We start from the raw sequence: 144179 nt of genomic DNA, 5'->3' as shown, positions 1-144179 counted from the left end.
TGTTTTTCTTGAAGGATGCAGACTTCTTCCTGTACCACTGCTTGAAGAAGGTGTCTTCCAGAAACTGGCAGTAGGACTGGGAGTTGAGCTTGACTCCATCCTCAACCCGAAAAGGCCCCACAAGCTCATCTTTGATGATACCAGCCCAAACCAGTACTCCACCTCCACCTTGCTGGCGTCTGAGTCGGACTGGAGCTCTCTGCCCTTTACCAATCCAGCCACGGCCCATCCATCTGGCCCATCAAGACTCACTCTCATTTCATCAGTCCATAAAACCTTAGAAAAATCAGTCTTGAGATATTTCTTGGCCCAGTCTTGACGTTTCAGCTTGTGTGTCTTGTTCAGTGGTGGTCGTCTTTCAGCCTTTCTTACCTTGGCCATGTCTCTGAGTAATTGCACACCTTGTTGCTTTTGGGCACTCCAGTGATGTTGCAGCTCTGAAATATGGCCAAACTGGTGGCAAGTGGCATCTTGGCAGCTGCACGCTTGACTTTTCTCAGTTCATGGGCAGTTATTTTGCGCCTTGGTTTTTCCACACGCTTCTTGCGACCCTGTTGACTATTTTGAATGAAACGCTTGATTATTCGATGATCACGCTTCAGAAGCTTTGCAATTTTAAGAGTGCTGCATCCCTCTGCAAGATATCTCACTATTTTTGACTTTTCTGAGCTTGTCAAGTCCTTCTTTTGACCCATTTTGCCAAAGGAAAGGAAGTTGCCTAATAATTTATGCAAACCTGATATAGGGTGTTGATGTCATTAGACCCACACCCCTTCTCATTACAGAGATGCACATCCCCTAATATGCTTAATTGGTAGTAGGCTTTCGAGCCTATACAGCTTGGAGTAAGACAACATGCATAAAGAGGATGATGTGGTCAAAATACTAATTTGCCTAATAATTCTGCACTCCCTGTAATTCCTATTAAACATGTCAAAATCTTTCCATTAAGCCTGCATCCAGGTTTTGAAATTCAATATTATTTACTAAATATTTTGGAAAATAAAAATTGTTACCAATTCTATCACTCTGTTCCTTGAGATAAATTGAAAGGGAGATACTTGCATGATCTGATATATAGAAATCATTAATATCAGTAGCCTATTCTTTATGTAATAGCCTATCATTAATTAAAAACATGTCTATTCTTGAAAATGTTTTATGTGATTTGGCTCTAATTCCGGATTACCGAGTTGCCAAATATCTTACTTTGTAACGTTTATCATGTATGGATTACTGAGTTGCAATACATGATAAATGTTACAAAGTTTACCTGGGATGTTGAAGTGCTGGAAACAGCTAGTTCCCAGGCAAACTACTGAACTGAATGCTGTGACATCACAAGTCCTTTAGCAAAATGGGAACTCAAATTTATGTTTGACAGTGTTTTGACACATGCTAGAAGTGTAATTCTAAAAAAAAGAATTGTATTTGTATTCCTATCTCAGAATGTATATACAATGCTAAAGAAACACACGCCTGCCCTTGTATTCCTATGTCAGAATGTATATACAATGCTAAAGAAACACACACGCCTGCCCTTGTATTCCTATGTCAGAATGTATATACAATGCTAAAGAAACACACGCCTGCCCTTGTATTCCTATGTCACAATGTATATACAATGCTAAAGAAACACACGCCTGCCCTTGTATTCCTATGTCACAATGTATATACAATGCTAAAGAATCACACACGCCTGCCCTTGTATTCCTATGTCACAATGTATATACAATGCTAAAGAATCACACACGCCTGCCCTTGTATTCCTATGTCACAATGTATATACAATGCTAAAGAATCACACACGCCTGCCCTTGTATTCCTATGTCACAATGTATATACAATGCTAAAGAATCACACACGCCTGCCCTTGTATTCCTATGTCAGAATGTATATACAATGCTAAAGAAACACACGCCTGCCCTTGTATTCCTATGTCACAATGTATATACAATGCTAAAGAATCACACACGCCTGCCCTTGTATTCCTATGTCACAATGTATATACAATGCTAATGAATCATACACACCTGCCCTTGTATTACTATGTCACAAATGTTATATACAATGCTAAAGAATCACACACACCTGCTCTTGTATTCCTATGTCACAATGTATATACAATGCTAAAGAATCACACACGCCTGCCCTTTTGTCAGCAATCTTATTCCATAAAAAGTAAATTAACAGAACTGAGTTAGTTGTGCCAAACTAAACTGTCCTTTTAAACTGGAGGAAAATGTAGCAAAATAAATATAGCATATTGCAAAGGTTTTATTACGATTGATCACATTGTAAACTCATAGGGTTTTTGCATTTAATGGGACAGTCAAGTCAAAACTAAACGTCAAAGGGACACAAATAAAAAATAAACTTTCATGATTCATACAGAGCAGCTGTGTGTTTTTTTTTTTTTATTCTTTTATTAAGCCAGTTCACAGAACATAAGAGAGAAAATGACATACACTTCATGCCCATAAAACAGCTGACAAATTTTGACATGTTTGTCATGAGATGCAGGACATATGGAGAACAAGGCAATGATGGTACAACTCTATTTTATTACAGAGCATAGAAACATTCATCTAGTCAGGTTGATTTCACTAACTAACTGCGACACAGACAACCGGACCTAAGCCCCGCCCACAAACAGTGACGTCACTTCCTGCTCTCATCACATCTTCCCCCTTTTCAAAGGGCGAAGCATATATTTGAATATAACAAATGACATGGCATACAAACAGAGTATACAACAACATTTTTGAACAGTATATAACAAAATAGGTTACAGGAAAAATGAACAACATAAATTACATCCTGACTTGAACATCGGGGTAGACTACCCTAGTCCACAGTGACCATGGGATTATTTTGCCCATACTTCCGGTCACTGTTCTAGCTAAAGTTAGTCCCGATATTGGGCCGGAAGTTTCACCACTCTCCTGCTTGATGTAACTTTGCATGAACTATCCTCTGATACAGAAGAAGGTGAATGAGAGTCCGCTGGAGGCAAAGACATATCCCCACTGTGATCTTGCTTAGGGGAAGGCACCCATTTTAGAACAGGGGATCCCACCGGCGGTGGTACTGAGGCATCCAGTTCCAAACTCTCAGGTACCGGCTGAAGATGTTTCCGGTTACGGCGTGTAACCGTCCCTCTGTCAGTAAGGACTACATAAGACCTTGGTTCTGGAGAGCGTCCAATTACCGTAGCAGGCGTCTTCCATTTCTTCTCATCATCCAGTTTAATTCTGACACTTTGCCCCGCATTTAGTTCCTGTAAGGGCCTGACAGAATGTCTCTTGTCATAGAAGAAACGATAGCCCTTTTTGGCCTCTTCATCCCTCCTAAGGACTTCGTCCCGAGGAATAGAGCGAGTCGGCTTGAAGACACCCACTGAGGGTAAGGTGGTGCGAATCTGGCATCCTAGCATCAGCTGTGCCGGGCTAAGCCCGGTGGCTTGGATAGGCGTCGCCCTATAGGACAAGAGGGCTAGGTACGGCTCAGATTGCTTTAAAATGAACTTTGTTGTTTGAACTGCCCTTTCAGCCATTCCGTTGGCCTGCGGGTAATGTGGACTTGACGTGGAATGTACAAAGTCATATTCCCTGCTGAAAGCACTGAACTCTGTAGAAGCGAACTGCATGCCATTATCACTCACCAGCTCCATTGGAATGCCCCACTGGGCAAACAAGCTCTTCAGACGAATGATAACGGCTTGACTTGTGATATCATTCAAGGGTGCACTTTCCAAATACCTGGAATAGTAGTCGATCACAACAAGGAACTTTTTCCTGTGCATTTCATAAAAATCAGCAGCTATTTTCTGCCACGGCCCCGCAGGCAGCGGAGTAGAAATCAAGGACTCCCTTCTCTGAGTAGGCCGGCGTTCCCGGCAAAAGACACATTTTAGACACGTGATTTGCAATGTCGGAGCTGATCCCAGGCCACCACACAGCTGTAGCTGCCCTTTCTCTGCACTTTGTAATACCTAAGTGGCCCTCATGAATCCTGTTTAACATCTCCTTCCTCATGCTGACAGGAATAACGATGCAGTCTTGGAACAGCACCAACCCCTCCAGTTTCGTGAGCTGCGACCTCTCCGACTGGTAAGAACTTAAAGACATCCAGGCTGCCCGGCTCTCGGGCCAGCCTTCTTTTATGTACTTTATAACCTCTTGCAGATCTGTGTCCAAATAAGTCTCTTTCTTTATTTCTTCCAGTTTCCTTGAAGAAATGGACTTTGAGGCCAGAACCGAATCAACATACACTTTCACGTCCGATTCGGTTGAAGACTCTTCAGCAGCAGCCAGTGGGAGTCTGGATAGTGTATCTGCCACAACCAGTTGTTTCCCGGCACATGCACTGCCTGAACATTGAACCTGAGTATTTTCATTAAAAGTCTCTGGCATCTTAAGGGTTGTTTTGTCGATATAGTAGGAGTTGATTAGAGGGACAAGCGGTTTATGATCAGTCTCCAGACTAAATTTCTCCAAACCTACAAGGTAACGCTGAAAGCGCTCACAGACCCAAACCGCAGCCAGGCACTCTCTCAATTTGAGCGTATTTTGACTCCAGCAGCCGTCAGTGTGCCGGGAACAGTAGGGCGATGGGCTGTAAGTTTATTTTAATTTAACTGCAGGAGAGCAGTCCCCAACCCATAACTGTTTGCATCAGCACTAACCACAGCCTTTTTGGAAGGGTCATAGAACCCCAGCACTGTGGGGCAGACCCCAGCAGGGACTTGGCCTGCATAAAAGATTTTTCTTGTGAAGGTCCCCAGACCCAGGCAACATCTTTCTTTAGCAACTCTGTGATAGGGTGTACAACTGTGGATAAATCTGGAAGAAACTTGCCCACATAATTTACAAGGCCCAATATTTGTCTTAGCTCATGTACATCAGAAGGACTTTTCATCTGTTCAATAGCACAAATTTTCTCGGGGTCTGGCTTGATGCCATTCCCATTGATAATATGCCCAAAGTAACATAATTCAGTTTTCCTAAAATGGCATTTTTCTTATTTAACTTCAGCCCAGACTCTTTGGATAGCCTGCAGCACACAACTTAAACGCTGATCATGCTCCTCTACTGTAGACCCATACACTAGAATGTCATCCATGACGACTGCCGTGCCCACGTGGTCTCTTAGGAGAGAACTCATTTCCTTTGAAAGATTTCAGGAGCAGAGGATATCCCAAGGGGAGTCTGCAGAAGACAAAACCGACCTACCCGCTGTAATAAAGGTAGTCAGTTTGCGGCACTTTGGATCTAGGGGGATCTGCCAAAGCCGCTAGAAGCGTCCAATGTAGAAAAGAACTTCGCCCCTGCCAACTTTGGAGCTATTTCTTCTAATGTCGGCAGCACAAATCTCTCTCTCTTCACTGCCTCATTCAACCTTTTCAGGTCCACACAGATGCGCACCTTTCCGTTTTTCTTTGCAACCGGAACAATGGGGGCACACCAATCAGTTGCTTCAACAACCTCTTCAATAACCCCCATAGACTTCATGCGCATAAGCTCTTTCTCCACTTGAGGCATGAGAGGGAACGGAATTCTACGGGGAGTAGAAATACTGTATGGGACTGCGTCACTTTTAAGTGCTATACGGACTGGCTTGCAATTCAGTAGGCCCAATTCGCCAAACATCTCTTCTGAGATCTCATTCACAGGCTGCTTTTCTGCTCAATAAATTACTAACACACTGACCTCGAATCACATGCACCCACATAGTGAATTTCCTTTGCTTGTACTCACAGCTGGCAAGAAATTTCCCTGCACAATCAATGCGGCCACCAGGACTATGGACATTTGTACTAACCTTCGCCAGCTGGGGCTGTCGAGGCAGTTTCATAAATGCAGCAAGAGACATTACAGTGATATCTGCTCCTGTGTCGATCTTAAAATCGACTTTGGCTCCCATTACAGTAAAAGTAACCTTCCAATCTTCCTCTGAGCTTTGCCGTTCCACAACAGACCCCACAAAAGACACTTCCTGACCCTCTTGGTCACTATTCACCTGCATCTCCTTAATGTATTCCGTTTTACACACCACTTCAAAATGGCCTATTCTGTTGCATTTTCTGCATCTTTTATCTCTGGCCGAGCATATAACACTCTGATCATGAGCCCGGTAGCACCGTGTGCATCGGGCATGTTGCGCCCATCCACTTCTAGGCCTTTCCAGTACTTTAGATCTACCGCTCACACTGTGCCTTTCACTAGTAGTTTTCCTGAACTGTTGCACTTCATCCACAATACTCTCAGACCTCAGATCAGCACTTTGCTTTTTCACCAGTTCACTCTGGCGGGCCATCCTAATAGCCCCGTCTAACGTTAAATCAGGCTCTAACTGCAGCTTCAGGGAGACTTCAGCATCTGCAATTCCAATAACTATTCTGTCTCTGATTTGCTCTTCTTTAGCAACACCAAACTCACAGAATTCAGCTAGTTCATACAGGCTGCGCACAAATGACTCCACAGATTCTCCCACACGCTGATTACGTTTGTGAAAACAAGCTCTCTCATGAATCACATTTCTTTTGGGCACAAAGTGGGCACTGAGTTTATCCATAACTATATCAAAGTTAAATTCTTCCCCTTCTTGGAAAATAAAAGCATTGAACACTGGCTCCACATCTTTCCCCATGGAGTATAAAAGAGAATTAACTTGTACTTCACCACTCTCCTTGTTCAGTTTGGAAGCGATCCTGAAGCGCTGAAACCGCTGACGCCATGTGGGCCAAGCTGCAGGCTGAGAAAAGTCAAAAGGCTCAGGTGGGGTAAACTTTGACATTGCAATCGATCAGGAACAGAAGCGCAGGCCAGAAATTCTGACACCATGTCATGAGATGCAGGACATATGCAGGACACAGCAATGATGGTACAACTCTATTTTATTACAGAGCATGGAAACATACATCTAGTCAGGTTGATTTCACTAACTAACTGCGACACAGACAACCTGACCTAAGCCCCGCCCACAAACAGTGATGTCACTTCCTGCTCTCATCACAATGTTTATACAAGAACAATAGGTAAATACATAAACCACATAAAAATAAGTGTAGACCACATGTCTTTCAAGAGTTTGACCATAATTCACAGAGATTACCCTAATTTTAGCATTTCCCAAACCAATACAGGGTAATTCCTGTTTATCATATCCCTATATCTATTGATACTTATATATATATATATATATATATATATATATATATATATATATATATATATATATATATATATATAAAAAACTATCATGCCTATGAACAGTACAAATTTTTCTTTTATCCCCCCAAAAACATAAAATAGACACACCACAAACAAACAAAAAAAAAAAAAAAAAAAAAAAAAATATATAAATATATATATATATATATATATATATATATATATATATATATATATATATATATATATCATTATAACCCTAAATAATAAATAAATCACTCCATCCCTCTATAACATTACTTGCTTTAATACAGTCTTCAAATTACTGTACTACAGATGAAGCTGGTATCCAGGAAAGAGGAAACAGCCCCGTTTTAGCTGCTGATATAAATGGTTTGGTGTTGAATAATGGAGATAATAGCTGTTTTTGAATCATTAATGTTTGTGCTTTGACCAATGGTAGCCATTTGTCCATGAATTCCTGGGTCTTATTATCATTTAATAAATTAATATTCTGTATCTCGAACGTAATATGTTGTAGCAGGGTGCTTATAAAACTAGAAAACCTAGGTGGAGATGTATCCTTCCACTTCTTCAATATCATGTATCGCATTATCATTGTACATTAGCTATGGTAGTAATTTGGTCTAATGATCAGAAAAAAAGTTTGTTGTACCAAAAATGTAATTTGGACCATAATTGTGATATTTTTGGACATTTACAGAATATATGTAGAATATCTGCTTTATCTAGATGGCATTTAGAACAGTAAAAATCATTCGGCTAGATTACGAGTTTTGCGGTAAGAGGGGTGCGTTGCTAGCTTGCACTTTATTCTCACCGCTCACTTTCCTACAGCGCTGGTATTACAGGTTTTTATAAACCCGGCGTTAAAAGTTAAGAAGTGAGTGTAGAGCAAAATTGAGCTCCATACCGCACTCCAATACCAGCGCTGCTCAAGTCAGCGGTGAGCTGGTTGTACGTGCTAGTGCACGATTTCCCCATAGACATCAATGGGGAGAGCCGGCTGAAAAAAAGTCTAACACCTGCAAAAAAGCATTGTTTAGCTCAGTAACGCAGCCCCATTGATTCTTATGGGGAAACATATTTTATGTTTACACACTAACATGAACCCCGAGTCTAAACACCCCTAATCTTACACTTATTAACTCCTAATCTGCCGCTCCCGACATTGCCAACACATACATTATACTTATTAACCCCTAATCTGAAGCTCCGGACATCGCCACCACTATAATAAACATATTAACCCCTAAACCGCCGCACTCCCGCCTTGCAAACACTAGTTAAATATTATTAACCCATAATCTGCCGCCCCTAGCATCGCCGCCACCTACCTACATTTTTTAACTCCTAACTGCCGCCCCCAACGTCGCTGCCACTATACTAAATTTATTAACCCATAAATCTAAATCTAACACCCCCTAACTTAAATATAATTAAAATAAATCTAAATAAAACCTACTATTAAATAAACGTGGTAATCGTGTTCCCGCAACACGTTAAGAGGTTGTTTCGAGACTCGTAATACCTGCGTTATAAAAAATGCGCAATGGGAATAACGTACAAGTTATTACCGCACCCTCATAACGCAAAACTCGTAATCTAGCCGCTTGTCTTAAGTTTTTGTAAATATGCAAATTAGAGTTTAAATGCCAAATAGGGTTTAACAGCAATTTATTGTTGTATATTGTAATTCTTGCAATTTTGTGTAAACTATTTCTGATTTTTTTAACTGGTTTATTTTAGACTTTGATTTTAACTTTGATTTTAACTCAGTCAAAAATAAATATTACCGTTTATATTAGACAATAGGAAACTGCACTTATTTAGCTCTGCATAGAGCGCCATAGCTTTAAAGTCAGTTTGTACTATTATACGCTCAATTTTAATAACAATCAAGTGTTTCTGAGGTAACCAACAGACGGTGGGGATCGCCTAGGCACCTGCAGACCGCCAATGACCACGGTACAGTTGTTTTACTCCACAAATGCAAATGGACAGATTATGTAGCGCAGAGAGGACTAATTATGTCAAAAATATTCATTAAATTATAAAAAAAAACTGTCACAGCCTATCAAGGAGGGTAAGTGACATCTCTGAGTAATCAAACTAAAGCCCCCAAAACCCCACACAAATCTAACAGAATATAAATGTCATTATTCATTTAAATAATTATCAACTACATTTTTTTAAATAATATATAAGATGAAAGGAATAATAAAACTTATTTTTATTAAAAAGATACAATTCTGGCACCCACCGAGAGGCAATCACAGTGCTATGAAGAGAAGAGCTAAACAATGAATGTAACACGGAACAATAGTGTCAGCTAAATAACTGGGGATAACTTGTACGATACACTTATGGTGTCTACAAAACTTATTTACGCGTCAATGCTGATTGGACAAAACATAAAAAAACAAATTACTATCAAGCGGTGGGCGGAGCCTGCAGACATTTTAGATTGCTGCATTAGAAAAAAAGTTAACGATTTAAGCAACTTAGAGCAGCTGCAGAAGAATGGACCAAGTGCAGGAGAAATGATTTAAGAGTTAGCTCAGGTATGTACACATTATTGTGGGGTGCAGACTGTCTCTTTAAGAGTTAGCTCAGGTATGTACACATTATTGTGGGGTGCAGACTGTCTCTTTATTGCTGCTCTATCTGAATCATTAAAGAAAGAATTTAGGTTTAGTATCCCTTTAAGGAGTTAACACCCTGTGCATCTCACTCTGTTAATGAAGGGGTTAATACAAGCTACACAGCTCTCTGTGCTAGTGAAGGGGTTAATACTAACTGCACAGATCTCTGTGCTGGTGAAGGGGTTAATACACAATGTGCAGCTCTTTGTCTTAGTGAAGGGGTTAATACACTGTGTATATCTCTGTTGAGGGGTTAATACACTGTGTATATCTCTGTTGAGGGGTTAATACAAGCTGCACAGCTCTCTGCTACAGTGCTAGTGAAGGGGTTAATACACTGTGTATATCTCTGTTGAGGGGTTAATACAAGCTGCACAGCTCTCTGCTACAGTGCTAGTGAAGGGGTTAATACACTGTGTATATGTCTGAGGGGTTAATACAAGCTGCACAGCTCTCTGCTACAGTGCTAGTGAAGGGGTTAATACAAAGTGCAGCTCTTCTCAGTGCTAGTGAAGGGATTAATACAAGCTTCTGTGCTACAATGCTAGTGAAGGGGTTAATACAAGCTTCTGTGCTACAATGCTAGTGAAGGGGTTAATACAAGCTTCTGTGCTACAGTGCTAGTGAAGGGGTTAATACAAGCTTCTGTACTACAGTGCTAGTGAAGGGTTAAAACAAAGTGCAGCTCTTCTCAGTGCTAGTGAAAGTGCTAATATATATTGTGTAGCTTTATGTATATAGTGTAGCTGTAATGCACTAGTAGAGGATATGACAGTGACAATGTGCTCAGTGCTAGTGAAAGTGCTAATATATATAGTGTAGCTTTATGTATATAGTGTAGCTGTAATGTACTAGTAGAGGATATGACAGTGACAATGTGCTCAGTGCTAGTGAAAGTGCTAATATATATTGTGTAGCTTTATGTATATAGTGTAGCTGTAATGCACTAGTAGAGGATATGACAGTGACAATGGGCTCAGTGCTAGTGAAAGTGCTGATATATATTGTGTAGCTTTATGTATATAGTGTAGCTGTAATGCACTAGTAGAGGATATGACAGTGACAATGTGCTCAGTGCTAGTGAAAGTGCTAATATATATTGTGTAGCTTTATGTATATAGTGCAGCTGTAATGCACTAGTAGAGGATATGACAGTGACAATGTGCTCAGTGCTAGTGAAAGTGCTAATATATATTGTGTAGCTTTATGTATATAGTGTAGCTGTAATGCACTAGTAGAGGATATGACAGTGACAATGTGCTCAGTGCTAGTGAAAGTGCTAATATATATTGTGTAGCTTTATGTATATAGTGTAGCTGTAATGCACTAGTAGAGGATATGACAGTGACAATGTGCTCAGTGCTAGTGAAAGTGCTAATATATATTGTGTAGCTTTATGTATATAGTGCAGCTGTAATGCACTAGTAGAGGATATGACAGTGACAATGTGCTCAGTGCTAGTGAAAGTGCTAATATATATTGTGTAGCTTTATGTATATAGTGTAGCTGTAATGCACTAGTAGAGGATATGACAGTGACAATGTGCTCAGTGCTAGTGATAGTGCTAATATATATTGTGTAGCTTTATGTATATAGTGTAGCTGTAATGCACTAGTAGGGGATATGACAGTGACAATGTGCTCAGTGCTAGTGATAGTGCTAATATATATTGTGTAGCTTTATGTATATAGTGTAGCTTTATGTATATAGTGTAGCTGTAATGCACTAGTAGAGGATATGACAGTGACAATGTGCTCAGTGCTAGTGAAGGTGCTAATATATATTGTGTAGCTTTATGTATATAGCGTAGCTGTAATGCACTAGTAGAGGATATGACAGTGACAATGTGCTCAGTGCTAGTGAAAGTGCTAATATATATAGTGTAGCTTTATGTATATAGTGTAGCTGTAATGCACTAGTAGAGGATATGACAGTGACAATGTGCTCAGTGCTAGTGAAAGTGCTAATATATATAGTGTAGCTTTATGTATATAGTGCAGCTGTAATGCACTAGTAGAGGATATGACAGTGACAATGTGCTCAGTGCTAGTGAAAGTGCTAATATATATTGTGTAGCTTTATGTATATAGTGCAGCTGTAATGCACTAGTAGAGGATATGACAGTGACAATGTGCTCAGTGCTAGTGAAAGTGCTAATATATATTGTGTAGCTTTATGTATATAGTGTAGCTGTAATGCACTATTAGAGGATATGACAGTGACAATGGGCTCAGTGCTAGTGAAAGTGCTAATATATATTGTGTAGCTTTATGTATATAGTGTAGCTGTAATGCACTAGTAGAGGATATGACAGTGACAATGTGCTCAGTGCTAGTGAAAGTGCTAATATAAATTGTGTAGCTTTATGTATATAGTGTAGCTGTAATGCACTAGTAGAGGATATGACAGTGACAATGTGCTCAGTGCTAGTGAAAGTGCTAATATATATTGTGTAGCTTTATGTATATAGTGTAGCTGTAATGCACTAGTAGAGGATATGACAGTGACAATGGGCTCAGTGCTAGTGAAAGTGCTAATATATATAGTGTAGCTTTATGTATATAGTGTAGCTGTAATGCACTAGTAGAGGATATGACAGTGACAATGTGCTCAGTGCTAATGAAAGTGCTAATATATATTGTGTAGCTTTATGTATATAGTGTAGCTGTAATGCACTAGTAGAGGATATGACAGTGACAATGTGCTCAGTGCTAATGAAAGTGCTAATATATATTGTGTAGCTTTATGTATATAGTGTATCTGTAATGCACTAGTAGAGGATATGACAGTGACAATGGGCTCAGTGCTAGTGAAAGTGCTAATATATATTGTGTAGCTTTATGTATATAGTGTAGCTGTAATGCACTAGTAGAGGATATGACAGTGACAATGTGCTCAGTGCTAGTGAAAGTGCTGATATATATTGTGTAGCTTTATGTATATAGTGTAGCTGTAATGCACTAGTAGAGGATATGACAGTGACAATGTGCTCAGTGCTAGTGAAAGTGCTAATATATATTGTGTAGCTTTATGTATATAGTGTAGCTGTAATGCACTAGTAGAGGATATGACAGTGACAATGTGCTCAGTGCTAGTGAAAGTGCTAATATATATTGTGTAGCTTTATGTATATAGTGCAGCTGTAATGCACTAGTAGAGGATATGACAGTGACAATGTGCTCAGTGCTAGTGAAAGTGCTAATATATATTGTGTAGCTTTATGTATATAGTGTAGCTGTAATGCACTAGTAGAGGATATGACAGTGACAATGTGCTCAGTGCTAGTGATAGTGCTAATATATATTGTGTAGCTGTAATGCACTAGTAGGGGATATGACAGTGACAATGTGCTCAGTGCTAGTGATAGTGCTAATATATATTGTGTAGCTTTATGTATATAGTGTAGCTTTATGTATATAGTGTAGCTGTAATGCACTAGTAGAGGATATGACAGTGACAATGTGCTCAGTGCTAGTGAAAGTGCTAATATATATTGTGTAGCTTTATGTATATAGCGTAGCTGTAATGCACTAGTAGAGGATATGACAGTGACAATGTGCTCAGTGCTAGCGAAAGTGCTAATATATAGTGTGTAGCTTTATGTATATAGTGCAGCTGTAATGCACTAGTAGAGGATATGACAGTGACAATGTGCTCAGTGCTAGTGAAAGTGCTAATATATATTGTGTAGCTTTATGTATATAGTGTAGCTGTAATGTACTAGTAGAGGATATGACAGTGACAATGGGCTCAGTGCTAGTGAAAGTGCTAATATATATAGTGTAGCTTTATGTATATAGTGTAGCTTTATGTATATAGTGTAGCTGTAATGCACTAGTAGAGGATATGACAGTGACAATGTGCTCAGTGCTAGTGAAAGTGCTAATATATATTGTGTAGCTTTATGTATATAGTGTAGCTGTAATGCACTAGTAGAGGATATGACAGTGATAATGGGCTCAGTGCTAGTGAAAGTGCTAATATATATAGTGTAGCTTTATGTATATAGTGTAGCTGTAATGCACTAGTAGAGGATATGACAGTGACAATGTGCTCAGTGCTAGTGAAAGTGCTAATATATATAGTGTAGCTTTATGTATATAGTGTAGCTGTAATGCACTAGTAGAGGATATGACAGTGACAATGTGCTCAGTGCTAGTGAAAGTGCTAATATATATTGTGTAGCTTTATGTATATAGTGCAGCTGTAATGCACTAGTAGAGGATATGACAGTGACAATGTGCTCAGTGCTAGTGAAAGTGCTAATATATATTGTGTAGCTTTATGTATATAGTGTAGCTGTAATGCACTATTAGAGGATATGACAGTGACAATGGGCTCAGTGCTAGTGAAAGTGCTAATATATATTGTGTAGCTTTATGTATATAGTGTAGCTGTAATGCACTAGTAGAGGATATGACAGTGACAATGTGCTCAGTGCTAGTGAAAGTGCTAATATATATTGTGTAGCTTTATGTATATAGTGTAGCTGTAATGCACTAGTAGAGGATATGACAGTGACAATGTGCTCAGTGCTAGTGAAAGTGCTAATATATATTGTGTAGCTTTATGTATATAGTGTATCTGTAATGCACTAGTAGAGGATATGACAGTGACAATGGGCTCAGTGCTAGTGAAAGTGCTAATATATATTGTGTAGCTTTATGTATATAGTGTAGCTGTAATGCACTAGTAGAGGATATGACAGTGACAATGGGCTCAGTGCTAGTGAAAGTGCTAATATATATAGTGTAGCTTTATGTATATAGTGTAGCTGTAATGCACTAGTAGAGGATATGACAGTGACAATGTGCTCAGTGCTAATGAAAGTGCTAATATATATTGTGTAGCTTTATGTATATAGTGTAGCTGTAATACACCAGTAGAGGATATGACAGTGACAATGGGCTCAGTGCTAATGAAAGTGCTAATATATATTGTGTAGCTTTATGTATATAGTGTATCTGTAATGCACTAGTAGAGGATATGACAGTGACAATGGGCTCAGTGCTAGTGAAAGTGCTAATATATATTGTGTAGCTTTATGTATATAGTGTAGCTGTAATGCACTAGTAGAGGATATGACAGTGACAATGGGCTCAGTGCTAGTGAAAGTGCTAATATATATTGTGTAGCTTTATGTATATAGTGTATCTGTAATACACTAGTAGAGGATATGACAGTGACAATGGGCTCAGTGCTAGTGAAAGTGCTAATATATATTGTGTAACTTTATGTATATAGTGTAGCTGTAATGCACTAGCAGAGGATATGACAGTGACAATGGGCTCAGTGCTAGTGAAAGTGCTAATATATAGTGTGTAGCTTTATGTATATAGTGTAGCTGTAATGCACTAGCAGAGGATATGACAGTGACAATGTGCTCAGTGCTAGTGAAAGTGCTAATATATATTGTGTAGCTTTATGTATATAGTGTAGCTGTAATGTTTTAGTAGAGGATATGACAGTGACAATGGGCTCAGTGCTAGTGAAAGTGCTAATATATATAGTGTAGCTTTATGTATATAGTGTAGCTGTAATGCACTAGTAGAGGATATGACAGTGACAATGTGCTCAGTGCTAGTGAAAGTGCTAATATATATTGTGTAGCTTTATGTATATAGTGCAGCTGTAATGCACTAGTAGATGATATGACAGTGACAATGTGCTCAGTGCTAGTGAAAGTGCTAATATATATTGTGTAGCTGTATGTATATAGTGTAGCTATAATGCACTAGTAGAGGATATGACAGTGACAATGTGCTCAGTGCTAGTGATAGTGCTAATATATATTGTGTAGCTTTATGTATATAGTGTAGCTGTAATGCACTAGTAGAGGATATGACAGTGACAATGGGCTCAGTGCTAGTGAAAGTGCTAATATATATTGTGTAGCTTTATGTATATAGTGTAGCTGTAATGTACTAGTAGAGGATATGACAGTGACAATGGGCTCAGTGCTAGTGAAAGTGCTAATATATATTGTGTAGCTTTATGTATATAGTGTAGCTGTAATGTACTAGTAGAGGATATGACAGTGACAATGGGCTCAGTGCTAGTGAAAGTGCTAATATATATTGTGTAGCTTTATGTATATAGTGTAGCTGTAATGCACTAGTAGAGGATATGACAGTGACAATTTGCTCAGTGCTAGTGAAAGTGCTAATATATATTGTGTAGCTTTATGTGTATAGTGTAGCTGTAATACACTAGTAGAGGATATGACAGTGACAATGGGCTCAGTGCTAGTGAAAGTGCTAATATATATTGTGTAGCTTTATGTATACAGTGTAGCTGTAATGCACTAGTAGAGGATATGACAGTGACAATGGGCTCAGTGCTAGTGAAAGTGCTAATATATATTGTGTAGCTTTATGTATATAGTGTAGCTGTAATGCACTAGTAGAGGATATGACAGTGACAATGTGCTCAGTGCTAGTGAAAGTGCTAATATATATTGTGTAGCTTTATGTATATAGTGTAGCTGTAATGCACTAGTAGAGGATATGACAGTGACAATGGGCTCAGTGCTAGTGAAAGTGCTAATATATATTGTGTAGCTTTATGTATATAGTGTAGTGTCTGTAATGCACTAGTAGAGGATATGACAGTGACAATGGGCTCAGTGCTAGTGAAAGTGCTAATATATATTGTGTAGCTTTATGTATATAGTGTAGCTGTAATGCACTAGTAGAGGATATGACAGTGACAATGTGCTCAGTGCTAGTGAAAGTGCTAATATATATTGTGTAGCTTTATGTATATAGTGTAGCTGTAATGCACTAGTAGAGGATATGACAGTGACAATGTGCTCAGTGCTAGTGAAAGTGCTAATATATATTGTGTAGCTTTATGTATATAGTGTAGCTGTAATGCACTAGTAGAGGATATGACAGTGACAATTGGCTCAGTGCTAGTGAAAGTGCTAATATACATTGTGTAGCTTTATGTATATAGTGTAGCTGTAATGCACTAGTAGAGGATATGACAGTGACAATGTGCTCAGTGCTAGTGAAAGTGCTAATATATATTGTGTAGCTTTATGTATATAGTGTAGCTGTAATGCACTAGTAGAGGATATGACAGTGACAATGTGCTCAGTGCTAGTGAAAGTGCTAATATATATTGTGTAGCTTTATGTATATAGTGTAGCTGTAATGCACTAGTAGAGGATATGACAGTGACAATGTGCTCAGTGCTAGTGAAAGTGCTAATATATATTGTGTAGCTTTATGTATATAGTGTAGCTGTAATGCACTAGTAGAGGATATGACAGTGACAATGGGCTCAGTGCTAGTGAAAGTGCTAATATATATTGTGTAGCTTTATGTATATAGTGTAGCTGTAATGCACTAGTAGAGGATATGACAGTGACAATGTGCTCAGTGCTAGTGAGAGTGCTAATATATATTGTGTAGCTTTATGTATATAGTGTAGCTGTAATGCACTAGTAGAGGATATGACAGTGACAATGGGCTCAGTTACTAATTCTATGAATTTGCAGCATTTAAACAATGTTAAAAAGCATCCGATTTGTCTTTGAAATGTTTGCATTTTTTCTTTTGTCTGATTGGCTGTTGGTTAACATGTGACTTCTCTGCGTGTATTCTGGGAGATGAAGTTCAGTATTGAACTGCTCTTTGTTCCCCTCCCAATTACTTCCTGTGCAGCCGTAGCTGGGTGAGTCAGGCTGTGTGTATTGTGTGATAAAACGTTTTAGTCACTTTCTACTCTTCTTAAATAGTTTATAATTGTTATAAATGTTATCCTTTTACTGCATGTTATTCATCTGCTTGTGCCAGGCAATGAGGAAGTAAGTGCTGTTTAACTTACAGTTTGTAGCTCTCTGTGCTAGTGAAGGTTTAATACCCACTACAGATTTCTGTGCTAGTGAAGGGTTAATGCACACTGTAGATCTTTGTCTTAGTGAAGGGGTTAATACACATTGTGCTGCTCTCTGTGCTAGTGAAGGGTTAATACACACTGTGCTGCTCTCTGTGCTAGTGAAGGGTTAATACACACTGTGCAGCTCTCTGTTCTAGTGAAGGGGTTAATACACACTGTACTGCTCTCTGTTCTAGTGAAGGGGTTAATACACACTGTACTGCTCTCTGTTCTAGTGAAGGGGTTAATACACACTGTACTGCTCTCTGTTCCAGTGAATGGGGTTAATACACACTGTGCTGATCTCTGTGCTAGTTAAGGGGTTAATACACACTGGGCTGCTCTCTGTTCTAGTGAAGGGTTAATACACACTGCTGCTCTTTGCTAGTAAATGGGATTAATACACATTGTAGTTCTTTCTGTGCTAGTGAATGGGTTAATAATACACACTGTTACTCTCTGTGCTAGTGAAGGGTTAATACACACTGTCCTGCTATTTGTGCTAGTGAAGGGTTAATACACACTGTGCTGCTCTCTGTTTCAGTGAAGGGTTAATACACACTGTTCTGCTCTCTGTGCTGGTGAAGGGTTAATACACACTGTGCTGCTCTCTGTTTCAGTGAAGGGTTAATGCACACTGTGCTGCTCTCTGTGCTAGTGAAGGGTTAATACACACTGTGCTGCTCTCTGTGCTAGTGAAGGGTTAATACACACTGTGCTGCTCTCTGTGTCAGTGAAGGGTTAATACACACTGTGCTGCTCTCTGTTTCAGTGAAGGGTTAATACACACTGTGCTGCTCTCTGTGCTAGTGAAGGGTTAATACACACTGTGCTGCTCTCTGTTTCAGTGAAGGGTTAATACATACTGTGCAGCTCTCTGTGCCAGTGAAGGGTTAATACACACTGTGCTGCTCTTAGTGCTAGTGAAGGTTTAATACACACTATACTGATCTTTGTGATAGTGAATGGTTAATACACAGTTTGCTGTTCTCTGTGCCAGTGAATAGTTAATACACACTGTGCAGCTCTCTGTGCTAGTAAAGGGTTAATACACACTGTGCAGCTCTCTGTGCTAGTGAAGGGTTAATACACACTGTGCAGCTCTCTGTGCTAGTGAAGGGGTAATACAAACTTTGCTGCTCTCTGTGCTAGTGAAGGGTTAATACACACTGTGCAGCTCTCTGTACTAGTGAAGGGTTAATACTCACTGTGCAGCTCTATGTGCTAGTGAAGGGTTAATACACACTATACTGCTCTCTGTTCTAGTGAAGGGGTTAATAGACACTGTGCTGCTCTTTGCTAGTAAATGGGATTAATGCACATTGTAGTTCTTTCTGTGCTAGTGAATGGGTTAATACACACTTTTACTCTCTGTGCTAGTGAAGGGTTAATACACACTGTCCTGCTATTTGTGCTACTGAAGGGTTAATACACACTGTGCTGCTCTCTGTTTCAGTAAAGGGTTAATACATACTGTGCTGCTCTCTGTGCTGGTGAAGGGTTAATACACACTGTGCAGCTCTTAATGCCAGTGAAGGGTTAAAACACACTATACTGATCTCTGTGCTAGTGAATGGTTAATACACACTGTACAGCTCTCAATGCCAGTGAAGGGTTAATACACAGTTTGCTGTTCTCTGTGCCAGTGAAGGGTTAACACACACTATACTGATCTCTGTGCTAGTGAATTGATAATACACACTGTACAGCTCTCAATGCCAGTGAAGGGGTTAATACACATTGTGCATCTCTCTGTGCTAGTGAAGGGTTAATACACACTGCATCTCTTTGTGCTAGTGAAGGGTTAATACACACTGTGCACCTCTCTGTGCTAGTAAAGGGTTAATACACACTGTGCAGCTCTCAATGCCAGTGAAGGGGTTAATACACACTGTGCTGTTCTCTGTGCCAGTGAAGGGTTAACACACACTATACTGATCTCTGTGCTAGTGAATGGATAATACACACTGTACAGCTCTCAATGCCAGTGAAGGGGTTAATACACATTGTGCATCTCTCTGTGCTAGTGAAGGGTTAATACACACTGCATCTCTTTGTGCTAGTGACGGGTTAATACATACTGTGCTGCTCTCTGTGCTAGTGAAGGGTTAATACACACTGAGCTGCTCTATGTGCTAGTGAAGTGTTAATACACACTGTGCATCTATCTGTGCTAGTGAAGGGTTAATACACACTATACTGATCTTTGTGCTAGTGAAGAGTTAATACACACTGCATCTCTCTGTGCTAGTGAAGGGTTAATACACAATGTGCTGCTTTCTGTGCTAGTGAAGGATTAATACACACTCTGTAGCTCCCTGTGCCAGTGAAGGGTTAATACACACTGTGCAGCTCTCAATGCCAGTGAAGGGTTAATACACACTTTGCTGCTCTCTGTGCTAGTGAAAAGTTAATACACACTGTGCTGCTCTCTGTACTAGTTAAGGGTTAATACACACTATACTGATCTTTGTGCTAGTGAATGTTTAATACACAGTTTTACTATTAATAACTAAATTATTCCTATTTAAACCTAAATACTTGCCTGTAAAATAAACCCTAAGCTAAATACAATATAACTAATAGTTACATTGTAGCTAGCTTAGGGTTTATTTTTTATTTTACAGGCAAGTTTGTATTTATTTTAACTAGGTGAATAGTTACTAAATAGTTATTAACTATTTAATAACTACCTAGCTAAAATAAATACAAATGTACCTGTAAAATAAAACCTAACCTAAGTTACACTAACACCTAACACTACACTACAATTATATAAATTACCTAAATTAAATACAATTAAATAAATTTAAAAAAAAAACCCCCACTAAATTACACAAAATAAAAAACAAATTACAAGATATTTAAACTAATTACACCTAATCTAATAGCCCTATCAAAATAAAAAGCACCCCAAAATAAAAAAAACCTAGCCTAAACTAAACTACCAATAGCCCTTAAAAGGGCCTTTTGCGGGGCATTGCCCCAATCAACTCCTTTACCTGGAAAAAAAATACAAACAACCCCAACAGTAAAACCCACCACCCACACAACCAACCCCCCAAATAAAATACTAACTAAAAAAACCTAAGCTCCCCATTGCCCTGAAAAGGGCATTTGGATGGGCATTGCCCTTAAAAGGACATTTAGCTCTATTGCGGCCCAAAGTCCTAACCTAAAAATAAAACCCACCCAATAAACCCTTAAAAAAACCTAACACTAACCCCTAAAGATCCACTTACAGTTTTGAAGATCCGACATCCATCCTCAACGAAGCCGGGAGAAGTCCACATCGAAGCCGGAAGAAGTCTTCATCCAAGCCGGGAGAAGTGGTCCTCCAGACGGGCAGAAGTCTTCATCCAGACGGCATCTTCTATCTTCATCCATCTGGGGCGGAGCAGGTCCATCTTCAAGACATCCGGCACGGAGTATCCTCTTCCAATGAAGTCTTCTTCCAGAATGAATGTCTCTTTAAGTGACATCATCCAAGATGGCGTCCCTTAGATTCCGATTGGCTGATAGAATTCTATCAGCCAATCAATCGGAATTAAGGTTGAAAAAATCCTATTGGCTGATGCAATCAGCCAATAGGATTGAACTTCAATCCTATTGGCTGATTGATCTATTCTCACAAAATCCGCCAGCAACACAGTCAAAGAAGCCATGCTTGTAGTGTGCTTATATACCCTATGTAAATGTTTAATGATGAACCAGTTTGCAAAGTAAAGGAGGTTCAGGTGTGCTTTGTTAGTTATTAGTATGTGTGCAATGTGTATGAGTATTTTGAATTTGCGCATGCTCATATTGAGTTAGTATTTGTGGAATGTGTATAATGCGATGATGTCATAGTGATCGTTTTGCATAACATTGTCCAAAAATATTTTCTGTAAATGGTGGGATTTGTGATGGTGTAGTATTTGTGAAGTGGTGTAAATGTTTGTTTGTACTGATGTTCCGTAATCTTGTATGCAAATGTTTTGTTTGTGTATGAGTGTGCAATTCTTTTTTCATGTTGTTTTGTTCCGTGTTGCAAGATCGTAACGTATTTATGTATTCCTCGTTTAGTGTAAATGTTGTGCATTCTTTTCATTTTCCGATTGTGATTGTGAATGTGCTATGTTGTGTGAGCGATTGTTGTTTGTAGATTTGATGTGTGTTTTTGTTGTGCATTATGTGGTATACGTAATATGACAGCAGTGTGTATTTCTCGCGAGATCGAGTGTTAGCTGAAAAATCCATGCTTCTTTCATTTAGCATTGATCTCTATGGGAGAATCTTTAACGCACCCGTGATTATGCTTATTAAATAAACGTGGTAATCGTGTTACTGCGACGCGTTAAGAGGTTGTTTCGAGACTCGTAATACTCGCGTTATAAAAAATGCGCAATGGAAATAACATACAAGTTATTACCGCACCCTCATAACTCAAAACTCGTAATCTAGCCGCTTGTCTTTAGGTTTTGTAAATATGCAAATTAGAGTGTAAATGCCAAATAGGGTTTAACAGCAATTTATTGTTGCATGTTGTATATTGTAATTCTTGCAATTTTGTGTAAACTATTTCTGATTTTTTTAACTGGTTTATTATAGACTTTGATTTTAACTCAGTCAAAAATAAATATTACCGTTTATATTAGACAATAGGAAACTGCACTTATTTAGCTCTGCATAGAGCACCATAGCTTTAAAGTCAGTTTGTACTATTACACACTCAATTTTAATAACAATAAATCAAGTGTTTCTGAGGTAACCAACAGACGGTGGGGATCACCTAGGCACCTGCAGACCACCAATGACCCCGGTACAGTTGTTTTACTCCACAAATGCAAATGGGCAGATTGTGTAGCGCAGAGAGGACTAATTACACCAAAAATATTCATTAAATTATAAAAAACTGTCACAGCCTATCAAGGAGGGTAAGTGACATCTCTGAGTAACCAAACTAAAGCCCCCAAAACCCCACACAAATCTAACAGAATATAAATGTCATTATTCATTTAAATAATTATCAACTACATTTTTTTAAATAATATATAAGATGAAAAAAATTATAAAACATATTTTTTATTAAAAAGATACAATTCTGGCACCCACCGAGAGGCAATCACAGTGCTATGAAGAGAAGAGCTAAACAATGAATGTAACACGGAACAATAGTGTCAGCTAAATAACTGGAGGATAACTTGTACGATACACTTATGGTGTCTACAAAACTTATTTACGCGTCCATGCTGATTGGACAAAACATAAAATAACCAAATTACTAGCAAGCGGTGGGCGGAGCCTGCAGACACTTTAGATTGCTGCATTAGAAAAAAAGTTAACGATTTAAGCAACTTAGAGCAGCTGCAGAAGAATGGACCAAGTGCAGGAGAAATGATTTAAGAGTTAGCTCAGGTATGTACACATTATTGTGGGGTGCAGACTGTCTCTTTAAGAGTTAGCTCAGGTATGTACACATTATTGTGGGGTGTAGACTGTCTCTTTATTGCTGCTCTATCTGAATCATTAAAGAAATAATTTAGCCAGACAGGCCTTGCACTGTATAACCCTGTTGGAACTTTACATCAAAGTTTGTCTTCAGTGGCACCTTACCCCCCTCAGACTCTGCAAAATCTCCCCGGTTAATTCCCCCCTTTGCTGGAGGGAATGTGGTTCTGTTGGTACGCCCTCCCACATCTGGTGGGAGTGCCCTGCATTAAAACCCTTCTGGCATGAGATTGTTTTCAGACTAAAGCTCCTAGACCCTTCTTTGGAGGCCACCCCACAGACCTTAGTATTTCATCTCCATATTAAAAGGATAACAAAGGCTGGGGACCTCCTCGGCATCTATATGCTTACGGCAGCAAAGTTGTCAATAGCTAGATTATGGAAGCAGAAACTCCCTCCAGTGTGGAGCGAAGTCACTAAGATAATGTCATATCTTGAGATTATGGAGCTCCCGATATTTACTCAGAACAACAAAGCCCCACTACACTCAAAAATTTGGGACCAATGGAAGTCTCTCAGATAATAACCTGCTGGGTACATCCCCTCGACTCCCTTCCCCTTTACCAACTCCATACAATGTAATGAAATATACCACTCCAGCCTCTTCCTAGCCTTTTCCGTTCCCTCCCCCCCCCCCCCCCCCTTCCTTTTTTCCTTGTTTTTTTTCTTTTCTTACCCCTCCCCTCCTTGCTTTATGGTATCTGACCAGTATGTCTAGCTTTCCAAATTTATCTACTCCTCCATTTCCAGTTGGATGTGTTTTTGCCCATGCTTCTCGCCATCGATAATTTCCTTTTTACAATGTATAAGAATAACACCCATATTCTCTTCACAGCTTACAAAAATTGACTGAATACTTAATAATTGTTTTCTGAACCTTAATTCCAATACCCTTTGTTTTCAATTGTGTTGTAAGGTTCATCCTGTAAGGCAAAAATGCCATTTTTCTTTTCATTTTGTATTATGTACGCTTGTTTGTACCCTTATGTCCATCTTTCAATAAAAATTATAATAAAAAAAAAAGAAGAAAAAAAATAGGTTTAGTATCCCTTTAGGGAGTTTACACCCTCTGCATCTCACTCTGTTAATGAAGGGGTTAATACAAGCTACACAGCTCTCTGTGCTAGTGAAGGGGTTAATACTAACTGCAAAGATCTCTGTGCTGATGAAGTGGTTAATACACACTGTGCAGCTCTTTGTCTTAGTGAAGGGGTTAATACACACTGTGCTGCTCTCTGTGCTAGTGAAGGGGTTAATACACACTGTGCTGCCCTCTGTGCTAGTGAAGGGTTAATACACACTGTGCTGCTCTCTGTGCTAGTGAAGGGTTAATACACACTGTGCTGCTCTCTGTGCTAGTGAATGGTTAATACACACTGTGCTGCTCTCTGTGCTAGTGAAGGGTTAATACACACTGTGTAGGTCTCTGTGCTAGTGAAGGGTTAATACACACTGTGCTGCTCTCTGTGCTAGTGAAGGGTTAATACACACTGTGCAGCTCACTGTGCTAGTGAAGGGGTTAATACACACTGTGCAGCTCACTGTGCTAGTGAAGGGGTTAATACACACTGTGCAGCTCACTGTGCTAGTGAAGGGGTTAATACACACTGTGCTGCTCTCTGTGCTAGTGAAGGGGTTAATACACACTGTGCAGCTCTTCTCAGTGCTAGTGAAGGGGTTAATACACAGTGTAGATCACTGTGCTGGTGAAGGGTTAATACAAAGTGCAGCTCTCTTCTCAGTGCTAGTGAAAGTGCTAATATATATAGTGTAGCTTTATGTATATAGTGTAGCTGTAATGCACTAGTAGAGAATATGACAGTGACAATGAGCTCAGTGCTAGTGAAAGTGCTAATATATATTGTGTAGCTTTATGTATATAGTGTAGCTGTAATGCACTAGTAGAGGATATGACAGTGACAATGTGCTCAGTGCTAGTGAAAGTGCTAATATTTATTGTGTAGCTTTATGTATATAGTGTAGCTGTAATGCACTAGTAGAGGATATGACAGTGACAATGGGCTCAGTGCTAGTGAAAGTGCTAATATATATTGTGTAGCTTTATGTATATAGTGTAGCTGTAATGCACTAGTAGAGGATATGACAGTGACAATGTGCTCAGTGCTAGTGAAAGTGCTAATATATATTGTGTAGCTTTATGTATATAGTGTAGCTGTAATGCACTAGTAGAGGATATGACAGTGACAATGTGCTCAGTGCTAGTGAAAGTGCTAATATATATTGTGTAGCTTTATGTATATAGTGTAGCTGTAATGCACTAGTAGAGGATATGACAGTGACAATGTGCTCAGTGCTAGTGAAAGTGCTAATATATATTGTGTAGCTTTATGTATATAGTGTAGCTGTAATGCACTAGTAGAGGATATGACAGTGACAATGTGCTCAGTGCTAATGAAAGTGCTAATATATATTGTGTAGCTTTATGTATATAGTGTAGCTTTATGTATATAGTGTAGCTGTAATGTACTAGTAGAGGATATGACAGTGACAATGTGCTCAGTGCTAGTGAAAGTGCTAATATATATTGTGTAGCTTTATGTATATAGTGTAGCTGTAATGCACTAGTAGAGGATATGACAGTGACAATGTGCTCAGTGCTAATGAAAGTGCTAATATATAGTGTGTAGCTTTATGTATATAGTGTAGCTGTAATGCACTAGTAGAGGATATGACAGTGACAATGGGCTCAGTGCTAGTGAAAGTGCTAATATATATTGTGTAGCTGTAATGCACTAGTAGAGGATATGACAGTGACAATGTGCTCAGTGCTAGTGAAAGTGCTAATATATATTGTGTAGCTTTATGTATATAGTGCAGCTGTAATGCACTAGTAGAGGATATGATAGTGACAATGGGCTCAGTGCTAGTGAAAGTGCTAATATATATAGTGTAGCTTTATGTATATAGTGTAGCTGTAATGCACTAGTAGAGGATATGATAGTGACAATGGGCTCAGTGCTAGTGAAAGTGCTAATTTATATTGTGTAGCTTTATGTATATAGTGTAGCTGTAATGCACTAGTAGAGGATATGACAGTGACAATGTGCTCAGTGCTAGTGAAACTGCTAATATATATTGTGTAGCTTTATGTATATAGTGTAGCTGTAATGCACTAGTAGAGGATATGACAGTGACAATGTGCTCAGTGCTAGTGAAAGTGCTAATATATATAGTGTAGCTTTATGTATATAGTGTAGCTGTAATGCACTAGTAGAGGATATGACAGTGACAATGGGCTCAGTGCTAGTGAAAGTGCTAATATATATTGTGTAGCTTTATGTATATAGTGTAGCTGTAATGCACTAGTAGAGGATATGACAGTGACAATGGGCTCAGTGCTAGTGAAAGTGCTAATATATATTGTGTAGCTTTATGTATATAGTGTAGCTGTAATGCACTAGTAGAGGATATGACAGTGACAATGTGCTCAGTGCTAGTGAAAGTGCTAATATATATTGTGTAGCTTTATGTATATAGTGTAAGTGTAATGCACTAGTAGAGGATATGACAGTGACAATGTGCTCAGTGCTAGTGAAAGTGCTAATATATATTGTGTAGCTTTATGTATATAGTGTAGCTGTAATGCACTAGTAGAGGATATGACAGTGACAATGTGCTCAGTGCTAGTGAAAGTGCTAATATATATTGTGTAGCTTTATGTATATAGTGTAGCTGTAATGCACTAGTAGAGGATATGACAGTGACAATGTGCTCAGTGCTAGTGAAAGTGCTAATATATATTGTGTAGCTTTATGTATATAGTGTAGCTGTAATGCACTAGTAGAGGATATGACAGTGACAATGTGCTCAGTGCTAGTGAAAGTGCTAATATATATTGTGTAGCTTTATGTATATAGTGTAAGTGTAATGCACTAGTAGAGGATATGACAGTGACAATGTGCTCAGTGCTAGTGAAAGTGCTAATATATATTGTGTAGCTTTATGTATATAGTGTAGCTGTAATGCACTAGTAGAGGATATGACAGTGACAATGGGCTCAGTGCTAGTGAAAGTGCTAATATATAGTGTGTAGCTTTATGTATATAGTGTAGCTGTAATGCACCAGTAGAGGATATGACAGTGACAATGGGCTCAGTGCTAGTGAAAGTGCTAATATATATTGTGTAGCTTTATGTATATAGTGTAGCTGTAATGCACTAGTAGAGGATATGACAGTGACAATGTGCTCAGTGCTAGTGAAAGTGCTAATATATATTGTGTAGCTTTATGTATATAGTGTAGCTGTAATGCACTAGTAGAGGATATGACAGTGACAATGTGCTCAGTGCTAGTGAAAGTGCTAATATATATTGTGTAGCTTTATGTATATAGTGTAGCTGTAATGCACTAGTAGAGGATATGACAGTGACAATGGGCTCAGTGCTAGTGAAAGTGCTAATATAGATTGTGTAGCTTTATGTATATAGTGTAGCTGTAATGTACTAGTAGAGGATATGACAGTGACAATGTGCTCAGTGCTAGTGAAAGTGCTAATATATATTGTGTAGCTTTATGTATATAGTGTAGCTGTAATGTACTAGTAGAGGATATGACAGTGACAATTTGCTCAGTTACTAATTTTATGAATTTGCAGCATTTAAACAATGTTAAAAAGCATCCGATTTGTCTTTGAAATGTTTGCATTTTTTCTTTTGTCTGATTGGCTGTTGGTTAACATGTGACTTCTCTGCGTGTATTCTGGGAGATGTAGTTCAGTATTGAACTGCTCTTTGTTCCCCTCCCAATTACTTCCTGTGCAGCCGTAGCTGGGTGAGTGAGTCAGGCTGTGTATTGTGTGATAAAACATTTTAGTTACTTTCTTGTCTTCTTAATAAGTTTATAATTGTTATAAATGTTGTTGTTATGTTAATGCTTGTTATTCATCTGCTTGTGCCAGGCAATGGGGAAGTAAGTGCTGTTCAACTTACAGTTTGTAGCTCTCTAGGTTTATTACCCACTACAGATTCCTATGCTAGTGAAGGGTTAATACACACTGTAGATCTTTGTCTTAGTGAAGGGTTAATACACACTATACTGTTCTCTGTGCTAGTAAAGGGTTAATACACACTGTGCTGCTCTGTGTGCTAGTGAAGGGTTAATACACACTGTGCTGCTCTCTGTGCTAGTGAAGGGTTAATACACACTGTGCTGCTCTCTGTGCTAGTGAAGGGTTAATACACACTGTGCTGCTCTCTGTGCTAGTGAAGGGTTAATACACACTGTGCTGCTCTCTGTGCCAGTGAAGGGTTAATACACACTGTGCTGCTCTCTTTGCTAGTGAAGGGTTAATACACACTGTCCTGCTATTTGTGCTAGTGAAGGGTTAATACACACTGTGCTGCTCTATGTTTCAGTGAAGGGTTAATACATACTGTGCTGCTCTCTGTGCTAGTGAAGGGTTAATACACACTGTGTAGCTCTCTGTGCCAGTGAAGGGTTAATGCACACTGCTGCTCTCTGTGCTAGTGATGGGTTAATACACACTGTGTTGCTCTCTGTGCTAGTGAATGGTTAATACACACTGTGCAGCTCTCTGTGCTAGTGAAGGGTTAATACACACTGTGCATCTCTCTGTGCTAGTGAAGGGTTAATACACACTGTGCAGCTCTCTGTGCTAATGAAGGGTTAATACACACTGTGCAGCTCTCTGTGCTAATGAAGGGTTAATACGCACTATACTGCTCTCTGTGCTAGTGAAGGTTTAATACCCACTAAAGATTTCTGTGCTAGTAAAGGAGTTAATACATACTGTGCTAGTGAAGGGTTAATACACACTGTAGATCTTTGTCTTAGTGAGGGGTTAATACACACTTTACTGCTCTCTGTGCTAGTGAAGGGTTAATACTGTGCTGCTCTCTGTGCTAGTGAAGGGTTAATACACACTGTGCTGCTCTCTGTGCTAGTGAAGGGTTAATACACACTGTGCTGCTCTCTGTGCTAGTGAAGGGTTAATACACACTGTGCTGCTCTCTGTGTTAGTGAAGGGGTTAATACACACTGTGCTGCTCTCTGTGCTAGTGAAGGGTTAATACACACTGTGCTGCTCTCTGTGCTAGTGAAGGGTTAATACACACTGTGCTGCTCTCTGTGCCAGTGAAGGGTTAATACACACAGAAGCACAAGTGTAGCACAAGTTATGTTTATGAGTCATTTACAGCAGCTACACACAGGGCAGGGGAATAAGATAAAACGTTATATAAATCAGTATTAGACACTGAGTATCATGTAATGTGTATAATGTGCAGCTCACGCGTCATCACACAGGTGTAGTTTATTCATTTGTAAAGCAGACAACAGCTAAAGTGTTATATTATAAATAAATATATGGGTAGATATGAATGTATGGGAATGATTAGCTGCATTATGATCAGATTTGCCAGGAATAGCACAGGGCAGTGACGGCGCTGGAACCAATCGTGATCGCTCTCGGGGTATTGCAGTAATGCCTTGATATTGAGGCATCACTGCAATACCCTTTTTTTTACCCATCAATGAAGAGCATGAATTAATGAAGCTCTGCATTAGCCAGCGTTGGTGCCGATCGTTTGGTGGGTGGGAGCCATAGCAAGTAGGCAGGTCGGCGGCCCATCACTAGTCCGTTCCAGATCCTGTGTCCCTCAAGTGCGTGCAATTGTGCGGGAGCGCGCACCATCTACATTCAGTAAAATGTATGAGAAGGATGGAGAGGGAGGGGGGAATAAATGTTGGGAAAGGGATCTGGGAGGGTGTAGGGAATTGGGGGGGGGGCAGCTACACTACAGAAAGTTTTTATTATATAAAAAAAAAACCAAATAAACAGCAAACTGGGTACTGGCAGACAGCGGTCAGTACCAAAGTTGGCGGCATATAGGTAGAGGGGGAGGGTTAGAGAACTGATGGGGGGCTCAGGGAGGTTATGGGCTAAGGGGGATCCAACACTGCAGATAAATACATTTAAAAAAAAAAATGCCTTTTATCTGTTTTGCGGGGGCTCCTTATAAAGGAAAAGGCAGTGAAGAATAAGAGAGTATCTGCATTGGTTAACACATTACAGGAGGAGGTTGAACAATTAGAAAGGGAGCACCAGAAGTCATTGTCTGAGAGAACGTACAAAACATTAGTTACTAAAAGAGGGGAATTAGCTAAGCTACTGAATGATGCCTCTATGAGGGCAGCATTACGACTCAAGGCCCATTACTTTGTGTATGCAAACAAGCCAGATAGATATTTGGCACACAAGCTGAGGGAAAAAAATAAGTTCTTCTCAATACCTAGGTTGGTTACGAAGGAGGGAGATATTACCTCCAATCCACAGGAAATTGCAGATTGTTTTGCCCAATATTATGAGCATCTATATGATGGCAATAAGGTAGCAAAAGGGATTACTGACACCCAGATAGCTAAATTCTTAGACAGAGCGGATCTGAAAACCATAGAGGAGGGTGACCATGAGAACCTCAATTCGAAAATAACAGCCTTGGAGGTGTTAGGAGTAATTAAGGATTTAAAGGTAGGGAAGGCAGCGGGGCCCGACGGCTTGACGGGAGAGTACTACAAACTTTTTAAAACAGAATTGCTCCCCCATTTGGTCAATCTGTGTAATGGGATAATGGAGGGGTGGGACTTGCCTAGCGAGATGCTCCAGGCAAAGATAATAGTAATACCAAAAGGAGGGAAAAATACTAAATTATGTCAAAATTACCGACCAATCTCCCTGATCAATCATGATATAAAGATTTTTGCCAAAGTTATGGCAAATAGACTCAAAAAGATTCTACCCTCACTGATCCACCAAGATCAGGTGGGATTTATACAAGATAGGGAAGCCCCCGATAATGTCAGACGAACTCTTACGCTATTAGATTATCTGAATGCGAAGGGGATACCAGCTCTATTCCTGTCGCTTGACGCAGAAAAAGCGTTTGACAGGGTAGACTGGAAATACATGTTTAAAGTATTAACAACCATGGGATTTAGGGGAGCCTTCATTCGGGCGCTCGGTAGCATTTATTCAGGGCCGACGGCGGTGGTGGGGGCAGCGGGTTACTTATCAAGGTGAATTAACATTCTGAATGGGACACGGCAGGGCTGCCCGCTGTCGCCGCTGCTGTTTGCGATCGGCATAGAACCACTAGCTTCATGTATAAGGAATTCAAGAGAGATCTCGGGTGTGCAGGTGGCAGCTTCTGAATATAAATTGATGCTGTTTGCCGATGATGTGTTATTAACACTCACTAAGCCGCTGAGGTCTTTGCCACATCTTTATAGCATTTTGGAAGACTACGCGGAAATTTCGGGGTATAAGATAAACTCTGATAAGTGTGAGGCGCTTGCGATTAATTTACCTAAACATACTAAGAAAACAATTGAGCTGAATTTTGCATTTTCGTGGGCTAAAAACCATATTACATATTTAGGAATTAAGGTGGGCGACAAATTGACTGACTTGTATAGATTAAACTATGTTCCCATATATAGTGCTATTAGAAGTGACTTGAGGAGGTGGAAGAAACAAAATTTCTCATGGTACGGCAGGCTAATGTCTATCAAGATGAACGTCCTCCCAAGACTAATGTATTTATTTAGGGCTATACCAACTGATATTCCGCTTCCAGAGCTAGAAGCTTTACAGGCTGATCTTCTAAAATTTCTGAGAGGAGACGGCAGAACTAGAATAGCCTCACAGCTACTGAAAATGCACAGGCAGGTAGGGGGAGTGGGAGTTCCAAACCTTGCTAAATATTTTCAGGCCTCCAGACTGGCACAGACGGTTATATTGAGTAAACAAAATATTGGGTTGGTGTGGCCACAGGTAGAAGCGGAGATAGCGGGTTGTGCTAGAGTGGCAGACATCATATGGGATCCGGAGGCTCTTGCAAAGTCAGGGACATATAGATCACCAATAACGCTAGAAGCAATTAGATTATGGGACAAAATTGCGAGGGGCCTACGGTTATGTAGTCCAGAATCTTTATTAAGGCCTATCAGGTTCCTATTGCCCAGAGACCTGAGGAAGTTAGTGGACAAATGGGCGAATAAAGGTCTATATAGGGTGGCTGATTTCTTGCCGGGTTTCAAACTCCTTATGTTTGACCAGATTAGGGACCAAATTGATCCAGAAAAATTACAATGGTTTATGTACTTCCAGATTAGATCGGTAATAGCAGTATACACGAACCATCAACAGGCAAGAACACTCACTGAACTTGAAAGAATAGTTAGCTCAACTACTAGGGGGAAAAAACTGATCTCAAAGATTTACGTTTTAATTCAAAAAGCTAAATATGACTCTAAGTTAGCTGTGACAGAGAGATGGGAGAGAGACACAACAGAGGTGTGGGACACGAACGAATGGAATGAATTGATGCTGAACTCTTGTGGAGGTTTGATTAGTGCAGACATGAGAGAAAACTGTATCAAAGTAATGTTTAGATGGTATCTGACACCTGAGCGGACAGCCTACTTTGTCTCATCACACAATGGATACTGTTATCGGGGTTGTCAGGAAAAAGGCACATATAAACACATGTGGTGGGAGTGTCAAGGGGTTCAATCATTGTGGGAGAAATTGTCAGAACTGATAGGTAATTTGTTGGGAGACAGGGTTCAGCTCACTATGTCACAGGCCTTGCTACATGAAAGGGTAAAACCATTTAACATGTTAATTAACAAGTTTATCAGAATACTTTGTACATGCTTGAGAATCTGCATAGCCCGCCACTGGAAAGTCAGGGTGCCCTCATGGCAGGAAGTGATAGGTAAGATTACAGATACATACACCTTGTCGGAATTGGCGGCCTGGTCGCAGGGTCAACCAGAGCAGTTTCAGAGGATTTGGTTTTATTGGATCTTAGGTCAGAACACGATCTTGGAAAGATAGAGGAGGATTAGGGAATATAAACGGCCCACCAGATTACTCATGTCTTGGAACTCTGAGCGAGGGAATACCCATGGATAAGATATAAGGGGTATTTTTAGATACGTCTATACTTTAAGGTTCATTAGAATAAATTAGGAATAGTATGGCACCACCTGGAGGGGGGGGTTAAGTGGGGGAAGGGGGGGGATAGGGTCAGTTAGGTATTTGTATTAGTAAGATTATGTGATGGACTGAATATTATAAAAGAGGAAAGATGTAATATAACAATATCGTCATAATGTCTTTAAAAGCGGTCACTAGATGTTTGCTTACGTTACTTATCTATCTTGCAATGTAACCTGTACAGAGGAGCCCATTTGACTGATTCTGTTTTTGTTCTTTTTTTTGTTTGAATTATAATATATTTAATATTTAATAAAAATTATTTCAACTAAAAAAAATGCCTTTTATTTTAGTACTGGTAGACTTTCTGCCAGTACTTAAGATGGCGGTGACAATTGTAAGGTGGGGAGGGAAGAGAGCTGTTTGAGAGGGGTCAGGGAGGGATCAGGGGGTGGGATGTGTCAGGTGGAAGGCTGATCTCTACACTAAAGCTAAAATTAACCCTACAAGCCCCCTATAAGCTACCTAATTAAACCCTTCACTGCTGGGCATAATAAAATTGTGGTGCACAGCGACATTTAGCCGCCTTCTAATTGCCAAAAAGTAATGCCAAAGCCATAAATGTCAGCTATTTCTGAACAAAGGGGATCCCAGAGAAGCATTTACAACCATTTGTGCCATAATTGCAAAAGCTGTTTGTAAATAAATTCAGTGAGAAACCTAAAGTTTGTGAAAAAGTTAGTAAAAAAGTTAATGATTTTTTTTTATTTGATCGCATTTGGCGGTGAAATGGTGTTATGAAATATACCAAAATGGGCCTAGATCAATACTTTGAGTTGTCTACTAAAAAAAAATACATGTGAAGGGTTATTCAGGGATTCCTGACAGATATCAGTGTTACAATGTAACTATCACTAATTTTGGAAAATAAATGGTTTGGAAATAGTAAAGTGCTACTTGTACTTATTGCCCTATAACTTGCAAAGAACATGTAAACATTGGGTATTTCTAAACTCAGGACAAAACTTAGAAACTATTTAGTATGGGTGTTTTTTGGTGGTTTAACAGATTTTGGGGGGTCAAAGTTAGAAAATGTGTGGGATTTTTTTCATCATTTTTATATATTTTTTTTATAGTAAATTATAAGATATGATGAAAATGATATCTTTAGAAAGTCCATTTATTGGCGAGAAAAACGGTATATAATATGTGTGGGTACAGTAAATGACTGAGAGGAAAGTTACAGCTAAACACAAACACTGCAGAAATGTAAAAATAGCTCTGGTCCCTAACGGTAAGAAAATTGAAAAATGGTCTGGTCACTAAGGGGTTAAAGTAAAATTAAAATTAAACATTTATGATTCAGATAGGACATGCAATTTTTAGCACTTTCAAATTTACTTTTATCATCAAATCTGCTTGTTCTTTTTGTATTCTTTGTTGAAAACTAAACAGATAGGCTCATATACTAATTTCTTGCCTCTTTATATTTGATCTATTAGTGCATTTGTATAGCTTTTTACAGCAAGACACTGCTAGTTCATGTGTGCTATTTAGATAACGTGTTCAATCCTGTGGAGTTTTTTGAGTCAGCACTGATTGTGTAAAACACAAGTCTGTCAAAAGATCTGAGATAGGGGGCAGTCTGCAGAGGCTTAGATACAAGGTAATCACTGTACTACAAAGTATATTAATATAACTGTGTTGGTTATGCAAACCTGGTGAATGGGTAATAAAGGGATTATCTATCTTTTTTAATTTTTTTAATATACAATTTCTGGAGTAGACTGTCCCTTTAAAGGGACAGTCTACCATAGAAATTGTTTTAAAAGATAGATAATCCCTTTATTACCCATTCCCCAGTTTTGCATAACCAACACAGCTATATTAATGTACTTTTTACCTCTGTGATTACCTTGTATCTAAGAACCTTCTTCCAGCCCCCTGATCACATGACTGTGACTGTTTATTATCTATTGTCTTACATTTAGCATTGTGTTGTGCTAGATCTTAAATAACCCCCTGTGCCTGAACACAGTGTTATCTATATAGCCCACGTGTACTTTCAGTCTCTTTGTGTTGAAAAGAGATTTAAAAAGCATGTGATAAGAGGCAGCCCTCAAAGGCTTAGAAATTAGCATATGAGCCTACCTAGGTTTAGTTTATTAAAATTGATTAAAGTTGATTAAAATTAAAAGTTGTATCTGAATAATGAAAGTTTAATTTATACTAGACTGTCCCTTTAAGCACAGATTTAAGTGCTTTTTCTATATGGTTACAACAGCTCATACTTTGGCCGTGTTTTTATTGCGGTGGTAAAGTTTGGAAACTGGTGATGTGATAAAATGTTTCCATAGACTTTAATGGCGATAAATGTTTTTATCACTTAGTTTTCACAATTTACCTCCTCAATGGAATTTAGGTCTTTGTATTTTACAGCTGACAAAGCCCTTTATGACAATAACATTAGTTTGTATAAATGTATATACAGGGGCAGACTATGACCAACCAGGGCCTCTGGCAAAAAGTGTGACAGGGCCCCCCACCCCCTTTTTGCTCCACCTACCTACCTCCTCTGTCCCTCCCACCTCATATGCCTCTCCCCCACCATGTTTTTAATTGTCATATAAAGAGAGACAAGCTGCTTTTTAACAAGATACAAGAGAATGAAGAAAAATACAAGTAAATTTAGAAAGTTCTTTAAAATGTCATGCTCTATCTATATCTTGAAAGACAAAAGTAGGGTTTCCTATCCCTTTAAAGTTTTTTTTCTAGAAGGCAGAACCATCAGAACTAACAAGATTGCTTTAAGTGTTATGGATGCAGGAAACAAATTACATAAAATGAATCCATCATTTCCCAGGGTTCAGATAAATACAGAGAGCCCAAATAAGCATTTTACTCTGACACAGAAAATATAAATTCAATTCCAGTAACCACAAAGATTAGAGCTGTCATTCCCTGCAGATTTACATTCTGAGCTCCCCTAGCAGCACAGAAACCCTATAGATGAGCATTCAAATAAATGTGTTATTCACCCTAATTTCACATAGATGATCCCAAACAAGAGAAATACATAGAAAATCCACCTGTGAGAGCCCATGTCCCTGGTCTAGGGAATAATTAGATCCATACAAGTGAGAAATCACTGGTCTGTACTTTTTAGTTTCCGTCATTGCTATAATAAATATATAATATATTTTATATGTAATCTGCTTTAGTTAACCCAGGTGTAGCGCCTACTGAGTAGTGTTAAGTGTACCTAGTGATGCACTGAAGTATAAGCGGCTGGTGTCGTATCATTAAAGGGACCTGAAACACAAACATTTTTTCATTCATGATTTAGGTAGAAGATACTAACTACACACTACTGGTTTCTAACTGAACACATGCGGTGAGCTAATGACAATCTGTGTGTGTGTGTGTATATACAGGTAGCCTTCAGTTTATGCCGGGGTTAGGTTCCAGAAGGAATGGTTGTAAATCGAAACCGTTGTAAATTGAAACCCAGTTTATAATGTAAGTCAATGGGAAGTGAGGGAGATAGGTTCCAGGCCCCTCTCAAAATTCTCATAAGTAACACCTAATACATTATTTTTAAAGCTTTGAAATGAAGACTTTAAATGCTAAACAGCATTATAAATCTAATAAAATAATCACACAACACAGAATATATAATTTAACTAAGTTAAATGAACAAAAACATTTGCTAAACAGCATTATAAACCTAATAAAATAATCACACAACACAGACTTCACTTGCATTTATCTGCAAAGAGTTCTTTCTATGCATTCCAATCTGGACTGATTTATAGACAGGAAGATCTTGTTCCTTTGAAATCTGCTTGATAGCTCAGGTCTGGTTAAACTGATTAATTTCAGCTTGCTTGGCTTTGCTACAACACAAGCGGACAGCGCCACCTACTGGCTATTTTAATAAATGCACTGCTTCTCAATGCTTTTCAATAGCAGTCACATGACTGGAAAAAAAGGTTGTTATTCTGAAACGGTGTAAATTGAACCGTTGTAAAACGAGGGCCACCTGTATATATAAAGGAGCAGCTCCCGCCCCTACTGCTATATGCCTGTATTGGATTCCTGGATAGGAGCAGGGCTCATTTTCAGTCAAGATACAATGTTTTAAAAAAGAAGAAAAAATAAATATATTATATACATACACACACAAACATGTATGTGTTTGTGTATATATATATATATATATATATGTGTGAGTGTGTATATATATATATATATATATATATATATATACTGTGTGTGTGTATATATATATATATATATATATATATATATATATATATATATATATATATATATATATAAACATAGGTTAGTGAGAGTTTAAGGATACTCAGCGGTAAGGTCTGTATTGGAGCATACAGGGAATACTGCGTCGGCGCCTCTCCCGGCACAAACCCAGACCTGCAGACCAGGCTGCCCGTTCCAGGTATACAATAAACAAAGAAGAATTTCCACTTTAAAAAGCTCCCAGACCAAAAATGTCCACTATTTAGAGCACAACACTGGCACATGAGTCGAAGTAAAGTGAATCAATCATACCTTTATTATGGCATGTCGGACAAACACTCGGCAAACAATAGCGGTGTGACTACCAGGAGACACAGGTGTGTGGAGTGTGACGTCATCTGACGCGTTTCACGCCCTTCTGGCGCTTTGTCAAAGATGTGGAGGTGTGTGTGATTAGCATACTTTTAAATGGTTATCTAAAAAACTCCTCCCTTGGTGTGATGTCACAGTAACAGACTGTGTTTTCAAAATTATCGATACATATGTGTGATAAAGTGTATTGAGAAAATCTTAATGAATATATATTTTTAATCGTGCAAATTACGTGTATTAATTTAAAGTGAATTATTAAAATTTAAAATCAATAACCTATGACACTATGCGGCTCTTAAATGTTTAAAGCCTATGGCAAGGAACTGAAAAACTCTTATAGCTACATTGTAATGCATTACTTCTGCTGGAATTCCACTGCATTGATATTTTTTAGTTACTATTTCTCCAACATAGGTGTGTCCGGTCCACGGCGTCATCCTTACTTGTGGGATATTCTCTTCCCCAACAGGAAATGGCAAAGAGCCCAGCAAAGCTGGTCACATGATCCCTCCTAGGCTCCGCCTACCCCAGTCATTCTCTTTGCCGTTGTACAGGCAACATCTCCACGGAGATGGCTTAGAGTTTTTTAGTGTTTAACTGTAGTTTTTATTATTCAATCAAGAGTTTGTTATTTTGAAATAGTGCTGGTATGTACTATTTACTCAGAAACAGAAAAGAGATGAAGATTTCTGTTTGTATGAGGAAAATGATTTTAGCAACCGTCACTAAAATCCATGGCTGTTCCACACAGGACTGTTGAGAGCAATTAACTTCAGTTGGGGGAACAGTGAGCAGTCTCTTGCTGCTTGAGGTATGACACATTCTAACAAGACGATGTAATGCTGGAAGCTGTCATTTTCCCTATGGGATCCGGTAAGCCATGTTTATTACGATCGTAAATAAGGGCTTCAAAAAGGGCTTGTTAAGACTGTAGACTTTTTCTGGGCTAAATCGATTGATTATTAACACATATTTAGCCTTGAGGAATCATTTTATCTGGGTATTTTGATATAATAATATCGGCAGGCACCGTTTTAGACACCTTATTCTTTAGGGGCTTTCCCAAAGCATAGGCAGAGCCTCATTTTCGCGCCGGTGTTGCGCACTTGTTTTTGAGAGGCATGGCATGCAGTCGCATGTGAGAGGAGCTCTGATACTTAGAAAAGACTTTCTGAAGGCGTCATTTGGTATCGTATTCCCCTTGGGGCTTGGTTGGGTCTCAGCAAAGCAGATACCAGGGACTGTAAAGGGGTTAAAGTTCAAAACGGCTCCGGTTCCGTTATTTTAAGGGTTAAAGCTTCCAAATTTGGTGTGCAATACTTTTAAGGCTTTAAGACACTGTGGTGAAAATTTGGTGAATTTTGAACAATTCCTTCATGTTTTTTCGCAATTGCAGGAATAAAGTGTGTTCAGTTTAAAATTTAAAGTGACAGTAACGGTTTTATTTTAAAACGTTTTTTGTACTTTGTTATCAAGTTTATGCCTGTTTAACATGTCTGAACTACCAGATAGACTGTGTTCTGAATGTGGGGAAGCCAGAATTCCTATTCATTTAAATAAATGTGATTTATGTGACAATGACAATGATGCCCAAGATGATTCCTCAAGTGAGGGGAGTAAGCATGGTACTGCATCATTCCCTCCTTCGTCTACACGAGTCTTGCCCACTCAGGAGGCCCCTAGTACATCTAGCGCGCCAATACTCCTTACTATGCAACAATTAACGGCTGTAATGGATAATTCTGTCAAAAACATTTTAGCCTAAATGAACACTTATCAGCGTAAGCGCGACTGCTCTGTTTTAGATACTGAAGAGCATGACGACGCTGATAATAATATTTCTGAAGGGCCCCTAACCCAGTCTGATGGGGCCAGGGAGGTTTTGTCTGAGGGAGAAATTACTGATTCAGGGAACATTTCTCAACAAGCTGAACCTGATGTGATTGCATTTAAATTTAAGTTGGAACATCTCCGCATTCTGCTTAAGGAGGTATTATCCACTCTGGATGATTGTGACAAGTTGGTCATCCCAGAGAAACTATGTAAAATGGACAAGTTCCTAGAGGTGCCGGGGCTCCCAGAAGCTTTTCCTATACCCAAGCGGGTGGCGGACATTGTTAATAAAGAATGGGAAAGGCCCGGTATTCCTTTCGTCCCTCCCCCCATATTTAAAAAATTGTTTCCTATGGTCGACCCCAGAAAGGACTTATGGCAGACAGTCCCCAAGGTCGAGGGAGCGGTTTCCACTTTAAACAAACGCACCACTATACCCATAGAGGATAGTTGTGCTTTCAAAGATCCTATGGATAAAAAATTAGAAGGTTTGCTTAAAAAGATGTTTGTTCAGCAGGGTTACCTTCTACAACCAATTTCATGCATTGTCCCTGTCGCTACAGCCGCATGTTTCTGGTTCGATGAGCTGATAAAGGCGGTCGATAGTGATTCTCCTCCTTTTGAGGAGATTATGGACAGAATCAATGCTCTCAAATTGGCTAATTCTTTCACCCTAGACGCCACTTTGCAATTGGCTAGGTTAGCGGCTAAGAATTCTGGGTTTGCTATTGTGGCGCGCAGAGCGCTTTGGTTGAAATCTTGGTCGGCTGATGCGTCTTCCAAGAACAAGCTACTTAACATTCCTTTCAAGGGGAAAACGCTGTTTGGCCCTGACTTGAAAGAGATTATCTCTGATATCACTGGGGGTAAGGGCCACGCCCTTCCTCAGGATCGGCCTTTCAAGGCAAAAAATAAACCTAATTTTCGTCCCTTTCGTAGAAACGGACCAGCCCAAAGTGCTACGTCCTCTAAGCAAGAGGGTAATTCTTCTCAAGCCAAGCCAGCTTGGAGACCAATGCAAGGCTGGAACAAGGGAAAGCAGGCCAAGAAACCTGCCACTGCTACCAAGACAGCATGAAATGTTGGCCCCCGATCCGGGACCGGATCTGGTGGGGGGCAGACTCTCTCTCTTCGCTCAGGCTTGGGCAAGAGATGTTCTGGATCCTTGGGCGCTAGAAATAGTCTCCCAAGGTTATCTTCTGGAATTCAAGGGACTTCCCCCAAGGGGGAGGTTCCACAGGTCTCAGTTGTCTTCAGACCACATAAAAAGACAGGCATTCTTACATTGTGTAGAAGACCTGTTAAAAATGGGAGTGATTCATCCTGTTCCATTAAGAGAACAAGGGATGGGGTTCTACTCCAATCTGTTTATAGTTCCCAAGAAAGAGGGAACGTTCAGACCAATCTTAGATCTCAAGATCTTAAACAAGTTTCTCAAGGTTCCATCGTTCAAGATGGAAACCATTCGAACAATTCTTCCTTCCATCCAGGAAGGTCAATTCATGACCACGGTGGATTTAAAGGATGCGTATCTACATATTCCTATCCACAAGGAACATCATCGGTTCCTGAGGTTCGCATTCCTGGACAAACATTACCAGTTCGTGGCGCTTCCTTTCGGATTAGCCACTGCTCCAAGGATTTTCACAAAGGTACTAGGGTCCCTTCTAGCTGTGCTAAGACCAAGGGGCATTGCTGTAGTACCTTACTTGGACGACATTCTGATTCAAGCGTCGTCCCTTCCTCAAGCAAAGGCTCACACGGACATTGTCCTGGCCTTTCTCAGATCTCACGGATGGAAAGTGAACGTGGAAAAGAGTTCTCTATCTCCGTCAACAAGGGTTCCCTTCTTGGGAACCATAATAGACTCCTTAGAAATGAGGATTTTTCTGACAGAGGCCAGAAAAACAAAACTTCTAGACTCTTGTCGGATACTTCATTCCGTTCCTCTTCCTTCCATAGCTCAGTGCATGGAAGTGATCGGGTTGATGGTAGCGGCAATGGACATAGTTCCTTTTGCACGCATTCATCTAAGACCATTACAACTGTGCATGCTCAGTCAGTGGAATGGGGACTATACAGACTTGTCTCCGAAGATACAAGTAAATCAGAGGACCAGAGACTCACTCCGTTGGTGGCTGTCCCTGGACAACCTGTCACGAGGGATGACATTCCGCAGACCAGAGTGGGTCATTGTCACGACCGACGCCAGTCTGATGGGCTGGGGCGCGGTCTGGGGATCCCTGAAAGCTCAGGGTCTTTGGTCTCGGGAAGAATCTCTTCTACCAATAAATATTCTGGAACTGAGAGCGATATTCAATGCTCTCAAGGCTTGGCCTCAGCTAGCGAGGGCCAAGTTCATACGGTTTCAATCAGACAACATGACAACTGTTGCGTACATCAACCATCAGGGGGGAACAAGGAGTTCCCTGGCGATGGAAGAAGTGACCAAAATCATTCTATGGACGGAGTTTCACTCCTGCCACCTGTCTGCTATCCACATCCCAGGAGTGGAAAATTGGGAAGCGGATTTTCTGAGTCGTCAGACATTGCATCCGGGGGAGTGGGAACTCCATCCGGAAATCTTTGCCCAAGTCACTCAGCTGTGGGGCATTCCAGACATGGATCTGATGGCCTCTCGTCAGAACTTCAAAGTTCCTTGCTACGGGTCCAGATCCAGGGATCCCAAGGCGGCTCTAGTGGATGCACTAGTAGCACCTTGGACCTTCAAACTAGCTTATGTGTTCCCGCCGTTTCCTCTCATCCCCAGGCTGGTAGCCAGGATCAATCAGGAGAGGGCGTCGGTGATCTTGATAGCTCCTGCGTGGCCACGCAGGACTTGGTATGCAGATCTGGTGAATATGTCATCGGCTCCACCTTGGAAGCTACCTTTGAGACGAGACCTTCTTGTTCAGGGTCCGTTCGAACATCCGAATCTGGTTTCACTCCAGCTGACTGCTTGGAGATTGAACGCTTGATCTTATCGAAGCGAGGGTTCTCAGATCCTGTTATCGATACTCTTGTTCAGGCCAGAAAGCCTGTAACTAGAAAGATTTACCACAAAATTTGGAAAAAATATATCTGTTGGTGTGAATCTAAAGGATTCCCTTGGGACAAGGTTAAGATTCCTAGGATTCTATCCTTCCTTCAAGAAGGACTGGAAAAAGGTTTATCTGCAAGTTCCCTGAAGGGACAGATTTCTGCCTTGTCTGTGTTACTTCACAAAAAGCTGGCCGCTGTGCCAGATGTTCAAGCTTTTGTTCAGGCTCTGGTTAGAATTAAGCCTGTTTACAAACCTTTGACTCCTCCTTGGAGTCTCAATTTAGTTCTTTCAGTTCTTCAGGGGGTTCCGTTTGAACCCTTGCATTCCGTTGATATTAAGTTATTATCTTGGAAAGTTTTGTTTTTAGTTGCAATTTCTTCTGCTAGAAGAGTTTCAGAATTATCTGCTCTGCAGTGTTCTCCTCCTTATCTGGTGTTCCATGCAGATAAGGTGGTTTTACGTACTAAACCTGGTTTTCTTCCAAAAGTTGTTTCTAACAAAAACATTAACCAGGAGATTATCGTACCTTCTCTGTGTCCGAAACCAGTTTCGAAGAAGGAACGTTTGTTGCACAATTTGGATGTTGTTCGCGCTCTAAAATTCTATTTAGATGCTACAAAGGATTTTAGACAAACATCTTCCTTGTTTGTTGTTTATTCCGGTAAAAGGAGAGGTCAAAAAGCAACTTCTACCTCTCTCTCTTTTTGGATTAAAAGCATCATCAGATTGGCTTACGAGACTGCCGGACGGCAGCCTCCCGAAAGAATCACAGCTCATTCCACTAGGGCTGTGGCTTCCACATGGGCCTTCAAGAACGAGGCTTCTGTTGATCAGATATGTAGGGCAGCGACTTGGTCTTCACTGCACACTTTTACCAAATTTTACAAGTTTGATACTTTTGCTTCTTCTGAGGCTATTTTTGGGAGAAAGGTTTTGCAAGCCGTGGTGCCTTCCATTTAGGTGACCTGATTTGCTCCCTCCCTTCATCCGTGTCCTAAAGCTTTGGTATTGGTTCCCACAAGTAAGGATGACGCCGTGGACCGGACACACCTATGTTGGAGAAAACAGAATTTATGTTTACCTGATAAATTACTTTCTCCAACGGTGTGTCCGGTCCACGGCCCGCCCTGGTTTTTTAATCAGGTCTGATAATTTATTTTCTTTAACTACAGTCACCACGGTACCATATGGTTTCTCCTATGCAAATATTCCTCCTTAACGTCGGTCGAATGACTGGGGTAGGCGGAGCCTAGGAGGGATCATGTGACCAGCTTTGCTGGGCTCTTTGCCATTTCCTGTTGGGGAAGAGAATATCCCACAAGTAAGGATGACGCCGTGGACCGGACACACCGTTGGAGAAAGTAATTTATCAGGTAAACATAAATTCTGTTTTTTATTTGTAATACATTAGTATGTATGGTTGTTCTTTCTCATTAGAATTGGTAATGGTATTTTAGTTTGAGGCTTTCAAAGGCATGGATATAGAAAAAGTGAAGTAAATAGAGCGGATATACAGGGAATAAATAAATGTGTTCAAATAATTTGATATTACTACAGTTGTCTGTTCTTTCATTTTTTTTATTTTATTTTATACTGATGTTTTAATTCCCTTGATTTAGATCCCATCTAGAGTTTATTCCTTTTGGCTCTTTAGTTGCTAATTTAAATATCCACTTTGCCTCTCTATCCAATAGTTTCCTAAATCTGTCCCCTCCTCTCTTATTGGCTGGAATAAAGTCAATAGCTTGGAATTTGAAGGCTTTTTTGCTTTCTTCAGTAGTTACTCGATGATTAGCATAATGTTTAGCTACTGGTGTTTTAGGTGGGTCCTTTTCTAGTGATGTCAAGTGCTCACGTATTCTGTCCTTCAAAAAACGACTAGTACAACCTGTATATTGTTGTCTACAAATTTGACAAGTTATTAAGTACACCACATATTTTGAACAGCACTCTAGTCTATATTTGATATTATAGGTGCTATTATAGGTGTCACCTTGTAAAAGTATTTGCAAGGTGACAATGTTGATATACATTACAAGGGTGCTTACCACACTTGAAAAAACCTTTTTAGGAAGCCATGTTTCTTTAGACTTTATAGTGCAATTGTTATAAACATATTGACAAATGCCTAAAAAATGGGGTTAAATTTGTATCCAGGAAAGCGCCAACAATTGGAAGTAAAGTTATCCAATATTTTTTTAACAATTGCACTATAAAGTCTAAAGAAACATGGCTTCCTAAAAAGTTTTTTTCAAGTGTGGCAAGCTCCCTTGTAATGTATGTCAACATTGTCACCTTGCAAATACTTTTACATCCTCAGCAAACAATAGCACCTATAATATCAAATATAGACTAGATTGCTGTTCAAAATATGTGGTGTACTTAATAACTTGTCAAATTTGTAGACAACAATATACAGGTTGTACTAGTCGTTTTCTGAAGGACAGAATACGTGAGCACTTGACATCACTAGAAAAGGATCCACCCAAAACACCAGTAGATAAAACTATGCTAATCATCGAGTAACTACTGAAGAAAGCAAAAAAGCCTTCAAATTCCAAGCTATTGACTTCATTCCAGCCAATAAGAGAGGAGGGGACAGATTTAGGAAACTATTGGATAGAGAGGCAAAGTGGATATTTAAATTAGCAACTAAAGAGCCAAAAGGAATAAACTCTAGATGGGATCTAAATCAAGGGAATTAAAACATCAGTATAAAATAAAAAAAACGAAAGAACAGACAACTGTAGTAATATCAAATTATTTGAACACATTTATTTATTTATTCCCTGTATATCCGCTCTATTTACTTCACTTTTTCTATATCCATGCCTTTGAAAGCCTCAAACTAAAATACCATTACCAATTCTAATGAATATTAATCAGGTTTATAAGTTCATCATTTTATCTTTTTATATCTTACGTAGTGGAATAAATATTAAAATGAATTAACACTAAAGAATGATATAAAATGTAATAAATTAAACCGACAATTTATTAATCAGGTGTAAAACTGCTTTTTCACACTAAATATACAACTTTTAATACTGTAATATTTTAGTGTTGATATGAACTAACGGCTCTAATATACTTAGTTAACCCAGCCACGTAATAAGACAAACTATTGAAAAGTAGAAAAATATATATATAACACAACAATTCTAAACAGTGACAAAGGGGTTAATGATAAGACTGATAAGATTTCAGACAAATGAAGAATCCAAATGGTCTGAAAGCCTATATAGCAAAAGTAACAGAATCTCCAAAAATGAAAGAACAACCATACATACTAATGTATTACAAATAAAAATAGTAACTAAAAAGTATCAATGCAGTGGAATTCCAGCAGAAGTAATGCATTACAATGTAGCTATAAGAGTTTTTCAGTTCCTTGCCATAGGCTTTAAACATTTAAGAGCCGCATAGTGTCATAGGTTATTGATTTTACATTTTAATAATAATTCACTTTAAATTAATACACGTAATTTGCACAATTAAAAATATATAGTCATTAACATTTTCTCAATACACTTTATCACACATATGTATCGATAATTTTGAAAACACAGTCTGTTACTGTGACATCACACCAAGGGAGGAGTTTTTTAGATAACCATTTAAAAGTATGCTAATCACACACACCTCCACATCTTTGACAAAGCGCCAGAAGGGCGTGAAACGCGTCAGATGACGTCACACTCCACACACCTGTGTCTCCTGGTAGTCACACCGCTATTGTTTGCCGAGTGTTTGTCCGACATGCCATAATAAAGGTATGATTGATTCACTTTACTTCGACTCATGTGCCAGTGTTGTGCTCTAAATAGTGGACATTTTTTGTCTGGGAGCTTTTTTATAGGGGGAATTCTTCTTTGTTTATTATATATATATGTATGTGTGTGTGTATATATATATATATATATGTATATATATCTATATATATATATATATATATAATTTACTGTGTGTCGCGATTTTCATTTTTGCCCATATCGTCCAGATATATATATATATATATATATATATATATATATATATATATATATATATATATATATATATATATATATATATATATATATATATATATATATATATATACACACACACACACACACACACACACACACACACACACACACACACACACCAGTCGGCAACTAGAACCTAGGATAACAAGAGAAGGAAGCAAATTAAATAATACAAGTAAATTGCAAAGGTGTTTAAAATGATATGCTCTGTCTAAATCATGAAGGTCTAATTATGACTTTATTGTCCCTTTTAATTACCATACAATTCTGTCATCAACTAGGGATGCACCAAAATTTCGGCCGCAGAAACATTTCGGCAGAAAATGGCTTTTCGGTTATATTGGTTTTCATTTTTTTGCCTCTTATTTTCGGTAAAATTATTGTGTAGCATGTTTCAAATGTGATGCTAGCCTAGAGCTGCAGTTTGAGTTCATTACTTGACACTGCTTTCCATACAATAATCGTTTTCTAGGACTACTGTATACTTTATTTGGATAATTGGTATAGAAAACTGTTAAATCTGATTCTATTACACAGAATTAAATACAGAATAATACGGTATATTAATATTTAATATTATAAGTAGGGATGCAGAAACATTTTGACCGAAAATTTATGGGGGGGGGGTTCGTTTTTTTTTTTTGTTTTGTTTTGTTTTTTTTTCTTGGTAAAATTATTTTGTAGCATATTATTTTAAGATCTTTTTCATATAGGGAGAGTCCAAAGCTGCATTCCTTGTGGGAAATACTGAACTTGGCCACCAGGAGGAGGCAAAGACACCCCAGCCAAAGGTTTAAATACCTCCCCCACTTCCCTCATCCCCCCAGTCATTCTTTGCCTTTCGTCACAGGAGGTTGGCAGAGAAGTGTCAGAAGATTTCAGAGTAATTCCTAGGAAGGGTATCTACCCTTCAATATGGGACTGGAGTTTTAAGTAGTCATGTCAGCCTCTCAGTGAGAGCATTGACGAAGGTTAGGGTTTGGAGATGCAGGTAGAGACTATTCTGCGAAACAATCCAAACTCAGATTAACAGCTCCTTAGCAATCAGTGTTGATGAGTTTCACTGCCTGCTTTTTCTCACTCAAGTCAATTTCAGGAGCCACGCTACAAGACTGTCACACTTGAAAGGCTGTATTTCTGTTCCACAGCATGGATTCCAGTAAGATCGTTTTGATTTTAACACACATGTATAAAAAGATGCTAGAAGACAGGGTCACAGTGTGACTCCTTTTATCTTTATGGAATCAAGGGTTAATATCTTCTGAGGGGGGTTATTGAACAGTAGGGTTTAATGATATTTGTTTTATGTGATTTATGATGCTTTATGTGAGATGTTTTTGGCTGTTATGGAGCATACAGGTCACTCTTTTAATGAGATGAAATGTCAGGGGGCACTTGTATAACAGGATAGAAGTGTTAGTAGTTAACAATATACCATATGCAAAAAAATATGTTTGGCATACATACACATTTCTAGAAATCAAAAAGTCCCAAAGTGAATTGGATGCACTTCTTTAGTGTAGAGAAATCTTCATCAAAATAGATTATCATATGTTGGCTGCCTCCTCACAGACTGATCCGGATAAACTGCAGAGTATATTAAAAAAACCCAGAGGGGCACATGTGCAGAATCATCAAACGTATGTATGGACTTGATACTATATGAGCCAAATGGATACTCACATGTTACTGAAGCACCTTGGTATGCTAGTAGGTGCAGGCTGTAGAATTGTAGGGTATAACAGCTCACCCACAGCTGGAGATCCCTGTGTGCTGCAATGAGTATATGAAGCAGAGAGAAAACACTACATGTGCAGATCAACCAGAGTATAACCATATATCAATTATCAATGCCAAATGGGTACTCACATGCTGACCAAGCACACCTATGTGCTGGTAGAGGTAGGCTGATGGATTTTTACAGGGTGTATCCGCTCACCCAATTCTCCCAATGATCAGGATACAGGTGCAGGATAAGGCTAGTGATTTTATTCCAGTAGGTATAGTTGCCAGTTTTTTTTCTCTTTGTTAAAAAAAAAAAAAGAGTAAATTATGGAGGATTCTGAGATTTTAGAGGGGGATCCCTCTACTATAGAATCTGATACCTGTGTATATTTTAAGGAGGCCCGGTTAGAAAAGCCTGCTAAATTATGTTCCATATGCCGCAATAAGGTGTTTTCTTCACCTCAATGTTGAGATGTTAGATGCCACTGAACTTTCCACGCTTCGTCCTGTGAAGTGTGTCCCCTACATTCATCTGATCCTACACATGCATCTTCCCCGCACACCACTAATTCTCCACCTTGAGGGGGTCTTTTTCCAGTTCTGTAAGGCACTGTCTGCAGCCTTCTGCCCTTTACCTAGTACTGCTATGTACAAACAAAGGGTTAATCCATGCACTCCTGCCCAGGGATCATCATGTAAAGTGTTGGTTGCATCCGATCAGTCACCTGGGGATGCGAGTCCCTCTGAGGCTTCAGAGTACGGACCACCTGGATCAGAACCTGCTGATTCTCTTCCTCCGGGAGAGGAAAATCTCGCTTTTAGATTTAGAGTGGCTCGCCTGCGCCTTCTTCTAAGGGAGGTTTTGGTGGTTTTGGAGACTTCTGGGGCTGATCTCTTGGTCGAGTCTCAGAGTCCTAAATCAGATAGCGAAGTTGATTAAGACAGGTGGGGGCAGGATGAAGATCCTCTTCCCCATTGTCTAATTGCTTTTAAGATTCCTTGTTCCGGCCTATATAGGGGGTTGTTATACTCACCTTTTCTTGGCTAGCACTATTTGTGCTCTTGCCAATGGTTTTTCTATTCTGTTTAAGGAGAGTTTGTGCCTAGAGCCCTTTGATTCATGAAGGAAACACTTTAGTTTATAAGTATGTTTCATGGGATATTTATTGACAACTTTTGTTGTCTCACTTGCTGGAGCACTTTTCTAATGAGGCGTCCTTTGCTCGACTCGAGGTGGTTACTCATTCGATATCTTCGAGAAAGAATTAAGGCCTTGGAGCTGATAATTCTTTTATCTGTAATACTTTGCAGATTACTAGTCCAAAACTGGGGCTTCATGCTTTTCGTTCTGTTCAGGTCTTGGTTTACTCTGACAGATATGACCTTTGAACCTACTCTTTTTCTTCTGCTTAAGGGAAAAATTTGATCTGGTTTCTGTTTTCCATGTTTTTTACCGTTTGATGAAAATTCTTTAATTTGTCTTCTACTGATAAAGCTCAGCATCAGTGACCTCCGCTACATTAGTTCAATCCAATTGTGTTTGGAGACCGGCTCAGTCCTGGACTCGTCTAGCAGAGCAAGCATCTTGCCAAACCTAGGTTGGCACGAGGGCTAGTTCCTGGTCCTATCCGGATCATGTGGGGACTGACTATAGCTCCTTCAGATGCTTGGATTCTTGGTTTTTAGAGACTTCAAGTCTCAGCCACCCTGGGGCAGATTCCTTGTCTTTTTCTTGTCTTCACAGACAGAGAGAAGGAAGTCTTTCTGGAGTGGGTACGGGTTTGTACTCTTTTAGAGTAACTGCCCCGATGTCTATTGCAGAAGGGGTTTTGGGAAACCAATCCTTTTCTTCATGGTCCCGTAGAAGGTGGGAACTCCCATCCTAATTGGGATCTTTACTACTTAAAGCTAATTCTAGCGTCTCCTCGTTCCAGAGTGAGGCTAAAAAAATGTTTCCACCTCCCGTGTTCTAGCTCGGGGTATGACCACTATTGATGAAGGATATCATTCATTTGCTTTCTTTTGCATGGAACATTTTGATTCCTGAGGTTGACGTTCTCGACAATGCACTTCCAGTTCATTGCTCCTTTGTTTGGTCTAGCTACCGTGTCCAGATCTTTTCACGATCTAGGGATTCTTGGCAATGCAAGTATCCAGATAATGCGGCAGTTTTCCTTTCTGGACAATTCTGGTTCAACCACCATCGTCTTGTCTGTAAGAAGACCATTTGGGTGTTTCACCTGTCTTCCTCGATCCTCAGGGATGGAAGGAAACCTTGTTCAGAGTTCTCTGGTATAAAGCACCAGGGTGGATCCTTGGGTACTATATAAACCTTCATAGACATGAGAACTATTTTTCTGACTAGATGGTGGTAAGCATAGCTTCGCCATGACATTCCCTCCAGAGCTCCTCCTGGCCATCACTGGCTCAGGTCTGGTGGTGACTGTTTTTATGGTGTCCATCATAGACTTCATTCTTTTGCCAGGTCTCATCTCCGACTGATGTTCTGTGAATGCTGAGGCAGTAGAGTGGCGTTGTTTTTAATCTGTTTCAACAGTTTTCCTAGGACCTCCGATCAAGATTTTGTTCTCTTTTAGGCTTGGTCCAGATCTCTTGTTCTAAGGGACATCCTTCTTAGGAGCATCCCGGGCGATGGTGACTATGGTCACTAGTCAATCAGGATGGAGTGCCAGAAGACATGGGGCCTGTGGGCTCAGGATGAATGCTCCCTCCCGATTACCTATGGATCTTCCAGGAATCCTTTTTGCTCTGAAGGCATATCCTACTGAGTTAGTCCCAGTTTATATATTCTACCTAGACTAATTTTTCCTCCATGGTTAAGATATCCATCTGAGGGGCGGGAGACTCCACAGCTCCTGCCCCTAAATTTTGATTTATTCTTCTGACCCCTTTTTCACCCTGATATTTCACCTACTGTTCCTTGTTCCCTTGGCAGAATGACTGTGGGATGAGGAAAGTGGGGGAGGTATTTAAGCCTTTGGCTGGGGTGTCTTTGCCTCCTCCTGGTGGCCAGGTTCATTATTTATCACAGGTAAGGAATGCAGCTGTGGGCTCTCCCTATACAGAAGGAAAGGAAATTATCTGGTAAGCATAATTTATGTTTTTGTACAATTTTAGTGCGTTACTTTCAATAAAACTGTGGTTATTTTATTTTATTGGCTTGCAGTTTTTCAATTCAGATTCATTCATTAGTCTTATTATTCAAAAAAAAAAACTAATTTTTTTTTTATTGTTTTTAAATAATTTGAAAAAAATACATTTTTGGTTTTTGACAAAGTGCATCCTAGATTTTTGGGTTTCGTTATCGGTCCAGAATTTCCATTTTGGTGCATCACTACCATCCACTTATATACAGAGCAGCAGATGGTGTATATAAGGGACACATGAAACATTCCAGCTTTAACCCTTTAGCTAGCACAAAGGGTCCTCACTGGAAGCCATTTTTGTTTAAATGAACCCTTTTTGTTTTTCCAGAGAGTGGCCACATTGTTGATTATGTTTTGTAATTTACACACAGATGTACTTATTAAATCACACTATAAAGCCTGGGTACATTTACACACAGATGTACTTATTAAATCACACTATAAAGCCTGGGTACATTTACACACAGGTGTACTTATTAAATCACACTATAAAGCCTGGGTACATTTACTCACAGATGTACTTATTAAATCACACTATAAAGCCTGGGTACATTTACACACAGATGTACTTATTAAATCACACTATAAAGCCTGGGTACATTTACACACAGATGTACTTATTAAATCACACTATAAAGCCTGGGTACATTTACACACAGGTGTACTTATTAATTCACACTATAAAGCCTGGGTACATTTACACACATATTATGTACTTATTAAATCACACTATAAAGCCTGGGTACATTTTGCTGTTTAATATGAACCAGTATTTTACTTACAAAAGATTCCTGCTTTAATATAATGTATTAGGTATAAACTGTTGAAATTCCTTCGTTTATTGTCCCAGTTGATTTTTCTTAAAGGGACATGAAACACATTTTTTTTCCTTTTTTCTTCTACAAGATATGACGAGTCCTTGGATTTCATCCTTACTTGTGGGATATTAACCTCCTGCTAGCAGGAAGTGGCAAAGAGCACCACAGCAGAGCTGTGTATATATAGCTCCTCCCTTCCCTCCACCTCCAGTCATTCTCTTTGCCTGTGTTAGTAATAGGAAGAGGTAAAGTGAGGTGTTAGTTTAGATTCTTCAGTCAAGAAGATTTTTTTTTTTATTTTAAAATGGTGCCAGAGAGTACTATTTTTCTCAGGGGGAAATCGTCAGTCTCTTGCTGCCCAAGAGGCTGCCCTGATGTTGATGATCTTAGCAAACATTATCTAAGATCCATGATGGTTCCCACAGCGCAGCTGAAGGTAGTGTAAGAAAATCTTCAGTGTGGAGAACGGTGTCTTGCTACAAGCAGCATTGAGGTATGTTCAGTCTTTTGGTTTTCTGGGGAGACTTGATTCATCAGAACAGGCTGACATTGTCCTCTATATGGGGAAGGGTAAGCAGTATGCACTAAAAAAAGGATAGGATGTACCTGAAATCCCTTTATTTTATTGCCAGAAGTATATGAAGACCTTTGTGGCTTATCTTGGGCTGGACGCTGGGAGACTTAGGGCGGTTTATTTTATTGTTGGAGACTCAGTGTTACGGCACATAATTTTTATTTTATCAGGCATGTTGTTCGTACTGTGACCCATGCGGGTCTTAGTCAGGATAGAGTACGCCCACGGTGGGCGGGGCCTATTTTCACACGCTCCATCACGGTTTTCATCCGGATCGCATAGCAAGCAGAGGCTGGAGGCCTAAATTGTCTACTATCGATAAGTCCTTCCACGCTATATCGCTGCAACAAGTTAATTCCGGGGGCAGGTAGGCGCCACAGCAGAGCTGGTGCAGGGGCCAGTAAATTGAATAGTTAATACATTTATGTACTAAGTGATACATATTGTATTTTGGCATATCTTGCAAGTGGATGCAATATTAAGGAGTGTTTTGGGCACTTTAAAATAGTTTTTTTCTGGCCAAAAAGCGTTTTTGCAGTTTTTCAGTAAAATAGTTACGCTTTTTTGAAATTTAAAGTCGCAGAACAGTTTTTTTGGGCTTTAATTTTTTCACATTTAATCTAATCAAAACTCAATATTTACCAAGGTATGACTATTATCAGTATTGTTAATCTGTTTAACATGTCGGACAGTGAGGAGGAAACTCATTGCTCTATGTATTCCACTGTGGAACCCCCTCTGACTTTTTGTCCCTCGTGTACTGAGAGGGCCTTACAATGTAAAGCACAAATTTTATGTAAGGAAAATGTGTGTAAAGATGATTCTCAGTCTAAAGGGAATCAAGGTGTACAGCCAGCCTCTCCCCAAGCGGCACAACCTTTAACTCCCACCCAAGCAACGCCTGGTTCTTCAACCGCATCTAATTCATTTACTCTGCAGGATATGGCTGCAATTATGTCAACTACCCTTACAGAGGTATTATCTAAGTTGCCAGTGTTACAGGGTAAACGCAGTAGGACAGAGGTCAATGTGAATGCTGAACACTCTGATGCGTTGTTAGCTATTTCTGATGTACCCTCACAGGGATCTGAATTGGGGGTTAGGGAACTTTTATCTGAGGGGGAACTTTCCGAATCGGGAAGTGCGTTACCTCAGACAGACTCGGACGTCATGTCCTTTAAATTTAAGCCTGAGCACCTCCGTCTTTTACTTAGGGAGGTTTTAACGACTCTGGATGCTAAGTTGGCGGCTAAGAATGCTGGATTTGCCATTTTAGTGCGTAGAGCGTTATGGTTAAAATCTTGGACTGCTGATGTGTCATCTAAGTCAAAGCTTTTGGCTATTCCTTTCAAGGGTAAGACCCTATTCGGGCCTGACTTGAAGGAAATCATTTCTGACATCACTGGAGATAAGGGTCATCTCCTACCTCAGGATAAGACTGTTAAATTGAGGGGGAAACAGAATAATTTTCGTTCCTTTTGGAACTTTAAATGAGTACCCTCTTCTTCCTCTTCCTCCACAAAACAGGAAGGGAATTTTGCTCAGGCCAAGACCGTCTGGAGACCCAACCAGGCTTGGAACAAGGGTAAACAACACAAGAAGCCCGCTGCTACTACCAAGACGGCATGAAGGGGCGGCCCCCGATCTGGGACCGGATCTAGTAGGGGGCAGACTTTCTCTCTTTGCCCAGGCTTGGGCAAGAGATGTTCCGGACTCCTGGGCACTGGAAGTCATGTCCCAAGAGTTTCAACTGGAATTCAAAAATTCTCTCCCAAGGGGGAGATTTCTTCTTTCACGATTGTCTGTAGACCAGATAAAAAGAGAGGCGTTCTTACGTTGTGTAAAAGACCTCTCTACTATGGGGGTAATTCGTCCCATTCCAAGACTAGAACAGGGGCGGGGGTTTTACTCAAATCTTTTCGTGGTTCCCAAAAAAGAGGGAACGTTCAGAACCCATTTTAGGTCTCAAAAGTCTAAACAAGTTTCTCAGCGTCCCATCTTTTAAGATGGAGACTATTCGAACCATTTTACCAATGATCCAGGAGGGTCAATATATGACTACTGTGGACTTGAAGGATGCATACCTTCATATTCCTATCCACAAGGATCATCATCAGTACCTAAGGTTTGCCTTCCTGGACAAACATTTTCAGTTTGTGGCTCTTCCCTTCGGGTTGGCCACAGCACCCAGAATCTTCACGAAGATTCTAGGGTCCTTTCTGGCAGTTCTCAGGCCGTGGGGTAGAGCAGTGGCGCCTTATCTGGACGATATTCTGATTCAGGCGTCGACTTATCATCTAACAAAATCTCATACAGACACAGTGTTGTCCTTTCTGAGAACTCACGGATGGAAGGTGAATCTAGAAAAAACTTCACTAATTCCACAGACAAAGGTTCCCTTCTTGGGAACTTTGATAGATTCTATAGCCATGAAGATTTTTCTGACGAAGGTCAGAAAGTCAAAGATTCTAAATACATGCTGAGCCCTTCAGTCCAATCCTCGGCCATCAGTAACTCAGTGCATGGAGGTAATTGAATTGATGGTGGCGGCAATGGACATCATTCCGTTTGTTCGATTTCATCTCAGACCAGTGGAATGGGGATTATGCAAATTTATCTCCTCAGATAAATCTGGACCAGGAGACCAGAGACTCTCTTCTTTGGTGGTTGTCGCCGGATCATGTGTCCCAAGGGACGTGTTTCCACAGACCCTCATGGGTGATAGTGACGACGGACGCCAGTCTACTAGGCTGTGGTGCAGTCTGGAATTCCCTGAAGACTCAGGGTGTATGGACTCAGGTGGAGTTTCTACTTCCAATCAATATTCTGGAACTGAGAGCAATATTCAATATGCTTCAGGCGTAGCGTCAAGTGGCTTTGGCCAAATTCATCAGATTCCAGTCGGACAACATTACAACTGTGGCTTACATCAATCGTCAGGGAGGAACGAGGAGTACCCTTAGTGATGACAGAAGTATCCAAGATAATTTGATGGACGGAGGCCCACTCTTGTTATCTGTCAGCAATCTACATCCCAGGAGTGGACTACTGGGAAGTGGATTTTTTTAAGCCGACAGGCTTTTCATCCGGGGGAGTGGGAACTCCAGCCGGAGGTATTTGCCTCACTAATTCTCAGATGGGGCAGACCGGAATTGGATCTGATGGCGTCTCGACAGAATGCCAAGCTCCCAAGATACGGATCCAGGTTGAGGGATCCTCAGGCCGAACTGATAGATGCCTTGGCAGTACTTTGTTCGTTCAACCTAGCTTATGTGTTTCCACCGTTTCCTCTCCTTCCCCGGGTGATTGCTCAGATCAAACAGGAGAGAGCTTCAGTAATTCTAATTGTGCCTGCGTGGCCATGCAGGACTTGGTATGCAGATCTAGTGGACATGTCCTCTCTGCCTCCGTGGAAACTTTCTCTGCAGCTGACTGCTTGGAGATTGAACGCTTGATTTTATCTAAGCGGGGATTCTCTTATATCGGTCAGCGATACTTTGATTCAGGCATGTAAGCCTGTCACTAGAAAGATCTATCATAAGATATGGCGTAAATATATTTTTTGGTGTGAATCCAAGGGCTACTCATGGAGTAAAGTTAGGATTCCCAGGATTCTGTCTTTTCTCCAAGAAGGATTGGAGAAAGGGTTATCAGCGAGTTCCTTAAAGGGACAAATTTCTGCTTTGTCAATTTTGGCAGATGTTCCAAACGTTCAGTGTCTTTGTCAGGCTCTGACAAGAATCAAACCTGTGTTTAGACCAATTGCTCCACCCTGGAGTTTGAATTTATTTCTTAATGTTCTTCAAGGGGTTCCATTTGAACCCATGCATTCCATAGATATTAAGTTGTTATCTTGGAAAGTTTTGTTTTTGGTTGCTATTTCTTCTGCTCGTAGAGTTTCTGAGCTTTCAGCGCTACAATGTGATTCGCATTATCTTGCATTCTGATAAGGTGGTTTTACGTACCAAACCTGGTTTCCTTCCTAAGGTTGTTTCTAATAAGAATATTAATCAGGAAATTGTGGTTCCTTCATTATGTCCTAACCTTTCTTCTAAGAAGGAGCGTATGTTGCATAACTTGGACGTGGTCCGTGCCCTGAAGTTTTACTTGCAGGCGACTAAGGATTTCTGTCAATCATCTTCATTATTCATTGACTTTTCTGGAAAGCATAGGGGTCAGAAAGCTACGGCTACCTCTCTTTCTTTTTGGCTGAAGAGTATCATCCGTCTGGCGTATGAGACTGCTGGACAGCATCTTCCTAAAAGAATAACGGCTCATTCTACTAGGGCTGTGGCTTCCTCATGGGCATTTAAAAACTATGCTTCTGTTGAACAGATTTGCAAGGCTGCAACTTGGTCGTCTCTTCACACTTTTTCCAAATTTTCCAAATTTGATACTTTTGCTTCTTCTGATGCTGGTTTTGGGAGACAGGTTCTTCAAGCAGTGGTGCCTTCCGTTTAGGTTCCTGTCTTGTCCCTCCCTTTCATCCGTGTCCTGTAGCTTTGGTATTGTATCCCACAAGTAATGATGAAATCTGTGGACTCGTCATATCTTGTAGAAGAAAAGGAAATGTATGCTTACCTGATACATTTATTTCTTCTACGATATGACGAGTCCACGGCCCACCCTGTCATTTTTAAGACCGGTATATATTATATTTTTGTTAAACTTCAGTCACCTTTGGCTTTTCCTTTCTCTTCCTAACTTCGGTCGAATGACTGGAGGTGTAGGGAAGGGAGGAGCTATATATACAGCTCTGCTGTGGTGCTCTTTGCCACTTCCTGTTAGCAGGAGGTTAATATCCCACAAGTAAGGATGAAATCCGTGGACTTGTCATATCATAGAAGAAATAAATTTATCAGGTAAGCATAAATTTCCTTTTTTTTGCTTTTTAAATAAATCAAACAACTGCAACCACAATCTTAAATTATCAGATCACTGCTTTGTACCCTCTCAAACCATCTCAAACATTAGATAATACAGTTAGTAAACAAATAATAAAAGTATCAACTTATTAGTATTGAAATAATCAGCATTGTATCTCATATGTATCTAATAAAGTGTTAATATTATTCATCTGTTTGCAACTAAATTCTGTTAAAATAACAATTTCCATCAATAAACACATAATATAAAGCTGTATCCTGAGATATTTTAGGACACAACAGAAACATCTCTAACATTAAAATAAACAGTTTGTTTCCTCCTTACTTATCCATATGATAATCACACCCTGAGGGGGAGGCAGGGACTCTGTATTCATGTGACACCAGAGGGGACAATAGACATCTATATGAGAACAAAAGTCCAGGTGTGACTCTCTCATTCTCTCCCAACTGACAAGTTGTACTCATGTGAGTCACACAGAGAAATGTGACACTCCCACATTAGTATAAATATCTGTGTAACACTCAATGATATCACAGGAGGAACCAGAGAGACTTCATACTTACAGAGCTTCTGCTAAACGGTAATGTGCAAAACCTGACATAAATCTTTATTAACAGCCTCACACTGTTGTGTTTTATATAATGATGAGAAAATAGTGTTCTGTATTTTGTTATGATAAAGATAAAATATTTCATTTTATATAAGAAACTGAGTTTAAATAAAAAAACTCAACTGTACTTATTTAATTAGTTTTCTATATTTTTCATGCTGTGTTAATGAATTTTACATTAAGTTAATTAATTTAAACAGACCAATTTAATACATAATGATTTATAGCATTTTGTATAATGAATGTTTATAGCGGAAACAAACCATATTTTCAAGCTTGCGGAAGTCTGTCCAATAATACATTTGTTCCTGTTAGCCAATGTGCAATAGATTTTTAAGTATCAGCCAATTAGAATCCTGCATTTCACTATAGGATTATAATTAACTGTGGAGCCCAGATAAACCATTTTCATTTAATATTAGTGTGAAGCTGCTATTTGCTCCAGTAATAAATATCACTCAGCTTATGGCCCTGTTGTATCAGTCTCATCACATTTACTGATCTAATGATAAATATCTTGTGATCTGCATATTATTTTATTTCTAATGAGGTTATTTTATAATACATTTCTTATTTCTATTAGCTGCACCTGTTTATCATCAGAACGTTTATCCCACTGATCTGTGACTGATTCTTGTTGTTAGTAAAGACCTTAGTAAGTGTATTCTGCACCTTCAGCTGCTGCTGTTTATGTCACATGATCACAGACTTAAAGGGACAGTGTCCTGTAAATTTAATAACAAGAAACTTCAAATGTTTTTCATCAATTAAATAGAACATATAATTTGTATATTGCTTTTGCTCTAGGCTCCTATAGGGGACTGTGCCCCTTCCCTTTCTCCCCCCCTTTTTTTTCTCTCCTCCCCCTTCTCCCCCTCAAAGCTGGCCACCGTTGTTACTTGAGAAAGGAATGTTGAGGTACATGGTAATTGTATTAGTTAATGGCTAATCTTAAAATCTCATCATGGAATGTAGGTGGGGTATCCTCCCCGTCAAAACGTAGATTAGTTATTAAGCTATTAGCAAAATCTAAACCTGATATTGTTTTTCTCCAAGAGACCCATTTAAATGCGGTTGAGACTTCAAAGTTGAGGATAAAATGAGTGGGGGAAATTATTACTACCTCAGCCACTGGTAGGAAGTGTGGCGTGGCGATTCTATTCAGTAAAACTCTAGATTACAAAACTCTATATGTGGATATAGATCCAGAGGCCAGATTTATAATAGTCCAACTTTTTGTAAATAATATCAAAATGACTCTATGCAATATATATGCGCCAAACAAATTATCTGTGTTATTTTGGGACAAGATTAAAAGTAAAATTTTCCCATTTGTCAAAAAAAATTTGGTATTGGGCGGAGATTTCAATGCGACAATGTGCCCAGCATTAGATAGACTATCTTAAAAAAATGTATCGGAGTACAAAAAAGGAGCAGATATCTTAAAAAGTTTTGTCATAAACTTAACCTGGTTGACATCTGGCGTATCTATAACCCAGATGTTCAGCGGTTTTCTTGTGAATCACGAGCACACAAAACCTTTTCTCGAATTGATTTCTTGCTAATTTTAGATTCCTTTTCTATCTATAAAACGGAAACTGATATAGGTGAAATTTTGATATTGGATCATGCGATTATTTCATTAACACTATTTTTTGTCATTAGAACGGCTAGCAAACCTTCTATATTAATCTATCCTCGATATCTCTTTAATAACCCTAAATATGTCACTTGGTTAAAACAAAAATGGCAAGACTATCTTGCAGATAATAGTGCGCATCTCAATAAAATAGAAGTATTTTGGGAGGCCTCTAAAGCGGTGGTAAGGGGTGAAGTCAAAACATATTTAAATACTTGGCATAAAAAAAGGAGCATGAAATACAATGATCTAATTAGGTTAAGAATGCCTATAAAATTTTTATTTCAGTCCGCTCAGAGAATAATTGGAATAAATATATTCAGCAGAAAAAAGAGATTTATTTTTGTCTCAGAAAGCACATGAGGAGGAGGCTAAACTTAATCTCCATTTTCAGAGCTTTCATGGGTGCTCTGCTTGGAATCTTGCTAGACTCATTAAAGGGACAGTCTAGGCCAAAATAAACTTTCATGATTCAGATAGAGAATGTAATTTTAAACAATTTTCCAATTTACTTTTATCACCAATTTTGCTTTGTTCTCTTGGTATTCTTAGTTGAAAGCTTAACCTAGGAGGTTTATATGCTAATTTGTTAGACCTTGAAGGCCACCTCTTTTCAGAATGCATTTTAAGTTTTTCACCACCAGAGGGTGTTAGTTCACATATTTCATATAGATAACACTGTGCTCGTGCACGTGAAGTTATCTGGGAGCAGGCACTGATTGGCTAAACTGCAAGTCTGTCAAAAGAACTGAAATAAAGGGGCAGTTTGCAGAGGCTTAGATACAAGATAATCACAGAGGTTATAATTATATTAATATAACTGTGTTGGTTATGCAAAACTGGGGAATGGGTAATAAAGGGATTATCTATCTTTTAAAACAATAAAAATTCTGGTGTAGACTGTCCCTTTAAGAATAGGAAAAAGAAGAACCATATAGTGGTCATTAGAAAAGAGGGGAAACGGTCCACTGATCCAGACGAAATCAATAAGGCTTTTTTTTTATTATTATCAAACATTATATAGAAAGGTTGACATAAACACTCAAAACCAAGAAGAGTTTTGGTCGCAGACTATCTTACCAAAAATTTCACAGGAGAATTTAGAGGCTCTTAATGCACCAATCATGAAGGAAGAGATCAGTGAAGCTTTAATGCATGCTAAACTGAACAAAGCAGCTGGTCCAGATTGTCTTCCTGCTGAATATTATAGAAGTTTATCAGAAGAACTAGTTCCTATTCTTGAGATTTTGTACAATAGCTATTTTACATCAGAGGCGCCTATCTCAGTACTATTTTCAGCAGCAAATATCTCTCTGATTCCCAAAAAAGGTAAGGACCCAGAGGATCCAGCTTCTTATAGACCTATTTCAGTATTTAGCACTGATTACAAAATTCTTGCCTCAATTATCGCTTTGAGACAAACTAATTCATCCTAATCAGTCTGGGTTTATGCTCTTTCGGAACCCTGCCAAAAATTTCCGTAAAGTTGTTACTGTAGTTTACTATGTATGGAATATTGACCAATTTAAACTAAAATCTAGTTATAGAGACCCTGCAATTTTGACTCTAGATGCTGTTAAAGCTTTTGATTGTTTCACATGGGATCATCTATTTACAACACTAGCTAAATTCGACATTAAGAGCAATTTTGTTAGGTTTTTGAGTAAGATGTACCGTAACCCAATCTCTTTCTTGTTGATTAATGGATCTGTGTCGTCACCAATTACATTACAAAGAGGTATGCGACAAGGGTGTCCATGATCGCCGCTTCTTTTTAACATAGTGCTTGAACCCTTGGCAATACGATTGAGAGCTAGGCTATCAGGGATTAGGGTAGGTTCTTTTATCCTGAAGACGCTGCTTTATGCGGATGACTTATTGTTATTTTTAGAAGATACCACTCAAGCTATACCAATAATAACGCAATGCTTAGAGGAGTTTAGTTTATTTTTGGGCTACAAAATCAATTTGGAAAAAAGTGAATTGATGAGGATTGGAAATCAGAGTAGGAAACGTATGGATCTGCCGTTTAGAGAAGTGGAAACAATTAAATATTTAGGTATTGAAATTCATAGGAATCCTAAAAATTGGTACAATGCCAACTTTACCATTTTATTCTCTAAGATTCAAGAGGATTTAAAATTATGGGTCTCTTTCCCTCTCTCTATTACGGCCAAGGTTAATTTGATCAAAACTATCATCTTTCCGCATATTCTGTATCCCTTACAAAATTTACCTCTGTTTATTTTGAATAAAGATCTAAGTAAACTTTCTTCTTGGTTTTCTCATTTTATATGGAGTGGTAAGAAATCGCGTCTCTCTCTGGATAGACTCATGCAAGACCCCATTTTTGCTGGTTTAGCTCTTCCGAATTTGCGGCTATACAATTTGGCGACTATGCTTAAAATCGCTATTGATTGGCTGGCTGAGACGAATATTAATGTATTAATAGTGTGTTTATTCAGAGGAATTTGTGTAGATATAGGGGCGTGGTACACTTAAGGGATATAATTTGATTTTTAAGGAATACAGAATTTTCCAATTTATTACTAAATAGTGCAAATTTTCAATTTATTACTGGGTCCAAATAACCAATGTTTACAAGTGTAAAGAAAAAATTGATAAAACTTATTGTGTAAATACAACTAAGTGTGAAGAAAGTGTTTAAACCATATAAAGGTTGTACCTTTTGAAAATAATTTTTTACTGTTATTTATTAGTGTATTAGTGAAAGAATTAACAAAAAGTGCCTGATTTTATTACACTGTTTATGACAGCGTTTTGCCTTATAAAGAAACTAAGTGATTTAGAGGAATTGTGTCTCTAGTCCATAAAAGTGCGCTAATAGTATAAATATCCTATATTTAGGATTTGTAGTGAAAACAATTATGTGTGATTGGTAGTGTAAATTTCCTATGTGAAGAATTTTTAGTGAAAATATTTGTGTAAATGCTATGTAGCTGACTTCTTAATTAAAATATGTAAAAAACTGTAAACAACAATAATAAATGACTTTAGATAGTGAAATTAAATCAACATAAAATTTATTTAAAAAATATAGCTAAAAAGTTATCCTCATGCTTGGTAATTACCACTAGATGTCAAAATTTCTCTGGGACGTCTCCCAGATGTAATGTGAATATTCAAATGAACATATAGAGACCCTATATGTGCAAAACTGCTGCATAAAAAATTATTAAACACAGGATCAAATTAAAAAAAAGTCTGTTTTAAAATCTCAAGAAAGGACTCCAAATGTCTATTCGTATTTTATATTGAGGATTGATAAGCTCAAAGCAGATTTTTATAATTTGCTGCTTATAATTTACTGAGTACCGCTCTTAGTGCTATGCATGCGGCAAGAGAAGCAAAGAAGTAACTGTGCATGCCCGAAAGCAAGGCCAAGATCTAGCTGTTGCAAACACTCTTGCTTGGAGCTTTTTCAGTGTGTGATCCAAAACAGTTAAACGATCATATACCGCTCTTAGTGCTGTGCACGCGGTAAATCAAACGACTTATTATAACCTTCAAAGAGGTAAGGATTACTATACGTTCACCTTTCCAATCTAGAGTGTCCCAGTTCGTATCAGTTTAGTTTTACTTACAGTTCTTACTGTTATGGGAGACCGCACTCCCCACAAGTGGGGGAGCGTCCCCTTTTTTCTCCCTTGTTTTTCCTTTTTATTTTTCTTGCTTGAAAATGCCAGGTAGCTATTGATTTATAGGTATGTCAACCAAAGAGGTTACATATGAGTAGGTTACGACACTGTCTTTTTTCTTTCCAATGATGAGTTACTTTTTTTTTTTTAAAGCTGTATTATGTCAGTGTCCTGTGTGACACACATGTTTATTAATTGATGAGGTTTCTGCTACCAGATGGCAACAATAAAATTGATTTAAAAAAGAACATATAATTTTCAACAACTTCCCAACTGAATTCAATTATGATATTTGCTTCATTCTCTAGATATCTTTTATTGAAGCAGTGCAATATAGTGAGCTAGCTGAGCACATAAGGTGAGCCAATGGCAAGAGGCTTGTATGTGTGACCACTAATCAGCAGCTAGCGCACCAGAGTGCATTATATGCTTTGCCACAAAGTTCCCCAAGGGAATAAAGCAGATTTGATAATAGAAGAAAATTGGAAAGTTGTTTAAATTCTAATCATAAAAGTTTAATTTTGGCTTTGCTGTCCCTTTAATTGTGTTTCTAATGACTTGTTATACCAATGTATAAAATAGTATAAAGTGTTTGGGAAATTTCACCTTTAGCTTTATTTTTTATATAAAATAACTGTTTGCTGGGGGGGCGGAACGTGCATGCGTCCGTAATGTCTGCACCTTTCTGAAGCTCCGAGTGCGGTCCACTTGAAACCCACCACTGGCCAGCATCACATCCCCAAAAATTGCACCAGTTACTGGGGAAGGTGCAGGGATAGCTCAGCATTAATCCTAGAGGCCCTCAAAGACCAACCCGATCACTGCTGTGGTCTACTCATACACGCTGCTGTTTGCTTCAATACCAGGCCGCATCCAAACCATGACAATCTGGCCGAACACCACCAAATGCCCTGAGACCATGGCAGAGTCCTCTCTGGCTCCTACAACCTCCTGTTCTAATGTACTCTACCTAAGGAGAGTTAAAGGTAACACTAGACGTGATCATCAAGATTTACCGCTGTGACACGGCAATCATCTCCATGAGACTCAGCACACATGGGGGCATATGTATCAAGCTCCGAAAGGAGCTTGATGCCCCTTGTTTCTGGCGAGTCACCAGACTCGCTAGAAACGGCAGTTATGAAGCAGCGGTCACCAAGACCGCTTCAGAGGTTACCTGAAATTCTGCTACTAATCAGAATGACATTCTAACATTAATCACCATCTAAGGGCAATAAAACCCTCCCACCCGGGAAAGCCCCAGGCCCAGGTAGCTTCACCCCCCAAATTCTACCATCTATTTAAAACAATTAAGCCCACAACTCTTTAATCTCTCCCAACATCTCTTGGAGGCTACCATATTGGTTATCCCAAAAGCAGGCAAATGCCAATATCAAGTAGGTAACTATAGGCCAGTATCCCAATTGAACATAGATGTAAAACTATATGCTAAGATTCTAGCCACTCGTACAAATAAAGTCCTACCCTACGTGATGCATACTGACCACATATCCGATGTAATCCAAACATCAAAGGACTGAAATTTGGCCCCATAGAACAAAAATGCCTACTGTTTGCAGATGACATCATCTTCATCATAGGCTCCCCAAGGACATCCATCCCCACTCTCCTAAAAGAATTTGATACATATAAAGTTATCTCTAACTTTTCCATCAACATGGACAAATCACCCATTAACCTGACAACAGACAAAACAACATATATAACTTTAAACACCCTATTCTCAATCTCCAACTCTATACCCTATCTAGGCATCAATATTACACCAGACATAACAGAGCTATTCATTTTAAATTATCTTCCATTACAAACGCCAGAAGCTTTTAGAATCATGGCATAAACAGGGCCATTTATCATGGATCGGTGGTGTAAATGCTGTAAAAATGACAATCCTCCCAAAATACCTTTTTATCTATTTCAAGTACTCCCACTTGATCTACCCCTTACTATTTGACAACACAACAGAAACAAATAGAAACATTTATATGGTCATACTACCAACTAAGAGTAGCAAAACAGACATTATACCTAAACAGCTAAGATGGCGGCCTAGGAATTCCCAACCTGACTAATTTAGGGCTACCTATCTAGCACGTATTGCTGCATGGAATCATAACAACCCTTTGAAGCCATGGGTCCAACTAGAAGCAGCGCTCCCCAATCTTCCTTCTTTGGGCGAGATGTGTTGGATCCCTAAAAGATACAGACCAACAACATGCACCACCAACTACTATGTAGCAAGCACACTCAAAACATGGGACAAAACCATCCAATTAAATCACACAATCTCAAGCCAAATATCCCCTCTGACCCCACTTTGGGGACACCCATTGTTCCTCCAGCTGAATTGACACAAACAATCTCCATAACCAATCAATTACTACAACTACCAATATCTTCACCGTTTAAAGACGGACATTTCAGAATGCAAAATGACATACAACATATAGGAACACCTTTTCACAAATGGTTTGTATATCTTTAAATTCGTCACGCAATCCAAATAAACCCACGTAAGCTAAATGTTGTTAGACCTAACACACAATTTCAATCCTTATGTATTAATTTATAGTATGCTTAGAGGCTGCTTCCCAACACATAAACCCCTAGACATAACTAAGTGGGAAATTAACTGAAAGAAACGTTTACAGAAAAACAATGTAGAAAATTCCTTAAACGGACTAAGAAAGCATCCATCTCCCCAATCGTAGAACTTAACTACAAAATCCTATCAAGATGGTACCTCACACCCCACCGACTCCACAGTATTTTCACTGGTGCCTCCTCACTGTGTTGGAGACATTGCAGTGAAATAGGCACTCTGCCAAATCTGGTGGCATTGCCCTCAGATAAAAACATTTTGGGAAAACATCACCTTACACATTAACTCAATATTAGGCACAACACTCGAACTTCGCCCTTCCATAATACTCCTCAATGACCTCCCCCAAATCCCCTGTCTGTATTATAGGAGATTGTTACAATGTATGATAAATTGCGGCAAGAGATTTAATACCTAGATTTAGGAAAAAAGCGACAACACCCACCTTACAAATGTAGCTAAAGTAAGTGATCATGTTCTCTCTTTGGAAAAACTCCACTACTGTTTTCAAGGTAAAGCTGATTTTATCTTAGACCTCATATTTATATGGGACCAGAAAACAACAATATAACCTAAAGTACCTGTGACACAAAACCTTCTTCTCATCTCCCCCCCCTCCCTTTCATTAACTTATTTCCTCTCCTACTTTTCCCTCTTTAGAAATATCCTTCATTTCTTTACGGTCACGTGGCTACGCTGATTATAGTGCCTCTAATTTATGTTATCAACAGTGACTGTAATTTGTATTTATATTTTACTTTATTCCACAAATGTTACGTGCTAATGTTATTCATGTTGTGTTCATTTTTGTAAAATTCAATAAAAAACAATTTAAAATACAAACATAAATTACAGGTTTTTTTTTTTTGGTTTTTTTCCATTATCAAATTGTGCACAGCCTTTTAAATGACCTGAGGCTCCGGCTCCTAATTAGCATATGCAGGAGATCACATTATATAAAAATATGAGTCTGTTATTGGCTGATAGCTGTCACATGGTACAGGAGTCTGTTATTGGCTGATAGCTGTCACATGGTACAGGCGCAGAACTACATTTATCAGAAAACAATTTACTATGACTTTAAAAAGAGAAGTAGGTTTTATTGCATTGTATTTTTATTATGCATTTGTTGATTTTGTAATTCTATATGTTATGGTTCTTTTAAATGGATTGAGTTTGCCAAAAGGACTGGGGGTGGAGCACATGACAAAATGTCTGACAGTGAGAATTAGTAGGAAGTACAATACCAATACTGCAGTATCCAATTTAACTTCTAATTAAACAACTGATTTTAAACATTTCTTTCAGGAGAAAATATTGTTTCATATAAATGATAGAAAACAAAGATTATAATATATTTATAAGGTTGTGATATGGCCCCACCTAAATTGATTTTCTACCATTAAGTTGTATAGATCTGGGAAGATTAATATTTAAGGGGTAATTATAACACCCACATAGTTAACTGTACTAAAGGCTTGTGCTGAATCAATAGCACACATGTAATAACCTAAACAGCTGATCTGTATCACATGAATTGTTATGTGTGCCTTTAATTATACCATACGTACAGTTAATCAGAACCATTATTTATTATTATCTGTCTAAACCATTTAATATACTTTTTACAGACACGGCCAGAGCACTGAGAGATATCAGGTATTGCTGTAACTGGAGTAAATAAAGGAACCTTCTTCCTGAGCACAGACATTGGAGCCTGTTATCAGTATGAACTCAGATGTGTTAGGTGAGTAAAATAGATATTATGCTGACATTAATTACTGGGAAAATAGAATAGATCACTCATTACACAAATATAAACTATTATATTTATATCTTTATCTTTTAAGTACATGTGTGTCAGTGACGTTATAAAGAAGGAGCAACATCCATTGGGCTGAGGAGGGGGGGGGGAATACTACCCCCCTCTGTCCTTTTAGACAGACCATGTCCAACAACTGCCTAACCTCATCCCCTGACCTGGTTCATTACTCAGAACACCTGCAACTCCACCTTCCCCTACCCTGACCTTGCTCATGGAACACCCATAACTGCACTTATTGCCTACCTTGTTCCCATATGTGTAACACCCACAACTCAGTAATTTAGTTTACTAGGATGTAGAAATGTTTACATTCTATGTCATCCTTTTTCTTCTACAAGATATGACGAGTCCACGGATTTCATCCTTGTGGGATATTAACCTCCTGCTAACAGGAAGTGGCAAAGAGCACCACAGCAGAGCTGTATATATAGCTCCTCCCTTCCCTCCACCCCCAGTCATTCTCTTTGCCTGTGTTAGTAATAGGAAGAGGTAAAGCGAGGTGTTAGTTTAGATTCTTCAATCAAGAAGTTTTTTATTTTAAAATGGTGCCAGTGAGTACTATTTTTCTCAGTGGGAAATCGTCAGTCTATTGCTTCCCAAGAAGAGTGGAGATTCTGCCCTGATGTTGATGATCTTAGCGAACATTATCTAAGATCCATGATGGTTCCCACACGGTGTCTTGCTACAAGCAGCATTGAGGTATGTTCAGTCTTTTGTTTCTGTGGAGACTTGATGCATCAGAACAGGCTGACATTGTCCCCTATATGGGGAAGGGTAAGCAGTATGCACTATATGAAAAGAAATGGTGTACCTGAAATCCCTTTATTTTATTTGCCAAAGTATGTAAATATATCTTTGACGCTTATTTTGGGCTGGACGCTGGGAGTTGCGGTTTGCTTAAGGGCTGTTAACTTTATTACTGGCATGCAGGACTGCAGTGTTACAATGTTGTCTGCATATACAAGAGGGCACATGGCTTATATTTTTTTATTACATTCATCATGTTGCTTGTACTTGCAACCCATGCGGGTCTTAGTCAGGATTAGAGTAACCCCCACGGTGGGCGGGGCCTATTTTCACGCGCTCAGACGCGCAGTATCATCTGGAGCGCATAGCAAGCAGAGACTGGAGCTCTGGTGGGGCCTAAGTTATCTACACTATCGAAAGGTTCTTTCAAGCTTATCAACTACAGCAAGGGCATTCCGGGGGCAGGTAGGCGCCACAGCAGAGCTGTGGCGTGGTGCAGGGGCCATATTTAGATAAATAAAATCCTGTTATCGTTATATATATGTCTTTTTGCATATCTAAGCAAGTGGATGCAATACTAGGAGAGTATTTTGGGCACTTTAAAATAGTTTTTCTCTTGTTAAGTGTGTTCAGTCCACGGGTCATCCATTACTTATGGGATATATTCTCCTTCCCAACAAGAAGTTGCAAGAGGATCACCCAAGCAGAGCTGCTATATAGCTCCCCCCCCCTCACATGTCATACCCAGTCATTCTCTTGCAACCCTCAACAACGAAGGAGGTCGCGAGAGGAGCTGGAGTTTTTACTTAACTATTCTTCAATCAAAAGTTTGTTATTTTAAATGGCACCGGAGTGTGTTGTTTTTCTATCTCAGGCAGTATTTGGAAGAAGAAACTGCCTGCATCTTTTTCTATGATCTTAGCAGGCGTAACTAAGATCCACTGACTGTTCTCGACATTCTGAGGAGTGGGGTAACTTCAGAAACTGGGAATAGCATGCGGGGTCCTCCGCAAATGAGGTATGTGCAGTACATTATTTTCTGGGAATGGAATTGACTAAGAAAATACTGCTGTTACCGTATGATGTAAGTACAGCCTTAAATGCAGTAGTGGCGACTGGTATCAGGCTGATATTGTATGCGCAGTCGAGTTATTTTCTAGGGACTAGAATTTGACTGAGAAAATACTGTTAAAACTGAAATAATACTTAAGCCTTCTCTGCAGTGGTAGCGACTGGTAGCAGGCTTAGTGATAACTTTGCATGACATTGGAAAATGTTGTTTTTTAATAAAACGTTTACTGGCATGTTATTCGTTTTTGTTAGGTACTTTGGTGATAAATCTCTTTGGGCATGATTTTTTCCACATGGCTAACATATTTTCTGCATGGAAATCGTTACATCAGGGCTCCCACTGTTGTAATAGGAGTGGGAGGGACCTTGTTTAAGCGCCTTGTTGCGCAGTTAAAATTCTAGCATAGTCTTCCTGCTTCTTCCTCCTTGATCCAGGACGTCTCTAGAGAGCTCAGGGGTCTGCAAAATTCATTTTTGAGGGAGGTAATCAGTCACAGCAGATCTGTGACAGTGTGTTTGACTGTGATTAAAAGCGTTAAATCTTAATTGATATCCGTTTTATCCGTTTTGGGTATTGAGGGGTTAATCATCCTTTTGCTAATGGGTGCAATCCTCTGCTAATAATACACTTCTTGTTAAGAATTGTTTTAATTATATCTGTATTTTTGAAGCGCTGCAGCGTTTTTATATTGCTTGTAAACTTATTGAAAGTGATTTCCAAGCTTGCTAGTTTCATTGCTAAATCTGTTTAAACATGTCTGATTCAGAGGAAACTGTTTGTTCATCATGTTCAAAAGCCAATGTGGAGCCCAATAGAACAATGTGTACCAATTGTATTGATATTGCTTTGAATAAAAGTCAATCTGTACCGATGGAGAAACTATCACCAGACAACGAGGGCGAAGTTATGCCGCCAAACTCTCCTCACGTGTCAGTACCTGCGACTCCCGCTCGGGAGATGCGTAAGATTGAGGCGCCAAGTACATCAAGGCCCTTACAAATCACTTTACAGGATATGGCTAATGTTATGAAAGAAGTATTATACAATATGCCCGAATTAAGAGGCAAGCGCGATAGCTCTGGGTTAAGGACAGAGCGCGCTGATGACACGAGAGCCATGTCTGATACTGCGTCACAATTTGCAGAACATGAGGACGGTGAGCTTCATTCTGTCGGTGACGGTTCTGATCCGGGGAGACCGGATTCAGAAATTTCTAATTTTAAATTTAAGCTTGAGAACCTCCGCGTGTTACTAGGGGAGATGTTAGTGGCTCTGAATGATTGCGACACGGTGGCAATCCCAGAGAAATTATGTAGGTTGGATAGATACTATGCGGTACCGGTGTGTACTGACGTTTTTCCTATACCAAAAAGGCTTACAGAAATTATTAGTAAGGAGTGGGATAGACCCGGTGTGCCTTTTTCCCCTCCTCCGATATTTAGAAAAATGTTCCCTATAGACGCCACCACACGAGACTTATAGCAGACGGTCCCTAAGGTGGAGGGAGCAGTTTCTACTTTAGCCAAGCGTACCACAATCCCTGTGGAGGATAGCTGTGCTTTCTCAGATCCAATGGATAAAAAATTAGAGGGTTACCTTAAGAAAATGTTTGTTCAACAAGGTTTTATATTACAGCCTCTGGCATGCATTGTGCCTGTCACGGCTGCAGCGGCATTCTGGTTTGAGTCTCTGGAAGAGGCGATTCGCACAGAGCCATTGGATGAGGCTTTGAGAAAAGTTAGAACCCTTAAGCAAGCTAATGCGTTTGTTTTAGATGCCGTAGTACATTTAACCAAACTTACGGCTAAAAATTCCGCATTCGCCATACAGGCGTGCAGAGCGCTCTGGCTTAAATCCTGGTCAGCGGATGTAACTTCCAAATCTAAGCTACTTAACATTCCTTTCAAAGGGCAGACCTTATTCGGGCCCGGCTTGAAGGAAATTATTGCTGACATTACGGGAGGTAAGGGCCACGCCCTTCCTCAGGACAGGGCCAAACCAAAGGCCAAACAGTCTAATTTTCGTACCTTTCGTAACTTCAAGGCAGGAGCAGCATCAACTTCCTCCGCTCCAAAACAGGAAGGAACTACTGCTCGTTACAGACAGGGTTGGAAAAGCAACCAGTCATGGAACAAGGGCAAGCAGGCCAGAAAGCCTACTCCCGCCCCTAAGACAGCATGAAGACAGGGCCCCCTATCCGGAGACGGATTTAGTGGGGGGCAGACTTTCTCTCTTCGCCCAGGCTTGGGCAAGAGATGTGCAGGATCCCTGGACGTTGAAGATTATATCTCAGGGATACCTTCTGGATTTCAAAACCTCTCCTCCACAAGGGAGGTTCCATCTGTCGAGGTTATCAACAAACCTAGTAAAGAGAGAGGCATTTCTACAATGTGTGATCCACTCAGTTCCGCGATCGGAACAGGGACAAGGATTTTACTCAAATCTATTTGTGGTTCCCAAAAAAGAGGGAACTTTCAGACCAATCTTGGACTTAAAGATCTTAAACAAATTCCTAAGGGTACCATCGTTCAAGATGGAAACCATTCGAACCATCCTACCCATGATCCAAGAGGGTCAATATATGACCACAGTGGACTTAAAGGATGCTTACCTTCACATACCGATTCACAAAGATCATTATCGGTATCTAAGATTTGCCTTTCTAGACAGGCATTACCAGTTTGTAGCTCTTCCCTTTGGGTTAGCCACGGCCCCGAGAATTTTTACGAAGGTTCTGGGCTCACTTCTGGCGGTACTAAGACCACGAGGCATAGCGGTGGCTCCGTACCTAGACGACATTCTGATACAAGCGTCAAGTTTTCAGAATGCAAAGTCTCATACAGAGATAGTTCTAGCATTTCTGAGGTCGCATGGGTGGAAAGTGAACGTGGAAAAGAGTTCTCTGTTACCACTCACAAGGGTTCCTTTTCTAGGGACTCTTATAGATTCTGTAGAGATGAAGATTTACCTGACGGAGTCCAGGTTATCAAAGATTCTCAATGCTTGCCGTGCCCTTCATTCCATTCCAAGCCCATCAGTAGCTCAGTGCATGGAGGTAATCGGCTTAATGGTCGCGGCAATGGACATAGTGCCATTTGCGCGCCTGCATCTCAGACCGCTGCAACTATGCATGCTCAGTCAATGGAACGGGGATTACTCAGATCTGTCCCCTTTGCTAAATCTGGACCAGGAGACCAGAGATTCTCTTCTCTGGTGGTTGTCACCGGTTCATCTGTCCAAAGGAATGACCTTTCGCAGACCATATTGGACGATTGTAACAACGGATGCCAGCCTTCTAGGCTGGGGAGCAGTCTGGAATTCCCTGAAGGCTCAGGGATCGTGGACTCAGGAGGAGAAACTCCTTCCAATAAACATTCTAGAATTAAGAGCAATATTCAATGCTCTTCTAGCTTGGCCTCCGTTAGCAAAACTGAGGTTCATCAGATTTCAGTCGGACAATATCACGACTGTGGCTTACATCAATCATCAAGGGGGAACCAGGAGTTCCCTAGCGATGTTGGAAGTCTCGAAGATAATTCGCTGGGCAGAGTCTCACTCTTGTCACCTGTCAGCGATTTACATCCCAGGCGTGGAGAACTTGGAGGCGGATTTCCTAAGTCGCCAGACTTTTCATCCGGGAGAGTGGGAACTTCACCCGGAGATATTTGCTCAACTGATTCGTCGTTGGGGCAAACCTGATCTGGATCTCATGGCATCTCGCCAGAACGCGAAGCTTCCTTGTTACGGATCCAGGTCCAGGGACCCGGGAGCGGTGCTGGTAGATGCATTAGCAGCCCCTTGGGTTTTCAACATAGCTTATGTGTTTCCACCATTTCCGTTGCTACCTCGACTGATTGCCAGGATCAAACAGGAGAGGGCATCGGTAATTCTGATAGCGCCTGTGTGGCCACGCAGGACCTGGTATGCAGACCTAGTGGACATGTCGTCCTGCCCACCATGGTCTCTACCTCTGAGGCAGGACCTTCTAATTCAGGGTCCTTTCAACCATCCAAACCTAATTTCTCTGAGGCTGACTGCCTGGAAATTGAACGCTTGATTCTATCAAAGCGTGGGTTTTCGGATTCGGTTATTGATACATTAATACAGGCTAGGAAACCTGTGACCAGAAAAATTTACCATAAGATATGGCGTAAATATTTATATTGGTGCAAATCCAAGAGTTACTCATGGAGTAAGGTTAGGATTCCTAGGATTTTGGCTTTTCTACAAGAGGGTTTAGAAAAGGGTTTATCCGCTAGTTCGCTAAAGGGACAGATTTCCGCTCTGTCTATTCTTTTACACAAACGTCTGGCAGAGAATCCAGACGTCCAGGCTTTTTGTCAGGCTTTGGCTAGAATTAAGCCTGTGTTTAAAGCTGTTGCTCCTCCGTGGAGCTTAAACTTGGTTCTTAAAGTTCTTCAGGGTGTTCCGTTTGAACCCCTTCATTCCATTGATATTAAGCTTTTATCTTGGAAAGTTTTGTTTTTGATGGCTATTTCCTCGGCTCGAAGAGTCTCTGAGTTATCTGCCTTACATTGTGATTCTCCTTATCTGATCTTTCATTCAGACAAGGTAGTACTGCGTACTAAACCTGGGTTTTTACCTAAGGTTGTTTCTAACAGGAATATCAATCAAGAGATTGTTGTTCCATCATTATGTCCTAATCCTTATTCAAAGAAGGAACGTCTTTTGCATAATCTAGACGTGGTCCGTGCTCTGAAGTTCTACTTACAGGCAACTAAAGATTTTAGACAAACTTCTTCTCTGTTTGTCGTTTACTCTGGACAGAGGAGAGGTCAAAAGGCTTCGGCTACCTCTCTCTCTTTTTGGCTTCGTAGCATAATACGTTTAGCCTATGAGACTGCTGGACAGCAGCCTCCTGAAAGAATTACAGCTCATTCCACTAGAGCTGTGGCTTCCACCTGGGCCTTTAAGAATGAGGCCTCTGTTGAACAGATTTGCAAGGCTGCAACTTGGTCTTCACTTCATACTTTTTCCAAATTTTACAAATTTTACACTTTCGCTTCTTCGGAGGCTGGTTTTGGGAGAAAGGTTCTACAGGCAGTGGTTCCTTCTGTTTAATGTTCCTGCCTTGTCCCTCCCATCATCCGTGTACTTAGCTTTGGTATTGGTATCCAATAAGTAATGGATGACCCGTGGACTGAACACACTTAACAAGAGAAAACATAATTTATGCTTACCTGATAAATTTATTTCTCTTGTAGTGTGTTCAGTCCACGGCCCGCCCTGTCTTTTTTAAGGCAGGTTCTAAATTTTAAAATTATAACTCCAGTCACCACTGCACTTTATAGTTTCTCCTTTCTCGTCTTGTTTCGGTCGAATGACTGGATATGACATGTGAGGGGGGAGCTATATAGCAGCTCTGCTTGGGTGATCCTCTTGCAACTTCCTGTTGGGAAGGAGAATATATCCCATAAGTAATGGATGACCCGTGGACTGAACACACTACAAGAGAAATAAATTTATCAGGTAAGCATAAATTATGTTTTTTCTGTTCCAAACACATTTTTGCAGATATCAGAAAAATAGTTGCACTTTTAAAATTTAAAGGCGCAGTACAGTTTTTATTTTTGGCATTAACTTTTCCGCATTCAATTTGAATTCAGAGCTCAATATTTTAAGCAAAGTATGACTATTATTAATATTGCTAGTCTGTTTAACATATCTGACACTGAGGAGGAAACTCCTTGCTCTATGTGTTTAGATGCCACTGTGGAACCCCCTCGTGTACTGAGAGGGCCTTACAATGTAAAGCACAAATTTTATGTAAAGAAAATGTGTCTAAAGATGATTCTCAGTCTGAGGAGAATCAGGGTATACCGCCAACTTCTCCCCAAGCGTCACAAGCTTTAACGCCCACCCAAGCAACGCCTGGTTCTTCAACCGCGTCTAATTCATTTATTCTGCAGGATATGGCTGCAGTTATGTCAACTACCCTTACAGAGGTATTATCTAAGTTGCCAGTGTTACAGGGTAAACGCAGTAGGACAGAGGTCAATGTGAATGCTGAGTCCTCTGATGCGTTGTTAGCTATTTCCGATGTACCCTCACAGGGATCTGAATTGGGGGTCAGGGAACTTCTCTCCGAGGGGGAACTTTCCGATTCGGGAAGTGCGTTACCTCAGACGGACTTGAACGTCATGTCCTTTAAATTTAAGCTTGAACACCTCTGTCTGTTACTTAGGGAGGTTTTAGCGACTCTGGATGACTGTGACCCTATTGTTGTACCACCAGAGAAATTGTGTAAGATGGACAAATACTTAGAGGTACCTGCTTACACTGACGTTTTTCCGGTTCCTCATAGATTATTAAGAGGGAATGGGACAGACCGGGTATCCCGTTTTCACCCTCTCCTAATTTCAAGAAGATGTATCCTATATCTGACACTGTTCAGGACTCTTGGCAAACAGTCCCTAAGGTGGAAGGAGCTATATCTACCCTGGCTAAGCGTACAACTATTCCTATTGAGGACAGCTGTGCTTTCAAAGACCCTGTGGATAAGAAATTGGAGGTTCTTCTAAATAAATTGTTTATTCATCAGGGTTTCCTCTTACAACCAATGGCCTGCATTGTACCAGTTACCACTGCGGTGGCCTTCTGGTTTGAGGCCTTAGAAGAGTCCCTTAAGACTGAGACTCCTTTAGAGGATATTTTAGATAGAATTAAGGCTCTTAAACTGGCTAATTCTTTTATTACAGATGCCGCCTTTCAGATTGCCAAGTTGGCGGCTAAGAATGCAGGATTTGCTATTTTAGCGCATAGAGCGTTATGGTTAAAATCTTGGTCTGCTGATGTGTCATCTAAATCAAAGCTTTTGGCTATTTCTTTCAAGGGGAAAACCCTATTGGGGCCTGATTTGAAGGAGATCATTTCTGACATTACGGGAGGTAAGGGTCATCTTCTACCTCAGGATAGAACGGCTAAACTGAGGGGTAAACAAAATTAATTTTTATTCCTTTCGGAACTTTAAAGGAGTTAACTCTTCTTCCTCTTCCTCCACCAAGCAGGAAGGCAATTTTGCTCAGGCCAAATCCGTCTTTAGACCCAACCAGACTTGGAACAAGGGTAAACAACCCAAGAAGCCCGCTGCTGCTACCAAAACAGCATGAAGGGGCGGCCCAAAATCCGGGACCGGATCTAGTAGGGGGCAGACTTTCTCTCTTTGCCAAGGCTAGGGTAAGAGATTTTCAGGACCCCTGGACACTGGAAGTCATGTCCCAAGGGTATCAACTGGAATTCAAAAATTCTCTCCCAAAGGGGAGGTTTCTTCTTTCATGATTGTCTGTAGACCAGATAAAAAGAAAGGCGTTCCTATGTTGTGTAAAAGACCTCTCTACTATGGGAGTAATTTGTCCCGTTCCAATACTGGAACAGGGGCAAGGGTTTTACTCAAATCTTTTCGTGGTCCCCAAAAAAGAGGATACGTTTCAACCTATTTTAGATCTAAAAAGTCTAAACAAGTTTCTCAGAGTCCCATAATTCAAGATGGAGACTCTTCGAACAATTCTGCCATTGATCCAGGAGGGTCAATATATGACTACCGTGGACTTGAAGGATGCATACCTTCATATTCCTATCCACAGGGATCATCACCAGTTCCTAAGGTTTGCCTTCCTGGACAAACATTTTCAGTTCATGGCTCTTCCCTTCGGGTTGGCCACAGCACCTAGGATCTTCACGAAGGTTCTAGGGTCCCTTCTAGTGGTTTTCAGGCCACAGGGTATTGCAGTAGCGCCTTATTTGGACGATATTCTGATTCAGGCGTCATCCTACCATCTGACAAGGTCTCATACAGACATGATTCTGTCCTTTCTGAGGACTCACGGGTGGAAGGTGAATCTAGAAAAGAGTTCATTAATTCCACAGACCAAGGTTCCCTTCCTGGGAACTCCAATAGATTCCATATCCATGAAAATTTTCTTGACAGAGGTCAGAAAATTAAAGATTCTGAATACATGCTGAGCTCTTCAGTCCAATCCTCGGCCATCAGTGGCCCAGTGCATGGAGGTAATTGGATTGATGGTGGCAGCAATGGACATCATTCTGTTTGCTCAATTTTCATCTCAGACCACTACAGCTGAGCATGCTCAGGCAGTGGAATGGAGATTATGCAAATTTGTCTACTCAGATAGATCTGGATCAGAAGACAAGAGACTCTATTCTTTGGTGGTTGTCTCAGGATCATCTGTCCCAAGGGACGTGCTTCCGCAGACCCTCATGGGTGATGGTGACGGCGGACACCAGCCTTGTAGGTTGGGGTGCAGTCTGGAATTCCCTGAAGGCTCAGGGTGTGTGGACTCAGTCGGAGTCAATTCTTCCAATCAATATTCTTGAATTGAGGGCAATATTCAATGCGCTTCAGGCGTGGCCTCAGTTGGCTTTGGCCAAATTAATTCGCTTTCAGTCAGACAACATCATGACTGTGGCTTACATCAATCATCAGAGAGGAACAAGGAGTTCCTTAGTGATGACAGAAGTATCCAAGATAATTCATTGGGCAGAGGCCCACTCTTGTTATCTGTCAGCAATCTACATCCCAGGAGTGGACAACTGGGAAGCAGACTTTTTAAGCAGACAGACGTTTCATCCGGGGGAGTGGGAACTCCATCCGGAGGTCTTTGCCACTCGGATCCTCAGATGGGGCAGAGCGGAGTTGGATCTGATGGCATCTCGTCAGAATGCCAAATTTCCAAGATACGGATGAAGGTCAAGGGATCCTCAGGCCTCAGAAATAATAGATGCCTTGGCAGTGCCTTGGTCGTACAACCTAGCTTATGTGTTTCCACCGTTTGCTCTCCTGCCCCGGGTGATTGCTCGGATCAAACAGGAGAGGGCTTCACTAATTCTAATCGCGCCTGTGTGGCCTCGCAGAACTTGGTATGCCAATCTAGTGGACATGTCCTCTCTGCCGCTGTGGAAGCTTCCATTGAGGCAGGACCTTCTCATTCAGGGACCTTTCCAACATCCAAATCTAGTTTCTCTGCAACTGACTGCCTGGAGATTGAACACTTGATTTTATCTAAGCGGGGGTTCTCTGATTCGGTCATTGATACTTTGATTCAGGCACGTAAGTCTGTCACCAGAAAGATCTATCATAAGATATGGCGTAAATATCTTGGTCGGTGCGAATCCAGGGGCTACTCATGGAGTAGAGTTAAGATTCCTAGGATTTTGTCTTTTCTCCAAGAAGGATTGGAGAAAGGGTTATCAGTGAGTTCCTTAAAGGGACAAATCTCTGCTTTGTCAATTTTGCTACACAAACGTTTTGCAGATGTTCAGTCTTTTTGTCAGGCTCTAACCAGAATTAAGCCTGTGTTTAGACCAATTGCTCCAACCTGGAGTTTGAATTTAGTTCTTAATGTTCTTCAAGGGGTTTGCTTTGAACCCATGCATTCCATAGATATTAATTTGTTATCTTGGAAAGTTTTATTTTTGGTTGTTATTTCTTCTGCTCGTAGAGTTTTGGAGCTTTCAGTGCTACAATGTGATTCGCCTTATCTTCCATTCTGATAAGGTGGTTTTACGTACCAAACCTGGTTTCCTTCCTAAGGTTGTTTCTAATAAGAATATTAATCAGGAAATTTTGGTTCCTTCATTATGTCCTAACCCTTCTAAGAAGGAGCGTATGTTGCATAACCTGGACGTGGTCCGTGCCCTGAAGTTTTACTTGCAGGCAACTAAGGATTTCCGTCAATCATCTTCATTATTCATTGTTTTTTCCAGAAAGCGTAGGAGTCAGAAAGCTACAGCTACCTCTCTTTCTTTTTGGCTGAAGAGTATCATCCGTCTGGCGTATGAAACTGCTGGACAGCAGCCTCCTGAAAGAATTACGGCTCATTCTACTAGGGCAGTGGCTTCCTCATGGGCATTTAAAAACAATGCTTCTGTTGAACAGTTTTGCAAGGCTGCGACTTGGTTGTCTTTTCACACTTTTTCCAAATTTTACAAATTTGATTCTTTTGCTTTTTCTGAGGCTGGTTATGGGAGAAATGTTCTTTAAGAAGTGGTGCCTTCCGTTTAGGTTCCTGTCTTGTCCCTCCCTTACATCCGTGTCCTGTAGTTTTGGTATTGAATCCCACAAGTAAGGATGAAATCCGTGAACTCGTCATGTCTTGTAGAAGAAAAGGAAATTTATGCTTACCTGATAAATTTTTTTCTTCTACGATATGACAAGTCCACGGCCCACCCTGTCATTTTTAAGACAGGTATATATTCTATTTTTGTTAAACTTCAGTCACCTCTGCACCTTTGGCTTTTCCTTTCTCTTCCTAACTTCGGTCGAATGACTGGAGGTGGAGGGAAGGGAGGAACTCAGGTAAGCATAAATTTCCTTTTTAATTTGTGATTTACAGGTAAATACATTTAATAAATAACGGAAGACATGTTTGAGTATAAAAAATGTTTTTTTTATTGAGATGGATTATATTATAATGAATAAACAGTCTTATTTTTCTTTATTCCATTTCTTTTTATTTAGACAAACACTTGAATAGTTCATATCCATCCTTCACTACAGAAAGCATCAGAATGATTCCGCAAACTCCAAAAATCTTAGACACCAATGACTATTCACAAACATTGGGGATATCACAAAAGATATTAAAAGATGATGGTGAATTGGCAGGAACTGGGCAGCAGTCATTATGTACAGAGAGTGATTTAGTCATCAAACAAGAGGAAAACATCTATGAAATTATTATCCCAGAGGATAATCCACACACATTTACTGATTTTTCAAAACATATTAAAGAAGAAAAAAGTCTACAGTCTAACCAAGTGATTCATACAAAGGAGAAACCTTTCGAATGTACAGAATGTAAGAAAAGTTTTAGATGGAAGTCTCATCTACTAGAACACTACAAAAGTCACACAGGTGAGAAACCACACACATGTACTGAGTTTGGTAAATGTTTTACACAAATGGGTAATCTGAAAACTCATAAAAAGAGTCACACAGGAGAAAAGCCTTTCACATGTATAGAGTGTGGAAAAAGTTTTACACACAAGAGTGAGCTGAAAACTCATGAAAGGATTCACACAGGAGAAAAGCCTTTCACATGTACAGAGTGTGGGAAATGTTTTACACAAATAAATAGTCTGAAAACTCATGAAATGAGTCACACAGGAGAAAAGCATTTCACATGTATAGAGTGTGGAAAAAGTTTTACAGAAAAAAGTAATCTGAAAACTCATGAAAGGATTCACACTGGAGAAAAGCCTTTCACATGTATAGAGTGTGGAAAAAGTTTTACAGACAAAAGTAATGGAATGGAATGGAAATGTTTTACACAAATAAATAGTCTGAAAACTCATGAAATGAGTCACACAGGGGAAAAGCCGTTCACATGTACAGAGTGTGGGAAATGTTTTACACACTAGAGTAGTCTGAAAACTCATGAAAGGATTCACAAGGGAAGAAAGTATTTTGGGCACTTTATAATAGTTTTTTTCTGTTCCAAACACATTTTTGCAGATATCAGAAAAATAATTGCACTTTTAAAATTTAAAGGCGCAGTACAGTTTTTATTTCTTTCATGTAATTAGCAAGAGTCCATGAGCTAGTGACGTATGGGATATACATTCCTACCAGGAGGGGCAAAGTTTCCCAAACCTCAAAATGCCTACAAATACACCCCTCACCACACCCACAAATCAGTTTTACAAACTCTGCCTCCTATGGAGGTGGTGAAGTAAGTTTGTGCTAGATTCTACGTTGATATGCGCTCCGCAGCAGGTTGGAGCCCGGTTTTCCTCTCAGCGTGCAGTGAATGTCAGAGGGATGTGAGGAGAGTATTGCCTATTTGAATTCAATGATCTCCTTCTACGGGGTCTATTTCATAGGTTCTCTGTTATTGGTCGTAGAGTTTCATCTCTTACCTCCCTTTTCAGATCGACGATATACTCTTATATATATATATACCATTACCTCTACTGATTTTCGTTTCAGTACTGGTTTGGCTTTCTACAACATGTAGATGAGTGTCCTGGGGTAAGTAAGTCTTATTTTCTGTGACACTCTAAGCTATGGTTGGGCACTTTTTTTATAAAGTTCTAAATATATGTATTCAAACATTTATTTGCCTTGACTCAGGATGTTCAACGTTCCTTATTTCAGACAGTCAGTTTCATATTTGGGATAATGCATATGAATAAATCATTTTTTCTTACCTTAAAATTTGACTTTTTCCCTGTGGGCTGTTAGGCTCGCGGGGGCTGAAAATGCTTCATTTTATTGCGTCATTCTTGGCACGGACTTTTTTGGCGCAAAATTTTTTTTCTGTTTCCAGCATCATACGTGTCGCCGGAAGTTGCGTCATTTTTTGACATTTTTTTGCGCCAAAAGTGTCGTCGTTCCGGATGTGGCGTCATTTTTGGCGCCAAAAGCATTTAGGCGCCAAATAATGTGGGCGTCTTTTTTGGCGCTAAAAAAATATGGGCGTCACTATTGTCTCCACATTATTTAAGTCTCATTATTTATTGCTTCTGGTTGCTAGAAGCTTGTTCACTGGCATTTTTTCCCATTCCTGAAACTGTCATTTAAGGAATTTGATCAATTTTGCTTTATATGTTGTTTTTTCTATTACATATTGCAAGATGTCCCACGTTGAAACTGAGTCAGAAGATACTTCTGGAAAAACGCTGCCTGGTGCTGGAGCTACCAAAGTTAAGTGTATCTGCTGTAAACTTGTGGTATCTGTTCCTCCAGCTGTTGTTTGTAATGAATGTCATGACAAACTTGTTAATGCAGATAATATTTCCTTTAGTAATGTTACATTACCTGTTGCTGTTCCGTCAACATCTAATACTCAGAGTGTTCCTGATAACATAAGAGATTTTGTTTCTAAATCCATTAAGAAGGCTATGTCTGTTATTCCTCCTTCTAGTAAACGTAAAAAGTCTTTTAAAACTTCTCATTTTTCAGATGAATTTTTAAATGAACATCATCATTCTGATTCTGATAATGGTTCTTCTGGTTCAGAGGATTCTGTCTCAGAGGTTGATGCTGATAAATCTTCATATTTATTTAAAATGGAATTTATTCGTTCTTTACTTAAAGAAGTCCTAATTGCATTAGAAATTGAGGATTCTGGTCCTCTTGATACTAAATCTAAACTTTTAGATAAGGTTTTTAAATCTCCTGTAGTTATTCCAGAAGTTTTTCCTGTCCCTGGTGCTATTTCTGAAGTAATTTCCAGGAAATGGAATAATTTGGGTAATTCATTTACTCCTTCTAAACGTTTTAAGCAATTATATCCTGTGCCAGCTGACAGATTAGAGTTTTGGGACAAAATCCCTAAGGTTGATGGGGCTGTCTCTACTCTTGCTAAGCGTACTACTATTCCTACGGCAGATGGTACTTCCTTTAAGGATTCTTTAGATAGGAAAATTGAATCCTTTCTAAGAAAAGCTTACTTGTGTTCAGGTAATCTTCTTAGACCTGCTATATCTTTAGCAGATGTTGCTGCAGCTTCAACTTTTTGGTTAGAAGCTTTAGCGCAACAAGTAACAGATCATAATTCTCATAGCATTATTATTATTCTTCAACATGCTAATAATTTTATTTGTGATGCCATCTTTGATATCATTAGAGTTGATGTCAGGTATATGTCTCTAGCTATTTTAGCTAGAAGAGCTTTATGGCTTAAAACTTGGAATGCTGATATGTCTTCTAAGTCTACTCTGCTTTCCCTTTCTTTCCAGGGTAATAAATTATTTGGTTCTCAGTTGGATTCTATTATCTCGACTGTTACTGGAGGGAAAGGAACTTTTTTACCACAGGATAAAAAATCTAAAGGTAAATTTAGGTCTAATAATCGTTTTCGTTCCTTTCGTCACAACAAGGAACAAAAGCCTGATCCTTCATCCTCAGGAGCGGTATCAGTTTGGAAACCATCTCCAGTCTGGAATAAATCCAAGCCTTTTAGAAAATCAAAGCCATCTCCTAAGTCCACATGAAAGTGCGGCCCTCATTCCAGCTCAGCTTGTAGGGGGCAGATTACGTTTTTTCAAAGAAATTTGGATCAATTCCGTTCACAATCTTTGGATTCAGAACATTGTTTCAGAAGGGTACAGAATTGGCTTCAAGATAAGGCCTCCTGCAAAGAGATTTTTTCTTTCCCGTGTCCCAATAACCCCAGCGAAGGCTCAAGCATTTCTGAAATTTGTTTCAGATCTAGAGTTGGCTGGAGGAATTATGCCAGTTCCAGTTCTGGAACAGGGGCTGGGGTTTTATTCAAATCTCTTCATTGTACCAAAGAAGGAGAATTCCTTCAGACCAGTTCTGGATCTAAAAATATTGAATCGTTATGTAAGGATACCAACATTCAAAATGGTAACTGTAAGGACTATCCTGCCTTTTGTTCAGCAAGGGCATTATATGTCTACAATAGATTTACAGGATGCATATCTGCATATTCCGATTCATCCAGATCACTATCAGTTTCTGAGATTCTCTTTCCTAGACAAGCATTACCAGTTTGTGGCTCTGCCGTTTGGCCTAGCAACAGCTCCAAGAATTTTTACAAAGGTTCTCGGTGCCCTTCTGTCTGTAATCAGAGAACAGGGTATTGGGGTATTTCCTTATTTGGACGATATCTTGGTACTTGCTCAGTCTTCACATTTAGCAGAATCTCATACGAATCGACTTGTGTTGTTTCTTCAAGATCATGGTTGGAGGATCAATTTACCAAAAAGTTCATTGATTCCTCAGACAAGGGTAACCTTTTTAGGTTTCCAGATAGATTCAGTGTCCATGACTCTGTTTGACAGACAAGAGACATCTAAAATTGATATTAGCTTGTCGAAACCTTCAGTCACAATCATTCCCTTCGGTAGCCTTATGCATGGAAATTCTAGGTCTTATGACTGCTGCATCGGACGCGATCCCCTTTGCTCGTTTTCACATGCGAATTCTTCAGCTCTGTATGCTGAACCAGTGGTGCAGGGATTACACAAAGATATCTCAATTAATATCTTTAAAACCGATTGTACGACACTCTCTGACGTGGTGGACAGATCACCATCGTTTAGTTCAGGGGGCTTCTTTTGTTCTTCCGACCTGGACTGTAATTTCAACAGATGCAAGTCTTACAGGTTGGGGAGCTGTGTGGGGGTCTCTGACAGCACAAGGGGTTTGGGAATCTCAGGAGGTGAGATTACCGATCAATATTTTGGAACTCCGTGCAATTTTCAGAGCTCTTCAGTCTTGGCCTCTTCTAAAGAGAGAATCGTTCATTTGTTTTCAGACAGACAATGTCACAACTGTGGCATACATCAATCATCAAGGAGGGACTCACAGTCCTCTGGCTATGAACGAAGTATCTCGAATTCTGGTTTGGGCGGAATCCAGCTCCTGTCTAGTTTCTGCGGTTCATATCCCAGGTATAGACAATTGGGAAGCTGATTATCTCAGTCGCCAAACGTTACATCCGGGCAAATGGTCTCTTCACCCAGAGATATTTCTTCAGATTGTTCAAATGTGGGGACTTCCAGAAATAGATCTGATGGCCTCTCATCTAAACAAAAAACTTCCCAGGTATCTGTCCAGATCCAGGGATCCTCAAGCGGAAGCAGTGGATGCATTGTCACTTCCTTGGAAGTATCATCCTGCCTATATCTTTCCGCCTCTAGTTCTTCTTCCAAGAGTGTTATGTGATTCTTTTTTCAGGATATGATGTTATCATATATCACTTTTCAGCAAGGAAATGACTGACACATTACACAGGTTTTCACAATCTTATATTAACAATGATGGTTTATTCTGCAACATAATCATGGAAACAAAATACCACAAACCACTATTCATACTTATAACACTCTATGCAATTGCAATGCTTATATAAACAATTCTAGATACAACTATCTATACAGTTTTCAGTTACAATTATTTGCCTGCGCAACGACTGATAACAATCTTATGTTGTATTACCACTAAAACAAATCTAGCTAGTTTTAAACAAACAAATTAATACATCACCGTGATCTCTGGTTACATCATCCTATCCTGCCGCTTCTGGGGCGCAATGGGAGGGGACATCTGGGCAATCTTTGGACCAGGAGACAAACAGGCGATCAGCGGGAAACAACACTGAGGATGCGTCCATCCACAGGCCCCAAAAATACACTCAATACACACACCAAAAATACACAGACGCTCAGACACTCAGACTCTCAGACATCAGACAAGACACGACATGACACATCAGATTGCCTAGATATACCCCTCTTTATACTGTTCACTTGTGTAACAGTTTTGGCGCAACTCCACAGATCCTGAGACCGCTCCCTCTGAGGTTGGCCGTGGCCCAAGACATCTGGCCAGTCTGTCTTAGCCTCAACCAAGCTTATCAGGGCATGCCCAGGTACTATCTCTGACGTATTACTAAACTGCGATGCCGTCATCTTCAGTTTCAAACAAACATGTTTTTCTGCTTAACATTATATATCTGATTATGTGGTCTTATGCAGTTACTTCTGTCAAATACATCAATAATAGTTTTAACAATCTTTCCATAGATATAATTAATAGCTAAACATCATAATGGCTTTATTACTTAGCCTATTGCAATTGATATTACTTAGCCTATTGCAATTAATAATAATTCATCGTTTAACAATATTACTAGGCATTAGCCCCTATACCAATGTGTTATCAAGATGTTCCTGAATGTCAGTAAGTGACCCCTGCCAAGGTTGCACCCTTGTTCTGTCTGGGTTTTGACTTCTTATCATCAGCCTCCATCGGTTGTTTACCACTTGTAGCATGACTTAGCGAAATTCACTGTCATCTACTTGAAGTTAATTAATGTCTTTTACTCTGTTAAAGGCACACTCTCTTAAAGGCAAAGTCACACAAGTTAGTGCAAGTGTCTTATGCTTTCACTCTCTTAAAGGCAAAGTCACACAAGTTTAAGCAAGTGTTATATGAGCAATTACTGCAACCACTTTCCTTACAAAGAGTAATCTCCAAGATTCTGAAGGAATGCTAGTTTGTTCTGCTGGTAGCTCCAGCATGGCCTCACAGGTTTTGGTATGCGGATCTTGTCCGGATGGCCTCTTGCCAACCGTGGACTCTTCTGTTAAGACCAGACCTTCTGTCGCAAGGTCCTTTTTTCCATCAGGATCTCAAATCCTTAAATTTAAAGGTATGGAGATTGAACGCTTGATTCTTAGAGGTTTCTCTGACTCTGTGATTAATACTATGTTACAGGCTCGTAAATCTGTATCTAGGGAGATATATTATAGAGTCTGGAAGACTTACATTTCTTGGTGTCTTTCTCATCATTTTTCCTGGCATTCTTTTAGAATTCCGAGAATTTTGCAGTTTCTTCAGGATGGTTTGGATAAAGGTTTGTCTGCAAGTTCCTTGAAAGGACAAATCTCTGCTCTTTCTGTTCTTTTTCACAAAAAGATTGCTAATCTTCCTGATATTCATTGTTTTGTACAAGCATTGGTTCGTATAAAACCTGTCATTAAGTCAATTTCTCCTCCTTGGAGTTTGAATTTGGTTCTGGGGGCTCTTCAAGCTCCTCCGTTTGAACCTATGCATTCATTGGACATTAAATTACTTTCTTGGAAAGTTTTGTTCCTTTTGGCCATCTCTTCTGCCAGAAGAGTTTCTGAATTATCTGCTCTTTCTTGTGAGTCTCCTTTTCTGATTTTTCACCAGGATAAGGCGGTGTTGCGAACTTCTTTTAAATTTTTACCTAAGGTTGTGAATTCTAACAACATTAGTAGAGAAATTGTGGTTCCTTCATTATGTCCTAATCCTAAGAATTCTAAGGAGAAATCATTGCATTCTTTGGATGTAGTTAGAGCTTTGAAATATTATGTTGAAGCTACTAAGAATTTCCGAAAGACTTCTAGTCTATTTGTTATCTTTTCCGGTTCTAGGAAAGGTCAGAAGGCCTCTGCCATTTCTTTGGCATCTTGGTTGAAATCTTTAATTCATCATGCTTATGTCGAGTCGGGTAAAACTCCGCCTCTAAGGATTACAGCTCATTCTACTAGGTCAGTTTCTACTTCCTGGGCGTTTAGGAATGATGCTTCGGTTGATCAGATTTGCAAAGCAGCAACTTGGTCTTCTTTGCATACTTTTACTAAATTCTACCATTTTGATGTGTTTTCTTCTTCTGAAGCTGTCTTTGGTAGAAAAGTACTTCAGGCAGCTGTTTCAGTTTGAATCTTCTGCTTATATTTTCAGTTTTTTTCTTTATGAGATTTAAACTTTCTTTTTGGGTGTGGATTTTTTTCAGCGGAATTGGCTGTCTTTATTTTATCCCTCCCTCTCTAGTGACTCTTGCGTGGAAGATCCACATCTTTGGTAGTCATTATCCCATACGTCACTAGCTCATGGACTCTTGCTAATTACATGAAAGAAAACATAATTTATGTAAGAACTTACCTGATAAATTCATTTCTTTCATATTAGCAAGAGTCCATGAGGCCCACCCTTTTTTGTGGTGGTTATGATTTTTTTGTATAAAGCACAATTATTCCAATTCCTTATATTTATGCTTCACACTTTTTTCTTATCACCCCACTTCTTGGCTATTCGTTAAACTGATTTGTGGGTGTGGTGAGGGGTGTATTTGTAGGCATTTTGAGGTTTGGGAAACTTTGCCCCTCCTGGTAGGAATGTATATCCCATACGTCACTAGCTCATGGACTCTTGCTAATATGAAAGAAATGAATTTATCAGGTAAGTTCTTACATAAATTATGTTTTTTGGCATTAACTTTTCCGCATTTAATTTGAATTCAGAGCTCAATATTTTAAGCAAAGTATGACTATTATTAATATTGCTAGTCTGTTTAACATATCTGACACTGAGGAGGAAACTCCTTGCTCTATGTGTTTAGATGCCACTGTGGAACCCCCTCTGGTTTTTTGTCCCTCGTGTACTGAGAGGGCCTTACAATGTAAAGCACACATTTTATGTAAAGAAAATGTGTCTAAAGATGATTCTCAGTCTGAGGAGAATCAGGGTATACCGCCAACTTCTCCCCAAGCGTCACAAGCTTTAACACCCACCCAAGCAACGCCTGGTTCTTCAACCGCGTCTAATTCATTTATTCTGCAGGATATGGCTGCAGTTATGTCAACTACCCTTACAGAGGTATTATCTAAGTTTCCAGTGTTACATGGTAAACGCAGTAGGACAGAGGTCAATGTGAATGCTGAGTCCTCTGATGCGTTGTTAGCTATTTCCGATGTACCCTCACAGAGATCTGAATTGGGGGTCAGGGAACTTCTGTCTGAGGGGGAACTTTCCGATTCGGGAAGTGCGTAACCTCAGACGGACTCAGACGTCATGTCCTTTAAATTTAAGCTTGAACACCTCTGTCTGTTACTTAGGGAGGTTTTAGCGACTCTGGATGACTGTGGCCCTATTGTTGTACCAACCAGAGAAATTGTGTAAGATGGACAAATACTTAGAGGTACCTGATTACACTGACGTTTTTCCGGTTCCTCATAGATTATTAAGAGGGAATGGGACAGACCGGGTATCCCGTTTTCACCCTCTCCTAATTTCAAGAAGATGTATCCTATATCTGACACTGTTCAGGACTCTTGGCAAACAGTCCCTAAGGTGGAAGGAGCTATATCTACCCTGGCTAAGCGTACAACTATTCCTATTGAGGACAGCTGTGCTTTCAAAGACCCTATGGATAAGAAATTGGAGGGTCTTCTAAAGAAATTGTTTATTCATCATGGTTTCCTCTTACAACCAATGGCCTGCATTGTACCAGTTACCACTGCGGTGGCCTTCTGGTTTGAGGCCTTAGAAGAGTCCCTTAAGACTGAGACTCCTTTAGAGGATATTTTAGATAGAATTAAGGCTCTTAAACTGGCTAATTCTTTTATTACAGATGCTGCCTTTCAGATTGCCAAGTTGGCGGGTAAGAATGCAGGATTTGCTATTTTAGCGCATAGAGCGTTATGGTTAAAATCTTGGTCTGCTGATGTGTCAACTAAATCAAAGCTTTTGGCTATTCATTTTAAGGGGAAAACCCTATTGGGGCCTGACTTGAAGGAGATCATTTCTAACATTACGGGAGGTAAGGGTCATCTTCTACCTCAGGATAGAACGGCTAAACTGAGGGGTAAACAAAATTAATTTTTATTCCTTTCGGAACTTTAAAGGAGTTAACTCTTCTTCCTCTTCCTCCACCAAGCAGGAAGGGAATTTTGCTCAGGCCAAATCCGTCTTTAGACCCAACCAGACTTGGAACAAGGGTAAACAACCCAAGAAGCCCGCTGCTGCCGGGACCGGATCTAGTAGGGGGTAGACTTTCTCTCTTTGCCAAGGCTTGGGTAAGAGATTTTCAGGACCCCTGGACACTGGAAGTCATGTCCCAAGGGTATCAACTGGAATTCAAAAATTCTCTCCCAAGGGGGAGGTTTCTTCTTTCATGATTGTCTGTAGACCAGATAAAAAGAAAGGCGTTCCTATGTTGTGTAAAAGACCTCTCTACTATGGGAGTAATTTGTCCCGTTCCAATACTGGAACAGGGGCAGGGGTTTTACTCAAATCTTTTCGTGGTCCCCAAAAAAGGGGATACGTTTCAACCTATTTTAGATCTAAAAAGTCTAAACAAGTTTCTCAGAGTCCCATACTTCAAGATGGAGACTCTTCGAACAATTCTGCCATTGATCCAGGAGGGTCAATATATGACTACCGTGGACTTGAAGGATGCATACCTTCATATTCCTATCCACAGGGATCATCACCAGTTCCTAAGGTTTGCCTTCCTGGACAAACATTTTCATTTCATGGCTCTTCCCTTCGGGTTGGCCACAGCACCTAGGATCTTCACAAAGGTTCTAGGGTCCCTTCTAGTGGTTTTCAGGCCACGGGGTATTGCAGTAGCGCCTTATTTGGACGATATTCTGATTCAGGCGTCGTCCTACCATCTGACAAGGTCTCATACAGACATGATTCTGTCCTTTCTGAGGACTCACGGGTGGAAGGTGAATCTAGAAAAGAGTTCATTAATTCCACAGACCAAGGTTCCCTTCCTGGGAACTCCAATAGATTCCATATCCATGAAAATTTTCTTGACAGAGGTCAGAAAATTAAAGATTCTGAATACATGCTGAGCCCTTCAGTCCAATCCTCGGCCATCAGTGGCCCAGTGCATGGAGGTAATTGGATTGATGGTGGCAGCAATGGACATCATTCTGTTTGCTCAATTTTCATCTCAGACCACTACAGCTGAGCATGCTCAGGCAGTGGAATGGAGATTATGCAAATTTGTCTCCTCAGATAGATCTGGATCAGGAGACAAGAGACTCTCTTCTTTGGTGGTTGTCTCAGGATCATCTGTCCCAAGGGACGTGTTTCCGCAGACCCTCATGGGTGATGGTGACGGCGGACGCCAGCCTTGTAGGTTGGGGTGCAGTCTGGAATTCCCTGAAGGCTCAGGGTGTGTGGACTCAGTCGGAGTCAATTCTTCCAATCAATATTCTGGAATTGAGGGCAATATTCAATGCGCTTCAGGCGTGGCCTCAGTTGGCTTTGGCCAAATTAATTCGCTTTCTGTCGGACAACATCATGACTGTGGCTTAGATCAATCATCAGGGAGGAACAAGGAGTTCCTTAGTGTTGACAGAAGTATCCAAGATAATTCATTGGGCGGAGGCCCACTCTTGTTATCTGTCAGCAATCTACATCCCAGGAGTGGACAACTGGGAAGCAGACTTTTTAAGCAGACAGACGTTTCATCCGGGGGAGTGGGAACTCCATCTGGAGGTCTTTGCCACTCGGATCCTCAGATGGGGCAGAGCGGAGTTGGATCTGATGGCATCTCGTCAGAATGCCAAATTTCCAAGATACGGATAAAGGTCAAGGGATCCTCAGGCCGAAATGATAGATGCCTTGGCAGTGCCTTGGTCGTTCAACCTAGCTTATGTGTTTCCACCGTTTGCTCTCCTGCCCCGAGTGATTGCTCGGATCAAACAGGAGAGGGCTTCACTAATTCTAATCGCGCCTGCGTGGCCTCGCAGAACTTGGTATGCCAATCTAGTGGACATGTCCTCTCTGCCGCTGTGGAAGCTACCATTGAGGCAGGACCTTCTCATTCAGGGACCTTTCCAACATCCAAATCTACTTTCTTTGCAACTGACTGCCTGGAGATTGAACACTTGATTTTATCTAAGCGGGGGTTTTCTGATTCGGTCATTGATACTTTGATTCAGGCACGTAAGCCTGTCACCAGAAAGATCTATCATAAGATATGGCGTAAATATCTTGGTTGGTGCGAATCCAGGGGCTACTCATGGAGTAGAGTTAAGATTCCTAGGATTTTGTCTTTTCTCCAAGAAGGATTGGAGAAAGGGTTATCAGCGAGTTCCTTAAAGGGACAAATCTCTGCTTTGTCAATTTTGCTACACAAACGTTTTGCAGATGTCCCAGATGTTCAGTCTTTTTGTCAGGCTCTAACCAGAATTAAGCCTGTGTTTAGACCAATTGCTCCACCCTGGAGTTTGAATTTAGTTCTTAATGTTCTTCAAGGGGTTTGGTTTGAACCCATGCATTCCATAGATATTAATTTGTTATCTTGGAAAGTTTTATTTTTGGTTGCTATTTCTTCTGCTCGTAGAGTTTCGGAGCTTTCAGTGCTACAATGTGATTCGCCTTATCTTCCATTCTGATAAGGTTGTTTTACGTACCAAACCTGGTTTCCTTCCTAAGGTTGTTTCTAATAAGAATATTAATCAGGAAATTTTGGTTCCTTCATTATGTCCTAACCCTTCTAAGAAGGAGTGTATGTTGCATTACTTGGACGTGGTCCGTGCCCTGAAGTTTTACTTGCAGGCAACTAAGGATTTCCGTCAATCATCTTCATTATTCATTGTTTTTTCCAGAAAGCATAGGGGTCAGAAAGCTACAGCTACCTCTCTTTCTTTTTGGCTGAAGAGTATAATCCGTCTGGCGTATGAGACTGCTGGACAGCAGCCTCCTGAAAGAATTACGGCTCATTCTACTAGGGCAGTGGCTTCCTCGTGGGCATTTAAAAACAATGCTTCTGTTGAACAGTTTTGCAAGGCTGCGACTTGGTTGTCTCTTCACACTTTTTCCAAATTTTACAAATTTGATACTTTTGCTTTTTCTGAGGCTGGTTGTGGGAGAAATGTTCTTTAAGAAGTGGTGCCTTCCGTTTAGGTTCCTGTCTTGTCCCTCCCTTACATCCGTGTCCTGTAGTTTTGGTATTGAATCCCACAAGTAAGGATGAAATCCGTGAACTCGTCATGTCTTGTAGAAGAAAAGGAAATTTATGCTTACCTGATAAATTTATTTCTTCTACGATATGACAAGTCCACGGCCCACCCTGTCATTTTTAAGACAGGTATATATTCTATTTTTGTTAAACTTCAGTCACCTCTGCACCTTTGGCTTTTCCTTTCTCTTCCTAACTTCGGTCAAATGACTGGAGGTGGAGGGAAGGGAGGAACTCAGGTAAGCATAAATTTCCTTTTTAATTTGTGATTTACAGGTAAATACATTTAATAAATGTTTTTTTTATTGAGATGGATTATATTATAACTAGTCCTAAAGCCCGTTCACACGGGCCATTTTTTGCAGTACAGTGGTCCCACCCCTGGCGTTCTCTCCCTCCCACTCTCTTTTGCTTTCTCTCTCTCCCCCCTCTCTTTTGCGCTCTCTCCCCCATCTCTCTCTCTCGCTCCCCTCTCTCTCTCTCGCTCCCCTCTCTCTCTCCCCCCTCTCTCTCTCTCCCCCCTCTCTCTCTCTCCCCCCTCTCTCTCTCTCCCCCCTCTCTCTCTCTCTCCCCTCTCTCTCCCCCCTTTCTCTCTCTCTCCCCTCTCTCTCTCTCTCTCTCCCCTCTATCTCTCTCTCCCCCCCCTCTCTCTCTCTCGCCTCCTCTCTCTCTCTCTCGCCTCCTCTCTCTCTCGCCTCTCTCTCTCTCGCCTCTCTCTCCCCTCTATCTCTCTCTCTCCCCTCTATCTCTCTCTCTTCCCCCTCTCTCTCCCCCCTCTCTCTCTCGCCACTCTCTTTCTCTCTCCCCTCTCTCTGTCTCTCTCCTTTCTCTCTCCCCCCTCTCTCTCTCCCCCTCTCTCTCTCCCCCCTCTCTCCCCCTCTCTCTCTCCCCCCTCTCTCTCTCCCCCCTCTCTCTCTCCCCCCTCTTTCTCCCCTCTCTCTCTCTCTCCTCTCTCTCTTTCTCTCTTTCTCCCCCTCTCTCTCTCCCCCTCTCTCTCCTCTCTCTCTCCCCCTCTGTCTCTCCTCTCTCTCTCTCTTGCCCCTCTATCTCTCCCCCCTCTCTCTCTCTATCTCTCTCCCCTCCCCCCCCTCTCTCTCTCCCCCCTCTTTCTCCCCTCTCTCTCTCTCTCTCTCCTCTCTCTCTCCTCTCTCTCTCTCTTTCTCCCCCTCTCTCTCTCCCCCTCTCTCTCCTCTCTCTCTCCCCCTCTGTCTCTCCTCTCTCTCTCTCTCGCCCCTCTATCTCTCCCCCCTCTCTCTCTATCTCTCTCCCCTCCCCCCCTCTCTCTCTCTCCCCCTCTCTCTCTCTCTCCCCTCTCTCTCTCTCCTCTCTCTCTCCTCCTCTCTCTCCCCCCTCTGTCTCTCTCTCTCCCCTCTGTCTCTCTCACTCTCTCTCCCCTCTGTCTCTCTCACTCCCCTCTCTCTCTATCTCCCCCTCTCTCTTTTTCTGTCCACATCTCCCCTCTTTCTCTCTCCCCTCTCTATCTCTCTCCCTCTCTCTCTCTCTCTCTCTCCCTCTCCCCCTCTCTCTCTCTCCCTCTCCCCCTCTCTCTCTCTCCCTCTCCCCCCTCTCTCTCTCCCCCTCTCTCTCTCCTCTCTCTCTCTCCCCCTCTCTCTCTCCCTCTCTCTCTCCCCACATCTCCCCCCTCTCTCCACATCTCCCCCCTCTCTCCACATCTCTCCACATCTCCCCACATCTCTCCACATCTCCCCACATCTCTCCACATCTCCCCACATCTCTCCCCTCTCTCCACATCTCTCCCCTCTCTCCACATCTCTCCCCTCTCTCCACATCTCTCCCCTCTCTCCACATCTCTCCCCTCTCTCCACATCTCCCCCCTCTCTCCACATCTCCCCCCTCTCTCCACATCTCTCTCCACACCTCCCCCCTCTCTCCACATCTCCCCCCTCTCTCCACATCTCCCCCCTCTCCCCACATCTCTCCCCTCACTCCACATCTCCCCCCCTCTCCCCACATCTCTCCACCCTCTCTTGAGCTGTTTGAGCTCTCTTCACGGGCCTTCACGCTAGGCTCCGCCCCCTTCACGCTCGGTCACGCCCACTTCTGCTCGGCGCAATCGGCAGAACAGGTAGGGACTTAGGCCAGGTGTGTTTGTCCTCGTGCTGTCTCTACTGCGCATGACAGCTTCGGACTAACACACTTGGCCTTTTATAGTATAGGATGAATAAACAGTCTTATTTTTCTTTATTCCATTTCTTTTTATGTAGACAAACACTTGAATAGTTCATATCCATCCTTCACTACAGAAAGCATCAGAATGATTCCGCAAACTCCAAAAATCTTAGACACCAATGACTATTCACAAACATTGGGGATATCACAAAAGATATTAAAAGATGATGGTGAATTGGCAGGAACTGGGCAGCAGTCATTATGTACAGAGAGTGATTTAGTCATCAAACAAGAGGAAAACATCTATGAAATTATTATCCCAGAGGATAATCCACACACATTTACTGATTTTTCAAAACATATTAAAGAAGAAAAAAGTCTACAGTCTAACCAAGTGATTCATACAAAGGAGAAACCTTTCGAATGTACAGAATGTAAGAAAAGTTTTAGATGGAAGTCTCATCTACTAGAACACTACAAAAGTCATACAGGTGAGAAACCACACACATGTACTGAGTGCGGTAAATGTTTTACACAAATGGGTAATCTAAAAACTCATAAAAAGAGTCACACAGGAGAAAAGCCTTTCACATGTATAGAGTGTGGAAAAAGTTTTACACACAAGAGTGAGCTGAAAACTCATGAAAGGATTCACACAGGAGAAAAGCCTTTCACATGTACAGAGTGTGGGAAATGTTTTACACAAATAAATAGTCTGAAAACTCATGAAATGAGTCACACAGGAGAAAAGCATTTCACATGTACAGAGTGTGGAAAAAGTTTTACAGAAAAAAGTAATCTGAAAACTCATGAAAGGATTCACACTGGAGAAAAGCCTTTCACATATATAGAGTGTGGAAAAAGTTTTTACAGACAAAAGTAATGGAATGGAATGGAAATGTTTTACACAAATAAATAGTCTGAAAACTCATGAAATGAGTCACACAGGGGAAAAGCCGTTCACATGTACAGAGTGTGGGAAATGTTTTACACATAAGAGTAGTCTGAAAACTCATGAAAGGATTCACAAGGGAAGAAAGTATTTTGGGCACTTTAAAATAGTTTTTTTCTGTTCCAAACACATTTTTGCAGATATCAGAAAAATAGTTGCACTTTTAAAATTTAAAGGCGCAGTACAGTTTTTATTTTTGGCATTAACTTTTCCGCATTTAAATTGAATTCAGAGCTCAATATTTTAAGCAAGGTATGACTATTATTAATATTGCTAGTCTGTTTAACATATCTGACACTGAGGAGGAAACTCCTTGCTCTATGTGTTTAGATGCCACTGTGGAACCCCCTCTGGTTTTTTGTCCCTCGTGTACTGAGAGGGCCTTACAATGTAAAGCACAAATTTTATGTAAAGAAAATGTGTCTAAAGATGATTCTCAGTCTGAGGAGAATCAGGGTATACCGCCAACTTCTCCCCAAGCGTCACAAGCTTTAACGCCCACCCAAGCAACGCCTGGTTCTTCAACCGCGTCTAATTCATTTTATGTCAACTACCCTTACAGAGGTATTATCTAAGTTGCCAGTGTTACAGGGTAAACGCAGTAGGACAGAGGTCAATGTGAATGCTGAGTCCTCTGATGCGTTGTTATCTATTTCCGATGTACCCTCACAGGGATCTGAATTGGGGGTCAGGGAACTTCTGTCTGAGGGGGAACTTTCCGATTCGGGAAGTGCGTTACCTCAGACGGACTCGGACGTCATGTCCTTTAAATTTAAGCTTGAACACCTCTGTCTGTTACTTAGGGAGGTTTTAGCGACTCTGGATGACTGTGACCCTATTGTTGTACCACCAGAGAAATTGTGTAAGATGGACAAATACTTAGAGGTACCTGCTTACACTGACGTTTTTCCGGTTCCTCATAGATTATTAAGAGGGAATGGGACAGACCGGGTATCCCGTTTTCACCCTCTCCTAATTTCAAGAAGATGTATCCTATATCTGACACTGTTCAGGACTCTTGGCAAACAGTCCCTAAGGTGGAAGGAGCTATATCTACCCTGGCTAAGCGTACAACTATTCCTATTGAGGACAGCTGTGCTTTCAAAGACCCTATGGATAAGAAATTGGAGGGTCTTCTAAAGAAATTGTTTATTCATCAGGGTTTCCTCTTACAACCAATGGCCTGCATTGTACCAGTTACCACTGCGGTGGCCTTCTGGTTTGAGGCCTTAGAAGAGTCCCTTAAGACTGAGACTCCTTTAGAGGATATTTTAGATAGAATTAAGGCTCTTAAACTGGCTAATTCTTTTATTACAGATGCCGCCTTTCAGATTGCCAAGTTGGCGGCTAAGAATGCAGGATTTGCTATTTTAGCGCATAGAGCGTTATGGTTAAAATCTTGGTCTGCTGATGTGTCAACTAAATCAAAGCTTTTGGCTATTCCTTTTAAGGGGAAACCCTATTGGGGCCTGACTTGAAGGAGATCATTTCTGACATTACGGGAGGTAAGGGTCATCTTCTACCTCAGGATAGAACGGCTAAACTGAGGGGTAAACAAAATTAATTTTTATTCCTTTCGGAACTTTAAAGGAGTTAACTCTTCTTCCTCTTCCTCCACCAAGCAGGAAGGGAATTTTGCTCAGGCCAAATCCATCTTTAGACCCAACCAGACTTGGAACAAGGGTAAACAACCCAAGAAGCCCGCTGCTGCTACCAAAACAGCATGAAGGGGCGGCCCAAAATCCGGGACTGAATCTAGTAGGGGGTAGACTTTCTCTCTTTGCCAAGGCTTGGGTAAGAGATTTTCAGGACCCCTGGACACTGGAAGTCATGTCCCAAGGGTATCAACTGGAATTCAAAAATTCTCTCCCAAGGGGGAGGTTTCTTCTTTCATGATTGTCTGTAGACCAGATAAAAAGAAAGGCGTTCCTATGTTGTGTAAAAGACCTCTCTACTATGGGAGTAATTTGTCCCGTTTCAATACTGGAACAGGGGCAGGGGTTTAACTCCAATCTTTTCGTGGTCCCCAAAAAAGAGGATACGTTTCAACCTATTTTAGATCTAAAAAGTCTAAACAAGTTTCTCAGAGTCCCATACTTCAAGATGGAGACTCTTCGAACAATTCTGCCATTGATCCAGGAGGGTCAATATATGACTACCGTGGACTTGAAGGATGCATACCTTCATATTCTTATCCACAGGGATCATCACCAGTTCGTAAGGTTTGCCATCCTGGACAAACATTTTCAGTTCATGGCTCTTCCCTTCGGGTTGGCCACAGCACCTAGGATCTTCACGAAGGTTCTAGGGTCCCTTCTAGTGGTTTTCAGGCCACGGGGTATTGCAGTAGCGCCGTATTTGGACAATATTCTGATTCAGGCGTCGTCCTACCATCTGACAAGGTCTCATACAGACATGATTCTGTCCTTTCTGAGGACTCACGGGTGGAAGGTGAATCTAGAAAAGAGTTCATTAATTCCACAGACCAAGGTTCCCTTCCTGGGAACTCCAATAGATTCCATATCCATGAAAATTTTCTTGACAGAGGTCAGAAAATTAAAGATTCTGAATACATGCTGAGCCCTTCAGTCCAATCCTCGGCCATCAGTGGCCCAGTGCATGGAGGTAATTGGATTGATGGTGGCAGCAATGGACATCATTCTGTTTGCTCAATTTTCATCTCAGACCACTACAGCTGAGCATGCTCAGGCAGTGGAATGGAGATTATGCAAATTTGTCTCCTCAGATAGATCTGGATCAGGAGACAAGAGACTCTCTTCTTTGGTGGTTTTCTCAGGATCATCTGTCCCAAGGGACGTGCTTCCGCAGACCCTCATGGGTGATGGTGACGGCGGACGCCAGCCTTGTAGGTTGGGGTGCAGTCTGGAATTCCCTGAAGGCTCAGGGTGTGTGGACTCAGTCGGAGTCAATTCTTCCAATCAATATTCTGGAATTGAGGGCAATATTCAATGCGCTTCAGGCGTGGCCTCAGTTGGCTTTGGCCAAATTAATTTGCTTTCTGTCAGACAACATCATGACTGTGGCTTACATCAATCATCAGGGAGGAACAAGGAGTTCCTTAGTGATGACAGAAGTATCCAAGATAATTCATTGGGCGGAGGCCCACTCTTGTTATCTGTCAGCAATCTACATCCCAGGAGTGGACAACTGGGAAGCAGACTTTTTAAGCAGACAGACGTTTCATCCGGGGGAGTGGGAACTCCATCCGGAGGTCTTTGCCACTCGGATCCTCAGATGGGGCAGAGCGGAGTTGGATCTGATGGCATCTCGTCAGAATGCCAAATTTCCAAGATACTGATAAAGGTCAAGGGATCCTCAGGCCGAAATGATAGATGCCTTGGCAGTGCCTTGGTCGTTCAACCTAGCTTATGTGTTTCCACCGTTTGCTCTCCTGCCCCGGGTGATTGCTCGGATCAAACAGGAGAGGGCTTCACTAATTCTAATTGCGCCTGCGTGGCCTTGCAGAACTTGGTATGCCAATCTAGTGGACATGTCCTCTCTGCCGCTGTGGAAGCTTCCATTGAGGCAGGACCTTCTCATTCAGGGACCTTTCCAACATCCAAATCTAGTTTCTCTGCAACTGACTGCCTGGAGATTGAACACTTGATTTTATCTAAGCGGGGGTTCTCTGATTCGGTCATTGATACTTTGATTCAGGCACGTAAGCCTGTCACCAGAAAGATCTATCATAAGATATGGCGTAAATATCTTGGTTGGTACGAATCCAGGGGCTACTCATGGAGTAGAGTTAAGATTCCTAGGATTTTGTCTTTTCTCCAAGAAGGATTGGAGAAAGGGTTATCAGCGAGTTCCTTAAAGGGACAAATCTCTGCTTTGTCAATTTTGCTACACAAACGTTTTGCAGATGTCCCAGATGTTCAGTCTTTTTGTCAGGCTCTAACCAGAATTAAGCCTGTGTTTAGACCAATTGCTCCACCCTGGAGTTTGAATTTAGTTCTTAATGTTCTTCAAGGGGTTTGGTTTGAACCCATGCATTCCATAGATATTAATTTGTTATCTTGGAAAGTTTTATTTTTGGTTGCTATTTCTTCTGCTCGTAGAGTTTCGGAGCTTTCAGTGCTACAATGTGATTCGCCTTATCTTCCATTCTGATAAGGTGGTTTTACGTACCAAACCTGGTTTCGTTCCTAAGGTTGTTTCTAATAAGAATATTAATCAGGAAATTTTGGTTCCTTCATTATGTCCTAACCTTTCTAAGAAGGAGTGTATGTTGCATTACTTGGACGTGGTCCGTGCCCTGAAGTTTTACTTGCAGGCAACTAAGGATTTCCGTCAATCATCTTCATTATTCATTGTTTTTTCCAGAAAGCATAGGTGTCAGAAAGCTACAGCTACCTCTCTTTCTTTTTGGCTGAAGAGTATCATCCGTCTGGCGTATGAGACTGCTGGACAGCAGCCTCCTGAAAGAATTACGGCTCATTCTACTAGGGCAGTGGCTTCCTCATGGGCATTTAAAAACAATGCTTCTGTTGAACAGTTTTGCAAGGCTGCGACTTGGTCGTCTCTTCACACTTTTTCCAAATTTTACAAATTTGATACTTTTGCTTCTTCTGAGGCTGGTTTTGGGAGAAAGGTTCTTTAAGCAGTAGTGCCTTCCGTTTAGGTTCCTGTCTTGTCCCTCCCTTACATCCGTGTCCTGTAGTTTTGGTATTGAATCCCACAAGTAAGGATGAAATCCGTGGACTCGTCATGTTTTGTAGAAGAAAAGGAAATTTATACTTACCTGATAAATTTATTTCTTCTACGATATGACAAGTCCACGGCCCACCCTGTCATTTTTAAGACAGGTATATATTCTATTTTTGTTAAACTTCAGTCACCTCTGCACCTTTGGCTTTTCCTTTCTCTTCCTAACTTCGGTCGAATGACTGGAGGTGGAGGGAAGGGAGGAACTCAGGTAAGCATAAATTTCCTTTTTAATTTGTGATTTACAGGTAAATACATTTAATAAATAACGGAAGACATTTTTGAGTAAAAAAAATGTTTTTTTTATTGAGATGGATTATATTATAATAAATAAACAGTCTTATTTTTCTTTATTCCATTTCTTTTTATTTAGACAAACACTTGAATAATTCATATCCATCCTTCACTACAGAAAGCATCAGAATGATTCCGCAAACTCCAAAAATCTTAGACACCAATGACTATTCACAAACATTGGGGATATCACAAAAGATATTAAAAGATGATGGTGAATTGGCAGGAACTGGGCAGCAGTCATTATGTACAGAGAGTGATTTAGTCATCAAACAAGAGGAAAACATTTATGATATTATTATCCCAGAGGATAATCCACACACATTTACTGATTTTTCAAAACATATTAAAGAAGAAAAAAGTCTACAGTCTAACCAAGTGATTCATACAAAGGAGAAACCTTTCAAATGTACAGAATGTAAGAAAAGTTTTAGATGGAAGTCTCATCTACTAGAACACTACAAAAGTCACACAGGTGAGAAACCACACACATGTACTGAGTGTGGTAAATGTTTTACACAAATGGGTAATCTGAAAACTCATAAAAAGAGTCACACAGGAGAGAAGCCTTTCACATGTATAGAGTGTGGAAAAAGTTTTACACACAAGAGTGAGCTGAAAATTCATGAAAGGATTCACACAGGAGAAAAGCCTTTCACATGTATAGAATGTGGAAAATGTTTTACACAAATAAATAGTCTGAAAACTCATGAAATGAGTCACAAGGGAGAAAAGCCTTTCACATGTATACAGTGTGGAAAAAGTTTTACAGAAAAAAGTAATCTGAAAACTCATGAAAGGAGACACACAGGAGAAAAGCCTTTTACATGTACAGATTGTGGAAAAAGTTTTACAGACAAAAGTAATCTGAAAACTCATGAAAAGAGTCACACAGGAGAAAAGCCTTTTACATGTACAGATTGTGGAAAAAGTTTTAAACAAATAAATAGTCTGAAAACTCATGAAAGAATTCACACAGGAGAAAAGCCTTTCACATGTACAGAGTGTGGGAAATGTTTTACACAAATAAATAGTCTGAAAACTCATGAAATGAGTCATACAGGAGAAAAGCATTTCACATGTACAGAGTGTGGAAAAAGTTTTACAGAGAAAAGTAATCTGAAAACTCATGAAAGGATTCACACTGGAGAAAAGCCTTTCACATGTATACAGTGTGGAAAAAGTTTTACAGACAAAAGTAATCTGAAAACTCATGAAAGGAGTCACACAGGGGAAAAGCCGTTCACATGTACAGAGTGTGGGAAATGTTTTACACATAAGAGTAGTCTGAAAACTCATGAAAGGATTCACAAGGGTAGAAACCTTTCACATGTTTAGAAAGTGGGAAAAAAGGTTTTTATTTAAATCAGGTATCACAAAACGCTAAATATTTACACACAAACTTTATATACACAGTGTACAAACCTTTTTACAATTTATCCTAAAAAGGACAAACTCTCTAAATAGAAGCATCAAAAAGGATCCTATTGTAAATATTACTTTTAATCCCAGTTATGAAAGCCTCAGATTGGAAGTGCTCTCCTGCTGTCCTCTGTGCCCCTATATATGTGCGCCTCAGTTTCTCTCATATCAATGTGATAGAATACAAACACCACACAGGAATATACAAATCTGCCCTCATACTGACCAGTTAACACAACCATTCAACACCAAAGCACCCCGGTGTTGTTTATTAATATGCCAGTGTTAGAAGTTTGTTTTACATAGGGGAGAAAATAATTACATTTACAGAATAAAGGAGTCTTTATATGAATAGAGTGTTAGTGAATTAAATAAACAAGAACATCAGTCTCAAATGATTGACATCTGGGAGATATATTTAATGTGCACATCATGTGGATAAACCTTTTCTTATAGCAACAGATGCTTAGCATTGTACATGTTATATGCCAGAGGAATTACTGAGGGGAAACTGATTTTTTTAAATTTTTATTTTATTGAAGAGCAGGTTCAAATATACATCTATAAAAGAACAATACAATAACAAAGGACATAAGACTGTACATAAATATCAGCCAGTTATACAACAAGGACTGGCGGCAAAACTAATCCCAAAACTTATACAGTGTTCAGTAGAGTTAAAAATGTGTTATATAGCTAAATCAATAAAGAACAAAAGAGAATATTCTTAATAAATACAGTTCCGAAGATGACAGGCGGGAAATGAGGGGTCACGGTGTAGTGTGATGAATGGGGTATATGGGGGGGGGAGGAAGAAAAAAAAGGGGGGGTCTCAGAAACAGCAATTAGAAGTCAAAGTCAGTCAGGGTATATCTCATTCCATGGGGACCAGGTCTCTTGGTAAAAGTCCACTCTATCTAAGATTCTATGGGAGTATAGTTCCATCTGTTTGATATAATGGACTGTAGTGAGTACTTGAGATATAGGAGGTGGCTCCTTGTGTTTCCACATTCTGGCGATCGTTAGTTTTGTAGCCATAAGGAGGTATATTACTAGGGCTTCTCTAGAAGGCGTCAAATTTGGGGTATGCATGTGAAGTAGTGATATCTCTGGTTTGAATGGGAGGACAATGTCTAGTCTGTGAAGTATTCTAAAAAGCTTCTGCCAGAGTGGTTGGATCTTAGGACAAGACCACCACACATGTAAGGAGGTCCCTAACTGTTCACAGCCTCTCCAGCACAAGGGAGATTGAGTGCCATATATCCTATGCAGGGTAGAAGGTGTCAAGTGCCATCGAACAAGGATTTTGTACTGTAGCTCCCAAAGAGTAGTACAGTGTAGAAGTTTTTTAGTTACAGTGATACGTGTATGCCATGTACCATTATCTCTCTTTCCCAGGCTCTATGTTGGGCAATTTTATGAAGTGTGGTGGGTTCAAGGAGGAGATCGTAGTGAAAAGATAGGGCATGCATAAGGACTTTTCCTTGGGTCCATTAAGTCTCCCATTTCGATGGTGGCCTTAAGTTTTTCCCAGGATATACCCATGATTTCAACCATGTGCGGAGACGAAAAGTGGGTGATTTCGAATTTTGCACAGAACTGGGTATGTGTGAGCCATTGGCTTTGGTCATAGAGGTCCATTGCCAGTATGGGAGCGAGTCTTCGCCAGGACAAGAGATGAGAGTCCGGGAGACAATAGAGGGCACCGCTCATAGTAAGCGCAGGGGAGGGGTGTGGAGCCAAATCCGGGTTGTGTCTTGTCTGACCCCAGAACTGGAGGGCATCCAAAATTATTGGGGATAAGTTAGCTAGCTTTTCCCTATAGTAAGGGGGGATCCACAAAAGTCCTAACAGGAGTATCGACAATTCTGCATCAAACCACAGAGGGTGATCATCTGTAAGACTCCAGCTGAACAAATGTGATAGTCTAGCCGCTGTATAGTATAACATTGAGGAGGGCTAAACCCCCATGTGTAAGTGGCCTCTGGAGTGTGGTTCTAGAAGTTCTGGGTTTATTATTTCTCCATACATAAGCAGTAATAAGACTTTGTAGCTTATTTAACAGGGTCTAGGGATGTTATATGGGATGCATCTAAACAGGTATGTAAGTTTGGGGATAAAAGACATCTTTATCGCAGCTATTCTTCCTGTCCATGAGACCTCTCTGAACTCCCAAGAGGAATGGAGGTTCCGAAATTCTGATAGCCTGTCTGTGAAGTTTTCCGTAGTTGTGGTTTCTGGATCGGGTCTTAAAAACATGCCTAAGATCTTAATATCATGCGCTTTCCATTGGAAGTGGTAGAGGTTTTTCTAGGTGAGTCAGTTCCTGAGAGGAGACATTTAAATGTAAGGCTTCCGTTTTATTGATGTTTTATTTGTAATAGCTTAGCTGACCGAAATGTTTAAGTAGGTCAAATACAGCGGGTAGTGAGGTAATTGAGGAAGTGAGAAATAAAGTAAAGGGAAATACTATGGGAAGAAGTTGCTAATTGTTCCCTGGAGATTTGGGGATTCAGTCTAATCTCTTGTGCTAAGGGTTCTATCACTAGTGCGAAAAGAAGGGGTGAAAGTGGGCAGCCTTGTCTGGTGCCATTGGTTATATGGAAGGGATCTGACCTAAATCCCACTCCCTTTACTCTAGCTGAAGAGGAAGAGTTTAAACCCTGTATTGCCCGGATAAAAGTGTCTGGGATATTAAAGGCTTGCATCGTAATCCAAAGAAACTCCCACCTCACCCTGTCAAAGGCCTTCTCGGCATCTAAAGACAGGGTAAGGAATGGGACTCCTCTACTTGCCATGATCGACAAGATATCAAGAATCTGTCTGGTTGCGTCTGGTCCTTCCCACTGAAGAACAAATCCCACTTGGTCAGAATGGACCAGGGAGGAGATGACTCTTGAAAGTCTATTGGCGAGGATTTTTGCATATAGTTTTGTATCGAGATTAAGGAGGGATATAGGGCGATAGCTACCGCATAGTTCAGGGGGTTTCCCTGGTTTTAATATTGTGGTGATTGTAGCTTCTAGAAATTCTCCAGCAAGGGAACCCTTCTTCATTATCTCTCCGAAAAATTTACAAAGAATCGGGGCTATTAGTGGTTGAAAGGCCTTATAGAAGTGGGCTGTAAAGCCATCTGGGCCGGGGTATTTACCTAATTTCATATCCTTAATTACATTTTGTATTTCTTCGATAGTTATCGAATCGGTTAGTATCAAAAAGCTATCTGGTTAGAGAAGGGGTAGTTGAAGGGAGTTCAGAAAGAGTCTAAAATCCGTTGGACTAGACGGGGGGTAAACCAGGTCCTCTTCGATGTTATAGAGGGTGTGATAATAGGATTTGAAGGTGTCTCCAATCTCCCTAGGTGAGTTAATTGGCTTGCCAGCTGAACCTTTGAAGGTCATGGTTCGGGCTTGCGCTATACCATTCCTAAGTTTGGCAGCTAAAATTGATGTGGCTTTATTACTATAGTGGTAGAAGATTCTTTTAAATTTCTCTAATATGCAATGAGTTCTTTGAAGTTCTAACTCCTGGATTTGTTTAGTAATGACCGAGATGTCATGTAATGTCGTACTAGAATAAGATGCGCTGAGAGAACGTCTAAGTGTTCGAAGCTGTGCAGAGAGAGTAGCTAATGAGGTCCCTCTTTGTTTACGGGCTTCGGCGTCAAGAGTGATAAAGTGGACTCTCAAGACAGATTTGAGTGTAGCCCAGAGTACCTCAGTTGTAACCTGAGGGGTGTAGTTAATAGTAAGGAATTCTATTATTTTCTCTTGGATACTAATTTTAAGAACGGGATCTGTGACTAGGTGGTTTTTCAGTTGCCATAACGGGGGGGGGGTACAAGTTAAGTGTGGTCCCATAGTCATAGTTACAGCGTTGTGATCTGACCACGCTACTACAGGTATTTTAATGAAACTGATTTTATTTCACGAGACACAATATCAGTATCCGGTACATATGTGATGATGATCAGTTTAATTTAATTGGCTACTATAACCTACATGTATACTGGGTATGTAATATGTGTGTCATGTCCTGTAACTTGATATTATGTCTGTTAGATGTTTTCATGTTAGTTAGAAGCCACAAGAACTGATAATAGCACATACTGTATATATAAAGGGAACGTTATATGTCTGATAAATCCCTTTGTATCAAGAGCACAAGTGTTGAGTATATTTATACCATGTGTGCATATATCATGTAATTCTGCTTTTTACTATATAATGATATGTAATGTTTTAAATAAAAAGTGATTATAATCCAGACAAGTGTTTTGTGTTTTTGTATAATTTAAAAACAAAATATCACAGAATAATTAGGAAAACCTCATCAAATACAGAAGCCAAAACTGACAGTGAAAGTTAAACGCTGATAATTCAGATAGAACAGCAATTTTACCTAACTTTCCAATTCCCTTCTATTATCTAATTTGCTTTGTTGTTTTGGTATCCTTTGTTAAAGAGTAAACATAGGAGGCTTATATTATATGAGCTTAGGGGCGTGCAAGTGTATTTAGTACTCTGTGCAGCAGTGTTTCTTTCATGTAATTAGCAAGAGTCCATGAGCTAGTGACGTATGGGATATACATTCCTACCAGGAGGGGCAAAGTTTCCCAAACCTCAAAATGCCTATAAATACACCCCTCACCACACCCACAATTCAGTTTTTACAAACTTTGCCTCCTATGGAGGTGGTGAAGTAAGTTTGTGCTAGATTCTACGTTGATATGCTCTCCGCAGCAAGTTGGAGCCCGGTTTTCCTCTCAGCGTGCAGTGAATGTCAGAGGGATGTGAGGAGAGTATTGCCTATTTGAATGCAGTGATCTCCTTCTACGGGGTCTATTTCATAGGTTCTCTGTTATCGGTCGTAGAGATTCATCTCTTACCTCCCTTCTCAGATCGACGATATACTCTTATTTATATACCATTACCTCTGCTGATTTTCGTTTCAGTACTGGTTTGGCTTTCTACAAACATGTAGATGAGTGTCCTGGGGTAAGTAACCTTATTTTCTGTGACACTCTAAGCTATGGTTGGGCACTTTATTTATAAAGTTCTAAATATATGTATTCAAACATTTATTTGCCTTGACTCAGGATGTTCAACATTCCTTATTTTCAGACAGTCAGTTTCATATTTGGGATAAATGCATTTGAATCAATCTTTTTTTCTTACCTTAAAATTTGACTCTTTTTTCCCTGTGGGCTGTTAGGCTCGCGGGGGCTGAAAATGCTTCATTTTATTACGTCATTCTTGGCGCGGACTTTTTTGGCGCAAAAAATCTTTTCTGTTTCCGGCGTCATACGTGTCGCCGGAAGTTGCGTCATTTTTGACGTCCTTTTGCGCCAAAAATGTTGGCGTTCCGGATGTGGCGTCATTTTTGGCGCCAAAAAGCATTTAGGCGCCAAATAATGTGGGCGTCTTATTTGGCGCTAAAAAATATGGGCGTCGCTTTTGTCTCCACATTATTTCAGTTTCATTTTTTCTTTGCTTCTGGTTACTAGAAGCTTGTTTATTGGCATTTTTTCCCATTCCTGAAACTGTCATTTAAGGAATTTGATCAATTTTGCTTTATATGTTGTTTTTTCTCTTACATATTGCAAGATGTCTCACGTTGCATCTGAGTCAGAAGATACTTCAGGAAAATCGCTGTCTAGTGCTGGAACTACCAAAGCTAAGTGTATCTGCTGTAAACTTTTGGTAGCTATTCCTCCGGCTGTTGTTTGTATTAATTGTCATGACAAACTTGTTAAAGCTGATAATATTTCCTTTAGTAATGTACCATTGCCTGTTGCAGTTCCTTCAACATCTAAGGTGCAGAATGTTCCTGATAACATAAGAGATTTTGTTTCTGAATCCATCAAGAAGGCTATGTCTGTTATTTCTCCTTCTAGTAAACATAAAAAATCTTTTAAAACTTCTCTCTCTACAGATGAATTTTTAAATGAACATCATCATTCTGATTCTGATGACTCTTCTGGTTCAGAGGATTCTGTCTCAGAGATTGATGCTGATAAATCTTCATATTTATTTAAAATGGAATTTATTCGTTCTTTACTTAAAGAAGTACTAATTGCTTTAGAAATAGAGGAGTCTGGTCCTCTTGATACTAATTCTAAACGTTTAGATAAGGTATTTAAATCTCCTGTGGTTATTCCAGAAGTTTTTCCTGTTCCTAATGCTATTTCTGAAGTAATTTCCAGAGAATGGGATAAATTGGGTAATTCATTTACTCCTTCTAAACGTTTTAAGCAATTATATCCTGTGCCGTCTGACAGATTAGAATTTTGGGACAAAATCCCTAAAGTTGATGGGGCTATTTCTACCCTTGCTAAACGTACTACTATTCCTACGTCAGATGGTACTTCGTTTAAGGATCCTTTAGATAGGAAAATTGAATCCTTTCTAAGAAAAGCTTATCTGTGTTCAGGTAATCTTCTTAGACCTGCTATATCATTGGCTGATGTTGCTGCAGCTTCAACTTTTTGGTTGGAGACTTTAGCGCAACAAGTAACAGATCATGATTCTCATAATATTATTATTCTTCTTCAGCATGCTAATAATTTTATCTGTGATGCCATTTTTGATATTATCAGAGTTGATGTCAGGTTTATGTCTCTAGCTATTTTAGCTAGAAGAGCTTTATGGCTTAAAACTTGGAATGCTGATATGGCTTCTAAATCAACTCTACTTTCCATTTCTTTCCAGGATAACAAATTATTTGGTTCTCAGTTGGATTCTATTATCTCAACTGTTACTGGTGGGAAAGGAACTTTTTTACCACAGGATAAAAAAATCTAAGGGTAAAAACAGGGCTAATAATCGTTTTCGTTCCTTTCGTTTCAACAAGGAACAAAAGCCTGATCCTTCATCCTCAGGAGCAGTTTCAGTTTGGAAACCATCTCCAGTCTGGAATAAATCCAAGCCTTCTAGAAAGGCAAAGCCTGCTTCTAAGTCCACATGAAGGTGCAGCCCTCATTCCAGCTCAGCTGGTAGGGGGCAGGTTACGTTTTTTCAAAGAAATTTGGATCAATTCTGTTCACAATCTTTGGATTCAGAACATTGTTTCAGAAGGGTACAGAATTGGTTTCAAGATGAGACCTCCTGCAAAGAGATTTTTTTCTTTCCCGTGTCCCAGTAAATCCAGTGAAAGCTCAAGCATTTCTGAATTGTGTTTCAGATCTAGAGTTGGCTGGAGTAATTATGCCAGTTCCAGTTCTGGAACAGGGGATGGGGTTTTATTCAAATCTCTTCATTGTACCAAAGAAGGAGAATTCCTTCAGACCAGTTCTGGATCTAAAAATATTGAATCGTTATGTAAGGATACCAACGTTCAAAATGGTAACTGTAAGGACTATCTTGCCTTTTGTTCAGCAAGGGCATTATATGTCCACAATAGATTTACAGGATGCTTATCTGCATATTCCGATTCATCCAGATCATTATCAGTTCCTGAGATTCTCTTTTCTGGACAAGCATTACCAGTTTGTGGCTCTGCCGTTTGGCCTAGCTACAGCTCCAAGAATTTTTACAAAGGTTCTCGGTGCCCTTCTGTCTGTAATCAGAGAACAGGGTATTGTGGTATTTCCTTATTTGGACGATATCTTGGTACTTGCTCAGTCTTTACATTTAGCAGAATCTCATACGAATCGACTTGTGTTGTTTCTTCAAGATCATGGTTGGAGGATCAATTCACCAAAAAGTTCATTGATTCCTCAGACAAGGGTAACCTTTCTGGGTTTCCAGATAGATTCAGTGTCCATGACTCTGTCTTTAACAGACAAGAGTCGTCTAAAATTGATTTCAGCTTGTCGAAACCTTCAGTCACAATCATTCCCTTCGGTAGCCTTATGCATGGAAATTCTAGGTCTTATGACTGCTGCATCGGATGTGATCCCCTTTGCTCGTTTTCACATGCGACCTCTTCAGCTCTGTATGCTGAATCAATGGTGCAGGGATTACACAAAGATATCTCAATTAATATCTTTAAAACCGATTGTACGACACTCTCTAACGTGGTGGACAGATCACCATCGTTTAATTCAGGGGGCTTCTTTTGTGCTTCCGACCTGGACTGTAATTTCAACAGATGCAAGTCTCACAGGTTGGGGAGCTGTGTGGGGATCTCTGACGGCACAAGGAGTTTGGGAATCTCAGGAGGTGAGATTACCGATCAATATTTTGGAACTCCGTGCAATTTTCAGAGCTCTTCAGTCTTGGCCTCTTCTGAAGAGAGAATCGTTCATTTGTTTTCAGACAGACAATGTCACAACTGTGGCATACATCAATCATCAAGGAGGGACTCACAGTCCTCTGGCTATGAAAGAAGTATCTCGAATTCTGGTTTGGGCGGAATCCAGCTCCTGTCTAATCTCTGCGGTTCATATCCCAGGTATAGACAATTGGGAAGCGGATTATCTCAGTCGCCAAACGTTGCATCCGGGCGAATGGTCTCTTCACCCAGAGGTATTTCTTCAGATTGTTCAAATGTGGGAGCTTCCAGAAATAGATCTGATGGCGTCTCATCTAAACAAGAAACTTCCCAGGTATCTGTCCAGATCCCGGGATCCTCAGGCGGAAGCAGTGGATGCATTATCACTTCCTTGGAAGTATCATCCTGCTTATATCTTTCCGCCTCTAGTTCTTCTTCCAAGAGTAATCTCCAAGATTCTGAAGGAATGCTCGTTTGTTCTGCTGATAGCTCCGGCATGGCCTCACAGGTTTTGGTATGCGGATCTTGTCCGGATGGCCTCTTGCCATCCGTGGACTCTTCCGCTACGACCAGACCTTCTGTCGCAAGGTCCTTTTTTCCATCAGGATCTCAAATCCTTAAATTTAAAGGTATGGAGATTGAACGCTTGATTCTTAGTCAAAGAGGTTTCTCTGACTCTGTGATTAATACTATGTTACAGGCTCGTAAATCTGTATCCAGAGAGATATATTATAGAGTCTGGAAGACTTATATTTCTTGGTGTCTTTCTCATCATTTTTCTTGGCATTCTTTTAGAATTCCAAGAATTTTACAGTTTCTTCAGGATGGTTTAGATAAAGGTTTATCCGCAAGTTCTTTGAAAGGACAAATCTCTGCTCTTTCTGTTCTTTTTCACAGAAAGATTGCTAATCTTCCTGATATTCATTGTTTTGTACAAGCTTTGGTTCGTATAAAACCTGTCATTAAGTCAATTTCTCCTCCTTGGAGTTTGAATTTAGTTCTGGGGGCTCTTCAAGCTCCTCCGTTTGAACCTTTGCATTCATTGGACATTAAATTACTTTCTTGGAAAGTTTTGTTCCTTTTGGCAATCTCTTCTGCCAGAAGAGTTTCTGAATTATCTGCTCTTTCTTGTGAGTCTCCTTTTCTGATTTTTCATCAGGATAAGGCAGTGTTGCGAACTTCTTTTGAATTTTTACCTAAAGTTGTGAATTCCAACAACATTAGTAGAGAAATTGTGGTTCCTTCATTATGTCCTAATCCTAAGAATTCTAAGGAGAAATCGTTACATTCTTTGGATGTTGTTAGAGCTTTGAAATATTATGTTGAAGCTACTAAGTCTTTCCGAAAGACTTCTAGTTTATTTGTTATCTTTTCCGGTTCTAGAAAAGGCCAGAAAGCTTCTGCCATTTCTTTGGCATCTTGGTTGAAATCTTTAATTCATCTTGCCTATGTTGAGTCGGGTAAAACTCCGCCTCAAAGGGTTACAGCTCATTCTACTAGGTCAGTTTCTACTTCCTGGGCGTTTAGGAATGAAGCTTCAATTGATCAGATTTGCAAAGCAGCAACTTGGTCCTCTTTGCATACTTTTACTAAATTCTACCATTTTGATGTATTTTCTTCTTCTGAAGCAGTTTTTGGTAGAAAAGTACTTCAGGCAGCGGTTTCAGTTTGAATCTTCTGCTTATGTTTTTCATTAAACTTTATTTTGGGTGTGGATTATTTTCAGCAGGAATTGGCTGTCTTTATTTTATCCCTCCCTCTCTAGTGACTCTTGGGTGGAAAGATCCACATCTTGGGTAATCATTATCCCATACGTCACTAGCTCATGGACTCTTGCTAATTACATGAAAGAAAACATAATTTATGTAAGAACTTACCTGATAAATTCATTTCTTTCATATTAGCAAGAGTCCGTGAGGCCCACCCTTTTTTTGTGGTGGTTATGATTTTTGTATAAAGCACAATTATTCCAATTCCTTATTTTATATGCTTTCGCACTTTTTTATCACCCCACTTCTTGGCTATTCGTTAAACTGAATTGTAGGTGTGGTGAGGGGTGTATTTATAGGCATTTTGAGGTTTGGGAAACTTTGCCCCTCCTGGTAGGAATGTATATCCCATACGTCACTAGCTCATGGACTCTTGCTAATATGAAAGAAATGAATTTATCAGGTAAGTTCTTACATAAATTATGTTTTTTAACTATGTATAACATAGCTATAAATCTTCTTGAAAACTGCTGTCTGAAGATACGTGCATGCTCCTGAGTTCACCTAGGATTACTCTTTAACAAAGGATACTTAAAGAACTAATCACAAATTATAATATAAGTAAATTGGAAGTTTTTTTTTTTAAAATGTCATGTTCTATCCAATCCATTTAACTTTAATTTTGCCTTTTCTGTCGCTTTAACAGTACATAAAACAATATCAAATTAACCCCCGACCTACACCAACCCAGATTATTAATCACCAGCAAGACTTTTTATACACAGACATTTTATGTAACTTAAATCATACCTAAAGTAAAGGTAAACTTTAGCAGTATTGAAAGCCTCTAAGCATTCTAATAGTCAATAACCACATAGTCGCTAACTTTATTTTTATGCTATACTTTAGATGCAATCTAATCTTTATTTCTCTTGTAAGGTGTATCCAGTTCATGGATCATCCATTACTTGTGGGATATTCTCATTCCCAACAGGAAGTTGCAAGAGGACACCCACAGCAGAGCTGTTATATAGCTCCTCCCCTAACTGCCATATCCAGTCATTCTCTTGCAACTCTCAACAAGCATGGAGGTAGTAAGAGAGAGTGGTGAAATATAGTTAGTTTTTTATCTTCAATCAAAAGTTTGTTATTTTAAATGTTACCGGAGTTGTACTATTTTATCCCAGGCAGTAAATAGAAGAAGAATCTGCCTGAGTTTTCTATGATCTTAGCAGGTTGTAACTAAGATCCATTGCTGTTCTCACATATGTCTGAGGAGAGAGGTAACTTCAGCGGGAGAATGGCGTGCAGGTTACTCTGCTATGAGGTATGTGCAGTTACAATTTTTTCTAGAAATGGAAAATGCTAGAAAATGCTGCTGATACCGGATTAATGTAAGTTAAGCCTGAATACAGTGATTTAATAGCGACTGGTATCATGCTTACTCTCAGGGGTAATACCCTTATAATATTGCAATATAAAACATTTGCTGGCATGTTTAATCGTTTTTATATATGCTTTGGTGATAAAACGTTATTGGGGCTTAGTTTTTTCCACATGGCTGTCTTAAATTTTGCCTAGAAACAGTTTCCTGAGGCTTTCCACTGTTGTATTATAAAAGTTACAGTTGTTGCAGTTAAAATTACAAACTGTGACATCCAGCTTCCCTCAGGAGTCTCCTGTATGCTATAGGACATCTCTAAAGGGCTCAAAGACTTTCCAAAGTCGTTTATTGGGGAAGGTAGGGCCACAGCAGGCTGTGGCAGTTTGTTGTGTCTGTTAAAAAACGTCTATATCGTTTTTTTTGATCCGTTTTTTTAATTAAGGGGTTAATCATCCATTTGCAAGTGGGTGCAATGCTCTGTTAACTTATTACATACACTGTAAAAATTTCGTTTGATTTACTGCCTTTTTTCACTGTTTTTCAAATTTTGACAAAATTTGTTTCTCTTAAAGGCACAGTACCGTTTTTTATATTTGCTTGTTAACTTGATTTAAAGTGTTTTCCAAGCTTGCTAGTCTCATTGCTAGTCTGTACAAACATGTCTGACATAGAGGAAACTCCTTGTTCATTATGTTTAAAAGCCATGGTGGAACCCCCTCTTAGAATGTGTACCAAATGTACTGATTTCACTTTAAGCAATAAAGATCATATTCTGTCTTTAAAAAAATTTATCACCAGAGGAATCTGACGAGGGGGAAGTTATGCCGACTAACTCTCCCCACGTGTCAGATCCTTTTACTCACGCTCAAATGGTGCCAAGTACATCTAGGGCGCCCATAGCGATTACTTTACAAGACATGGCGGCAGTCATGGATAATACACTGTCAGCGGTATTAGCCAGACTACCTGAATTTAGAGGTAAGCGAGATAGCTCTGGGGTTAGACGAAATGCAGAGCATACTGACGCTTTTAAGAACCATGTCTGATACTGCCTCACAATATGCAGAAGCTGAGGAAGGAGAGCTTCAGTCTGTGGGTGATGTTTCTGACTCAGGAAAGATGATGCAACCTGATTCTGATATTTCTACATTTAAATTTAAGCTTGAACACCTCTGCGTGTTTCTCAGGGAGGTTTTAGCTGCTCTGAATGACTGATACAATTGCAGTGCCAGATAAATTGTGTAGACTGGATAAATACTATGCAGTGCCGGTGTGTACTGATGTTTTTCCAATACCTAAAAGGTTTACAGAAATTATTAATAAGGAATGGGATAGACCAGGTGTGACGTTCTCTTCCCCTCCTATTTTTAGAAAAATGTTTCCAATAGACGCCACCACACGGGACTTATGACAGACAGTTCCTAAGGTGGAGGGAGCAGTTTCTACTTTAGCAAAGCGTACTACTATCCCTGTCGAGGACAGTTGTGCTTTTTTAGATCCAATGGATAAAAAATTAGAAGGTTACCTTAAGAAAATGTTTATTCAATAAGGTTTTATCCTACAGCCCCTTGCATGCATTGCTCCTGTCACTGCTGCTGCAGCGTTCTGGTTTGAGTCTCTGGAAGAGGCTTTACAGGTAGCGACTCCATTGGATGACATACTTGGCAAGCTTAGAGCACTTAAGCTAGCCAATTCCTTTGTTTTCTGATGCCATTGTTCATTTGACTAAACTAATGGCTAAGAATTCTATGTAAGATAGCGTTAACTAGTGGGCTCAACTTTACCTTACCTTTAAAGGGATAGAAAATTACACTTTCATGATTCAGATAGAATGTGTCATTTTAATTTCACTTCCGTTATCAAGTGTATGTACTACTGAGAGCTGACTGGTGGCTACACACGTGTCTTGTCATTGGCTCAACAGATATGCTCAGCTAGCTCCCAGTATTACATTGCTGCTCTATAGCTGACTTTGCAAGAGTTAAATACATAGTTATAAACAATCAGTGGTACAATAATAAACTGATCTAACATATTAAAATATTTTTGCCCCTTTATATCCCTTTAATTAACAGCAGAGACAATAACAATTATTTCTAGATAATCAATATCTTGTTAGATTTGTCACAATGTTATCTTCATTAAACAAGGATTCACACCAAGATAGCACAAAGCTAGATCTGACTAAAGGGGCAGTAAACACCTTGAGACTGTAATATAAACTGACTAATTATTCCTAGGAAAACAACTTTACTGTATACTTTCATTGTCTAATAGTATTGTTATATCAGCTGTGTGCCGGCATATTATCTGTGTGTCACAGACGTACAGTGACTAATAATGCAATAAACACATAGAGATAACGTCACTTACTCACTATTTAATGTCTAATAGTATTGTTATATCAGCTGTGTGCCGGGATATTATCTGTGTGTCACAGACGTACAGTGACTAATAATGCAATAAACACATAGTAATAACTTCACTCACTCACTATTTAATGTCTAATAGTATTTTTATATGAGCTGTGTGCCGGGATATTATCTGTGTGTCACAAACGTACAGTGACTAATAATGCAATAAACACATAGAAATAACTTCACTCACTCACTATTTAATGTCTAATAGTATTGTTATATCAGCTGTGTGCTGGGATATTATCTGTGTGTCACAAACGTACAGTGACTAATAATGCAATAAACACATAGAAATAACTTCACTCACTCGCTATTTAATGTCTAATAGTATTGTTATATCAGCTGTGTGCTGGGATATTATCTGTGTGTCACAAACGTACAGTGACTAATAATGCAATAAACACATAGAAATAACTTCACTCACTCACTATTTAAAGTGAAGGTAAAGTTTTTTGGATTACAACACATCAATGCATTCTTTAACAATAGAATAATATAATCGCTAAGTTTATTTATTTATTTTTTAAAAAAAATTAAGCTATTTGTAAATATATTCCTACCATTTCCATGATAACTTCTCCCAACCTCTACTTCCTATGTTTCTGTGCTGTGACGTATAGAGCGGTCCCACCCGCTCTATACGTATCTCAAAAGCCCGTTCACAATGATCCTTTGAAATGCGCATGCGCGATTAGCATGCTCAAAGTCTACTGCGCATGCGCTTCCTAGCAAAACCAGTCTACAATGTGTATGATTTAGAAACATAATACTCAATGAATAGCTAAAATCTATTCATTCAGTACTATGTTATGCGCGAAAGAGCCGTCCGTAAAAGCCGATGTTGTTTTGCGGTGGTTCAAAATAAATTGACTGCGCATGCGCGAAACGGGAGCGCGCTCAGAATAAAATATGGGGATAAAATAATAGCGCATGCGCAGAATAACATGGAGACAGATGACGCAAATTGACGGCCGCCTAACGGCCAGATTTTCAGTTGGCTAGTCAGAAAACGTGACCAAGATAGTTTTTTTTTTTTTTTAAACGTGTTGAATTCGGGCAGCATAAAAAATCTATTTATTACGGCAATAACTTATTTTACACAAAAATTGGAAAATATTGATGAATGAAACTCATATTATTTTTGCACAAAGAATGATATTGTAGATTAAAGACCAGGTAAGTTTACCTTCACTTTAATGTCTAATAGTATTGTTATATCAGCTGTGTGCCGGGATATTTTCTGTGTGTCACAGACGTACAGTGTCAAAAAATACAATAAACACATAGAAATAACTTCACTCACTCACTATTTAATGTTTAATAGTATTGTTATATCAGCTGTGTGCCGGGATATTATCTGTGTGTCACAGACGTACAGGGACTAATAATGCAATAAACACACAGAAATAACTTCACTGACTCACTATTTAATGTCTAATAGTATTGTTATATCAGCTGTGTGCCGGGATATTATCTGTGTGTCACAGACGTACAGTGACTAATAATGCAATAAACACATAGAAATAACTTCACTCACTCACTATTTAATGTCTTATAGTATTGTTATATCAGCTGTGTGCCGGGATATTATCTGTGTATCACAGACGTACAGTGACTAATAATACAATAAACACATAGAAATAACTTCACTCACTATTTAATATCTAATAGTATTGTTTTATCAGCTGTGTGCCGGGATATTATCTGTGCGTCACAGATGTACAGTGACTAATAATGCAATAAACACATAGAAATAACGTCACTCACTCACTATTTAATGTCTAATAATATTGTTATATCAGCTGTGTGCCAGGATATTATCTGTGTGTCACAGATGTACAGTGACTAATAATGCAATAAACACATAGAAATAACTTCACTGACTCACTATTTAATATCTAATAGTATTGTTATATCAGCTGTGTGCCGGGATATTATCTGTGTTTCACAGATGTACAGTGACTAATAATACAATAAACACACAGAAATAACTTCACTCACTCACTATTTATTGTCTAATAGTATTGTTATATCAGCTGTGTGCCAGGATATTATCTGTGTGTCAGACGTACAGTAACTAATAATGCAATAAACACATAGAGGTAACTTCACTCACTCACTATTTAATGTCTAATAGTATTGTTATATCAGCTGTGTGCCGGGATATTATCTGTGTGTCACAGACGTACAGAGACTAATAATGCAATAAACACATAGAAATAACTTCACTCACTCACTATTTAATGTCTAATAGTATTGTTATATCAGCTGTGTGCCGGGATATTATATGTGTTTCACAAATGTACAGTGACTAATAATGCAATAAACAGATAGAAATAACTTCACTCACTCACTATTTAATGTCTAATAGTATTGTTATATCAGCTGTGTGCCAGATATTATCTGTGTGTCACAGACGTACAGTGACTAATAATGCAATAAACACATAGAAATAACTTCACTCACTTACTATTTAATGTCTAATAGTATTGTTATATCAGCTGTGTGCCGGGATATTATCTGTGTGTCACAGACATACAGTGACTAATAATGCAATAAACACATAGAAATAACTTCACTGACTCACTATTTAATGTCTAATAGTATTGTTATATCAGCTGTGTGCCGGGATATTATCTGTGTGTCACAGACGTACAGTGACTAATAATGCAATAAACACATAGAGGTAACTTCACTTACTCACTATTTAATATCTAATAGTATTGTTATATCAGTTAGGAAAAAACACAAAGAAAGAGGCGCCAATGGTGCAGATCAATGATGAATCTTATATGTAGCTGATGTAGGACGAACACAGGGTACTCACTTGTATATAAGGCAATCGGTTATGCCCATAGAAACGAGCTGGATTTCTACAGCAGTCCAGCTAGCTGTTCATAAGGGCAGCTCTCTAACGGCATCCAATAAAAGGCAATCTGTTAGAAAAAGACAATAGATAGAGGCTCCAATGGTGCAGATCAATGGTTGATCTTGAAAACTTGTAACAGGAGGTGAACACAGGGTACTCACATGTATAGAAGGCAATCAATTATGCCTATAGAGACAGGCTGGATTTCTACAGCAATCCAGCTGGCTGATCCAAGGTGGCTCCAAAATACAGTGGGTTATCAAACCCAAACTGTATATCCACGAGATATAAGGGCAGGATACTGGGGTAAGGGATTCTCACCCTAAAAGTAGCGTAGCAATAGACCATACACAGCACTTGAGAGTAGGTAAAGTTAAAAACAAATTTATTTAAAAAGTTATAAAAATATACCACTCATATTAGTGCCAATAAAAGTTATGGCTAGCGGAGAAACAGTGCAACGAGTTTCTCAGACTGTTTCCTCAGGCATGTTTCTCATCAGTTATTTACATCCTTATATAGGGCTACACTACTAATAACCCCAATGACCAGCCCCCAACAATTAGGACAGGCAGGACCAATCAGAACCCATCATTTGTGCAAAACCACCCTGCTGCAATATTATTATAGTGAACGTATGGCCAATATAGTGTTTTAATAAAATGTATAAGTCTCATCAATATGTGTCTAACATATGTATGTTGAATCCGTATTGCAGTACTGGTCTCGTAATTCCTTTGGCTTAAAAATTTATAATTGCCTCTGATCGTAAATGCTGCGACCTGATAGGTCAATAGCTCCATCAATCAACTGTTCTCAGAGTGGACCGTGTACGTCACTATCTGATAGGCCTAAACAGTTGTCAATCAACTAATATCGGAAGGAACCGGAAGCAAGATGATTCACGGCTTCCCGACCAATAGTTTCTTATGCCGCTATGGTCTGGCGGCCAATAAGAGTCACGTTATGGGACAACACCGGTGATCGGGCCATTGCTAAAACATATGTTAACTAGAAAGCCCTCCCCAATCCATACATGTGGCCCAATTGGTCCCAATATGAGGTGACGACAATTACGTCACCCATGTAAACAACCGTGACACATGTTAAGCATCCCGCACCCCTTATCTATATACGCGCTATTGTGTTGAAGTGTCTCAATAAGCGGCCAATTCTCTAACACGTAAACTGTAAATTGATATAATGTTTAAACTAATATTATATGTGGCCTCGTGACTGATTGTGTGATGTATATATAAAAAAAAAGCCCAAGTTATAACAAGTGGCTGGGTGATACATATACAGGAGATAACCGCATATAAATAAAATATATGATAATAGTGGTAGGTAAATACCTACTAAATGCCTATGTGATGAGTGATAATGTGCATGTGTGGCAAATAGAAGAATAAAGGTGTGCATTAACTAACTCAAAATGAGGGGATAATCTACAATAATACCCACACTTGGGAGTAGACATAAGTGTACTATTTAGTTATTATTATAGTGGGGAATATAAAATAAAAGAGAAGGGGAATACCTATAAATGTATATAAGAAACCTGAAATGAGTGCAAGTGTATACTGGTAATGTATGTGACCTATATTATTAGTACAAAAAAGTATTAGGTCTAATCACACTCTAGTGAGTGAATGATGATGCCAAATAAGGTTATTAAGTGCAGGGGGTGAATAAATATATATATATATTTATATTGATGAACGACTACATAAAAAACGTATACATACCATTAGTAGCAATATGGCGCCAAATCACTTCAACATTACTATAAATGACCAAGGGAATTAAATAGGGAATATAAAGATATGTATATAATAAATGAATAAAAAACAAATATTTAAGTAAATATTCCCAGCAGCAGGGGGGGTGCCACCAAACTCTGGTGTGCAAATAAAGTGACCCATACCCCAAATAGTGTACCTATCTTGGTAAACAACCATCATGAAACTTCAAATGTGCATCACAACTTATATATAGAACAAGGATAATACATTATAACAATGTAACAAGAAATGGTAACCTTATAGTTGTCTAGAGGCCTCAAATGACTGAACTATACAAACGCAGTCAAATCTATGACTTCGTTTAACCCCATCGGGAAAAGTGTTTGGAATTTGAAGATCCAATATGTCTCCCTTTGTCTAAGTCGAATAAATCTGTTGTAATGGTGACTACTGGGGACACTTTCTAGTGGGGTGATCTTAAACTGACACCTACCTCTAATGTTATTAGAGCAGCAGTGTCTGGAGACACTGTGTTTAGGGGATTTTTTAATTACATTCCTCTGATGTTCACCCCATCTGAGTCGCACCTTTCTACAGGTGCGTCCAATGTATTTGATCCCACATGCGCATATAAGTGCATATATCACATAGCTAGAATCACATGACAGATACTCTGAGATGTGGTATTGTTCGCCTGTCATATTTGAGGTGATGGACTTTGTCCCATGCGTAATAAATTTACACATGTGGCAGCGCCTATGTCCACATCTATAGGTACCATTGTTTCTTGGTGTACTACTAATCATGTAGTTCTGATTCTTACCCCTATTCTTTTGATGTTTTATACATTTTCTGGTCATCACCACCTTACTGGGTGCCAGTTTTTGCTTCAAAGTTGGAGCTCTCCTATATACAACCCTAGGTTGTGGGGTCAATACTTTCTTTAGTATAGGATCTTTAAGCAGTATTGGCCAATGTTTTTTGAGGACTCTGCTGACCGCTTTCTGATTCGAATTGTATTGAGTCACAAATATGGGTTGTCCCTGTAGACTGCTAGCTTCTTTATCATTCTTAGAATTTTTCTCCAAAGAAAGGAGTTCACCTCTGTCCAATAGTCTTGCTCTATTGTAACCATATTCTATAAGTTCCCTTGGGTAGACCTTTTCTCTAAACCTCTCTTTTAGTATGAGAGACTGTTCATCATACATGTCTATAGAGCTGCAATTGCGTCTAATGCGCCAAAATTGACTATAAGGGATATTAATTTTCCAACTATTGAAATGGTTGCTGGAAAAATGTAAAAAATTATTGCAGTCTACTGACTTGAAGAAGGTAGAAGTACAAATTGTTTCATTGGCATCCCAAGTGAGAACTATATCTAAAAATTCAATGGTTTGTTTCTGTATATTGGATGTAAAATCTATACCCATATTATTGCTATTCAGAAAGTTAACGAATTCCTGTGCTTCTTTGACAGATCCCTCAAAAATAAACAAAAGGTCATCTATGTAACGGCCATAGAACACCAGATTGCCCCTCCATTTCGTATTATAGATATAAGTTTCTTCAAAGATCCCCATAAAGAGGTTTGCGAAACTTGGGGCAAATCTGGTGCCCATGGCCGTTCCCTTAAACTGTAAAAAAAAAACTGATCTAAAAATTGAAAAATGAAATCTATGAGAGTAATGAGATATTCTTTCTGTATATCTGGCATGTAGATGTCTCTATCAAGAAAGATGGAGGTTGTTTTTAATCCCCAATCATGGGATATATTGGAATAGAGGGCTCCCACATCACAAGACAACCATAAATAATTATTTTTATATCGTATATGTGTCAATTTTTGCAAAAGGTCAGTAGTGTCCTTAATGTAGGAGGGGAGGTGGCAAACATATTTTTGTAGGAAGGTGTCCACATACTCACTTAACTTATCAGTGATACTATTGATCCCCGCTATGATTGGCCTACCTGGAGGGTTCAATGCATCTTTGTGGAATTTTGGAAGGTGATAGTAGTAAGGGACATTGGGGTGATCAGGAAGTAAATACCTATTTTCCTTTTTATTTAAGATCCCTTTTGTACTACCCTCTTCCAGAATCTTAATACATTTTTTTAGAAAATACTGTAGTGGGATCTTGAGATAGTTTCCTATAATAGTTGGTATCATAAATAATACGTTCAGCTTCTCTAGTGTATTATCATTCGCCAGGCGGATAAAGGAGGTGCCCTGGTAATCCAAAACTATTCAGATTACACAGGTCTCTTCGATTCTTTCAACCTGGACCATGATCTCTACAGATGCAAGTCTTTTAGGTTGGGAGGCTGTCTGAGGATCTCTGTCAGCACAAGGGGTTTGGAAATCTCAGGAGGCGAGATTACCATTTGATATTTTGGAACTCTGTGCATTCTCAGAGTTCTTCAGTTGGTTTCTTTTTGAAGAAGAGACGTTTATTGTTTTTTTCAGACAATGTCACAACTGTGGTGTATGTCAATCATCAGGGTGGGACTATCAGTCCTTAGTCTGTGACAGAAGTATCTCAGATATTTGCTTGGGCTAAATCCAGCTCCTATCTAAATTCTGTGGTCTTTTTCCCAGGTATAGACATTTGGGAAGCGGATTATCTCTGATAATCAAGCTTTACATCCGGGAGAATGGTCTCTTTACCCAGATATGTTTTTCAATTTTTCAGATGTGAGGGCTTCTAGAAATAGATCTGTTGGCATCTCATCTAAACAAGGAACTTCCCAGGGGCCTATTCAGGTCCGGGGATTCTCAGGCGGACGTAGCGTATGCATTGACACTTCCTTGGAATTATCATTCTGCCTATATCTTTCCGTCTCTAGCTCTTCTTCCAAAAGTAATTTCTAAAATTCTAATGGAGCGTTCGTTTGTACTGCTGGTGGCTCCAGCATGGCCTCACAGGTTTTGGTATGCGGATCTCATTTGGATGGCCAGTTGCCAACCTTGGACTCTTCCGTTAAGACCAGACCTTCTATCTCAAGGCCCATTTTTCCATCAGGATCTCAAATCATTAAATTTGAAGGTATGGAGATTGAACGCTTGATTCTTAGTCATAGAGGTTTCTCTGACTCAGTGATTAATGCTATGTTACAGGCTCGTAAATCTGTCTCTAGAAAGATTTATTATCGAGTTTGGAAGACTTACATTTCTTGGTGTTCTTCTCAAATTCTCTTGGCATTCTTTTAGAATTCCTAGAATTTTACAATTTCTTCAGGATGGTTTGGATAAGGGTTTGTCTGCAAGTTCTTTGAAAGGACAAATCTCTACTCTTTCTGTTCTTTTTCACAGAAAGATTGCTAATCATCCTGATATTCATTGTTTTGTACAGGCTTTGGTTCGTATTAACAGATATATGAAAGAAGAGAGAAAAAGACGACGGCACTACTGGTGTTGTGTCCCTTATACTATTAATTTCTCTAATGTGATGATAGAGCTAACAATGTTATAATCAAGGACTTAGGTGCTGTACACTGAAAGAGGCAAACTGAAGAATACCAATTGCATAAAGCAATTGAAAGAGTGTACTTAGATAGCACTCAACAACACAGGTAGGTTACTAGCAAATATTACCAGAGGTAGATAAGCCCAAAGGGAGGCGGTATTAAAACTGAACTTTTATTTAAATAGTTAAAATTGAAAAACGTTAAAATATTCAGACAGTGTGAGAGAGAACGAGGGTGATGAGGAGGGGGGAGAAGTCTCCAAAATCACCTTGTATCTTATGTAGTAACCCGGTATGTTCCACAGAGATTATACCCTTAGACAGCGGAGGACAATTATACATTTGTACCTATATATTATGTTGCTCAGAATATTAGAACATATATCACATTCAGAATATAAGTGTCCTTATTGTTGCTGTGAATCAAAAAGCGGAATTATCCGCTACAGTATACCTTCGTGTAAGTTATATGGTATAATTCCCTATGGGTAATAAGTGTGAGTAATAATGTTCTCTTATTATATGTCAGACTGACAAGTATCCCTAATATCATAGATATCAATAGTATCCTGTTTGGTTCACCCCCTGGCGATACCCCACAGTTATAGAGCTGCTGGTTGTATCGATACACTTGTGGTTAATGACTGGATAGACTGTAATTTAAGGGATGGTAAATTACCAAAATAAAGTCAATTCCCTATATTAATCCAGTTTCTCAACAGAGCCGCCTAGTATTTATCCGGCTAGGCCAGAAAACTGCCAATATTTTAAACTGACAGGGGTTGAGGAGGTAGGATGTGGTACCCCTAGAAATAACAATGTCATGCACTCTTATCTGGATATTCCCAAATAACTGCAATTTGGCTGTTGCATTAAAAGTATCAAATACCTGCTGTTTCTCTTTTCACAATTTGGGAAATAATCTTATGTGTAATTCTATATACCTGTTGGAATGGATTAAACTAAATATCCTGGTTTGAACAGGAATGGCCCACTTGGTTTTAACAAAATAGTCAGCCCAATGTATAAACAGTTAACACGATATGAAATATTAATTTGTGTTAGTATTAGAAAAAGGCTTGCGTTAGTGGCTACCTGGTCAGGTACCAAAACATTGCTTACGGTCAAATGTACCACAAATAGATTCCAAAATTGTTTATTTTGATAAAGTGGTCAGAATGTAATTAACTTAGAATAGTCTACATCCAGGCACCCCTTTTAATGCGTTACTTATTTGGCAAGTGACCGTGTTCAATTGAGACCTCCTAAACAATAGCGTAAGTATGGACCCTGTCAGTTAGTTCTAATGAATCTGGCGGTCTGTGCTGTATTACTATAACTCCTGTGTAATGTTGGTAATCCAGCGTTATTATTCAGTGTGGAGAACTAGAGTAATTGTATAAACTACTTGGGTTCTCCCCTATTGTTTGTCTTAAAGTAACCCTCACTGGTAGCGAGCTAGAGTGATACCTATTTCTAAAAGAGGTACAAATCTTCACTTATAGAATGAGTAATATTGCGGTATACACTTGTCAGCTATAATACTTGTTTAGGTACTTAACATTTAATGTTGTTAAACAATAGCGTAAGTATGGACCCTGTCTTCACTTATAGAGTGAGTAATATTGCGGTATACACTTGCCAGCTATAATACTTGTTTAGGTACTTAACATTTAATGTTGTTAAAGAGGGGAGAGAGACCGATAATCAGTTAAACAAACTAGGTTCTCCCCGGTTAACTTATTCAGGCGTTGCCCTTATTAATTCCTAGCGGTATCGCTTTATTGTACTTGTGGAGAAATCTAATCTCCACTCCTTATGTGAATTGTTTAACACGCCAGTGTTCTGGGATACTAGGAAATTAAGGCTCAAATTAGGAGATACTAAGCTCCAGTACGTTGGATCCAGTCATACTCACACACATACCATTTTAAAATTAAATTCTATAAACACATTCGTTCAAAAGTCACACTGCTGTAAGTTTAAAAAGGAGAACTATTCTCCAACTGCCTTTGACAAAGCCTTTGTGGCGAAACATGTCAGGGCAGTTGGAGAATAGTTCTCCTTTTTAAACTTACAGCAGTGTGACTTTTGAACGAATGTGTTTATAGAATTTAATTTTAAAAAGGTATGTGTGTGAGTATGACTGGATCCAACGTACTGGAGCTTAGTATCTCCTAATTTGAGCCTTAATTTCCTAGTATCCCAGAACACTGGCGTGTTAAACAATTCACATAAGGAGTGGAGATTAGATTTCTCCACAAGTACAATAAGGCGATACCGCTAGGAATTAATAAGGGCAACGCCTGAATAAGTTAACCGGGGAGAACCTAGTTCGTTTAACTGATTATCGGTCTCTCTCCCCTCTTTAACAACATTAAATGTTAAGTACCTAAACAAGTATTATAGCTGGCAAGTGTATACCGCAATATTACTCACTCTATAAGTGAAGACAGGGTCCATACTTACGCTATTGTTTAACAACATTAAATGTTAAGTACCTAAACAAGTATTATAGCTGGCAAGTGTATACCGCAATATTACTCACTCTATAAGTGAAGATTTGTACCTCTTTTAGAAATAGGTATCACTCTAGCTCGCTACCAGTGAGGGTTACTTTAAGACAAACAATAGGGGAGAACCCAAGTAGTTTATACAATTACTCTAGTTCTCCACACTGAATAATTACGCTGGATTACCAACATTACACAGGAGTTATAGTAATACAGCACAGACCGCCAGATTCATTAGAACTAACTGACAGGGTCCATACTTACGCTATTGTTTAGGAGGTCTCAATTGAACACGGTCACTTGCCAAATAAGTAACGCATTAAAAGGGGTGCCTGGATGTAGACTATTCTAAGTTAATTACATTCTGACCACTTTATCAAAATAAACAATTTTGGAATCTATCTGTGGTACATTTGACCGTAAGCAATGTTTTGGTACCTGACCAGGTAGCCACTAACGCAAGCCTTTTTCTAATACTAACACAAATTAATATTTCATATCGTGTTAACTGTTTATACATTGGGCTGACTATTTTGTTAAAACCAAGTGGGCCATTCCTGTTCAAACCAGGATATTTAGTTTAATCCATTCCAACAGGTATATAGAATTACACATAAGATTATTTCCCAAATTGTGAAAAGAGAAACAGCAGGTATTTGATACTTTTAATGCAACAGCCAAATTGCAGTTATTTGGGAATATCCAGATAAGAGTGCATGACATTGTTATTTCTAGGGGTACCACATCCTACCTCCTCAACCCCTGTCAGTTTAAAATATTGGCAGTTTTCTGGCCTAGCCGGATAAATACTAGGCGGCTCTGTTGAGAAACTGGATTAATATAGGGAATTGACTTTATTTTGGTAATTTACCATCCCTTAAATTACAGTCTATCCAGTCATTAACCACAAGTGTATCGATACAACCAGCAGCTCTATAACTGTGGGGTATCGCCAGGGGGTGAACCAAACAGGATACTATTGATATCTATGATATTAGGGATACTTGTCAGTCTGACATATAATAAGAGAACATTATTTCTCACACTTATTACCCATAGGGAATTATACCATATAACTTACACAAAGGTATACTGTAGCGGATAATTCCGCTTTTTGATTCACAGCAACAATAAGGGCACTTATATTCTGAATGTGATATATGTTCTAATATTCTGAGCAACATAATATATAGGTACAAATTTATAATTGTCCTCCGCTGTCTAAGGGTATAATCTCTGTGGAACATACCGGGTTACTACATAAGATACAAGGTGATTTTGGAGACTTCTCCCCCCTCCTCATCACCCTCGTTCTCTCTCACACTGTCTGAATATTTTAACGTTTTTCAATTTTAACTATTTAAATAAAAGTTCAGTTTTAATACCGCCTCCCTTTGGGCTTATCTACCTCTGGTAATATTTGCTAGTAACCTACCTGTGTTGTTGAGTGCTATCTAAGTACACTCTTTCAATTGCTTTATGCAATTGGTATTCTTCAGTTTGGTTCGTATTAAGCCTGTCATTAAGTCAATCTCTCCTCCTTGGAGTTTCAATTTGGTACTGAGGGCTTTGCAGGCTCCTCCGTTTGAACCTATGCATTCTCTGGACATTAAATTACTTTCTTGGAAAGTATTGTTCCTTTTGGCTATCTCTTATGCTAGAAGAGTTTCTGAGTTATCTGCTCTTTTTTGTGGATCTCCTTTTCTGATTTTTCATCAGGATAAGGCAGTGTTACTTCATGATATTCATTATTTTGTTCAGGCTTTGGTTCGTATCAAACCTGTCATTACGCCAATTTCTCCTCCTTGGAGTCTTAATTTGGTTCTGAAGGCTTTACAGGCTCTTCTATTTGAGCATATGCTTTCTCTGGACATTATTTACTTTCATAGAAAGTATTGTTCTTTTTAGACATCTCTTCAGCTAGAACAGTTTTTAAATTATCTGTTCTTTCTTGTGAATCTCCTTTTTCTGATTTTTTCATCAGCATAAGGTGGTTTTTGCTGTCCTCATTTCAATTCTTACCTAAAGTTGTGAATTCTAACAACATTAGGGAGGAATTATTGTTTTTTCCTAAGACTTCTTTGGTAAGATTCTTACATTCTTTGGATATGGTAAGAGTTTGAAATCCTATGTTGAAGCTATTCAAATTTCAGACTGTAATAATCCAAGTAGATTATTTTCTGAAAAAAGGAGATGCAGACAACTCAGCTGCTGAACAAACTCAGGCTGAAGTAAAAAAGGTGTATAACAGTAGCTTTTAACCATAAACCACAACTTAGGTCATAGTATTTAAGCACTGTGTTTATTTTAATAAAGGATTTGCTAAACAAATGAGTAAAAGTCTTAATTCTCAATGCAATTGTTTAAACCCTTTATATAACATAACAAAACTGAGTACCCTGATATAGTAAAAATAAATATGCATAATAGAAAAAGAAAGAGCTCTAATGTGATGCAAAATAATCCTTAATAGAATAAACAAAGTTATGCACAAAAAAAATACCTTTGAGTAGAATATCACTGAGTTTACAGGTCCGTTATCACAGCAAGTAGAATTTAAGAAAAAATGAGAGAGCAGGGATTACTCTCAAAGTTTGCAGAGCAGGAGTGAGCAGGAAGTGTGTTCACAGAGCTGAGGGAGAGAAGCCACACCCGGCTGCAGCTGATGATGTCAGAAGTGTCTCAGTAGAAGGCCTGTCAGATTTCACAGCACATCAGAGCAATAGAAGACTGAGGAATTCAAAATAACAAGCAATGACAGAAAGACACAGGTCAGTATTTATAGGGTGTCAGAATGAGCAGCCATAAGGGGTGGTAATATGACACAGACAGACTTCTAGTCTATTTGTTATCTTTTCTGGTTTTAGGAAGGTCAAAAGGCTTCTGCCATTTCTTTGGCATCTTGGTTAAACTTTTGATTCATCATGCTTATTTGGAGTCGGGTTGATTCCCGCCTCAGAGGATTACGGCTCATTCTACTAGGTCAGTTTCTACTTCCTGGGCTTTTTTAAGAATGAAGCTTCTGTTGATCAGATTTGCAAAGCAATGACTTGGTCTTCTTTCCATACTTTTACTAAATTCTACCATTTTGATGTTTTCTCTTCTTTAAGAAGCAGTTTTTGGTAGAAAAGTACTTCAGGCAGCTGTTTCAGTTTGATTCTTCTGCTTATAATTTCAGTTTTTTTCATTATAAAAATTGAAACTTTTGATTTGGGTAGTGGATTAATTTTCAGCGGAATTGGTTGTCTTTATTTTATCCTTCCCTCTCTAGTGACTCTTGCGTGGAAGTTCCACATCTTGGGTATCTGCTATCCCATACGTCACTAGCTCATGGACTCTTGCTAATTACATGAAAGAAAACATAATTTATGTAAGAACTTACCTGATAAATTTATTTATTTCATATTAGCAAGAGTCAATGAGGCCCACCCTTTTTGTGGTGGTTATGATTTTTTTGTATAAAGCACAATTATTCCAATTCCTTATTTTTTTTATGCTTTCGCTCCTTTCTTATCACCCCACTTCTTGGCTATTTGTTAAACTGAATTGTGGGTGTGGTGAGGGGTGTATTTATAGGCATTTTAAGGTTTGGGAAACTTTGCCCCTCCTGGTAGGAATGTATATCCCATACGTCACTAGCTCATGGACTCTTGCTAATATGAAATAAATGAATTTATCAGGTAAGTTCTTACATAAATTATGTTTTGTGACTCAATACAATTCGATTCAGAAAGCGGTCAGCAGAGTCCTCAAAAAACATTGGCCAATACTGCTTAAAGATCCTATACTAAAGAAAGTATTGACCCCACAACCTAGGGTTGTATATAGGAGAGCTCCAACTTTGAAGCAAAAACTGCCACATGTGTAAATTTATTACGCATGGGACAACGTCCATCACCTCAAATACAACAGGTGAACAATACCACATCTCAGTAGTATCTGTCATGTGATTCTAGCTATGTGATATATGCACTTATATGCGCATGTGGGATCAAATACATTGGACGCACCTGTAGAAAGGTGCGACTCAGATGGGGTGAACATCAGAGGAATGTAATTAAAAAATCCCCTAAATACAGTGTCTCCAGACACTGCTGCTCTAAGAACATTAGAGGTAGGTGTCAGTTTAAGATCACCCCACTAGAAAGTGTCCCCAGTAGTCACCATTACAACAGATTTATTTGACTTAGACAAAGGGAGACATATTGGATCTTCAAATTCCAAACACTTTTCCCGATGGGGTTAAACAAAGTCATAGATTCGGCTGCGTTTGTATAGTTCAGTCATTTGAAGCCTCTAGACAACTATAAGGTTACCATTTCTTGTTAGATTGTTATAATGTATTATCCTTGTTCTATATATAAGTTGTGATGCACATTTGAAGTTTCATGATGGTTGTTTACCCAGATAGGTACACTATTTGGGGTATGGGTAACTTTATTTGTACACCAGAGTTTGGTGGCACCCCCCCTGCTGCTGGGAATATTTACTTAAATATTTGTTTTTTATTCATTTATTATATACATATCTTTATATTTCCTATTTACTTCCCTTGGTCATTTATAGTAATGTTGAAGTGATTTGGCGCCATATTGCTACTAATGGTATGTATACGTTTTTTATGTAGTCGTTCATCAATATATATATATAGATATTTCTCTTGTAAGGTGTATCCAGTCCACGGATCATCCATTACTTGTGGGATATTCTCATTCCCAAAGAATCAATCGAGAAGGTGACAGCAAACATCTAATATTTATTAGATAAGACAGAAAATAGGCTACGTTTCGGGATATTATCCCTTATTCATGCCATGTCAGACAAACAATTCACACACCTTTATATACCTAAACACCACTAGGTGGCGATAGAGAGATTAACCCTATCAATACATCAAATGTAAATAGTGTAATACACAGATAGAAGCATAACAATTCAAATAGATATATCTTATCTTAACAACAGATTAATATATACATGTATAAAGAGAGACATTTTCAATCTATATAATTATCAAAGACCTTATTTTTGTCTTCAAAAGAGAAAAACATAACTAGCAAATGGCTGATATACAGAACTACAAAAAGATAGATCCCATTCTTTATTCATTCCCTTAGGACTGAGTGACCCCAATTCGTATATCCAAAAGGACTCTTTCCTCTTAAGCAATTGCTCCCTATCTCCTCCCCTACGTGGCAGCAAAATCTGATCGATTATTTGAAATTTTAGTTGGCTGATTGAATGGCCAGCAGTTACAAAGTGGTGAGCAAGTGGTGCTTTTAAATTTTTAGTACGTATATTACTCTTGTGTTCAATTATACGGTCTCTGGCGCTACGGGTCGATTCTCCTACATAGACCATCCCACAAGGGCATTTAACCATATAAATTATAAAAGTACTAAGGCAAGTATAGTAACCCTTAATACTATATTTCTTGCCTGTATGGGGATTATAGAATATAGAGCCTTTTGACATATTACTGCAGCATGAGCACCCTAAACATGGGTAACAACCTTTATTACAAGAGGAAATAAATCCAGTTTTAGAAACACTTTTGGGGCCTATATCCGCTTTAACTAATTCTTCCTGTAAATTTCTACCTCTCTTGAAGGCTGGCATCGGATAATCCTTAAATTCTTTGATGTCAGGATTACAATTAGAGAGTATACTCCAGTGTTTTCTGATGATGCTCTGAATCTCATGGCTTTGGGCATTATATTGTGATACAAAAATTGTTCTAGGGGTTTGAGATTTCTTATCAGCTTTAGATTTCAAAAGAGACTCTCTTGAAATAGATTTTACTGCATTTATGTTTTTAACAATCATATCTTGTGGATAACCCCTGTCTTTAAATCTTTGGCCCATTTCAGCCAATCTTTTATCTACCAAATCCTCAGAGGAGACAATCCTACGTACACGTAGCATTTGGCTATGTGGTAAAGACTTAATGAGGAAAGGTGGGTGCGCACTATCAAACCTAAGTAGGCTATTACGATCCGTTGTTTTTCTATATAAATGTAATAAAGGAATACCCAGCCTTAGTAACTCTAACATTCAAAAAATCCAAGGATTCCTCACTCAATGTGAGCTTAAATTTAATATGATTAGTAGACGAATTCAGCTCGCCCAAAAAACTTCCCAGGGTTCCAACGTCGCCCAGCCATATACCAAAGATGTCATCAATATAGCGCCACCAGGTGGCGCCATATTGAATAAACAAATTATTGCAAAATATATATTTCTCTTCATAAACATTCATAAAGATATTGGCATAATTCGGGGCGACGTTGGAACCCATGGCGGTTCCCTGTAATTGTAAATAATAATCATCTCTGAACAAAAAAGAATTATCGTATAGGATGATAGAGAGCAATTGCATAAAAAAGTCTATTTGACTCTTATTGTACTTTTTATCTCATGACAAGGTGTAATAAACTGAACCCATTCCGCTGGTATGAGTTATAGACGTATATAAACTTTCAACGTCCAAACTAAAAAGTATAACTTTATTGGTAGTTAAATCCAGGGCATTCAGTTTATTCAGAAAGTCACCAGTATCTTTGACAAATGAACTGGACATTTCTACATATGGACGTAGGATTTTATCCAAAAAAATGGAAATGTTAGTAAAAGCAGAATTAGTGCTGGCTACAATTGGGCGACCAGGGGGCGCACTCAAATTTTTATGCACCTTTGGTAAGGTGTAGATCACAGGGGTGCAGGGTTTGTCAATCTTCAAGAAAACAGCAACATCTTTGCCTATAATACCATTTTTTAATGCAATGCAAATGCAGTTATCAATTTCTTTTTGTATATTGAATATTGGGTTATAAGCTAATTTCTTATAGACTGCTGTTTCTTTGAGTTGAGAATAAATCTCATTAATATAGTAATTTCTGTCTAACAACACAACTGCACCGCCCTTATCGGCCCTTTTTAAAATGATGTCATTTTTTTCTTTAAGGGAGTGTAAAGCATGTGTATGTTCTTTAGATAGATTATTAGCCCTTTTCCGAAAATTCTTATTCTTGTATTTTCTATTTTATTCTGCAAAAGGCCAATATCCCTCTGAACCAAAGCTGAAAAAGTTTCAACACTATGATTGACACTCCCCGGGTTAAAGTGACTTTTTTTCTTTAAACCCAATTCTTGCAAATGGATAGTGGGACTCTCATTAATAATTTGTGGCTTAGATTCAAAAAACATTGTTTTCAATTTTAAGCTTCTGAAGAACTTAAACAAGTCCTTCTGAAGTTCAAAAAAGTTGCAGTTCTTAACAGGGCAAAAAGCAAAGCCCTTATTTAACAGCTCAAGTTCTTTGTCTGAAAGTTCACATTTGGAAATATTTATCACATTGTTAGTGACAGACTGTCCCATATCTACCATCCCTTGGTTGCGCTCTGCTGGATCTCCTGCCAAGCCATCCGGTGCCTCTGTGTTAACGTGTCTCAGTGACGGGATGCAGACCGCAGTTGTTGATCCTGCTTTTTCTTTTTGGCGTTTGTTTCTGCCTTGGTGCTTGCGGCCTCCACGTCTCTTTCGCTGTCGGACTCCCCCGGCGTGTCAGATGACTCACTTCCGCTTGCGCTCTGGGACTTGTTACGCCTGAAGCGTCGCTGCTGGCCGTAGGAGTTTTGCCGTCTGGATCCCTCTGGGTCATAGCGCCAGCGGTATACCCTCCCGGAGGAGTAATCTTGCTCATCTCTTGTAAATTTTACCCGCTTGCGCTCCTCGATAACTTTTCTGGACTCCGCAATCTGTTTTTTAACATCAGCAAGGAGCTTGTCAAATTCATCGACAGGTAACGATTTCTTCAAATCTTTTTCCATTTGTGAGATTTTTATGCTCTGTTCCTCTATCTCCTGGTTGAGACATTCTACTGTCAATACAATAATGTCCATAGAACACTTATTCAAAATTTGTTCAAAACGATTGCAATATATAGGGTTATCCCTCATCAGGGTAGGGCGAGCACCCATCCTGAGGCCTCTAGGGATCCTCTTTACCCGATGATACTCCGCCAAAGTTGTGGCATGTAGGTCAAATGCTAGATGTTTTTTTGAAAGTCTCTCAAACTCTTTAGATGATAAGTCAGAGGGAGCTGTTTTCAAAAACTCCATAGACCCTTTAGTAAGAGTGGTTATCCTGGCTGCTTCCAGGTCTGTGTATGAAAAAGTTTGACACGCTTGTCTTTCCTCCATTTTTTCAAATCCCAGGTGCACAGACTCAAGCAGTAATATATCCAACACACGAAGATGTCAGCACTCAGGGATAAAATGCACGTCACCAACAGGACCTCTACTCACAGGTCCAATATAATCACAAAGAATCAATTGAGAAGGTGACAGCAAACATCTAATATTTATTAGATAAGACAGAAAATAGGCTACGTTTCGGGATATTATCCCTTATTCATGCCATGTCAGACAAACAATTCACACACCTTTATATACCTAAACACCACTAGGTGGCGATAGAGAGAGATTAACCCTATCAATACATCAAATGTAAATAGTGTAATACACAGATAGAAGCATAACAATTCAAATAGATATATCTTATCTTAACAACAGATTAATCTATACATGTATAAAGAGAGACATTTTCAATCTATATAATTATCAAAGACCTTATTTTTGTCTTCAAAAGGGAAAAACATAACTAGCAAATGGCTGATATACAGAACTACAAAAAGATAGATAGATCCCATTCTTTATTCATTCCCTTAGGACTGAGTGACCCCAATTCGTATATCCAAAAGGACTCTTTCCTCTTAAGCAATTGCTCCCTATCTCCTCCCCTACGTGGCTCACATTGAGTGAGGAATCCTTGGATTTTTTGGATGTTAGAGTTACTAAGGCTGGGTATTCCTTTATTACAGATTTATATAGAAAAACAACTGATCGTAATAGCCTACTTAGGTTTGATAGTGCGCACCCACCTTCCCTCATTAAGTCTTTACCACATAGCCAAATGCTACGTGTACGTAGGATTGTCTCCTCTGAGGATTTGGTAGATAAAAGATTGGCTGAAATGGGCCAAAGATTTAAAGACAGGGGTTATCCACAAGATATGATTGTTAAAAACATAAATGCAGTAAAATCTATTTCAAGAGAGTCTCTTTTGAAATCTAAAGCTGATAAGAAATCTCAAACCCCTAGAACAATTTTTGTATCACAATATAATGCCCAAAGCCATGAGATTCAGCGCATCATCAGAAAACACTGGAGTATACTCTAATTGTAATCCTGACATCAAAGAATTTAAGGATTATCCGATGCCAGCCTTCAAGAGAGGTAGAAATTTACAGGAAGAATTAGTTAAAGCGGATATAGGCCCCAAAAGTGTTTCTAAAACTAGATTTATTTCCTCTTGTAATAAAGGTTGTTACCCATGTTTAGGGTGCTCATGCTGCAGTAATATGTCAAAAGGCTCTGTATTCTATAATCCCCATACAGGCAAGAAATATAGTATTAAGGGTTACTATACCTGCCTTAGTACTTTTATAATTTATATGGTTAAATGCCCTTGTGGGATGGTCTATGTAGGAGAATCGACCCGTAGCGCCAGAGACCGTATAATTGAACACAAAAGTAATATACGTACTAAAAATATAAAAGCACCACTTGCTCACCACTTTGTAACTGCTGGCCATTCAATCAGCCAACTAAAATTTCAAATAATCGATCAGATTTTGCTGCCACGTAGGGGAGGAGATAGGGAGCAATTGCTTAAGAGGAAAGAGTCCTTTTGGATATACGAGTTGGGGTCACTCAGTCCTAAGGGAATGAATAAAGAATGGGATCTATCTATCTTTTTGTAGTTCTGTATATCAGCCATTTGCTAGTTATGTTTTTCCCTTTTGAAGACAAAAATAAGGTCTTTGATAATTATATAGATTGAAAATGTCTCTCTTTATACATGTATATATTAATCTGTTGTTAAGATAAGATATATCTATTTGAATTGTTATGCTTCTATCTGTGTATTACACTATTTACATTTGATGTATTGATAGGGTTAATCTCTCTCTATCGCCACCTAGTGGTGTTTAGGTATATAAAGGTGTGTGAATTGTTTGTCTGACATGGCATGAATAAGGGATAATATCCCGAAACGTAGCCTATTTTCTGTCTTATCTAATAAATATTAGATGTTTGCTGTCACCTTCTCGATTGATTCTTTGTGATTATATTGGACCTGTGAGCAGAGGTCCTGTTGGTGACATGCATTTTATCCCTGAGTGCTGACATCTTCGTGTGTTGGATATTCTCATTCCCAACAGGAAGTTGCAAGAGGACACCCACAGCAGAGCTGTCTATATAGCTCCTCCCCTAACTGCCATATCCAGTCATTCTCTTTCAACTCTCAACAAACATGGAGGTAGTAAGAGAGAAGTGGTGAAATGTAGCTGTTATTTTGCTTCAATCAAAAGTTTATTATTTTTAAATGGTACCGGAGTTGTACTATTTTGTTCCAGGCAGAAAAATAGAAGAATCTGCCTGTGATTTCTATGATCTTAGCAGGTTGTAACTAAGATCCATTGCTGTTCGCACACATGACTGAAGAGAGAGATAACTTCAGCGGGGGAATGGCGTGCAGGTTATCCTGTTATGAGGTATGTGCAGTTAAGATTTTTCTAGAAGATGTGAATGCTAGAAAATGCTGCTGATGCCAAAATTATGTAAGTTAAGCCTGAATACAGTGATTTAATAGCGACTGGTATCATGCTTACTTTCTGAGGTAATACTCTTTTATATTTACAATATAAAACGTTTGCTGGCATGTTTAAACGTTTTTATATATACTTTGGTGATAAAACTTTATTGGGGCCTAGTTTTTTCCACATGGCTGGCTTAAATTTGCCTAGAAACAGTTTCCTGAGGCTTTCCACTGTGTTACTATGAGTGGGAGGGGCCTAATTTAGCGCTTTTTTGCGCAGTAACCTTTACAGACTGAGACATCCAGATTCCTCCAAGGGTCCCCTGAATGCTATAGGACATCTCTAAAGGGCTCTTAGGATTTCCAAAATCGTTTGTTGGGGAAGGTAGGCCCACAGCAAGGCTGTGGCAGTTTGGTGTGACTGTTAAAAAATGTCTATATCGTTTTTTTGATCCGGTTTTTGAGCTAAGGGTTTAATCATCCATTTGCAAGTGGGTGCAATGCTCTGTTAGCTTATTATACACACTGTAAAAATTTTGTTTGATTTACTGTCTTTTTTCACTGTTTTTCAAATTCTGACAAAAAAAATTTCTCTTAAAGGCACAGTACCGTTTATTATATTTGCTTGTTAACTTGATTGAAAGTGTTTTCCAAGCTTGCTAGTCTCATTGCTAGTCTGTATAAACATGTATGACATAGAGGAAACTCCTTGTTCATTATGTTTAAAAGCCATTGTGGAGCCCCCTCTTAGAATGTGTACCAAATGTACTGATTTCACTTTAAGCAATAAAGATCATATTCTGTCTTTAAAAAATTTATCACCAGAGGAATCTGACGAGGGGGAAGTTATGCCGACTAACTCTCCCCACGTGTCAGATCCTTTGACTCCCGCTCAAGGGACTCATGCTCAAATGGCTCATGGATAATACACTGTCAGCGGTATTAGCCAGACTACCTGAATTTAGAGGAAAGCGAGATAGCTCTGGAGTTAGACGAAATACAGTGCATACTGATGCTTTAAGAGCTATGTCTGATAGTGCCTCACAATATGCAGAAGCTGAAGAAGGAGAGCTTCTTTCTGTGGGTGATGTTTCTGACTCAGGGAAGATGATGCAACCTGATTCTGATATTTCTACATTTAAATTTAAGCTTGAACACCTCCGCGTGTTACTCAGGGAGGTTTTAGCTGCTCTGAATGACTGTGATACAATTGCAGTGCCAGAGAAATTGTGTAGACTGGATAAATACTATGCAGTGCCGGTGTGTACTGATCTTTTTCCAATACCTAAAAGGTTTACAGAAATTATAACTAAGGAATGGGATAGACCAGGTGTGCCGTTCTCTCCCCCTCCTATTTTTAGAAAAATGTTTCCAATAGACGCCACCACACAGGACTTATGGCAGACAGTTCCTAAGGTGGAGGGAGCAGTTTCTACTCTAGCAAAGCATACTACTATCAAAACTAAATTCCTGCCGTGTTTTTTATTCCATTCCTCGCCCTTCGGTGGCTCAGTGCATGGAAGTAATCGGCTTAATGGTAGCGGCAATGGACATAGTGCCGTTTGCACACCTACATCTCAGACCGCTGCAACTCTGTATGCTCAGTCAGTGGAATGGGGATTACACAGATTTGTCCCCTCTACTAAATCTGGATCAAGAGACCAGGGATTCTCTTCTCTGCTGGCTATCTCGGGTCCATCTGTCCAAAGGTATGACCTTTCGCAGGCCAGATTGGACAATTGTAATGACAGATGCCAGCCTTCTAGGTTGGGGGGCAGTCTGGAACTCCCTGAAGGCTCAGGGATCGTTGACTCAGGAGGAGTCACTCCTTCCAATAAACATTCTGGAAGTAAGAGTGATATTCAATGCTCTTCAGGCTTGGCCTCATCTAGCGACAATGAGGTTCATCAGATTTCAGTCGGACAACATCACGACTGTGGCTTACATCAACCATCAAGGGGGAACAAGGAGTTCCCTAGCGATGTTAGAAGTCTCAAAGATAATTCGCTGGGCAGAGATTCACTCTTGCCACCTATCAGCTATCCATATCCCAGGTGTAGAGAACTGGGAGGCGGATTTTCTAAGTCGACAGACTTTTCATCCAGGGGAGTGGGAACTCCATCCGGAGGTGTTTGCACAATTGGTTCATCGTTGAGGCAAACCAGAACGGGATCTCATGGCGTCTCGCCAGAATGCCAAGCTTCCTTGTTACGGATCCAGGTCCAGGGACCCCAAGGCAACGCTGATAGATGCTCTAGCAGCGCCTTGGTCCTTCAACCTGGCTTATGTGTTTCCACCGTTTCCTCTGCTCCCTTGTCTGATTGCCAAAATCAAGCAGGAGAGAGCATCGGTGATCTTGATAGTGCCTGCGTGGCCACGCAGGACTTGGTATGCAGATCTGGTGGACATGTCATCCTTTCCACTATGGACTCTGCCGCTGAGACAGGACCTTCTACTTCAAGGTCATTTCAACCATCCAAATCTAATTTCTCTGAGGCTGACTGCCTGGAGATTGAACACTTGATTTTATCAAAGCGTGGTTTCTCTGAGTCAGTCATTGATACCTTAATTCAGGCACAAAAGCCTGTCACCAGGAAAATCTATCATAAGATATGGCGTAAATATCTTTATTGGTGTGAATCCAAGGGCTACTCATGGAGTAAGGTCAGGATTCCCAGGATATTATCTTTTCTCCAAGAAGGATTGGAGAAAGGATTGTCAGCCAGTTCCTTAAAGGGACAGATTTCTGCGCTATCTATTCTTTTGAACAAGCGTCTGGCGGATGTCCCAGACGTTCAGGCATTTTGTCAGGCTTTAGTTAGAATCAAGCCTGTGTTTAAACCTGTTGCTCCACCATGGAGTTTAAATTTGGTTCTTAAAGTTCTTCAGACGGTCCCGTTTGAACCTCTTCATTCCATAGATATCAAACTTTTATCTTGGAAAGTTCTTTTTTTAGTCACTATTTTCTCGGCTCGTAGAGTTTCCGAGTTATCTGCCTTACAATGTGATTCTCCTTATATGATCTTCCATGCAGATAAGGTAGTTCTGCGTACCAAACCTGGGTTTTTACCTAAGGTGGTATCTAATAAGAATATCAATCAAGAGATTGTTGTTCCGTCTTTGTGTCCTAATCCTTCTTCAAAGAAGGAACGTCTATTACACAATCTGGGCGTGGTTCGTGCTTTAAAGTTTTACTTACAAGCTACTAAAGATTTTCGTCAAACATCTGCTTTGTTTGTTGTCTACTCTGGACAGAGGAGAGGTCAAAAGGCTTCGGCAACCTCTTTCTTTTTGGCTAAAAAGCATAATCCGCTTAGCCTATGAGACTGCTGGCCAGCAGCCTCCAGAAAGGATTACAGCTAATTCTACTAGAGCTGTGGCTTCCACATGGGCCTTTAAAAATGAGGCTTCTGTTGAACAGATTTGCAAGGCGGCGACTTGGTCTTCGCTTCATACTTTTTCAAAATTCTACAAATTTGATACTTTTGCTTCTTCGGAGGCTATTTTTGGGAGAAAGGTTTTACAGGCAGTGGTACCTTCCATTTAAGTACCTGCCTTGTCCCTCCCTTCATTCCGTGTACTTTAGCTTTGGTATTGGTATCCCACAAGTAATGGATGATCCGTGGACTGGATACACCTTACAAGAGAAAACATAATTTATGCTTACCTGATAAATTTATTTCTCTTGTGGTGTATCCAGTCCACGGACCGCCCTGTCATTTTAAGGCAGGTATTTTTAAAATTTTAAACTGCAGTCACCACTGCACCCTATGGTTTCTCCTTTCTCTGTTAGTTTTCGGTCGAATGACTGGATATGGCAGTTAGGGGAGGAGCTATATAGACAGCTCTGCTGTGGGTGTCCTCTTGCAACTTCCTGTTGGGAATGAGAATATCCCACAAGTAATGGATGATCCGTGGACTGGATACACCACAAGAGAAATAAATTTATCAGGTAAGCATAAATTATGTTTTATTCACCCCCTGCACTTAATAACCTTATTTGGCATCATCATTCACTCACTAGAGTGTGATTAGACCTAAGGAGGCCTAACACTTTTTTGTACTAATAATATAGGTCACATACATTACCAGTATACACTTGCACTCATTTCAGGTTTCTTATATACATTTATAGGTATTCCCCTTCTCTTTTATTTTATATTCCCCACTATAATAATAACTAAATAGTACACTTATGTCTACTCCCAAGTGTGGGTATTATTGTAGATTATCCCCTCATTTTGAGTTAGTTAATGCACACCTTTATTCTTCTATTTGCCACACATGCACATTATCACTCATCACATAGGCATTTAGTAGGTATTTACCTACCACTATTATCATATATTTTATTTATATACGGTTATCTCCTGTATATGTATCACCCAGCCACTTGTTATAACTTGGGCTTTTTTTTTTTATATACATCACACAATCAGTCACGAGGCCACTTATAATATTAGTTTATACATTATATCAATTTACAGTTTACGTGTTAGAGAATTGGCCGCTTACTGAGACACTTCAACACAATAGCGCGTATATAGATAAGGGGTGCGGGATGCTTAACATGTGTCACGGTTGTTTACATGGGTGACGTAATTGTCGTCACCTCATATTGGGACCAATTGGGCCACATGTTTGGATTGGGGAGGGCTTTCTAGTTAACATATGTTTTAGCAATGGCCCGATCACGGGTGTTGTCCCATAACGTGACTCTTATGGGCCGCCAGACCATAGCAGCATAAGAAACTATTGGTCGGGGAGCCGTGAATCGCCTTGCTTCCGGTTCCTTCCGATATTAGTTGATTGACAACTGTTTAGGCCTATCAGATAGTGACGTACACGGTCCACTCTGAGAACAGTTGATTGATGGAGCTATTGACCTATCAGGTTGCAGCATTTACGATCAGAGGCAATTATACATTTTTAAGCCAAAGGAATTACGAGACCAGTACTGCAATACGGATTCAACATACATATGTTAGACACATATTGATGAGACTTATACATTTTATTAAAACACTATATTGGTCATACGTTCACTATAAAAATATTGCAGCAGGGTGGGTGTGCACAAATGACGGGTTCTGATTGGTCCTGCCTGTCCTAATTGTTGGGGGTTGGTCATTGGGGTTATTAGTAGCGTAGCCCTATATAAGGATGTAAATAACTGATGAGAAACATGCCTGAGGAAACAGTCTAACTGAGAAACGCGTTGCACTGTTTCTCCACTAGCCATAACTTTTATTGGCACTAATATGAGTGGTATATTTTTATAACTTTTTAAATAAATTTGTTTTTAACTTTACCTACTCTCAAGTGCTGTGTATGGTCTATTGCTACGCTACTTTTAGGGTGAGAATCCCTTACCCCAGTATCCTGCCCTTATATCTCGTGGATATACAGTTTGGGTTTGATAACCCACTGTATTTTGGAGCCACCTTGGATCAGCCAGCTGGATTGCTGTAGAAATCCAGCCTGTCTCTATAGGCATAATTGATTGCCTTCTATACATGTGAGTACCCTGTGTTCACCTCCTGTTACAAGTTTTCAAGATCCACCTTTGATCTGCACCATTGGCGCCTCTATCTATTGTCTTTTTCTAACAGATTGTTATATCACAGTGACTAATAATGCAATAAACACATAGAAATAACTTCACTGACTCACTATTTAATATCTAATAGTATTGTTATATCAGTTGTGTGACGGGATATTATCTGTGTGTCACAGACGTACAGTGACTAATAATGCAATAAACACATAGAGATAACTTCACTCACTCACTATTTAATGCCTAATAGTATTGTTATATCAGCTGTGTGCCGGGATATTATCTGTGTGTCACAGACGTACAGTGACTAATAATGCAATAAACACATAGAAATAACTTCACTCACTCACTATTTAATGTCTAATAGTATTGTTATATCAGCTGTGTGCCGGGATATTATCTGTGTGTCACAAACGTACAGTGACTAATAATGCAATAAACACATAGAAATAACTTCACTCACTATTTAATGTCTAATTGTATTGTTATATCAGCTGTGTGCCGGGTTATTATCTGTGTGTCACAGACGTACAGTGACTAATAATGCAATAAACACATAGAGATATCTTCACTCACTATTTAATGTCTAATAGTATTGTTATATCAGCTGTGTGCCAGGATATTATCTGTGTGTCACAAATGTACAGTGACTAATAATGCAATAACACATAGAAATAACTTCACTGACTCACTATTTAATGTCTAATAGTATTGTTATATCAGCTGTGTGCCGGGATATTATCTGTGTGTCACAGACGTACAGTGACTAATAATGCAATAAACAC

General features: G+C 39.6%; 1 protein-coding gene across 2 annotated transcripts; it reads left to right on the top strand.

The window, feature by feature from the left end:
* Positions 1-27964: 27964 nt before the first annotated feature.
* Positions 27965-107131, top strand: LOC128659782 (gastrula zinc finger protein XlCGF26.1-like). Of its 2 annotated transcripts, none has more exons than XM_053713354.1 (5): positions 27965-28006; positions 68079-68194; positions 80590-80985; positions 95560-95955; positions 101518-107131. In XM_053713354.1, exons 2-5 carry the CDS (start codon positions 68176-68178, stop codon positions 102774-102776), a joined length of 2070 nt encoding a protein of 689 aa, XP_053569329.1. In that variant the 5' UTR covers positions 27965-28006; positions 68079-68175; the 3' UTR covers positions 102777-107131. The 2 variants fall into 2 exon arrangements, with proteins under 2 accessions (XP_053569329.1, XP_053569330.1); XM_053713355.1 differs by having other exon boundaries at positions 27991-28006; positions 80555-80985.
* Positions 107132-144179: the final 37048 nt, after the last annotated feature.

This window comes from Bombina bombina, chromosome 5, assembly GCF_027579735.1.
Source record: "Bombina bombina isolate aBomBom1 chromosome 5, aBomBom1.pri, whole genome shotgun sequence".
Lineage (NCBI taxonomy): Eukaryota > Metazoa > Chordata > Amphibia > Anura > Bombinatoridae > Bombina > Bombina bombina.
The sequence above is the reverse complement of the archived record's forward strand: the minus strand, read 5'-3'. Positions and strand labels throughout refer to the sequence as shown.

What these genes read in the sequence shown, in the direction of transcription:
- LOC128659782 (XM_053713354.1), top strand. An exon ending in ACACTACAAAAGTCACACAG is followed by an intron (nt 80,986 to 95,559) that starts GTGAGAAACCAC and finishes CTTTTTATGTAG; the next exon opens with ACAAACACTTGAATAGTTCA. An exon ending in ACACTACAAAAGTCATACAG is followed by an intron (nt 95,956 to 101,517) that starts GTGAGAAACCAC and finishes CTTTTTATTTAG; the next exon opens with ACAAACACTTGAATAATTCA.